Source organism: Mya arenaria, chromosome 15 (genome assembly GCF_026914265.1).
Source record: "Mya arenaria isolate MELC-2E11 chromosome 15, ASM2691426v1".
Taxonomy (NCBI): domain Eukaryota; kingdom Metazoa; phylum Mollusca; class Bivalvia; order Myida; family Myidae; genus Mya; species Mya arenaria.
In genome coordinates, this window is record NC_069136.1 from 39,354,829 (window position 1) to 39,499,007 (window position 144,179).

The window sequence follows — 144,179 nt, forward strand, 5'->3', positions numbered from 1 at the left end:
CCTTTCCCATAGTATCCAAAGTTGAAATAATAGCAATTGATTTTAATCATAATTGTGGTTAGTTACATACTTGTCTTTTCAATTAAAGCGAACATTTAGCATTATGTCGTAAACACAAGTACATTGTACAATTTTCTTTGATTCTAATTTTGGTTTCGAACACATAATACTAAAAAGGACCAAACATCCTTTTACAACAAAATAAAGCCGATTCCAAAAGAAGATTTAAACTTTCAAACGGGGAATCTTTTCCCTCTTACATGTACGTGCGTCCACATCAGATAAGAGCCATTTCTCGCGTGTACACGTCCACATTACACATGAGCCAACATACCAGCCAATTCTCACGTATACACGTAAACATAACATATGTACCACTTCTCACATGAACAAGTCTACATAACATATGAACCACTAATCCCGTGAACACGTTTATATAACATATGAGCCACTTTTCACAAGTACAACTCAACATAACATATGAGCCAATTTTCACGTGTATATGTCGACATAACATATGATCCATTTCTCACGACTACACGTCAACATAACATATGGTCCACTTTTCACGTACACACGTCAACCGAACATATAAGCCTCTTCTCACGTTTACACGTCAAGATAACAAATGATCCACTTCTCACGTGTACACGTCAACATAACATATGGTCCACTTTTCACGTACACACATCAACCGAACATATAAGCCTCTTCTCACGTTTACACGTCAAGATAACAAATGATCCACTTCTCACGTGTACACGTCAACATAACATATGATCCACTTCTCACGTGTACACGTCAAGATAACATAGGAGCCACTTCTCATTTGTACACGGTCACATAACATATGAGCCTCTTATCACGTGTGAACGTTCACATAACATTTGAAACACTTCCTACATGTACACGTTCACATAACATATGAGCCGCTTCTCACGTGTACACGTCCACATAAAACATGATCCTCTTCTCACGTGCACAAGTCCACTTCATATGAGCCACGTCTCACGTGTACACATCCACAAAACATATGCACCACTTCTCACGTGTACACGTCAACATAATATATGAGCCAGTTATCACGTGCACACGCCCACATAACATAAACCACTTCTCACGTGTACACGTCGACATAACATATGAACCACTTCTTACGTGTACACGTCAATATAACATATTAGCCACTTCTCACTTGAACACGTCCACATAACATATAAGCCATTCCTCAAGAGTAATGGTCAACATAACATATGAGCCACGTTTCACGTGAACATGAAACCATAACATATCAGTCACTTCTCACGTGTACACGTGAACATAACATATATGCCATTTCACAAGTGCACACGTACACAAACAAATGAGTCACTTCTCATGTGTATACATCGACATAACATATGAACCACTTCTCACATATACACGTCAACATGACATATAAGCCACTTCTCTCGTGTACACATCCACATAACATAATTGCTACTTCTCACCTGCACACGTCCACATAACATATGAGTCACTTCTAGCACGGCCATATAACATATTAACCAATTCTCACGTGCACACGTCGACATAGCATATGAGCCATTTCTCACATGAACACGTCCGCATAACATATGAATCATTTCTCACGTGTACACGTCTCTATAATATATGAGCCACTTCTAACGTGTACACGTCGACATAACATTTGAGCCACTTATCACGTGCAAACGTCAACATAACAGATGATCCACTTCTCACGTGTACACGTCCAGATAACAGATGATCCATTTTCACGTGTACAAGTCTCTATAATATATGAGCCACTTCTCATGTGTACACGTCGACCAAACATATGAGCCACTTCTCACATGAACACGTTTACATAAAAAAGTTCCATCAATCAAGTGTACAATTTCACATCAGATATAAGCCATTTTCCACGTGTATACGTCCAAATAACATAAAAGCAACTTTTCACGTGCACACGTCGAAAAAACATATCAGCCATTTCTCACGTGTACACGTCTACATAACAAATGAGCCGCTTCTCACGTGCACACGTCTACATAACATATACGTCACGTCTCACGTGCACACGTCTACATAACAAAAGAAATACCTTACGTGTACACGTCGACATAACATATGAACCACGTCTCACGTGCACTCGTCTACATAACATATAAGTCACGTCTCACGCGCACACGTCTAAATAACAAAAGAAATACCTAACGTGTACCCGTCCACATAACGCATGAGCCACTTCTTACCTGTACACGTCGACATAACATATGAACCACGTCTCACGTGCACACGTCTACATAACATATGAGTGACGTCCCACGCGCACACGTCTAAATAACAAAAGAAATACCTCACGTGTACACGTCCACATAACGCATGAGCCACTTCTTACGTGTACACGTCGACATAACATATGAACCACGTCTCACGTGCACTCGTCTACATAACACATGAGTCACGTCTTATGTGTACACGTCCACATTACATATGAGCCATTTCTATCCTGCACATGTCCACATACCATATGAGCCACTTCTGAACTGCACACATCCACATAACATATGATCAACATCACACATGCACACGTCCACATAACAAAAGTAATACCCTCACGTGTACGCATGCACACGTCCACATAACAAAAGAAATACCCTCACGTGTACGCGTCAGTAAAACATATGAGCCACTTCTCACGTGTACCGGTTAACATAACCAAAGAAACACCCCTCACGTGTATACGTCCACATAACATATGGGCCATTTCTCACGTGTAGTACACGATGACATAACATATGATTCACTTCTCACGCTTACACGTCTACTGAAAATATCAATCACTTATCGCGTGCACTCGTCTACATAACATATGACCAACTTCTAACATGCTAACGTCTACATAACATATGAGACACGTCTTACGTGAACACGTCTACATACCATATGAGCCACGTCTCACGTGCACACGTCCAAATAACATAAGGCCTAACGTGTACGCGTCTACATGACATATGAGCCAGGCCTAACGTGTACACGTCTACATAACATATGAGCCACGCCTCACGTGTACACGTCTTCATAACATATGAACCACGCCTCACGTGTACACGTCGACATAACATATTAACCACGTCTCACGTGTACACGTCGACATAACATTTGAACCACGTCTCACGTGTACACGTCCACATAACATAAGAGCCACGTCTCATGTGCACTCGTCTACATTACATATGAGTTACGTCTTACGTGTACACGTCCATATTACATATGAGTCACGTCTTACGTGTACACGTCGACATAACATAAGAGCCACGTCTTACGTGTACACGTCGACATATCATATGAGCCACGTGTCACGTGCACTCGTCTACATAACATATGAGGCACTTCTCACGTATACACGTCCCCATAACATATGAGCCACTTCTCAACTACACTCGTCCACATAACAGTTGAGACATTTTTTACCTGCACTTGTCCACATAACATATATGAGCCACCTCTCAACTGCACACGTCCATATAACATATGATCCACTTCTCACCTGCACAGGTCCACATAAAAAGAAATACCTTCGGGTGTACACGTCCACAAAACATATGAGCCACGTATCACGTGTACACGTCAACATAAAATATGTGTCACGTCTTACGTTTACACGTCGACATACCATATGAGTCACGTCTTACGTGTACATGTCCACCTAACATATGAGCCACTTCTCACGTTTACACGTCGACATAACATATGATCCACGTCTCACTTGTACACATCGACATAACAATTGAGCCACGTCTCACGTGCACACGTCTACATAACATATGAGCCACGTCTCACGTACACACGTCTACATAACATATGAGTAACATCTTACGTGTACATGTCCACATAACATATGAGTCACTTCTCACATTTACCCCTCGACATAACATATGATCCACGTCTCACTTGCACACCTCGACATAACATATGAGCCACGTCTCACGTGCACACGTCTACATAACATATGAGTAACGTCTTATGAGCACACGTCCACATAACATATGAGTCAAGTCTCACGTGCACCAGTCTACATAAAATATGAGCCACGTCTGACGTGCACACGTCTACATAACATATTAGCCAAGTTTCACGTGCACACGTCGACATAACATATGAGCCTGGCCAAACGTGTACAAGTCAACATATCATATGAGCCAAGTCTCACGTGCACACGTCGACATAACAGATGAGCCACGCCTAACGTGCACTCGTCTACATAACATATGAGCCGCGTCTCACGTGCACACGTCGACATAACATATGAGCCACGTCTCACGTGCACTCGTCTACATAACATATGAGCCGCGTCTCACGTGCACTCGTCTACATAACATATGAGTCACGTCTTACGTGTACACGTCGACAAAACATATAAGCCACATCTTACGAGTACACATCAACATTACATATGAGCCACGTCTCACGTGTACACGTCAATATAAAATATGAGTCAAGTCTCACGTGCACACGTCTACATAACATATGAGCCACGTCTGACGTGCACACGTCTACATAACATATTAGCCAAGCCTCACGTGCACAAGTCGACATAACATATGAGCCTGGCCAAACGTGTACAAGTCAACATATCATATGAGCCAAGTCTCACGTGCACACGTCGACATAACAGATGAGCCACGCCTAACGTGCACTCGTCTACATAACATATGAGCCGCGTCTCACGTGCACACGTCGACATATCATATTAGCCAAGTCTCACGTGCACACGTCTACATAACATATGAGCCGCGTCTCACGTGCACTCGTCTACATAACATATGAGTCACGTCTTACGTGTACACGTCGACAAAACATATAAGCCACATCTTACAAGTACACATCAACATTACATATGAGCCACGACTCACGTGTACACGTCGACATAACATATGAGCCACTTCTGACGTGTAAAAGTCAATATAACATATGAGCCACTTCTCACGGGTACACGTCAACATAACATATAAGCCACTTCTCACGTGTACGCGTCAACATAACATATGAGCCACTTCTCACGTGTACACATCAACATAACACATGAGCCGCTTTAAACGTGTACACGTCAACATAACATATGAGCCATTTTTCACGGGTACACATCAGCATAACACATCAGCCACTTCCCACGTGTATACGTCAACATAACATATGAGCCACTTCTCACGTGTACACATCAACATATACATCAGCCACTTCTCACGTGTATTCGTCAACATAACATATGAGTCACTTCTCACGGGTACACATCAACATAACACATGACCCGCTTTAAACGTGTACACGTCAACATAACACTTGAGCCACTTCTCACATGTACACGTCAAAATAACACATGAGCCACTTTTGACGTGTACCCGTCAACATAACATATCAGCCACTTCTCACGTGAATACGTCAACATAACACATGAGCCACTTCTCATGTGTACCCGTCAACATAACATATGCGCCACTTTTCGAGTGTGCACGTCAACATAACACATGAGCCACTTCTTACGTGTACACGTCAATATAACACATCAGCCAGTTCTCACGTATACACGTCAACATAACATATGAGCCACTTCTCTCGAGTATACATCAACATGTCATATGAGCCATCTCTTACGTGTACACGTCAACATAACATATGAGCCACTTCTCACGTGTAACCGTGAACATAACATATGAGCCACTTCTCACGCGTACACATGTACTCGCCAGCACATGCGGTTTACCACATGTCGAAAACCTCTAATACCAGGGCAAATACTGTTGTTTTTTTCTATTTGCCGTATTAATGATACCAAAACTTGGCATTGAATGGTGTGATTTCAAGAGTATAACGTTTTTTTAAGCCATCTTTTTTAAGTTATTTCAGTATTTAAGTTGATTGATCGTGTTACACATAGTGGTTGTTTGTACATGTTTACACTTTGAAAAAATTCTTTCTTTCTTTTCTTTTTTTTTGGGGGGGTGGGGGGGGGGGTGGGGTAAATATGAACAGAACAGAGCGGAACAACTATTATCAGCTAAATGTCCAACTGCGGTTTTTTAAAATATATGGATTTTTTTCATATTGTTGGTGGCGAAACCAAAAACACAAAGATCAAAATATCCACAAACAGAAAAGACATGTTCATAGACACCTATGCATGGCATTTGAAAATGTAAAATATGTTATTCTATTGGGTGGCAAGTAAACAGAATATAGTAATTTTATCTGCTGATTTTTATATATTTATTACCTCATCTGATTTTTTTTTAAAAAGGACGAGCTATTGTCGTCGTCGGAGCCGTTGGTTAAGTTTTGCGTTTAGGTCACTTTCAAGGAAACTATCAAAGCTATCACTTTGAAACATTTGCGACTTCATCTAAAACCTTTCTTCACATTGTACCCTAAAGATGCTGTGTCTGTGGTAAAAAACATGAATTTTGATGGATTTTGAGAATAGCTTCTTAAAGTTTTGTTTAATTTATTTCATTTTTTTCCCTAGACAATAAATGGATAATGCCTTCAATATATCAAACTGGTTTTTGAGTCACACATTTGGAAGGGTATGGGGAGGATGGGGGATATTTAAGTATTTTTGGACTTTGTTATTATTAGCAAGTCTGATTTTGTGCTTGGGTCACTTACATGCAAACTATCAAAGCTATCACTTTCAAACTTTGGAATACCTGTTCACTATCAAATGTACGATATGATATAAATAAATAAATAGTAAAAGCATAACATCAGATGAGCATTCAGCACCCACAGGCGGTGCTCTTGTTTAATTCTGCAGCTAAATGTATAAAACTGGAATAAAACTGGTTAAGTCTTTGGTATGGTTAAAATGTTCATTGATTGGTCAATATTTTTCAGAAAATTATTATTTACCAATGAAATTATTTAGTTTTGCACAGTAGCCGAAAGAAAACCAGTGGACAACTTATCCTAGTTTAATACAATTAGCTGCTGCTGACTTATAATTAAAGATAATGAATTTGATATTTGTTTGAATGCAATGCTGCAGAATATATAAGATATTTTGCTTCAGTTTAGTTGCAAAAGTTTATTTTATTGATGCACTAATGACAAATATACTGTAGATTAAGGAAATAGGGCAAAGAAATTGTAATTTGTTAAATTGAGCTATTCTTGATTAATGGCATAAAACTGAGCTGTTATAAAACACAACTATGTCATTAAATTTATGTTCTAATGATAACATATGATTTTGTTTTGTATAATACATATTAAGTTAACCTTGTATTTGTTAAGTTATAATCATGCTAAAGATATTTCTATTGCCCTTTTAATATGACCACTTAGAGAGCAGATCATGTTATACTTTTACAAACGACGTATGGGCTGTCCAGCGGGCTGCCTCCAGTATATAGTCTTATCAATATCTTAAGAGGCCTTTGTCCAATCTTCACCAAATTTGGTCAGAATGTGTAAGGGCATTATATCCCGAACTTATTTGATAAACAGCCATTTCGCTTCAGTTGCTCAAGAGAAAACAACCTTTAGTTATAGAAATTACCTCAAATTGGTCTTGCATGATCAAAAAATTTAGAAACCTTTGTCCAATCAACACCAAATTTGGTCAGATGTGTATGGGCATAATATTATTATATGGGACAAGGTTGATATCAAGCAGCATTTCTTGAGTCATTCAAGATTTAAATACATCTAATTATAGAAATTGCCTAAAATTGGTCTTGTCAGATCATTTACTGTAGAAGCTTTGTCCAATCTTTACCAAATTTGGTCAAAATGTGTACGGGAATAATTTCTTGGACTAAGTTTATTAACCAGCCCTATTCCTTGAGTCACACAAGAGTTATCATGCTTTGATTATAGAAATTTACTGAAATAGGAATTGTCTGATCTATGACTTAACACGCCATCTCCAATCATCACCAAATTTAGTCAGAATGTGTATGGGCAGAATATCTTGATCGGGTTTGACAATAAGCCTTGTCGCCTCCGTCACTCCAGAGTTATGACCCTTGAATTGGTATGACTTTGTTTACAGTGCCACTCTCTAAATTTAGCTAAACAGACAACCATTTATCACTAAATTTATCACTGGTTGTTGTGAAATTAAGATAGGCATATATTGTGACAAATGGAGCTTGTGTTTTTTATGTTCATGTAAAAAATAATTTATTATCTAATTGTTATCTGATGGCCTTATTCCTTTTTCCTTGCAGTGCTTCTTAACATGATTATGTTCTCATATGTCAAAATGTGTAACCTTCGGTAAATAAAGCTTTTATTATTATTATTATTATTATTATTATTATTATTATTATTAACTTTATGGATAATTTTTAACTGATTTGCTTCCCTGACATATTGTTTGAGCGCTCGAACAAAATGCCTTGACTGAAAAAATGTTTGCACAAACAGATTGTACACACTGGTAAAATGTTTGAGCGCTCAAACAAAATGCCTGGAATGAAATGTGTTGGGGTGTCCAAACACACTGCTTTTACTGGAAAATGTTTGAGCGCTCAAACAAAATACTATGAATGATAATGTGTAAGGGCGCCCAAACAAACTGTTTTTGGAGAAAAATGTTTGAGCGCTCAAACAAAACGCCTTCGATGAAAGTGTTTGGTTGCAAAAACAAACTGCTTCAACAGGAAAATGTTTGAGCGCTCAAACGAATTGCCACCACTATCAAATTGTGTAATCGCTTAAACCAACCACTCGTATATGGGCAATATGCATAATTTTGTTTGAGTGCTCGAACAATTTGGCCAGTTCAGTCCCATCATATGAGATCAGGTTTTTCAATGTTCGAGCGCTCAAACAAGTCAAATTTCCAAATCTCCAAGAAATTGAAATTTAAAGCTGACCTTTTATGTGATTATTTTACACTGATTAGTTGAATTTAAGGCCTATAAAAGGTACTAGAAAGACAAATCCCATTTGGTTATATATTCACTTATAAATGGAATAATGAAAAGTAAAAAATGAAAGTAACAATTTCATTTTTATGATCGCAACTTAAATAGTCACCTTCATGTATTTGACTGTTGTATGCATGCATAACATCTTATTGTCAATATAAATGTAAGATTTAAAAAGATTAATTCAATGAAATATATTTTTAATGTTCAAGAAGGAGTCTACGCGCATTTTAACCATCCTAACTGCGTTCATATCCCCGGTAATGACATCAATCACGCAATATGCCATGACACCAAATATCTCCTTGGTTTGGTCTCTTAAAGCAATGATATAAATGCCACACTCTCCATCTGCGCACTCCTTCATGTGTTAATGCACTGCAGTATCTCCACACAGCCACACTAGTTCCATTTTTTTTTTACAGCATTTGCAATTATGATGATTTGGCCCTTAGTGAGATTTTGCCCTTGGGAGGGGCAGGACTAATTTTGTATGAGTATACAAATACTAGAAAACATTGTTATTCAACTATGTTGCTCTTGACAAGGTATGGAGAACAACTCTGCATTATCGATGTATAATACAGTGAAGAGTTATTTATCGTAACCATTTTTATCAGAATAGTTAACAGCGGTTCGCTGTGTAGCAGAGTAGTGACGACAATGATCCCGTTTTAACATAAGCGAATGTTAAAACATAAATGATTACTGTTTATAATGATGAGTTCGATGTAGTTTAATTCAGACGATTTGCTTTAAAAAAGTGGAATTTGGTAATCAAACTTATCATGTAACATCGTTAAAATAAACAAAACTTTAAACAATAAAGTCATAGTCGTAAAGCCCCTTACAGTAAAATAAATTACATTCATCACACCAAGTTTCATATATTAAACAGTTGTTATACTTTTTGAGTCATTTCATACACTCTTAATGTTGTATTTTCGCCAATTTCGTTGCCATTGGCATTGCAACCACATTTTAGTAACACGAAAACTATCATATGACGTGCATAGTCTCCTAATGCCCTCTTATCCATATACAAAGTTTTGTGAATGTAGCTTATATTACTTTAGAGTGATGCATATAATCTGTATTTTAACTACTTTCGTTGCGATAGAAACCACAATATTGTCTTGGACATATTAAAACAATACGCACATTTCTTTACGGCCATCTCTTGCGTTCAGATGGTATTATTGCAGGATCTAGTCAAAGTAGTGATATTCTTCATGATGTTTGTCTAAAAAAAACACTACTTGCACTGTCTTCCTCTATCATCATTTCAAGCTTTATTAATGTCTTGCACACGTCTTTAGCTACTGCAGCGTCAATGACGGATGTATGAACAGAACGATAAACACGCGGATGGAGGGTTAACCTAAAGTTCACTCCGGTAAATATCAACCCCCAAAAAGCCCAAACCATGTGGACAATGAAAAACCCATAGCGAACGACAACATCCAGTTTGCACCAATATGAGCTTAGCAATACCTGTAGGGGTTACAACTTAAAAAGGTTGGCGTAAACAGAGAAATATAATTTGCACTCCATTATTTATCTCCAAAGTATTTTATTTTATCTTTACAAACATTCAAAGGCCAAAAAAGATACTTGCAAAGAGACTTTATACAAAAAGGTTTATTAACGAACATAAAAATACACAACCTTTAACACACAATTAAAGCAAATAGACGAGGATTCAACATATATTGAAATGTGCAACTGTATGAATCTAACTAAATACAGATGTCTCGAAAATTAAAAATATCCATACACAAAGCGTGCGTTCACGGTGAATAATAACAATGAGAAACAGCAAAAAGTTAATGTTTTGGATTTCGCATCAGCATCATGGGGATTTTCTACACGAGCACAACCGTTGTCTTTATGAGAAAATCAGGTGCCTGCAACAGAACACAAGAAATATAATATCATCCATCTGAAAATCGAATACATAAACATTCAAAGCTTCAATTAGTTGACATCAAAATATTTCTCATTCAAGAAACATGGCAATGTTTAATGTTTCAAAGTTCCTTAAACCTTTATTTGAACTGTGTAATTCTTGAACATATTTTTTAGTACTGTTGTTTCATCCGTTTTCACCCGAGAATGTTAAAGTTGTTCTATGAAATATTATTATATAACCTTAACAGTACATATGTAAACAGATAGTGCAGCTCCTTGTTTCAAAATATTATATTAATATTAATAATAAAATATTAGCACATACTGTCTTGCTTGAATGTGTATAACTACGATGTATCAAAATTAAGATTTGTCATGTGCACACCACTACGCCGCACTAGATGTATATACAATAATATGCCATATAAATACTATCATGTGTCGCACATAATTGATCCTTACGTATAATGTAATTATCTTTAAAGATGTACGAAACTGCACAACATGTATGGAAACCAACACCAAACAGACAGTGTAGAAGAGAGCTGGAATATTCCAATTTAAACAATCCTGAATAGGTTTCAGTGCAAGTTTTACTTACCTAGGTAGCGTCGGTCATTCTAGGCGCTGAACAGATAACATACGCGTTAATTATACACAGTTAGGTGTGTGAGGAACATGGATAGAAGGAGGGGTTAGTTAATAAATAAGTTTGAACGACAGGTTAAACTATGTTATACTATCATTATGTAAGTATGTGTTTACACTCCTACGATTCCGTAGTGCCTCATGTTCATTTCAAAAAGGCTTTGGTTGATACAACAAGGCTGGTATTGATATAAAGGCTGCAAAATTGTAAGGTTTGCTTTTCCTTTCGGTAATGTCATTGTTTCACACAATGCCATTACAAAAATACGTTGAATACCACTAAATGTGTTTATTGAAATAGGTAAATTTACATATCAGTCAAACACACTGTAAAGGCTGCTTTGATCATATTACTTCAGTAAAACAGAATTTGAACAATTGAGCCTGAAATCAATGCACAGCCCTGAGTTGAATGTCCGCGGCTTAACGTACACGTTCGAATATGAATATTTTCCGATAAAAGTATTATGTCTGGTAAACCTTTCTGGCGTTACAAAAATATGTCTGTTAATGTCTGACGTTGCAAATAAGTAACGTTAATGACGCTTGAAATCGCTTTATGTAACTTTATTTATTTTGATATATAATATCAGCCTTGAAGAGTTTGCACAATCAAGTTGAATACTTGAGTTTCAGAATTTCTCGATATAAAACCCGTTGTGCTTAGATGAGCGGGATTAGATCGAAGTCCTTGACATATGTCCAATGTGATCATATACCGCTGTAACACCACATCCTCGTACTAAACTACTGTTGTGGATATTAAGCATCAACAGAACTGTTAACGAACTCATAAATTCTTTTGCATTTAATAATATTCGCCAATTCAGGATATCAATAGAAATAATTCACATAAATTGAAAGTAAAATTAATAAATAGTAGACTAGACGCCTTTTTTACTCATACGTAAACGTTATACACTCTATATCTTACGAATATAGTTTAATTTAAATAGAACTTGTTATAAGCGTTTGTGTCACTGCAGGTATAAAACTACACCATTTTCCATAGTGTTAAACAAATTACATCATTAAGTAATAGAAACACCATTAACGTTTATCTTTGTGCGTTATCATTTATCAATAATACATTGTTTTTCTATAAATGTCTTCTTTGTCACTGTATTCATGGATTCACACACATACTCCTGCTTGGATTAAACACTTTTGGTGGGTCACATTTCATGTTGTAGCCACTTCCCTTGTAGCATATGTAGTAACCAGCTTTGTCGGTAGGATCGGCCAGTATAACGTCGTCTTTGTCAGGTATACATGGGTCCGCTGAAATGGCAATTTTTGGGTCGGTTTCAGGAACACGTTTCTTTTTCAGCGTTTTACCGGACGCTTGTATTTTCGTTTAAATGTATATCCAGTTGCACCTTTGAAGACTTTTGCCAGTACGCCGGTTACAAGGTAGCATATTTAGTTGCAGTTCATGCATTCAAGTATGTATGCTTTTTTCAACAATCACTTTTGTCAAGTATGTCCAAAATTCTATATGCCGTGTCATACCCTTGGCGCATATCATTAGTTGAATATCATGCATACGTCAATCAGCGCATCAAAATACATCTTTCTCCGGTAAGCAAACAAAGAAGTAACGATCTCATTCTGAAATCCCTTAGTATCACCCTGGAGCAGCTTCAACCAAAATGTTATCAAAATGTCCAACAAAAACTCCCTGTTCAAACATATTTTATCCCACATTCCATCTTTGTTGCCTTCATATTTCACCAATGCAACCCTTTACCATTATTAATATTTTTATTATGCAAATGAATCAGCATTTACTTTTTATATCAAACCCTAGTATGAACAAAAGTAAAGTAGTATTGTAGTGCGTGTAAGTCTAATCGTATGCTAGGCTATTGCTAGCCCTACTAAATATCATTTAAAAAAAAGAATAACAGGTGGTCTTTTCAGTGTCATCACCATGTATACACATGAATGGAATATTTGAAATTATAACTGAAAATCGATCATTTCTTAACACAAATACTTTTGGAAACATCAAACACCCGACTGGCTTCGCATTGGAAAATGTACGACTTTCCAAAGGAACAAATGATAAACTTTCGTAGATCGTCTGGGTACGCAAAGTAAACGTTTGATTTATCCGGGATGCACGGATCTGCAATATATTAGGGTCTGTTCTGAATTTTGTCATTAAGATTGGCAAGTTGTTAACACATTGTGTGATTTGCACTCTATGAAGCGCTACAAGCATGCGAACACTACGGGGATGCTTGTTTGCGTTAATGTGAATTACGTAACACATTAGATAATATTTATTTTACATACTGTAGAACCAACGTTTGTCATTTCACCATCATTAATCAGTACTTTCTTATTCAAATTTTGGATCTTGCTATCGACATTATAAGAAATTTTCAAAAACATTTCAAAATTCGGATATTTTAGCCGAGCAATGTCAACGTATGGGAGAATATGAAAAAATATTTCTTCCAAATACTTGCTGAGAGTTTAATGACATGTTGTTTAGTCAATTTCAAGGAAATCGTGATTTTCATTTTCACTATGACAAATCGTGATTTGAGACAACTAAATAAAAACAAATTCATTTAGCCGTTAATTACGCAGTCATGGGATTCGAGGTCGGGTTGAACACATTTCTCAGTTCACCCGAATTTAATGAATAAAACAGCAACATATTGTTAAAACAAATCCTTGGTTCAACAGTATGTGCAACACACAGTAGTTTGCCAAAGTTATGTTATTTAATTTAGTGTATTATGCTTCGTCGACTAGCTTATGTATCAGTTTTGTTATTTTATATTAAGCAGATGTCATAATTATGTGATTGTATGTTCAGACGTTTGTCTATAAAATGTTAGTTTTCAATATCTATATATGATGGCTAGTAATGTGTTAATACAGTGATTATCATAATTTTTTGTTGTTTTTGCTCTCGTTAAATATAATTTAGCATACAATTTATATTTCAAAATATGTTTATTTATGTTTTTTACTAAGTTAATACTCATGCAAAAATCAATGCCTAGTGTGTTAAATTGATTAGTAAGTTTCTCATTTTTATGAGGTATTTATAATATGTCTGTTTGTTTTGTTTGTAAATTTGTACTTCTGATGCGGTTGTGAGTTTTGTTGGTCAGTTTGTCATTTTGATGCGGCCATTACAATGTGGCTTTGTGTTGTGTTGGTGAATTTGTCATTTTGATGCGGCCATTAGAATGTGGCTTTGTGTTGTGTTGGTCAGTTTGTCATTTCGATGCAGCCATGAGTGTTTTGTTGGTCAATTTGTCATTTTAATGCAGCCATTTGTGTTTTGTTGGTCAGTTTGTCATTTTGATGCAGCCATGGGTGTTTTGTTGGTCAGTTTGTCATTTTGAGATGCGGCTATTGCAATAGCGCTGTGTGTTTTGTTTATCAATAAGTTATTCTAATGCGGCCTTATTATTGTACCATGAATCATTCCCGCGCCTTCTGTTACTACATAAATATATACTTTTATGCAAAGTGTTCATGTCGTAACAAGATCAGATGAAATGTTTCCTGCAAAACTTGTTTTTTTTTCTCCCAAATGGAAAATGTTCACTTTAAATAAAGCGTCAACTAGCTGCAACTACTAGTCATATTAATTAAACCTTGTCCTTGCCAAATATATCGCGCGTCAGTTCTAGGAAGACAAATGCTATAACATGCTTTATATTGAAAAGTAGCGATACTATAGCGTAAATTAATAAAAAAAAATAGGAAGGGATTGATTTGAGACCCTATAGATATTCGAGGATTTTACCGTTTCATATATTAATAAGTTATTTATTACTTTAATTATATTATTTTCTCGTCAAAAGTTTCCTTAAATCTGCTTCATATCTAGCTAATGAATAATACAAGCTAAATGCACATGTACATTACAGTGTTAAAGCGCATGCATTGAAATATTAATAACAATAAAGCGTGCAACCAATATTTCATGCAATAAAGAGTTAGTCATAATAGAAACAAGCATACTTTATATAAAAAAGGGCAGATTATTTTATAAACTATCGTAATCGTTTATATAAAAATGGCTTGTGACTTAAAGTCATTTAAAACGGATTAAAACAGAAATCAGAGTTCCTAATCGGTACCGTTTAAGTGCATTCATAAAAAATCATTTCTCCAAAAAAACAAAATCACATCTCTGGTAAAAATTCAATTGCTTTTGCATTAAGTTTGTTTAAAAAACACAGACATAAGACTGAACCTTCACAATTTCTTCCAAATTACATTTTGTCCTAAAATTCTGCACCCGATTAGCCATTTTAATCCATTACTAACTTCATGAAATCCTTATTAATTTGCAGTATAATTATAAGTTTGTACATGGGACAGTTGTTAAATGTATATATAGCAGAAATGTAAATATCGAAAAAAAAAATATTACAAAAAAGGTAACGTTATCAACTTGTGACATGGGAAATTCATATATACAAGAAAGAAACATGTTATGAAGTAGTTCATCACTCACCTGAGGGTGTGGACAGTGTAGTGCCTCCTCCTGTCACAACTATGGAATTGGTAGGATCCTGTTGTAGTGAGTCCTCAAACACAAATAATGGCCCCACCACGAGAGCAATACGGTTGTTAATTGTCTCCCGGTGGGCGTTCTCCACCAGAATAGCAATCAGAAGCTGCGGCAGTTCCGGCACCTGGTCACCGCGGAATGACAGGTGGAAGTTCACGTGCTGTGTGCCCTCAAACATGTCCGTACTGGGATACAATGTAGTACAAAATATAACACATATTCATATTTTCAATTCACCTATTTGAAGTAAGAGTTTGAATCTCAAGTGGATGTTTACGTGCTGTGTGCTTTTGAGCATGACTGTACTGGGGATAGAAGGTATAAAATATTATGAGACACATAAGTAGCTTTACTTTTATAGCCCAGAATAAAAATAATCCCAACATTCGGTTCCATATTCACTAACTTTTGGAGTCTTAGGTAGAGACTTAAGAATCTAAGCTCCAATTAAAAATATATTGTAAGGTATAACTATATCTATAACAAGGGCTATTATGACAAATTGTATGTTTAACAAAAAAACACTAGTTCTATAATTATTTACCAGCCTTACGCTTAAAGATGCACTCTTACTCCCACATAAGATTAACCACAAATAATCCTATTGTTTTAATCTTCCAAAAAGGATAAATACATGTCGAAAACAATGGTTCTAATAAAGGATACCGAGTTTAATTTGAAAGAAATGTGCATAAAACACGGTATGTCTACCTAATGAGACTTTAGTAGATCATAGTAAATCTTTTAGCATTCACCAATCATTTAATATTTTTTTCGTTTTCAGTTATTAAATACACGGTTACAATGTTATTATCAGTAATTAATAATTTCCATAAATGCATTATTTAGTAAGTAGTTAAAGGTTTATCACTCAAACTTTACGTTTGTTATACATGTGAATGTATTGATTTTGAATAAGAGTGTCTCTTTGATAGAATATGTGTATTATTTTATTTGTAACATTTTAGAGTTTGTAACATTTTAGAGTTTGTATTTCTGAGTCCGAGTACCACACTCTAATTCATGAGGACCTTAATGAATTTGAGAATCGTACGTTTGTCTTGAAACATTTCCGTGCTTAGAGAGATATCAATTGAGGCTGCAACAGGGACAACACCATAATCTTTAACATCTAGCACCAGCCTATATGGCGACATGGGACAACATAGTGTATACTCTAACAGTCAAGGAGGCACATCGGCTTGTAACAAGATAACATTAAAGCTGCACTCTCACAGATTGGACGTTTTCACAACTTTTTTAATTTTTGTCTTTTAACGAGCTAATTTATGCAAAAATGCATGAAAACCATGTATATAAGACTGCTGACAAAAAAAATAAGATCGCAGATTTCAAAAATTGATGTTTTATGCATTTTTCTTAAACCGTTAGTAACGGTTTTATCCATAAAACATTATTTTTCGAACGGAAATATGAATATCTGCGATCTGATCTTTTGTCAGCAATCTTTTATCTTTTATGGTTTGCAGATATTGTAAAAACGGTATATCTGTAAGAGTGCAGCTTTAAATGCAACTTACTAGAACTTCTTCACATCACATTTTTCATATGTAGAGAATCTGGCTTGATAACTGTCGTCAAGCTGAAATACAGGACAAGATACATATTTTTCCAACCATTTTGTTTTAGCAACATATATGTTAATTGACAGTGGAACCTCTGTTTTAAGGACAGGTATCGTTAAACATATGCATTTGCACAATTGTGCTATATCCCAGTAATTTAGTTCAGCTTACATATTTGCAGAACTGTGAGGCAAGGAGCTGGAACTCTGCCGAGTTGGTGTCCGCCAAGCCGGGAGTCATCGAGAAGTTCAACAGCCGGAATGTCATGTTCACAATTGTGTTCACTAAAATAATACAGAGGAACTCAATTTAATATATTACGCTAGAAAGTATGTCTTGTTCACTAAAATAACAGGGGGGTAATCAGTTGAATATTGCTGATATATAGGTATGATCCATAAAGAACATAAATCTTTGACGTGGCATGGTGAAGAGGCTTATATATGAACTAAATACCAAAGGATGTCTGGTCGCACTGGCAAGGTGAACAAAGATGTCGATGCTGCCCTTTCTACTTCAATAGTAGAAGAGGAATACTTAGCTGTTTGAGTCTAGCTGTTAATTCAGTATATTAAGTTGGTGCGTCCCCTAAACCAAAGTGAAAAACTTTAATATTTTTTTGTAAGAAGTAGTCATATAGTAGTTTTGAGTGTCGCATTACCAGATTATATGAGCAAAATAAAAGAAACTGAATATCTCACCCTGGCTAGGTGGGGGCGTGGTGATCATATTGATGAGGTAGTCGGAGATGTTGATTTTTACCTCGTCCCACTGTAACTCATTAAGGAGCCATTGGTCGGCAAGATGAACCCACTTCTTGTCCCCAAGCGGGTACACGGAGCTCTTGGCCTCGATCATGGAGTCTATCTCACTTTTGATGAGCGGTTCGGTACCATTAAATACAATAGAATATGTGAAGCCGACCTGCGTGTCTGGATCGTTCTGACGTCTGCAAAAAACGAAGGGAAGACAGTATATAGATGTGAATACAATAGAACATGTGTCACAATTGTAATAATATAATTATTCTGTGAACACGACCATGGGTAGTACTAACACTTGCACGTAAAATCTAAAAACGCCAGGAACTTTTACGGGTAAAACAATATGACTAAAATGTGATAAAAATCATATGTGGCGTTTGGTCTAACACTTGGTCGTATGTTACTCTTTATGAAAAAGGTAAATGAATTTGGGTTAATTAAATGTATTCAACCATTATACAAAAATTTAGAGGGGCTGAAAAAAGTACACTAAAAAGTCTAGTCTTTTATTTCAAAGTCACTATAAGAAATGTTGGATTTTTTTAATGAAGTAAATGACATGGTCAAATTCCTCAACATTAGTTACTCCAACAATAAAAAAATAGTTATAATATAGATTAAATTCAAGGGTGATAACTCACTGGAAGTTGTCTATGAAGCAACGGTAGTATCTCTCCTTGTTCACATTGCCCTGGATAGGGACTTCTCGGAATATCTTGTCAATCTGAAATTATACGAGTTAAAGGACCTTGATCGTTAATTATAAATCTTGACAAACGTGGGAAACTACAAAACATACTTTTTTCCTCATCTTTATTTTCATTTAAAATAATTCGCACACATTTGAGAGCATGAATATATAACACTAAAATAATTTTATTCTAAAAAAGAGATTGACTGAATTTTTATTGATACGTTTCCAGTAGTGACTCTCGTGCAAGAGTCGGTAGTCATGAAGGAAGACTGTTAAGCAATAGAAACGTCTACCTTTACCTCTACAACCATTTAAATATTTTACTAAATACTACAATTCTTACCTCAGAGCAGAATGTATTTTCGAGCTCCTTAAACTTGGCTGACTCGGAGTCCCAGAGTCGGTCTTCGTCCCGCCATGTAAGGCCGTAGATCTTCTGGGTGCTATTGTACAGCCATGCATCTACACGAGTGAACAAAGAGGCGAACAATGATACACACATGATACAGTTCAGTTCTGAACAATCTTAACGTTTGTTAAATTTATTTGTTTCATTTTTTACACTTCACAACAATGCGTTTTCAAAATTATAATTGCATTACACAACAATGCACATGTTATTTGTACTTTCATGTATGTTTCGTGCAAACAAAATACAAATGATACAGCTAATTTCAAATACATACATGAGAATTAAATTTATTGTCAACTGATCCTTCTGACTAGACCAAAACGCATTTGTTCAACCTTACTCATAAGCACGAAATTTGCAAATAAATAATAATTTGACTGTTATTTATTCCTCTAACAATCACAGAAACAGAAACAACTAGGATATCCCATACCGAAAGGCACGTTATAGTTATAAAGCAGCAAGTCTGCGTAGTACACGAGGAGATCTCCTATCAGGTGACCGACGACCTGTTCGTAGCGGTATCTGGGCGTGTCCTCAAATATCACCGTGGCAACCAGCTGCTGCATCTCTGGTATCGATAACTGGCCCATAAACTCCAGCAGGATCTCAATATTTACTGGGTTGTTACTGAAAGTGTATAAAGATATTTAATTAGACACATGTTTATTCCTATTTATCTTTCATAATACTTGGAACTTTTCTGTCAAAATCATTTATTTTTATTTTTATTGATTTTCTTTGTTCTGTAAAAAATCTTTCCTCATTCCATTTGAAACATTGAAACATGCTTTTTAATAAAAAAGAACACATCTATGAACACGGATAAAGGTTACTTTCCTCATACCTAAAACATGAAAGATCGAATGAAGATTATAAACTTACCCAAATCTCTCAACCTTGCATTTTTCGTATGTTGGAAAGAGGTCTTTTCTTCCATTCAAAAGTCGGTCAATCTAGACAGAAAACATACGTCAAAATAATTAAATTTTGTTATACATTATTTTACAAACAGTTCTAAAACGTTCCAGATCCTAAGAAATATTTCAAACAAATAAAATAAACAAATATATATATTCCTTTAAATATTTTAAATAGATAAGCTAAGAGACTTTTTTTGGAACAACTTATTTCTCAGACAGTTTAATGATGATTGCTAGATCATTTACTGAAAACGCTAATGTATACTTTTTTCAAAGTGAGTATAAAATGCATTAGCACTGCTCTATGCATGTAAAGGCAAAACATAGACAACTATAACATTTTTAAAGAAATTCTATCAAACATTTAATCACTTGTTTGGGAACAGCCCTTCATTTGTATTCGACAAATCTTAGAAGTTTTTCTATACGATCTCAGTCATTTGAAATGTAGCATTATTGTATTGTTGGTTGACTAGATGTAATTTCATTAACATTGTAGTCAAGCACAGTTTCCGTGCGAAAAGGTTTCTGTTTCGTTTGATAGTGAAAGTGGCTTCATCAATATTTATTGAATGGTGTTAAAATTATCTTGAGTTATTGTAAATCTCCCCCTTTTATGGAGGGATATAATGAGATTGTAATACCAAATTCTAATTGAACTCACATCCATGCAGAACCTCTCAGCGTGTAGCCTAAATCGCGGCGAGGACGAGTCATAAAGGTCATTGCTGAAGGTCAGATTAAGCACACGGAACTTAAGAGGCACCTCTGTGAAGTCTGTAAAGTTCTGGTAGTAGACCAGCAGGTCTCCAAGGCGATATCCAAGCCATCGGTCTGGGGCAAATAGAAGTTTATTATATGAGGCAAATAAATATATAGACCAGCAAATATCCAAAGCGATTTCCAAGCCAACAGGCTGGGGCAATACAGGGGTATATCGTATGAGACAAATATATACATAGACCAGCAGGACTCAAATGCGATAGCCAAGTCAACGGCTGTGTTTCGGGCCATTGTGTGAAACCCAAAAATCACACAGTCAATCATGAACTAGGAGGGCCATGCTTATTATTTTTGCAAACTGCATTTTTTAAAATCTTGACTTTTACAATCAGTCACTAAAACAAACAATAACAAAATTCAATATGCCATTACATATTGTTTACGAATTGTTTCTCACCAAATCTTTCCTTGGGTAGGTCTCTCAGAAGGATGTTGTTAAAGTCTTCCTTGAGCTGAGCTGGATTTTGATCACCCTCAAACGAAATCTCATAGTTCACCATTGGGGTCCCGTCTGGCCCAACACTGGATATAAAAAAGCAATGGTATAAATGCACTCTGTCTGCTGGATATGGAAAACACTGGTAATTAATAACACAATCTTCATCTGCGCTTGATATAGGGAACAATGGAATAAATGCCCAATTTACATCTGCTGGATTTAGAAAACCAATACCCTAGAGGACCCTATTCTCAATGTGTGAAAACCGTGGTATACATGTCACTGTGTGTGGTCAAATACCACAGGCCTGCACAGACATTTTAGTAAACGTACTTCTTTCAAATCTTTGGGAGGAGGAAGGGCATACTTTACCCCAAAATTGCTACAGTAATAGCTTAAGGTCAAAATATAAAAAAAAACAAGTATAAGTTGAATAGATTTTATAAAACTTTTTTTAATTTCTAAATATTCAGACATTCATAGTTATGCAACTACGAACAAAAATCTAAAACAATAATTAAGAAAATAGGAACAAAGTACTAATATGACATGCCTTTTTTAATTAAATGAATTCTCTGAGGCTATGATGAATAAAAATTCTTAAATAAAATCCAACGAACGCATGCTCATATTTTTCCATATTTGCATTTCGAAAGTGTTACTTACGGGAAAGAATTCACTTTACATTCCACATAATTTGGGAATCTGTCAGCATTGTTCTTCATGATAGTGTCAACCTGTAAACATCAATAGAAACAGGTCATATGAAATATTCTTGAAATATAATATAATTAAGTATTATATAATTAATTATGAAAAATCTTGAATGATTACACAATTATGAAAATATTTTCTTGAAGAATCATATTAAGTTATGAAAACATTATTAAAGATAATATAGTTATGAAAATAATATTGAAGGATCATAAAGTAATGAAAAGATTATTAAAAGATTATATAATTATGAAACCATTCTTAAAGGATTATGTAATTTATGATTCTACAATGTGTATATGGTTATGATGACATTTTTTCAAATATTATATATTTATGTAAACATTTATATAGTTTTGAAAAAAAATGTGAATGATTATATAGTTATGAAAATATTCTTGAAGTATTTCAGTTCAGACAATGTTATTCAAGCTCTTACATCAGCACACAGAAGGTTGGCATTTGTTTGGAACTCTATTGATCTGTTGTTGTCAAACTCGGGCGATCGTGTGAAGTTCAGCAGCATCGCATCAGGAATGGACACCTTGGTCAGCTTGTAATCATCAAGGAAAAACAGGATATCTCCGATCTCGATTCCCAGGGAGTCCCCATAGATTCTCCGTGGAAATGCCTCAAAAATGAGGCCCTTGGCATTGTCGATGGTACCCGGTGGAACATTGCCCTTGAACTTCAATTCCCATTCCATGCGTGTCGGGTTGTCCCTGAAGAATTGCGAAGTTTCTTACGTTTAAATCAGTACGTTTACACATGTATTGCATATAACAATTATGAGTTATTCACGTTTCAGATAACATAAAAACTCCATATCGCTTTTTGGTATTTGGCTAATGTTAATTCTAATTCTGTTCATTCAAGTTTATAATAGCATACACAGTTAATGACGTCATATCTGGTTACTTCGGCCGATCTGTTAAAAAATACTGACATATTCATAGACGATCAGGATTTACATATGCTGTCATGTCATGCCTGGATATATAAACTTTTAGAGCCATACTTGAACGCAGTGACGACGCAGTCCTCATAGTCAGGGAACCTGTTTCTATGGGTCGACATCAGGTTATTGATCTGAAATACCAATCAATCTTTTGTTATTAATGCTCACATTTTCTAATTGGTAAGTGCAAAGTGTACAAACAACAAGTCACGAGAAAAGCATTGCTCATACTTGATATCTTTAAAATAACTATTGCACACACAATATCTAATTTATATTGCTAAAACTACTACATCTAATGACATAAAGATCAACCTTCTTTTCAACAGATTTAAAAGTAATCAAATTTACTTGTACAATGTGTCTTATCTTCATCCGATGCATATATCTCACTCACTTGGAGAAGCCATTACTTACATCATTACAGAATAGCTGGGCGTGCCTCTGGAACTTGGAGGAGGTGTTAAAGGCAAGGTCAGGCGTGTAGGTAAGGTCAAGGGTCGGGAATGAAACCTTGAAAGCTGTCTGGATGCCTGAAGCAGAGAGGTGCTTATACATTGTCAACTAAACATTACACATTTATATCACATGTTTAAGGCAGTTTTAGGGTGGCCAAGACACTTAAAATCACCCTCAAACCCGTTTCCTGGAAAGAGAAAAATACCCTAGATACGGAGTGAACCCACAATGTCTTGGGTGAGAGGCAGACATCAAGAGAACTAGATTTCTCTCAACCTTGTGCGGAGTGAGCCTACAACGTCTTGGGTGAGAGGCAGACATCAAAATCACTAGACTACTCTCTGCCTGGTGTGGTCTGAACACACAACCATTTCGAAAAAGAGTAGAAACCTCTGAAACCAGTCTTAATTTATCTAAACTTATAACAATCTCTGACCTACCATTCTCACAGTTGGGTCCAGTGTAATCCGTCAGACAGATGCACACGTAGGAGCCAAAGTTATTGATACACGAGCCCCCATTCAAGCATGGATTCAGAGCGCACTCATTGATGTCTGAAAGCGAGAAGTATTCATTTGTTGGGTGAAAATGAATGTTTATTAACAAATAAAATAAACACATTTCATACACAATCAGTTCCATGAAAAGAAAATTGATACCCCACATTTAAGAGTTCATCAAGGCCTGCCTGTGCCCTTTAATAAACCACATTCGAAAGACCATAAAAGTCAGCCTGTGCCCATTGGCTGCATAATGGCCTGCTTTGGGTGCTCACACAAGATATTGGTTGTTTTTCAACACAACCGAGTCATATGTGTTTCCACACAACCGAATCATATGTATTTCCACATAACCAAACTATATGTATTCCTTCCACACAATATTGACGACTGTATTTCTACATAAGCGGGTCGTATCCATTTCCACACAACCGTACTGTACATATCTAAAAGTAAAGATGCATTCAAAATCCTAACCAACTAACACCAGCGATTAAATGCAGCACAGAGGAGTCCAGTATAGCCGGACAGAACGTAATATTCAAAGGCGTTTGTACCAGTAGCTCAATTCTTTAATTATCAAGCAATTGTCCATCAAACACTTGTTTTACGATTACCTGCTGCACATCGTGGTCCAGTGTAGCCGGGTGGACAGATACACTCGTACCCTCCGATCGTGTTGATACATGTAGCTCCATTCTCACAGCGAGCCAAACCCAGCACACACTCGTCAACGTCTAGAATGCGACATTAAAATGTGTTAACGGAAATATACTAACAGAGTAGAGAACGGTGCATGCAATGATACTGATAAAAATTTAAACTTCTCTCTTATGAAAGAAGATGTCTGGTAAAACGGTGTTTAGGGTATTGCGCTGCAAAGTCAGCTTTTAAGGTAATCCAAAATAGTCATCATGTACAAGTGTATTACAATATATTATAAAAACAGAACTTAAAATCATGAATAATACAATAACATTTCTCACACAATCTTACCGTTATCGCAGTGTGTGCCGGTCCACTGTGGCGGACAATTACACAGATATGAGCCCTGGGTGTTGATGCACGTCCCTCCGTTCTTACATATGCTCAGGTCAATACACTCATCTATGTCTGAAAAAAACATGATCAGGAAGGTTTGCATAGAGATCAACAAATATGACAATGCGACGTTTCAATGCATCTTGAATTGTTTAGCAATAAGATTTATGTATTGTCAATTGTAGATAGCTTTAAAACAAATTTAAGTATTGGTTACATGCTTTTTTTGGTATTGGTCAACATTTTACCTTTTAAAACTCAAACCGGTATTAGTTATGCATCAGACAATTACGGTAAATTCAAAATATAACTATGTTTTAAAACTAGGTACCTGATTAAACGCTGAAAACCTAAAAAATTATCCTTGCTCTTTTTATTTTTATTTTTAGCAAGATCTTAACTAATGCTTGAACAGGGTAAGAAGCCTGGTCCAATATAAATTATAAAAGCGACAAGTTAAGGCCAAGTTAAGAAATTTGAAGCTGTACCTTTTTCACAGTTAACGCCAGTGCGTCCCTCGATACACTGACATACATACGAGCCCGGGGTATTGAAACAGCTTCCTCCATACAGACAAGGATTTGCCAGACACTCGTTGATATCTGAAATTGTGGCAAACAGGAATACGATAAAGAATTACACGGAGTTTGATTTCCAATCTTTCCATTTTAAACTGTAATTTGAAAACCTTTATTTCAGCATATACAATACAATATTCCATAAAGCTCTTTTCACTTACCCAGTTCACAATTGACGCCTGTATAACCGGGCGGACATTGACAGGTGTAGGAGCCGGCATTGTTGATACACACTCCCCCATTCAAACACGGATTTACTTCACAGTCATCAATGTCTGTTTGAAAGCAACAAAACGATTCATTGTCTTACGTAGGGTGACAGAGTTTAACGCACATAATAACCACAGCTGTAAAATATATAAAATCTCATTCAGTGAGTTCTGAATATCCCTAATGTTTGAACACTTCGGCAAAAACTGATGCGAGTTTGTGTGACTTTTGCTTATCCTGGAGCATAGCCATGTAAGGATCATCATCATCAACGTAATGTTGTACTCATTAAATCACTGAACATTCAACTAAGGCTATCACTTTGATTATTTCCGTCATAAAAACCAAACATCTTTACTTACCATATTCACAGTTTGGACCGGTCCAGCCGCCTGGACAGAAGCAAGTGTAGCTTCCCTCGTTATTATAGCAAGTTCCCCCATGGAGGCAGGGATTAAGTAGACATTCATTCACATCTGGCAAGGTAAAGCGATTAAAATGAATTTTAATGCTATACACAATGTTGAGTTGAGTTGAATTTACTTGTTATTTATATGGTGACAGAAGCATGTAAGTCGCTCTCGTTGCCGTAGCGACTCCGTGCAAACATGGGACAAGTAAGACACTTGTTTATATCTTGAAGAGAATACTTAGTAATTAGTAAAACGGGGACCACAGCTGGAGTTAATAACCTCCTGTTTGTTACTTAGGCAAGTGTCTAGGCAGGTATGGATAAGTAAACACTCTAACACATCTACATCGGGAAAATATACAGGTATTATTGGTTCACATGGTACAAAGAAACATTTGATGACGAAATCTGATAAAGTAGATAAATTATACAGTTAATACATTTTATATTGGGATTGAAGAAATAAATTCATACAAGTCTAATTCTAATATCTAGCAAAATACAAACCTAACAGTGTGAAATAACCAACTTATATATATATATATATATATATAAATATATCTCACCAATGGTACAGTCCTGGCCAGTCCAGCCAGCTGGACATTGACATGTATAGCTGCCAATAGAGTTGATACACTGGCCGCCGTTCTTACAAATACCCGGGAACTCTACACACTCATTCACATCTAAAAGTGGGGAAAATGTGGATTAATTATATGGGTTGGTTGTAAAAATATTTATTTACACATAACTTTCAAATTCAAAATGTATAAAGTTTGACCACAATCAAAAAGATAAACTACGGTCAAATACATGTCAGGTAGAGAAACGACATAATTTCACGAAACAAAATATTTACAAAAGAATAGAGAAGGAAGCTATGAAGCTGATGTTATGTCTCGCTTCCATGTTATCGTGTATGTCCCTCTACATGAGATAGTTGTATGTATTATATTTTGAAGAAAACTGAAATGTCTTGAAAAAAATCCGACCTGATCAAGTATAACTGTTACCATAACTGTAGAATGAAAACAGCTACACGATAGAATGAACTAGGTCAATGTTTCATTTCATTTTGATAAACCCAAGACATTGTTTGTTTATTGTTTTAAAATACTAAGGCTCTAAGTAAATAAACTGAAAATTTAACAGGGACACAACTGAGTAATAAGCAAAGGGATAGATTTAACAAGCAACTAAAGTTAATCTTATGATCGACGATTATTGACTTCATTGACTTTATAGGGTTGCTATTTATACCAAGAACTTCGATTAACTGCATCGTTCTTAGAACCAGTTGAGGTAAAAATGAATATCACCCTAAATGCAAACGATGCCAGGAGGACTCACCGAATGCACACGTGTCTCCCTTGTACCCAGCTGTACATTCGCACATGTAGCCCCCTATCTGGTTGATACATGTTCCCCCGTTCAAGCATGCCACAGACAGGCACTCATCCAGGTCTGCAGATAAAAGTATTTAGCTCTTCAAAGATATAGAAGATATTAAATATATTGGAAAATAGATGTAGAAATTAACACTTTTAGGAAATTATGTGCTTGTAAATATACACATAGAAAGTCATGTATATTTTACGTATTGATTTGAGGAGATTGTGCCATGTAATTATGTCTTCTTGTATACTTTATAGTGAACAGAACAGAACAGAAAGATGATTTATTTGGATTTAAACATATGGTTTCTCATCCATACAAATAATTATAACACAAAATGATGGTAAATAAATTCAAATAATACAGAAACAAAACATATTAATACAAACAAGTGTAATTAAAGGATAGTATTTATAAGCGAATTATAGTTTTGTAGCTTTGTTTTTCATAACTGAAATGATGTTTTAAGGTCCTTACAAATCTGACAGGATGACAATAAAAAAATGACCATGCTACCAGTATACATATAACATAAAAAAGAAATTGAAATAAAATATAAGTTTCGCCATTGCCAGTACTTAAAATTAAAACTACATATTTATGTGGAATAATTTTTTTCTTTATACCAAAGTTGCATAGTTCGCCTGTCCATCCAGTCGTGCAGATACACTTGAACGAGCCCGGGGTGTTAAAACAGGTGCCCCCGTTTTCACACTGCGTAGTTGCGCACTCGTTAATGTCGAAAGCGCAGTTTGGCTCCATCCAACCAGGTGGACACTCACACTTATACGATCCAGGGAGGTTCACGCAAGTCCCATCATGTTGGCATGGGTTCAACAGGCACTCGTTTATATCTGCGAGAAAGGTTAAAAGAAACCAATTATGATATGGGGTGGGAACATATCAAGTTAAAACTATGACAGAATAGAACAATGGTGTTTTTGTCGCTCTTGGTACATCCTAGTAGACAAAAACATAGCCAGAAAAAGAGGAAATATTACAATTAGCATCTTAATGTAAATAAACAGTATACCACAAGGAAAGAGGGGAATGAATATGTTGTATTTTAAATATCAAAATGCAGAGGTACAGTATTACCCATATTACTATGTTATTAATTTATAAAAGTACCCACCAACTTCGCAGTTTTTGCCCGTCCATCCCATGGCACACTGACAGGAATATGTCCCCGCCCCGTTGTAGCAGATACCTCCGTTGAGACAAGGGGCATACAGGGAGCACTCATCTATGTCTGTGTAATAGAAAAAACGGCTGGATATTGAGGTCAAAATATATGTACTATGATTTGCGGTAAAGGTATGACTTCAAGAGTTTCATACACATTATATTAAAGTCTTCAAGGAAAATTAATGTTATAGGACCTACTAAGAACAGTAAATGGTTTCATGAAGAGCTTGAAAAAATTATTAATCTTTTCGTAGTTGGAAGATCTCCAATTACAAAATAACAAACATAAGCTCTTCTGCACGATATCATCATAACAATATTAACATCATCATCATTGTAAAATGAGTTAATAGTTAATATCAATATCATCCTGTTAGAACACGCTTCGATTTTCTACCGTACCAATCCGGCAGTTGACTCCCTCCCAGCCCTCGGCACAAAAACACTCAAAAGTTCCCGGCAGGTTCCGGCATGTCGCTCCATTCTGGCACGGGAACCGGTCACATTCGTTCTCATCTATAGAAAGGTAATATGAGATACAGGCATTATAAATACAAAATCCAATAGATCTCATCTGAGGTATACAAAAATAGAGGCACATGAACGAGTTATACTCGTATTTGCCTTAGATAAAATAAAGAAAACGAGGGACTGACAACACTCTTGTCAAAGATTAAAGATCAGATATGCTAGCGGCACTAGACTTTGTACACATATTCTCAATTGGATTGAGGTAAGAAGATACTCATGTGAGGTTATAGACATCTCATTTGGAAAAGGGTGAGAAAATACTTATGTGTTAATATAGACATCTCATTTGGAAAAGGGCGAGGAGATACTCATGTGTGAATATATTGACATCTTATATGGAATAGGGATCGGAGATACTCGTAAGTAAATATAAACGTATTCTAAAAAGCAAATTAAAATTAAATACAAATAATGATGTATTCTACTTTCGGAAATATTTTCAAGAAGAATGCAAATGAGCATTGGACAAAAGCTATAATCATAATAGCATCAGTTTAAATCAGGTTGTCATATGTTTCAAAGACCTGTAAATAATTGTAAGTATTTATTTAGTTCTACAGATGGAAATAACAATTCGTTATTCTACGCAAACATCGAGACATTGTACCTTCATCACATATCTTGCCGGTCCATCCTGTGGAACACTGACAGATAAAGGAGCCCTTGGTGTTGATACACTTGCCATCATGGAGACATGGATTAGTGCCATTCTCTATACACTCATCGATGTCTGAAATGGGGAAGGCGAGGTAAATAAAAATTAGTATGACAGAAGAATGGATATAAATATATACTCTGTATAAATAAACATTTTTTTTATTATAACAACTTCTGCAAAACTAATTGGCGTTTGTTTTTTTCGTGTTTTTTTTTTTCTTTCAAACACCAGACATTAATCAATGAAACAATAATTAAAATCAAGTTGTTGTTTTTAAAGTATTCTGCTGCTTTTTATATATTTTGTTGCTCCCATGTCATATAACTTATTGACTACAGTATTCCTAATAAAGAAATGTTCTTCATGTGTTTGACACCTTTTTGTACCCACCAATTTCACAGAGTTGTCCAGTCCATCCAGCGAAGCAGTCAATACATTCGTATCCACCAATCAGATTCTTGCAAATGCCCCCGTTGAAACACTGGAGGGAATCACACTCATTTCGATCTACAAATGTTTAAAAGGGTTATAAAGCATTTGTCATTTGAAGAATGACTGCGCTCTGAGTAGTGAAAGCTAAGAATTTCTATGAAAACAAAATCCTTTAAGACTATTACTATTTCATCTTTTGGTACATTTACCTTCACTATCGAAACCATATGTTACAAAAAATGTGATAACCTTACTCTGCGTATTGAGCATTGACCAATACTTACCATTTCAATATTTGCCATGCAAGGATAAAAAGGAACTCCAACTCATAGATTTATTATTTAGCAACGCTTTGTATAAATAACATGAGGTATCGAACAGTCAATAATCATGTATATACCTTTAGCACAGATGGGTCCCTCCCAAAACTCGTTACACTGACAACGGAAACTGCCATCTGTGTTGAAACAGATACCGTCGTGAAGGCAAGGATTGGACTCGCACTCATTGGTGTCTAGAAAATAAAACAGGCTAAATCTGAATATATGTTCCAGTGGAATAACACAGACTTTGAATCCTGTACCTAGTTTAGGTACTTTATGTAGTGTCAGTTTTTGTTTAATGAAAGCATTGGCATAGTTCTGTGTGTGTTTAGTATAAATATATAATATTTATTGTCATGATTCGTATGGGCACCAAATTTCAAATCAACATCCTACTAGTTAAGTAGTTATTAGCGAGCTATGTACTCATTAAGGGAGATAACTGTCTTTGAAACTTGCTTTAATTTCTTACAAAATTTAATAAAAAGGAAAATGTACAAGGATATGTGCACATAAGACAAATACCAGCATGTTATTTCAGCAGTCGAGTTTTGCTCTGTCCAATGGACACACACCCTTTATCAAACACAGCATTGTATACTTTTAAGATATAAAGTTAATATCAGTAGTCCACGTACCATTTCTGCAGTCAAGTCCCGTTCTTCCTGGGGGACACTCACACGTGAACGAACCAACTGTGTTGATACATGTGCCACCATACAGACAAGGATTCAACAGACATTCATCCACATCTGAAGAACATAGGCACATATTCATGTTTAAATATTCATCAGAAATAATGAACACAATTTACCTTGAACCAAAGTGATTTATATTCAATATGCGTACAATAAACAGCTTTAAGTGTATACCACTGTTTTCTTACAAAGGACATGCACAGAATTGACCATGTATTCTAGAGAAAATAGGGTAGCTGTTATAACATAGATTTAAAATATATTTGTTCATATACATTTTGCATGAAATTTAAATAATAAAAGACATACCAAGTTCACAGTTTGACCCTCGATACCCGCGTGGGCATCGGCAAATGTATGATCCCTGGGTGTTGTCACACGTGGCTCCGTTCAGACACGGCATCTCCAAACACTCATTCATGTCTAAAACAAGCAGTGAGGGTATGTGCATAATGAGGGTGTGCAGTATTGATAATTATTATGTCTTTCAGCTGAGCAATGGTCACATTGATGGGTCTTCTTTAAGCTGATAACTAAGGTCTACATTTGAAAACCCAAACAGCGTGGTAATGGTGCCTCTTTTAATATCTTAATTCTACTTTTCTAGAGTACTGGAGTTCAAAACGATCAAGTATTAAAGTAAAGCAAAACATTTCAATAGATAAATACTAACAGTAAGTCAATATTAGAATCATGCACAATCTAAAAACATCTTACCAATAAGGCATGTGGGTCCGGTCCAACCAGCCGGACACAGACATATGTATGAGCCCACAGTGTTGGAACATGTACCTCCGTTGTAACATGGGTTCCGCCCACACTCGTCCACGTCAAGTTCACAACGGTCGCCACGCCAACCTCCCAGGCATTCACAGTTGAATGACCCCACCAGGTTACGACACGTTCCCCCATTATAACATATGTCCGCAACCAGGCACTCATTCACATCTAGAAATATAAACATACATGCATGTTCATAATATTGTTTTCAATAATAAATTACTGTTTTCTAGAAAAAGCCATGCTTTTTCTGTTTCTTTCAATTTTTCAACTCTAAGACAGCCATTAACTTCCTGTGTAAGATGTATTTAAGAACACTTTAGTTAATTATTAAATGCAAGTATATGAACCTTGCAAGATGATATTTGTCTTGGGCAAGTGTATTAAGTTCGCCAAACAATACAAACAGTTGTATTCGGCAAGTGGCATTACTGCAAGCAAGTGTTTTTGCAAGAGTATATATATTTTCTGCAAGTGCCTTTCCAAGACAATATTTTAATACTGCAAGCAACGGTCTTTGAAAGAAAATATATTTTTATTTTGTATGTGTATTAGCAAATTAATATATGTATTCGGCAATTGCAATTTAATATTTGTATATGCCTTTGAGAGTTAATATTTTTATCTCGGCATGAGAATATAAGCTCCAGTACGATGTATGGACACTGAAGTGTAAGAGCAAAATAAACATATTCATTTTAAAAAGCCAAGCAACAAACTGTATATCAATTATAAAGTGTCATGTGTAACTCACCTATCTGGCAAATGTCTCCACTCCACTCAGGTGGGCAGTCGCACTTGTACGAGCCATCCAGATTCATACACACGCCCCCATGGAGGCATTCAATACGGGCACACTCGTTAACATCTACAAGTGTATAAACAAGGTGTTTATTGGGTTCAAAAGTAAACTTTGAAGTGCAAATACTGTATAGTGAATCAGAGCATTAATGTTTTTATAGTAAAAATCACAATAAGACAATTCTTAATTTATGACTTTGTGTCACATTTGCATAAAATTCTATACATCTTAATCTTAACAAAGTCTTGCAATGTAATCTTGTTTTATCATATTTTGATTTTAATGCTGCTTACAATAGATTTTGTTTAACCCTTCTCAATGTATATATCCCGTGTCGTTACCTGCGGTACAGTCCTTGCCGGTCCATGCAGCGGGACAGATACAGCGATATGAGCCATACGTATTTTGGCACGTTCCGCCGTTTTTACACATTTGCCCCAAGAGACACTCATTCACATCTGGAATAGGGGTGATTATACATATCTTTACTTGCAATATCAGAGTTCAATCCATGAACATGTATAGATGGATTGCCAGTTTTTTAATGAAACTGTCCTAAACACTCAATTAAAAAATGACAGTATTATTAATAAGTCTGTTTCTCTTCTATTTCTTTTAAAGACTTCATCTACAGTAATACTAATACACAGTGTATCATGTGACGTAAATAAGCATAATTAAGTCAATAATAGCAATGCTGACCTTCACAAAGCTTTCACAGAGAAATTAAGATTGCTATAAATATACTGTATAAATTGTATCACAATATGCATAATTAAAGTGTTAGCTTAATTAACATATTATGAATTTGAGCCTGGCTCTAAATTATATAAGGCAGTTAATGTGGGGTGATCAAAGTTATCAAATGTATTTTACAACATTGTGCTAACATATATTGACAGATATAATCACATTATTGGTCAACTGACTGGTTGATTCAAGGTCAGAGTCCTACTGCTTGGTAATGTTATCATTCTATTTGGCTCAATAAAATTTCCCTATATTAGTACAATAATCAAGCCCTACCCTGATCACAGAGTGGACCAGTCCACCCCTCTTCACAAACACACTGAAACGAGCCAATTGTGTTCTCGCATCGTCCGCCGTTGAAGCAAGGCCCGTAACTGCACTCATTCTCATCTGTCTTGCAGAGCGGGCCCGTCCAGCCTGGTGCACAGTCACACAGGAACCCACCCACAATGTTTCGACATGTTGCCCCGTGGCTGCATGGGTTGTTGAAGCATTCATCTGTGTCTGAAAACACAGGTAATGTTTGTTTGTGAAAAAAGAATAATTGTCCGTTCTCAGAAATTAACAATGGCTTTTGTGTCATCAATTTACGTTATCTGAACAATAAAAAACATATTTATAACAAAGGTGATTAAAAAAGATAAATCCCGTATCCTAGTTCACCCACCATTGTCACAGTTGATACCAGACCACTGTTCAAGGCAGATACATTCGTATGTCCCTGGCATGTCTCGGCACGTCCCTCCATTCTTACATGGATTCAACAGACACTCATCCTTGTCTGAAAATGCATACAGGTTTGTTTACGATTGAATATAAGGATAAACAAGCAGTCAAACCAATGAGAATTTTAGCTAGAAGTCATCCGTAAAATCGTTTAAGGAATATGACGGTGTATTTAACATGTGCATTAGTACCAACCAGTCCTCTTGTAAAATTTGTATAATGTCTCTTTTTATAATTTGTATACATTGAAAACATGTCCATAGATTAACTAGACTTAAAGTTGCATGGTGCAAGGGTTATAAACTAAAGAAGGCCCTTATATTTTGCAAGGGAAAATGTTTTACTGGACAGATAATATTACGGTCACTGGTTAAACTGAAGATAATGTAAGATTAGGGAATAAGGAAAAAATGAGAATTTCTTTTTACTTGTCTGACAGAATGGCCCATCGTATCCCTGGGGACAGAGGCACTTGTATGATCCCAGAGTGTTGACACACGTTCCCCCGTTGTAACATGGGTCACTATCACATTCATTACGGTCTGTAATTCATAGTACAATTTATGTGTTGATAGATAAAAGGGCCACCTCCAGACAGCGTCTTATCCTTTTATTATATAAGTCATCAACTATAAACATATCTTTTTCTACACCAAGAACATATTGCTTTCTCTTCCATTTTTTTTTCTTGGCCAAGTGAATTAAGTTCGCAAAACAATACAAATAGATGTATTCGGCAAGTGACATTACTGAAAGGAAGTGTTTTTGCAAGACAATATATTGTTTCTGCAAGTGCCTTTCACAAACAACATTTCTCTTCCATTTATTTCATGGATCACAAACTAATGTTATATAAATGTTTAATATTCACATGTTTATCATCGTAGGGGGACATAAACCTTTTAACGGTAATTACAAATAAAAGTACACCAATAAAATATTTTATGTGAACTCGAATAATATCACTAGGACCAAATGAAGTAAAAATGGATTCCCTAAAAAGATCCTAGCTTGAAGTAAACGCAAGAAAACACATTAAGCCACAGACCTATATCACAGAATGCTCCTGTCCAACCCTCCGTACATTCACACTGATACGTCCCCGCGATGTTAACACATGTTGCGTTGTTCAGACACTCAATAGCCAGACATTCATTCACGTCTGGAAACAAGTAGTAAATGACAAATCCTTATTTTTTTTGCAAAATCCCACATTATGTTAATATACTTAAAGCAACGTTATGGTGTATTATTTGTTTACATTAAATTCAAGAGAAGGACAATTACATTACGTTACAGTTGCAGATTAAATCATATGTAGTCAAACAGCTTTAGGTCTTTGATTATAACATTCAAGAAATATTGTAAAACTTTAACATTCTTATTCTTATTAACTAAAATAATACAACAATCCCATTGACCAATGCTCTCACCATTTTCACAATGTTTGCCAGCCCATGCAGTGGTACAGTCACACTTGTACGATCCCAACAGCTCACGGCACGTGCCTCCGTTATAGCACTGGACCGTCTTGCATTCGAGGATATCTGAAATAATAACTAGGACATTCTAACAACAAAATAGATTCCAAATAATCTCTGATAAAATATATTCAAAATTACAGTTTATTAAATCAATGCTGAATGGATTACACAGTTGCACGAACATCAGATTTGTGTAACAGATACCTTAGTTTACCGTTACAAAAGGTCTGCATCATCACACTAACAAACATCACTTCTTTCTCCAGTCAATTCTTACCAACCTCCCATCCTGAGTTACAATCAAACCTGAACGAGCCAGGTAGGTCAACACACACCCCATTACCAATACATGGGTTCCGCAACGTCACACTTACCAACATCACACCTGTCTCCAGTCCATCCCGGGTTACAGTCACACCTGAATGAACCAGGCAGGTCAACACACACTCCATTACCATTACATGGGTTACGCATCATCACACACTCTTTCAGGTCTGAAGTGGAAAAACATGTTTGACAACCATGGATATTAATGACCTGCAGTAACCTATTGTATAATACTGGATAATATTTCGGTTTGGTAAGTTAGCCAAAATATTTTAGATTGGTCAATATTTATCCAATTCTAATATCCAATCAAATAATTTAAATGTGCAACCTAGCAATAAGACTTCCTGTACACAACTTATCCAACAGAAAGCATTTGTAAAACAAAACCTTATAAGTTATACACATGTGTTATGTTTCACATTAAAACAATTTGATTGGTCAACTTTTAAAATTATTGGATAAATAATTAAATATTGACCAATCAATAAATGTTTTGGAAAGCTTTAACCAAACAAATTAAAGTTAACCATTTTCATACCATTGGTTGCTGGCTACTGAATGCATGCCAGACATTACACCCGTATTAGCACCCATACATAACGTTAATATCCATATTTAACACCCATACATAACGTTAATACCCGTATTTAACACCCATACATAACGTTTATACCCATATTTAACACCCATACATAACGTTAATACCCATAATTTTCACCCATACATAACGTAAACACCCATATTTAACACCCATACAAAACGTTAACACCCATTTTGATCACCTGGCCTCTATTTCTATAAGCAATATTGCGCGTAATAAGCTCAACGATACACTCAAGTAACAGAAAACATGTGTAGATAAAAGCCTACAAGGGACTTAAGAATGTTGCAAATTGGGCCAGGCAGAGAAATGACAAATTAATTTTGTCCGAAGAATGTCCGAACAACATTTTTTCATACCAAACAAGGTTGCAAAATGAAGGAACTTTTGCTTCTTTGCATGCATCACTAAAACAAATCACAAAATAGACCTACCATACCCGTAATATGGATCAGTCCATCCATTTAACATTTACAGAAGAACAATAAAAAACTAATGGACCTACCTTCTCCACAATAGGGGCCAGTCCATCCTTTTTCACATGTGCAGTAGAATGATCCAAAAGTGTTTGTACAAGTCGCTCCATTCGTACACGGGTTGGAAGGCAGTAAACAATCATTTATATCTACGAGGAAAACACACCTTAGGTATCAAATGAACAAATTTACGTTTTCATTTAGCACGAAATAAGTTATAGATAAAGCTTTTGGAGTTTGAGCTTTTGTTCTTTATTGCAACTCTAAGAGCTTGCTTGTATTTTTTTTTCATATTCCTACTATACTCAGTACACATAAAACCCCTTTAAAATAATACCAAAACAATGAATTGTGTGTCACCAGTATCTTAAATTCACAAAATGTTACATCCAATTTCTATTTTTTCCTTTATAATATAATTTCTAATTTATGTTCAAACAAATGCAACTAAAGTAGCTCGAATAATGAAAATATGAATGACAGGAACATTTTATTGTCTGTAAATAAATATTTGTTCTGTTTGCAATAAAATATTCAAAATTTAAAATAATAATAATAATAATAATTATAATTATAATAACTAACATGAAAATATAAATATTTACAATACACAAATATTACAAAAGTAGGTACCTATTTCACACGTGTCCCCCTCCAGGCCTGGTGGACATTCACACATGAAGCCACCAACAAGGTTGATACAGCTTCCTCCATTCTTACATGGGCGTATTTCCACACACTCATCGCGATCGTACTGACACCTGTCGCCTGTCCACCCAGACGGACATTTACACATGTAGGCGCCGGAGTTGTTAGATGTCTCCTGACAGTAGCCACCGTTTAAACACTGGATACGCAGACATGGCTCCGTGTCTGGAAGGTGCAAAAAAAATCATACCAGTTGGCAGGAAAAATATGCTGCATTATTTGTTTGTTGTTGTTTTTACCATCAATATTATAACAAACTTTCTGCATCAGAATCAGCTATAAGAAAATATAAATAAAAAAATGATATTCTCAGGTTAATTTCTCAGTGTCTCAGAATGGTTAATTGGGATATAAGATATATTCATAAGGAACTAAACCTGTCACAATTAAGCCCAATCAGAACATCACATGTCATTTTTATGGCAGATGCCAACATATTGTGTTCAAGCAAGTTAATGTATAAACATTACAAAAAACAATTATTTTTATGGAAAAAGAGTTTTAAAGAAGACTGCTATTACAAAAATCTGAATGAGAAAACGTTTTTGTCAAGTCGTCAAAAACTTATCTTACCTTTTTCGCAGTGTTTTCCACCCCAACCCTGTGAACAGTTACACTGATAGGATCCCTCTGTGTTCACGCACTCTCCGCCGTTCATACAGATGTACGGGTTCACCATGCACTCGTTAGTATCTGAAATTGGACATGAAATTCAACTTCATATGTAGCTCATAGTTAGATGCGAACATGAACAAAGTAACAATCTTTTAAAATAATATCCTATATATACTATTAGTGGTGTATATATATTTTTATCTTCTTTTCTCGTATTTTTAGCTTGCGTCTTCATATGAAAGTGTCCTATACACACTGATTTACGGTAGCGTCATTTAAGATATGGGCTAATACAGTCACAAGGGTAAAGAGTTTGCATGACCAAAACATCGAGGATTTGGCTTATTTTTTTCCCTTTCAGATGAGATGAGATAAAAATGCAATAGGCTAAAATACTTGTGAAACAAGTGTAACTAATTTTTGTTATACCGTTTCTGCATGTGGGACCCTGCCACCCGGGCGCACACTCGCATGAGAACGAGCCCATGCTGTTGAAACAGATACCCTCGTTGTAACATGGTGAATATTCACATTCGTTGACGTCTGAAATAGAGAAATAGGAGAGTTTTACCATTGGATTATGTAATTAATATATAATGACCACATATATAACTTTATTGATAAGTCCTTTCTTTATCAGAAATATTGGCGTTGGATAAGAGTTGTTAGAACCTGCAGAGATATAAGGTAGACTCTTTTACCATTTCGTCTAAAATTTTAAAGTCTTAAAGAGTTTTAGACGTAGATCAATTTGCAAAAAGTAGTCAAGTAGATGGACAGACATCAATTGAAACCTGAAGGTAATCTATACACTTACCAACATTACAGTCGTTGCCGGTCCATCCCGGGGCACATTGGCACACATACCCGCCAGCCTGGTTGATACATGTACCCCCGTTGTTACAAGGGCGGATCTCCCTACACTCGTCACGGTCTGGAGTATACCATTGGTGACAAGGATAAGCATTAGAGATACAATGACACATCAAACTGTTCATTCATACTATTTGACAGATCTTGATCAATATAGTATTAATCATGTCTTTGAACGATAGTTTACTGTAAGCTTACTTCCTTCATATGTATTTTAATTATAGTGGAAACATGTGCTTTAAATTACCAAACTCACTTTTAGTCAGTATATTATTAGAAAGAATTCATTATTAAATCAAATGGCACATGTATACTGTAATTATTAGTTCCATACAAAATGAACATGGACTCACCATCCCCACAAGTTGGGCCGGTCCATTCAAAAGGACATCTACAGATGAACGCGCCATAGGAATTGTAGCAGGTACCTCCATTTTGGCAAACTGGGGGAGTCAGGTTACACTCATTCACATCTTAAATTACAAAATACTTTTACAGTAACGACTGTTTAAGCCTGTAAGAAATGATTGTACAATGGAGATTTCAAAACAGACTAACTGCACTACAGTGCGCTTTTACTGTATTCAGTCTTCACCAGGTGACGTCATTACATCACAACAATAAAGTTAAAATGACTTATGGAATATCATAATCTAAAAGAAACAATGTCCCATTTATACTATCATTAATGTATAATAATCTTACACCAATGCATCTTCCGTGTTCCGGAGCATTTTTTTAAAGCATGTTATCTTCTTTAAGGAGTTAAGGGGCGTATTTTGATCTTACTTTAGCTATAATTGCACTGTTACAGATTCACGGGCTATATACATGTATCATATTCTCCTTTGCCAACAATTTTATAAAGTTTACATATTTGATTTTAATTTTCCGATTGTTGTTATTGGTAATCCACATTGCTAGTTACACCGCTGTATTTACACTAAAAATTCAAATGAATCTAGGCGTTGATAAAGAATAGCAATTTAAACTCATATAGAATAAAAGTAACACAACTGCCTCCGACCTTTTTCACAGATGTCACCGGACCATTCGGGTGGACAGAAGCAGCGGTATCCACCAATCGTATTGGTGCACGTCCCTCCGTGTAAACATGGGTTGGTAACGTTACACTCATTGAAATCTGAAGCAGGCATAAAGGGAGTTAATGTGCCTTAGAAGATCAGTGTTTTAAACAATTACGAAGTGAGCAGTCCAACGGTAACAACTGATAACACTTCTTTGCTTTAAACTAGGAGTCGGATTGTTATTTGTCCGAGCTTTAAATAACATGGATCTTCCGTAGATGAACCTCATATATTTACATGACTTCTAAAATCAAAACAAAATATATATCCCATCAAAACACAACACATACCATCGTTACATGTAGGTCCTGTCCACTGTGGCGAACACAGGCACTGGAAGTCTCCCTTCACGTTGAGGCATGTGCCACCATTATAGCAAGGGTTCGCCTCAAGACACTCATTCACGTCTGAAAATGTCATATGATAAGGTATAAGTATAAATAGCATTTATGGAAATCAAGGGCAATTCTATTCGAATTTTATTAGTTATCACTATAGAACATTTTGATAAATACAGTATTTTATGTCACAAAGATCCACTGCCAGTCAATTTCTATACAATCGTCATGTATTTAAAATTTAAAGAAAAAGTTATTTAACATATCTTGCAAACCAATCAATGCATGATATATTGACATTATATGATATACTTTTGACAACATACTTTTTCAGGACTTTTAAAAACCAGTAAACTCTATAATTAACTGTCATGTACAAACTATATGTTATTCAATTTAAACTGATAGAGTTCTTTACTCACCGAGGTGACAGTCAACACCCTGCCACTGCGGAGGGCAGTTACACATGTAGCCTCCAGCAATGTTGGTGCAAACGCCGCCGTGGAGACAAGGGGCATACAGCAAACACTCATCCACGTCTATAATAATCACAACAATTTTAACTATAATCAATAATAAAACTTAAAACTGATTCAAACTGAAAGCACACGGTAGGTAATAAAGGAACTCACATTGTATATTGACAACATTTCATTGTAAAACTATGTTAAAATGATTTAGATTTCCCTGTGTTTTGTAACAAAAACATCAACATACAGATGCTTGTTAAAATAGAATTTTAAAAAGCGATTCTAACACATTTCCACAAAACGGAGAATTTATGTCACATTTTTTTTTATATCTGTTATAAGGAAGAGCTCTTATTCTAGCTTGTGGTGGTATTTAATCATTGTTACAAGCTTTATGTTCACATTTTAAATGATAACATTTCTTTCAATGTCTTAAAACTTGAACAAGCCCCTTTAAATTCGTAAATGTATATGGAAGGCAAACCATTGAAGGAAAAACTTCACATTTAAAAGATCAAATAAAAACCAAAGCAAAAGTGCAAAAAAATGTGTAAAAAAACTATCTACAAGGTAATAAATAAGTTACATAAGGTCTCATTGAGAACAATAAAGTGTTTGACAAAATGACCCACCTTTGTCACAGTGGTCACCGGTCCATGTCTGTGGACATTGACACTGGTACGAGCCCTCGAGGTTGACACACAGACCATCGTTACGGCAAGGAGTATTGAGGCATTCATCCACATCTTAAAATATTTGCAAATAGGAATACAAAATCTTCATTTAACAAAAAGCCAACAAAAGCGTACCAACATATGCAACTAAACAATAAACTGAGAATCAAACAAAAGACTGACGTTTCTGAATTGACAATTCCGGCCAACACTGATACTTGTGTTTGTGCTTGATTCATCATTAAATTAACATCTCCAGGATAGATACATCGACATATAACAAAGCTGACCCGTACCTTGTTCACAATTCTGGCCAGTCCATCCCGGACGACACTGACATCTGTACGAACCCAAGGTATTGGTGCAAGTTCCACCGTTAAAACATGGTACTCCAGGCACCTCTCCGATAGTACACTCATTTACATCTGCAAGACAAGAGTCAATAATTTAAAAAAAATGCTTGTGGTATACAACAAACTTATAAACCATCTCACCTTCTTCATTAATTTGTATTTCAAAATCACAACCATCTCTCTTACTTCATTTATTGATATGCTTATTTCACAACCATTTCACTTTCTTCATATAACTCTTAGTTCACATATCTACATATTTAGTATCTTCTCGAATAAATGAGATCCTAATTGTCCCCCCGTTTTGCATGTTATCAACAATTTCCACACTTTAGATAATAATTTCTTAACTCTTTATTTATTTTTCATCAAACTAATAAATATTTGATTTATAAATTTAAAAAGCTCATTCACATAAAGCTCAAAACCACCATTTCGTCACTGATACTTAAAAAAATTATTATCATAAAATATACCCTGATCACAGTCTTTTCCCATCCATCCAAGTTGACACTCACAGAGGTACGTGCCATACATGTCGATACACCGGAGAGCGTTCATGCACGGTGCATACACCTCACACTCGTTGATATCTGGAAAATAAGCAGCAAGAAATGAAAAGAAATCAAAAGTTATGTCACTGCTTACTATAAAATCATTCACGTTTGTGGTGCTTACTATAGAATCGTTCATGTTTTTGCGCATTTTAATCTGCAATGGATTCCCAAGTTTACACCCAAAGGAAAATATAAATCTAATAAGTAAAAGTCTGAGTTTTTTCAAGTCTTTTAAAAAAAGTATTTAACATGAACAACAATGGTGATTTACTTAAAAAAGTACAATACAATAATACAACCATCTCATAATATGTACAAAAATTACTTATATTTTAAATCCCTTCAGCAAAGCTCGCTTAATCAAACAGCCATTACAAACTCACTTCTTTCACAGTACTGTCCATCAAAGCCTGGCAGACACCGGCAGACAAACGACCCAGCAGTGTTTTCACACGTTGCATTGTTCATGCAACGACTGAAGTCACACTCATTCACATCTGAAAAGATGCAGTGCATTAGTTTGTTCATACAGTAATAATAAAAAGATAAAATAATTGCTAGTTCAAGAATAAATTATATATAAATTGAGAAGCCATATTTTACTTTAAGTAAATGCCTCAGAATAAATCAAACCTTTGGCAATTTCGTTTTAAGGCAGACACCTACAAAAATACACAACCTAATTCAAATATGTATGGAATGACAGCTATCTGTTACTTTGAAATAAAATAAATGTTCTTATTATCCTTAATATAAATCTAAGACTAGCGTACCACAAGCAAAATAAACTTAAACTATGGAATAATATATTTAACGAAAATATGACACTAACATCAATTCAAGATAATACCACGGACCTATATGTACGTGATAATACTAAATTCGACTAAGATCTTTATTGAACCAGGCCACTTGTATCTTTAACAGCAAAGTTACAAGGTCAAAACCCCATTTCTTTTGGCCTTGACTACCACACCTCAAACACCTGTTATCGAATCGAGCTGGAAACATTAAATACCATTTAAATTACACTGATTTTATACACACCAGTTTCGCAGTGTTCCCCTGTCCGTCCAGTGGGGCACTCGCACCTAAACCCTCCAGGGAAGTTAACACACGTCCCGCCAAACTTGCAGATGGTCACATCCGTACATTCATTCTCATCTGGGGTATAGAGAATATAATGCTTAATACAATGTCTACATCATGTAAGCTGAGCTATTTCAACATTTGTTTTCATTTTTTAAATGAAATTATGCCTTGTAATGAATCAGTAACTTCATATCAGAAAAAATAAAATGAAACCACTACTGTTAGTTGAGGGAGCTGTTGAGATTTTGACAATACTTCAAGCTTGAATAAAGTTTTGATTGAAATACTTCAGAAGTGAATAAATTCCAAAGTTAACACCATTATAACAGTCAGGCCCAGTCCACCCCCCAGCACAGTATAGATTTAAACGCCTGTAACAGTTAGTAAAGTAACAAATATTACAGTACATAATTGAACTTTAATGTACCTACCAATGTTACAGTAGGGTCCAGTCCATCCCAATGCGCAGATACAGCTGTAGGAGCCATCCTTGTTCTCACATGTCCCCCCGTTCTGGCAGGGATCAGCAACATCCACACACTCATTGTAGTCTGTAAACAAACAATAACAATCCTAATATCCCATGTTAGTATACTAACATACAATACACATGTACCTGCAGACATGACATACATGTGTACCTGCAGACATGACTTTACCAGTGATACTTACTCCGCCAAAACACTTTTTTACAGTCAATCAAGGGGCTCGTAACTATCTTTAAAACTAGAGTCAAAGTTCTTACTGTACACAGGCATGATGGTAAGGCCAGGTAACACATGAATAAAGCATCAGTTTTCGGTCACAATCAAGCTTGAAGAAATAAGATTAAAAAAACAAAAGTACTTAATTTAGTGTGTTTTGAGTTTGTACAAGGTTCATGTTTTTGCACAACAAGGACCACACGCCCAATGCTACAAGATGCCAATGACATTACATCATTTCATTTGAAGATCTTTCATTTTTTAGTTGTAGCTCAGGCTTAAGTGTTTGCACTGTAATGTCGCCAACATTGAAGTGGTCAGTGCAGATGTCACCAAGACTATATGACAATATTTCAATATATTTTCTTAAAACAACAGAATCGTTTAAGATATGCCCTGCATAAGGTGTTTTCCCTCAAAACCCATTATATATGCTTACCAATGGTACAGTTAGTGCCGGTCCATCCGTTGGCACATCGGCAAGTGTAGGAGCCAGGGGAGTCAATACACGTCCCACCATTCATACATGGGGAGTACACTGTGCACTCGTTCACGTCTGAAATAAGTTATGCCATAGTAACAGTCATTTCAGCTAGCATTGAACATTACTTAGCTTCACTTGAATGCAGATGAGGAAAATATTACAAAGACCATTTTTTCTTGAAAATATACTGTTTAACATAAAATGCACTCTTTAACAGCAGCGCTAGTATGCATTAATCATATAGCACACAGAAACAGAATAAAAGCCGTTTTATCAAACATGGATTGCTTTGGAAATACTTTGTTTCAAAACTACAGTGAAATTGCTCTCTCAATATAAAACTGATTCATTTTTTTATTTTCAAATAAAACTATTAAGTCACAGTATTAAAATAATTTGCTTTGTAAAAGCAAGTATAAGTCTTACTGGTCCTGCAGTTTGGTCCGCTCCAGTTGGGAGGACAATCACATGTGTAGGAGCCCAGCAGATTCCTACACCGACCTCCGTTTGTACAAGTATCTCTCGCACACTCATCATCATCTGAAGAAGCATTAAGGTCAAACATTAAAACCTGTGAATTCCTGATATCAGAATTAAATTTCAAACACATTGTTGAACTAGCTAAATGCTTTTGAGTAGATCTCTTTTGTCGTCTTTCAACATGTTGTGGCACTTAGAAAAATAATTATATTGTAGTATTATAATACAGTGGATTTTAAATTATCCCTACCACCACCCCAAAATCACTAATATGAGCCCTATGTATGTTGGCATATGTTACACCATCCCTCAGCCTCCTCAATCCCCCTCCGCTCATACTCGAATAATCCCCAGACTTCTACCAACCTTTAGTGTACCCCCCAATTCTACAAACCACTAGTACATTCATATCCTTTCTGTCCAAGGGCCCGGAAACACTTGTATGAGCTGTCTGTGATGGCAAATATTGCACCATTTCAACTCACCACCTCGACCCCTACTCCCCGCCAATGTCTCCCTACCCAAACCTACCAGTGGTACAGTCGAATCCAATCCAGCCCTGGGCACAGAAACACTGGTACGAGCCGTCTGTGTTGGCACATGTTGCACCGTTCTTACACGGGTTGAAGCCAAGGGCTGTACACTCATCTATGTCTGAAATGGAACAATCAAACATTTCAAAAAAAGTATATAGGCGTAGATTATGAAAGTAACCTTTCAAGCAGAGTTGAATATTCCGATTTATTGGTCAAATTCTTAGACCCTACCAGTGCTGTGCTTTTTGTTAACGACTACTTTATATTGAAATAAGTTCACCTGCTCACAAATGTATTACAAACAATTCAGTCTGCATTTATGTAAACCATTTTAATTACCGTTTTATCACATTGTAAGACAGTAGGCAACTGTTTTCCTAATAAAGTTGGTATTCAAAAAATGCGTTTTGAATTACATTACTTCATCAAAAACAGGTTCATGGATTCAAAGGGATCATGTACCAGTACAAGATCTAGCTATCTTCTGTTGTTATACCTAGTTCACAGTCCTGCCCTGTCCGACCGTCAGGACAGATACAGTTATATCCTCCAATGGTGTTGATACACTGGCCGCCAAACAGGCACGAGTTCACAATCTCTGTACACTCATTCTTGTCTGTGAAGAGAGTAGGAAAAAGCAATGCTGAAAATTCTGACCTATATTTTAGTAACATTTATTAGTATTCCAGTGTTGAACTACTGAATGGTTAACAGTGTGTGTATACCACATGATAACTTACGTCATACATACTACGTCGGAAGGCAACATTTTGCTTTAAATGAAGTATTAAGTCAAAGATAGTTTTTCTTTTACACCACCATTTTAAATAAAATAAAGGGCAGTCTATGCCGCTTAAAGAGCGCCGCATTTGTTTTATTACCGAAATGTGATAAGCTGATTAGTTTCATCAAACACTTCGATAAACCAGGTTCCAAAATAATATTTTGACAGTGCTCTGTCAGACAGCCGTTTTGTGCAAAGGATTGTCGCAATGTTTTAAGAAACTTAACTCTCAATCAAACTCTGATAAAAGACCGGAGGCCGGACTCCAAAAGCGGCGTAGACTGCGCTATGCTCAATTTAAAATGACGAAGAAATAGTCAAGTTATCTATGTTTAAAGTCTTTTTTCAAATCAAAATATTGCCTTCCGACGTAGCATTTATGACGCAATTTATCACGTGGTATACACACACTGCTTAAGTTCATTCAGCATTAGCTAAACGTGTACTGTAATACAGTTAGGGTTGAATTACTGTGGTAAAAATGTTAAAATCATCTGCCCTCCTACACTGCAAGTTGGACAATTACGCTATTGAAGGCAGTTACAGATGTATCCATCATTATAATAGATAACCTAACTTCCCCCAAGTGGGACCAGTCCACTGTGGAGGGCAGTTATAGGTGTAGTCATAATAACAATCAATAACCTACCTTCCCTGAATGTTGGACCAGTCCACTGTGGAGGGCAGTTACAGATGTAGTCATAATAACAATCAATAACCTAACTTCCCTGAATGTTGGAGCAGTCCACAGTGGAGGGCAGTAACAGGTGTAGTCATAATAACAATCAATAACCTACCTTCCCTGCATGTTGGACCAGTCCACTGTCGAGGGCAGTTACAGATGTAGTTGCCATCACTGCCATCCACACAGGTTGCCCCATTGGAACACGGGTTCAGGGAACACTCGTTACTCTCTGCATAAAATGATTTATTAAAAACGTTGTAAAAAATTAAAAAAGGCACCTGGAGTTTCCTCTTTGATACTTTAAGTACAGTGAGTAGATTGATAATTTACCGAATAGATAATAAAATTTTAAAAACAAGTTACTTTTTCATACATGTACCTGAAAATCGGAAATTCATCAAATTGGCATAAAAGAAAATAATTGATTTTAACAACTGTACAGTACATAATTTAACAACTGTACAGTACATAAAACTGAACGTCTATAAAGCATTAAAAGGTCAAATCAAACGAAAGCTACATAAAATTATATTACATCGCTTAAGAAATGGTAAACAATGACTCACTGATGGAGCAGTTAGGTCCCTTCCATCCTGGCGGACATTTGCACATGTAGCCACCATTGTTGTTGGAGCAGGTTGCTCCATTCTGGCACGGGTTTCCTGTGACACACTCATTTATATCTGGAATAGGGCGAGGAATGTAATCAAATAATTTATGTCTATTTATATAATAACCAAGGAGGCATTAATCAGAGTAAAAATCTACAATATGTGTATGAAATATATAGCCTTTAAACTTTATGCATTACACGTACGATGGTGAACTTAATCCATTGATTTGAATCATCTGATATTTCCTTGTGCCATCTGTTGTAAATGATCATGAATCACAATTTCAAATATTAACTGATATTTCATAATCATAATTCCTTGAAACTCATAAGCTTTTTAGAGAAATAAATCAAATACAAAGGCCAGTAACACAATTATTCTTTCATCTTGCGAAATAAATACTCCAGCAAACCCTTCATTAATGTGCTCAAAGACTGTTTTATCCGTATAATATATTTTATATATATTAAGCAACAGTACGTTATGGACCATTCCAGAGCACAGTCACACAGCTTGTCCAAGACTCATTAGACAAGTGCCCCCACAGCTAATTGACACACATAGGGAATGAAGCAGGGATATATAAAGTAACACATGCTTGAATATACATACCGACTCTACAGTATGTTCCAGACCATCCGGGAGCACAGTCACACAGCTTGTCCTGGACTCCCAGACACGTGCCCCCATTATCACAGCTGATGGAAATACACAGGTCCACAACTAAGGAAGAAAATAGAAATCTTAAGTTAATAAGAAAGAGTATGCAATGGAAAAAGGTAGGGTCGTTGTCACAAAATAACCTAGAAATCAGTGTGAAAATAATGAGAGATTATATTGAGTTGCAGACCCACTATTTGTTTTTTTGTCTACTATATCAGGATATGATTACTTCCATCATGTTCCATATGTTCTGTGATTTAAATCATTATATAAGACTGATGAACTAAAAAATTACACACTGATTAATCTCAGGGCTCACTATAAAGGCGCACAATGTAAGCGCACAATATAGTGTGTGTTTTTTTTAAATTTCAATACATTTTCATGTTTTACTAATTTTACTTCAACAATATAAACAACCAAAAGCATATGATTAAAGTACAGATAAAACATATTAACCTTTTTTTTAATTAAAAGCTACGTGGCCACACGAATTCCCCGAATTAAAAATATTTTGTATCTGTACTAAAATGATGGGTTTTTTTACCATTAACGTCAAAAGAGTTAAACACGATCATGCATTAAAATGAATAAAATAAAATTTTATTGTGCGCATTGAATAACCTATATCGTCCATACTTCAAAACTGATATTACTTACAGGTTCCACAGTTTTCTCCAGTCCATCCACTAGGGCAGCGACAGTAGTACCCTCCCACCGTGTTCACACATGTTCCCTCATTTAGGCATGGGCGGTACTCTACACACTCATCTATATCTAAACACGAGGGAAATGTAAAGGTCATTAATCATTAGAAACTAGGACAGCATCAATAGTACCCTCCCATGTGTTCATGCACATACCCTGCTTAAACATAGCCGAGATTCTGAACACTCATTCATATTTACATGGGTGGGAAACAAACAGGTCAGAAACCATAATATTACGATATGGGTGACAGCCAAGTACTCCAGAGAAGGTAAAATCAGTCTAGTAAAATCTGTTTTCTTATCATAGTTGTCATGGCAAATAATATTGTAGACATTTTTTAATAATTTATATCGGTGAAGTACAAAGTGTTTACATACTTCAAACTGGGTGTCTCTTAATTCTCATTTATGTAAAACAAATATATCTCCTAGTTGTTCCGAATTCTGATTCACTCTTTTAAATACAAATTACCGTTCAAAGCCCTATTTCTCTTCCACTTACCAACACCGCAGTCGGAGCCAGTGAATCCGTCACCACATGTACAGTAGTAGGAGCCAGGAATGTTGACACACTTGCCACCATTAGCACATGGTTGGTAGCTGCACTCATTTATATCTGAAAACAAGGAATACACCAGACATTTTATTCATGATTGAATTCAATAATAATGACAATACTTAACCTCTTCAAACATTAAAACCGCAACCTATGGTCATTACACTGTAATTATTACCTGCAACTAAGACTAAATTCTGACCCAGGAATAAGATAACTGCTCTAAAATGCTAAGGCAACAATAGGTCAAATACAATACTTATGTGAAAAACTACAGAAACAAGCTCAGTGGCAAAAGGTTTAAACATAAACCAGGTTTAATGGCACTGGGTAAACGCCAAAGACATAGAACACAAAAGCAAAAAATCACAATCAAGAAACATGGAAGAACAGCAAAAACTCCACAATAAGCACAGTGATCTTCCCATTTACACCTTTCATATCGTAAGCTGTCACAAAACATTTTACCTAATCAACTAAAACAACACAATGATATTCTATAATGACCTATGCTATAGTCTCTTCTAAACTGAACAAACCTGGACAAAATAAGAAAAAGATTGTTCGTTCAAACAAATAATAATAATGTCAGTTTATGACCATTTCATCCTGCTGAATATAACATTTGGTACTCTCAGCTTTTAACAGGATAAGGATTAAATTGCATACCACTGGTACAGTTGATGCCTGTCCAGCCCGTGGGACACACACAGTAGTAAGAGCCATAAGAATTCATGCACGAGCCGTTGTTCTGGCATGGGTGCATTGTCAGGCTCGTGTCACACTCATTCAGGTCTGAAATACAGAAAAGATTATAGAGCTACATACGAAAATACAGAAATGTACATTTCTAATTGATAGCAGGATGATCTATGGACCAAAATTTATTTGGTTGGATTCCGTTGACAGGATTTTATGTATAAAATTATTAATATTAATAATGTACAACAGGGCATTGGAAAGGATATTGGAAATTCTATTTATCGTTACCTGTTCTACAGTCAGGTCCGGTAAAACCGATGGGACACTGGCAGTAGTAGGAGCCGAGAGTGTTGATGCAGCTGGCCCCATTTCCGCATGGAAATCGCTCACACTCATTTATATCTGGGGTAAGCAGTGAAACATGTCAGATAACATTGAAATTAATCAAGAAATAATAAATAAAGAAATCATTATTTAGAAGATTAAACACAATATATATAATTATATTTAATATATGATTGTGTTTGTATGACAATCAATGGACATAAGTTATGAAGCTAGTACGGTTTGATTATATTGTTAATAAATCAACACATCCATGACTTTATACAAAACAAATCTTTGAAAAACTAAACGCTGTAAATTATTTCACAGAAATACAACCATAACAAATGTTGATATTTTATTAACAATTAAGAAAATATTTCCTAAGAAAAAAAAATAACGGGTAACATTATACACATAATGTATATATGGGTGTAACAGCTAAAGATAAATAGATTATCATTGTATATATGTATGGATTTATTTTAGGAAGTATGTATAAACATAATCATTAGAAATACTGCTGTTGGTAAGGTGGTATAGGAAGGGTGACAGTAATACATATAACTTACTGAACTCTGCAAGTGCAAAAGGAAATAGTATTGTAAATATTGAACAAGTCAAAATATGAAAATAATCTCTTCTCATTTATACATATAGCCAGACATTTCAATACAATCTCTTGAGGGAATTAATAATCATGCATGAAAATAAAGCCTTAAATGCAAGGAAGTTGACCACCAAAACAAAATAGATGCGAATATTTTAAATACTTTCATTAATGAACGGCCCAAATTATTTCTTTACATCTTATGAATTCAACTTTATGTTCAAATTATTCACTCAAATGAACAACAATGATCTAGCACCTACCTGCATCACAGAGGTTTCCAGTGAAACCCAGGGGACAACTACACTTGTACGTGCCCTGAAGCTCCTCACACGTCGCTCCATTCATACATGGGTTAATAAGGCACTCCTCAATGTCTGAAATTAAAGCAAAATAAATGTAATATTATTTATGCAAAGTTATGTTATTTAATGTAATGTTATTTAATGTAGACTAAGTGTTATTTAATGTAGTGTTATTTAATGTTATGTTATTTATTTGTAATGTATTGTAAAATATTGTAGTTAAAGTAATGCAAAGTAATGTTACTTAAGTAATGTAACGTTATTTCAAGCAATGTAAGGTTGTGATATGTAATGTAAAGTAGTTTATTGAAATATAATGTAATGAAAAGTTACATAATGTAACATTAATTGATGCAATGTGAAGTTCTGTAAAGTTAATGTTATGCAAAGTAATGTAATGCTAAGTTATGCAATGTAACATCAAGTGATGTTATGTAATGTAATGTCAGGTAATGTAATTCAAAGTTAAGTAATGTTAAATTTTGTAATGTTATGTGTTGTAGCATTAAGTAATGTAATGTTAAGAAATGTTATGTTAATAAATGTTAATTAAAGAAATTTAATGTAACATTAAATGTTGTTATGTAAAGAAATGAAATGTGATGTTATTTAAAGTAATGTGATGTCCTTGTTACTTAATGTTAAATAATGTAGTGTAAAGTTATATCATGTTACATTTGTTGATGCAATGTAAAGCAATACAAAGTAATGGCATGTAAAGTCAGATGTATTGATTAAAAGTAAAGTTAAGAAAAATGAAGACAAGTAAAGTTAGTATAAGTAATGTTTTCATTTTTACTGACAAAGGTTAATATATTTTACAAATACATGTTAATTTCCACATTTATTTGCACATACAATGGTGTATACATCAGCAGTCAAAATAAAGCAGAGACATACAGCATTAAATATTTTTACCATTTTTCATTTCACCATGAATTTGCTTTTAAAAACGAGTCATTTCTAGTCTATTCCCAAACATAATAACATTGTTAGACAATTTTCAGGCATCAGCTTGGTAAAGTCTTTAATTTACACCAAATGCATATTTGTAACATTTATAAACATGTCAGGCACTCATTGAAATTACTAACATGTAAGAAAATAGCGAAACGTTTAAAACCCGTCCATGTACCACCCGTATATACCTGTAGTGCAGTTTTGCCCGGTCCATCCGTTCCCGCAGATACACCGATAACCGCCCATCTTGTTGATACAGGTGGCACTGTTCTTACACGGGTTGAACATCATACACTCGTCTATGTCTGCAACATAAAGGAAAAAATCAAGAATAATTTGCAAGAAAACGTTAAAATTATCGAACTTAACACTACTTTCCATATTAAATTTGCAGAAAGTTGGCCATAATATTTTATGCAGTTGCCCAGTCAATATATTAATACATTTTAATAAAGTGCACAATGTTAAAAGAGCATAAAAATTGCATGCTCATCTACAGGTAAGAGTAATCCATTGTACTCCATAATCTTTGGGTTTTTTTTGCATCCAACACATTCAATACGATTACACATTGTTATAGTCCCTCACTTTATTGATAGTTGATACAAACAGTTGAAACCACATAGTAAACACACACATATGAACAGGGCTTTACAATACTGTCATAGTATGATATGACAAAACTATTAACTGGGTTCACCTCTTTCACAGTTGACCCCTGAGAATCCTGCTGGACACACACACTCATACGAGCCTGGCTTCTCTATACAACGAGCTCCATTCTTACATGGGCTCCCATCACACTCACGGATATCTAAGGGGAAAAAATCAATATCAATAGAGATGTTGAAAAAATCCAATATGTAAGAAAAACATTTAAGCATCTTCATCATTTTTTGACTCTTGTTCAGCTCAAGTTTTTTAAGTGTGAAATAACAAAAAATGTTTTGAAAATAATCATTTCTAAATTTTTAGCTTTGAATTTATTAAATATAGTGGCATATTTACGAAAAAAAAGAAACCATTTTTAATATGCATACTTAAATCTCCTTTAAAAGCCATTACCCCGCCATTTAAAGACAACTGACAGTGCTTGATCAATTTCTTACCTATCTCGCAGTTCACGCCAGTCCAGCCCGAGTTACATCGACACATGTATCCGCCCATCAGATTGAAGCACACTCCTCCATTCTCACAGATGTCAGGCATCTCTTGACACTCGTGTACATCTGTGTGCAAAAAACACACGAAATAAAGCATGCAAGACCTACGATCAAAATCTCAACTCGAAATTTCATAACATTTGCAACTTGACAAACATAAGATACTTAAGCACACACAGAAAGTGATAAATGTCCCTTAAAAAATTTAAATAACTATTTTTATATCATAAATGGGTTTTCATTTAATAAAAAATCTTGACAGTTTCATTTGTCATAAATTAGTTTTTTGTGCCTATGATAGCGACGTTTTTGGTAGTTACTGAGGAAGAATGTCCACATAGTATTTGTGTTATAAAATAGCATCATATTGAGTAAACATACAATATGAAATTTAATAAACTCATTTACTTAAATTGATAAAAACTTGTTCTAATAATTCCAAATTGAATGAGGGCTCATGTAATATCCTCTATTCATTGAAAGCAAGTACCTGAAAAACAGTTGCTTAACAACTTGCTGATTTAGAAATAATTCAACCCTAAAGGCATACCTCTCTCACAGTATGGACCCCTCCATTCTGGCGGACAAGAGCAGATGTAGGAGCCCGGGTTGTTGATACACGTGCCAGTGTGCTGACACGGGTTCGCATCACACTCGTTGATGTCTGACAACAAATGTGACAGCATGATATGACAACAGACAGAAAGACCCTATTAAACTAATATATAACAATAACTGAATTTCAGTGTTAATTTAAATGTAAGAACAGAAAATCAACCAACATGCGATAAAAAAAGAAAGCACTGAATATCAATTTAATGTTCATATATCTTTCAACTAAATTAGTGACAATTTTTTTTAAATCATTTTCAAGGCACACACCTATTTCACAGTTCTCTCCGGTCCAGCCTATGGCACACAGGCAGTAGTACGCCTCCGCTGTGTCCACACATGTCCCATTGTTCAGGCAGATACCCTTCTCCTGACACTCATACACATCTGGGAGGATACACAGGCATTAACATTGTAACATGTCTCCATGGCCTAAATATTTTATGTTGATACATTTCAACTCTTTCGCATGCTACAATCAATACTCTCCAACTTAGAAGATTAATTATGAGATCATACAACAGTTTTGTTACTTTGACTTAAAAAAGAACACATAACATTATTTCTTTGACTATTTGGGACCAATGAAACTGCCTCATCAATTATTCACGATTACAAGATTTTCGAAGTGAAATAGTAGGTATCCAACAATGCAAGGTTATATGATTTCGAATACAACGTGAGACTTACAACTTAATACTATGACAGTACTTACTTTCCTCACAGATTTTGCCGGTGCGACCCTGAGTGCAGATACAGAAGAAATCGCCGTTGGTGTTTTGACACTGGCCATTATACAGGCATGGGTTTCTGGCTGCACACTCATTTACGTCTGGAATGTATAATTTTGTCATGATTATAATATGATGGACAATCTAGCAGTACTAAACAACACATTTGGTCATGATTAGATACTCAAAGAACCTAGCAATATCAAAAAGAAACATCAAGAAGTATAGACAACGGCCAAGCTATGTCGTGTCTTCTATTTGTGTTTATGATATGGACTCTTTTTTATGTATCGATATCGATTTCATCAATACACATGTGTTAATAATTATGTGCGTATCTACTGCCCACCCCTCCCAGTTAACTCACCTATCTGACAATTATCCCCTGTCCATCCTGACGGACATCGACAGAAGAAGGTTCCTGGCCTGTTTTCACATACACCACCATTCATACAGCGAGGAACCAGGCATTCATCTATGTCTAAAATCATACAAGTTCTTTGTGTTTAAAAATAGATGAAAAGTACAACAAAAAAGAACAAAAAAAATATCCACTTTTAAACAATTATATACAGTCCCACTAGACCTTCAGTAAAGCATAGGAGCTGGAAATCTTAAGTTCAATCTCTGACCGCAATATCACAAAAATGTTTCTGTTAACCTCAATATCAATCTGGCCCAAATATCAGGAAAATAATTTTGTAAACTCAATATTAATCTAAACTAATTTTAATGAAACAATGCTCTAATATTGTGTAATGAGTTGTTATTGAGATTTGACTTGAGTATTTTTATATTGGTGCAATCCAGCATGATGGACACTGAAAACATTACCCGTCAGTCACATAAATAGCCATGAACACATCTGTTCTATCAAAACATCAACTCATCACCAGCTAACCTCCCTAAACATGACTAATCAACCACTCCCCTGTCCCCAATTACCTGTGTTACAGTGGGGACCCGACCATCCAGGTGGGCACTGGCAGTAGTACCCGTCTGTCACATCGATACATGTTCCCCCGTTACCACACGGCCTCCGCAAGCAGGGCTGGTATGCTGGAAGGGATGTTCATGATCATTTTATTATGCAAGACTCAAAATTTCAACATTAAATACCCCATACAAATATAAAAGTTTGCATTCAAATCATGTATACATTGAACAACCAGGGGTGGTATTCAAAATGCAACTTACGTAAATCTTATGGCCATACATGATTGACTTCATTCACACTTTTGGTCAGTTATAAATAACATCTAATCCGATTAGCTACATCGTTCTTAGATCCGATTAAGATTGAATACCAGCCCAGAACAATCCTATAATATAGCTGAGGAATTTCAATTATAGAAGACAAAATATTTTAGAAAATAACTGTAATGTATTTTCTAAAAAAGTAACGTTCATGATACTCTATTTCTTCATTCGATCACAATACCAAGCAGCAGGCGCAATGCGAAGCCTAGAAGGCATTTAATGTAAGCATTACTAATATTCTTCAAGTGTTTCATTTATTATAACCATTCACAACACCGTGTACATACTGAGCGAGGTAGATGGCATGGTGGTGGTAGGTGTGGGCTGGTAGGTGCTCATATCCGTGTAGTTGACTGGCATAAGGGATGCATTGCAGCTTCCGCTGATCAGCATCAGGTCACCAACCTCAAACATGTCCGTACGCTCGATTACGTGACGCGGGGCATGACGTTCAAGCTCCTGCACTACAGCGACCTTCAGCGAGTCAGAGAGAAGCTCGCCGAAAATAACACGAAAACTAATGCTGGTCGGGTTGAGACGGTACTTAACTACATAGCAGATGTTGTAGTAACTGGCTGCGAGTCTACCCAGCTTGTAGTATGATGCAACCTGAAAAAAGGGGCGGGGTTCGTTATGAAATTTAAATATATAATGTACCAGAAGCTTCTATGATTATTGTGAACCTGATGAAAAGAGACAGGCTCATTTGTTACACACTAAGTATTTCATCTTTGAAATTTAACAACCTGCAGTGAGACTCATCTAATTCAAAAGGATTCTATCAAAATTCTAGCTGATATCATAAATATATAAAATGCAAGGTTAATAAGCATCATCTAATCTGAACAGAAACATTATAACTAGCACTAACCCCTTATAAATACGAACACCCTTTATGTAGGCAGTAAACTAGGACACTTACATCTTCACAGAACTTGCCCTGCTGCTGGAGGAAGCCGTAGCTGCTGCGGTCATCCAGGTTAAAATTCAAGGTCTTGTTGTACATACCGCATGTTATGTCAGCCAGCGTCGCAGCTGCAATGGTTTACATTGACTATACTTTGCTCAAAAGGTTGTTGTTGAAACTTTGGTTAGTAGATAGTACGGTGTAATCACATACTGTAACTGTGTCTACTATGTCTTGTATGCTAATGAACGAAATAGCGGACATGTAAATCTAACCACTGACTGTCTGCATAGCAAGAAGTGAACAATAAATAATTCATATACACTTCTAATAATGCACTACTTGTAACACTACTTACAATATACGGTTGGCCCAGCTGTGCTGTCAATGATCTGTGTGTTGGATGGTCGGATTGTCTGGGTTGCTCCACCGGTAAAGTTTGTTACAGACACAATGAAGTCATGTTGGTTCCAGATCAGCCTGATAATAAGTCAAGATGATAGAGTGCGAGGAAAACCCAAGAGAGCTACTGTGCCACAAAAGAACTACATGGATTTGGTTTAAGGTTTAATGTAAAATTTGGTATCTGTCAGTATTCACACTTCTATCGCACCTACTTAAATGGACAGATATTCTTTTAATTGCATTCACATTTAGATGGTTGAACCTGTGACGTCATCGATGCTGTTGCTAGTTAAACAGCCGACTTTGCACTATGTCTAATAACCTATCTTGAATGGCGTTATTTTTCAGCGTTTGTTTTCCAAAAAAACTTTTACAAATAATGAGTGTCATTATAATTACTGAATACAAATAATGAGTGTCATTATAATTACTGAATACAAATAATGAGTGTCATTATAATTACTGAATACAAATAATGAGTGTCATTATAATTACTGAATACAAATAGTGAGTGTCATTATAATGATTGAATACAAATAATGAGTGTCATTATAATTATTGAATACAAATAATGACAGTCATTATATTAACTTTATATTTTTGAATTGCTGTTCATTGCTGTATGTAAATATTTGGTCAGTCACCAGAGTTCCTTAGTACTTGAGTACCCATGTACTGAGCTTAATTTTCATCCATCAATGAACCGCAACACTTACACCTTCAATCCTTAATAGATGCAATGTTTCTTGTTATACCATTTAAACTAACATAAAACTTGAAAATGCACCAAATCTTTCATAAAGGACTTGAAAGATAGCTAGCTGAATATTCTTTTACTCATTACTGTGCCTATAATTTTCAACTGTGAAATATTCAACAAATCTGAAATAATAATATTGTTACTTTAATCTTTATAAAAACATTGACTTTATTATGTTTATTGCCCCCATATGTTATCTATCAACCACGCAATTATTATCTAGACACAATTTATGAGTAAAATTTGAGATTATCCCAAAATGTACCTAGGAAATATATCCAGCTTTGACATGAGCAACAAGATGTGTAAATATGTCACACATCTAAACATGTCAAAATCAATATAAAGTCAACTATTTTATCGGATATTGACACAACGAGAGTCAGGTATTGAGACATTAATAACAGTTAGTTAACAAAACTGTCAGCAACCTGTCAGATTATGCAACAATTCAAAACAATTGTAATTCAACTACGATCTGTCGCTTTAAACGACATGGTCCGTACTTGATGTAATATTCACTTGTTCCCATATTCTTAGGCTTCATTTATATCCATTGGTAGATTTTAGTTGTTTCATTTTACAGTCCAATCAAAATGCTTAAACTTCTGTGTATTGAATATGGACAAAGTGTTCTTTTATTAAAAATTGTTTGCGTCATCATGGTGCTTAACCTTCCTGAATAGATCCATATAGTGCCTTATAAGAAATAGAATCACAATTATTCAGGATAATCTCAAGTCTTTTTTTGCAAATAAAGGGCCGTAACTCCTAAATGACAAAAGCGATTTCCATGGCTATCGAACTTGATCAAGATATTATGGTCACAATCATGTATGTAAAGTTTGGTGAGGATTGGACACATACTTTTCAAGAATTAGATTGGAAACATATATTTTTGAAGTATTTTTGGCAAAAAAGGGCCGTAACTCCTAAATGACTAAAGCGATTTCCATGACTATCGAACTTGATCAAGATATTATGGTCACAAACATGTGTTTAAAGTTTGGTGAGGATTGGACAAACAGTTTTCAAGAAATAGATCGGAAACAATCTTCGGGACGTACGTACGTACAGACAGACAGACAGACAGACGTACGTACGTACGTACGGACAAGGGCAACCCTATATGCCGCCACTTTGTGGGGGCATAAAAAGATAAGCAATCTCAAAAGTACCTCAAGTCTCCAACATCAAGCAGCTCCAGGTTTCCATGCATCTCATGAGGAGCGTTCTTCTGGATGATATCACTGATATTTCCACGCAGGTAGTCCCCGAGCGGGGCCGCGAACGTGAGCTTAAAGGTAAACCCGTTGTGTACGCCATCTTGAGAAGGCTTGAAGTGCGAAATCTTGCAGTCAAGGTATATCTGACGCATGTTGCTGTTCTTGAAGTAACGGTCAATCTGTGAAATTATCAAAATATTTTTTTAAAATTTTAAATTCTTGAGTTACATTATTGTGTTAAGCATACATGTAAATGGAATCAGTTGCAATGCCACAAGTATGTACTAATTATATCAATATCTAATGGAAATTCTTGTTAGTATTAAATACTTCCATAACTTTAAAATTAATCATTGACCCAAAGATAAATGTTAATGTGTGCGGCTAGAAAAATACAAATAAACTAAACTTAAGATTTATCTATATTTAAACGAAAGACTCACATCTTTGCAGAACCTATCTTGTAGCCGCAGGAAGTATGGGGACATTTTATCATCGAGGTCCTTGGAGTACGTGAAGCCGTACAGCTGCGCATCAACAAACCCATTAGTTGAGTCTTAAAATATAAAAATACCAGTCAGAATTTTTAACAGATGAGACCATCAGAGCACTCAGAATGGATGTACAAACTGGACAGTCTTTTAAATTAGTTGCTAATGGGCAAAACTCAACAGCTATTTTTTGTCAAGAAAACACATACGTATAATATACTATGTTTAATTGTGTACTAATTTCTATTTTAAATACTTGAGCAGTCACTTAGATATTCAATTATAAGTCAGGTAACACGAAAAAGATAATCTCTGATTATCACTTACTATATACAATGACAGTCAGGGAGCTGGTTCCAATACCCATGGATGGAGGTATAAAACTGTACGAGGTAAACGCCGTCGGGAATGACATCTGCGTGAACATGTTTGTGGACGGGAACAGCGCTGTGGTTGGCGTTTGGTATGGCGTGTAGCGTACAACAAATTCTCCATCAGCAAGAATGACCAGCATGTCGCCAACAAGGTAGGTCATAAGAGGACCGTCGGGGTCCATGGGGAAGGGGAACTCTGGAGCCTGAGTCATGATGATGTTCTTAAGGGTTGCCGGAGCACTGATGAAGGGGTCCCCGACCTTAAGAAGGGCACGGAGGGAGGTAAACCTCTTTCCTTGAGCAGGGGGACTGAAAAAGAGGATTCATGAGTATATCATAACATTCCATAAAAACACATAATATAATGTAAGTGTAACTTGTTTGATATCTGATGTATTCATCAAAAGCCAATGATGTCACAATTCTGGTAACTGATTACTTTAATAATTGAAAACTGACTATAAAACTAACCATGGATTAAAAGCTGAATTTCTTGGATGTGCTTCAAGAGAGAAATCTCTATAAGCTTACAATGCACTAGTTCTGGATGAAATGTTACTTCTAGATTAATCAATTCATAATAATGAGGATTATTACTCTTGAAACGAGCAAATTTTACCGAAATCCATTGAAACCAGTTATACAAGACTGCTTACAAAGAGTAAGATCGCAGATTTTAATATTTAAGTACAAAAATTGATGTTTTATGCATTTTTCGTAAACCGCTAGTAACGGTTTAAGCCATAAAACATTATTTTTTCTAACGGAAATATGAAAATCTGTGATCTGATTTTTTGTCAGCAATCTTATATCACTGGCTTGCAGATATTTACGTAAGAATTTGCTCTTTCCAAGACAAAAAATAAAAAAGTTGTACATCTGTGAGAGTGCAGCTTTAAGCTACCGTAACTACTCTGGTATATTCCGGTACTTACTAGAATCCAATGATGTCACAGTTCTGGAAGTATGGCTTCCATGCCGTTCTGTGTACCAGTTTCTCAAGCTGAAACAACACACACATGGACATAAATTATTTGAAAGCTTACACTTTTATAAAAGTGGCATTAAGACACCAATATGATTATTCTGCTAATCTCAAGTAAACATGAAATAAACTGGCTGGTAACTTATGAAAAAAACATATCTAAATACAACTTATTTAATACAGCATACATGTAAATGATAACGTATTAGCAACAAAAAAAACAACAGAATTTATTAAACAAAAATGGTGTCGACATCATTTATGATATCTGATAGCATACGTACATCTTTACAGAACCTCTGGGCGTAGTCCCTGTACAGGACAGTCCTGGGGTCACCGAGGGCCGGCTGGTATGTGAGATTGTAGATGTATAACATCATGTCAATGTACGGGCTGTTCTCTGCAAAGTGCAAACACAAACAATATATTAGGAGAGTTAAAGTTAAAAAAAATGCATACGAACAACAGACTGTGACAGTCATTGGAGAGATCTACTATGAATTATCATGTTACATGTAGATAATCAAGTTCTACTGTTTTGTTGTGTCAATTGTGTCTTCCTTTTAAGCTTAATTAGAATACACTAAATATAAATACTACAGAATTTTTTTAAAGGAGAACCATTTTGGGGCACTGGGTTATACTAATTGTGTGTAACTGTGTAGTACCATATCAAACAGTCAATCAAAATTTAGTAAATTCAACCATGCAAACATATAATCTGGACTAACCAGGTCCTCCTGGTGTGGGCGGTGTCCCAGGGTTTACAGGTATGGGCACAACATTTATATTCCCGTCTCCAATAGCTGGCGTGATGAGCAGTGTCCCTAACATCTTTCGTTGCTTGCCGTCCACAATCACGCGCCGCGCTCCGTCCATTAACAGTCGGGCAAGGTCGCGTTCAAGGTCAACTGTCTTCTCACCAATAAACCTCACATGGGTGATAGCCATGTCGGGGTTGTAGCTGGAATAAGCAATGCAAGTATAATAAAACAAGTTAAAAGGATAATTCTACCACTGTACAGAAAGTGCATAAACCTACTTAATATACAAAATGTAATTTGTAACTTTTTTTAACAGAATTTCACAATTCATTGACTGATTATTTATTCTAAAGCTAAGCAAAGGTAACAATAAAGTTTAAAAGAAAGAGAATCAAAACTTTAGCCAATTAAGCCTGAAGAAAAGTGTATTTATATATCAATTATTTTCATGATTGCAGTTTCAACAGATCAAAATTTAAAGGCACTTATTCAGTGTTTTTTTACTCATACTGATTGGATAGCCTTCAATTTTGGTGAAACATATGCAAAACTGAATGGAGTTATAAGAGCATACCACTATAAACAGAAATAAACAATGTTATTTTCTGTGTAACAGCAATATACCTCACTATCAATGTTTGTGTAACAACAACATCCTATCAACTCATTGGTTGTGCAACCTTTACATTCATTTTACAGCCCTACCCAAACTTGGAGACCTCACAGCTGTGTAGTCGGGGCTCTAGATGACTCCGCAATATGATCCTCTCAATCTGAAACATTATCAGATTATATATGCCACATGTTGATGACTTCATTGTTCAGAAATCAAAGATGTTTTGAAGAAAAGATTGTTAAGTAAGAAATCTTTGAAATGATCATTTTTTAAGAAAAACTGCGTGGTAAGAAAGTTTAAAATCGATGTTTTTAATTTTGATTCCGAATAATGAAATGTGAAATTGTGATCAATTTGAGATATTTTATGTAGTGAAGTGTAATACAGGGAAGTATAAAATATTAATTATGATTTTTGAAGTCAACACCAGTCTTTAGTACATACTGCACTTATATTTTTATGTATACTATGGCTTCATGGTGTAAGACTTTATATAATTTTTTTGACACAGCTTGGCTTTGACCTTTAATATATATCACAACATAATGTTTTTTTAGTCAAATTAAGAGTAGGCGTAGCCAACAATAATTTAAGCTAGAGTAATGAAACTTGCTAAGATACCATTGCAACATTCTTACCAAATTTCAGTTATTGCACAAAAATAATTTCTCCCATGATGATTTTGTTTCTTCGTAAAACTGATAAGCTAAAAAAACATAGAAAAAATGCTATACTCACATCATCACAGAAGGGGTTGGCAAGGTCAAGGAATTGTTTGGAGGCCGTGTCCTTCAGCATACCGGAGTAGGACAGATTGTACACCCAGACTGTCAAGTTCGCTATCACACCAACTGTATAAAGGGATAGAAAATATCTGAATAAGCATAAGATGACATTAAAAATTATAGCATTAGGAGGGTTTAAAGGCTGTGTGCATGGGTATTGGACAAGTTGTACACTAAAATTGTCAGGCTTGCTATCACACTTACTGTATAAGGGGACAAGAAACATGTATTGCAAAAGTTATGCCCCTTTCCCATGAAGCATCAAATCCTGCTACGTACTTTAATATATGCAGAAACACAGCTGATATTCATATTTAATCTAAATTCAAGAATAAACATCAGCCTACCTTCCAGGTTCGAAGGTTTCTGTGTGGAAGTGGGCCTGATAAGCCCCTTGTCTTGGACACCGACTAGGAAGTTTCTCAAGTACAGCGCGAGGTAGTCCTGCCCTTCGGTTGAGCGTGCATTGTTCTTCAGGATCATCGGAATGTCAAACTTCAGGTCAGGGTGGTCTCCCTTAAATTTCAGATCGAAAAACAGCTTCACTGCCCCCTGCCTGGAAGGAGTTGAAAACTTTTTAACAAAATTATACCAACCAGTTCGTAACTTTGAAATAGAACTGAATTGCAATGATAAGGGTATGATCCAGAAAACACCCAACATAATTATATTTACAACTTTTGAAATTTCCTTCTTCAGGAAAAATGAAAGAAATCCTCAAAGAAATAGATTTGTTATAGCAATGCTAATAAATTATATTACGTTTTGAAATAAATATTAATGACTATACACTTTTACATTTTTATTGCATTTGAATAATATTTTCCTATTATCTTTATAAAAACACACACCACACAGATACACTTTATTTCTTACATCATGTTTTTGACAGGGCAGTTAGGAAGAATAATGAAACTTACTCAATATATTCCTTTAAGCCTGAACCGTTGTATATACCAGCACACTCACACACGATTGGTTCCATGGTTGGCCTGAAAACAGAAATAATATCAATGCATTTGTACTGTAACAACAAGAACAATGACGCCTATTTTCTTTGCTTGATTGTCATAGTGTCAATATGTTCTGCCAAGACTTACAAATTAATGTTCTATATTTTTAATAAAGATACTATTATTTTCAAAAGAAAATGGACAATCAATTTACATTAAGCCTTCTTGTACTCACTTTAAGGCAGTAACTTTGCATCCCGCGTACACTCCCTTGTAGCTGCTGGATTTGAAGTATTCATCCATCTGTAAGATATTAAGCTTGTAGTGAGGTTGAAATGTTGTAAATCTGTTTGATCCCCCAGTGAGTTCTAACTTAACTTTCACTGACCCACTGACCTTGCCAAGGCCATTTACCCTACATTTTGACAATATTACGACAGTTGTTCAATGTTTGTTTTGTTGTGGTGTTATGTGCCTCATTTCTTGTGATGTTATGTGCCTCTTGTGAAGTGGTGTTATGTGCCTCATTTCTTGTGGTGTTATGTGTCTCTTGTCTTGTGGTTTTATGTGCCTCTTGTGTTGTGGTGTTATGTGCCTCTTGTGTTGTGGTGTTATGTGCCTCTTGTGTTGTGGTGTTATGTGCCTCTTGTGTTGTGGTGTTATGTGCCTCTTGTGTTGTGGTGTTATGTGCCTCTTGTGTTGTGGTTTAATGTGCCTCTTATGTTTTGGTGTTATGTGCCTCTTGTGTTGTGGTGTTATGTGCCTCCTGTGTTGTGGTGTGATGTGCCTCTTGTGTTTTGGTGTTATGTGCCTCTTGTGTTGTGGTGTGATGTGCCTCCTGTGTTGTGGTGTGATGTGCCTCTTGTGTTGTGGTGTTATGTGCCTCTTGTGTTTTGGTGTTATGTGCCTCTTGTGTTGTGGTGTTATGTGCCTCTTGTGTTGTGGTGTTATGTGCCTCTTGTGTTGTGGTGTTATTCGCCTCTTGTTTTGTGGTGTTATGTGCCTCTTGTGTTGTGGTGTTATGTGCCTCTTGTGTTGTGGTGTTATGTGCCTCTTGTGTTGTGGTGTTATGTGCCTCTTGTGTTGTGGTGTTATGTGCCTCTTGTTTTGTGGTGTTATGTGCCTCTTGTGTTGTGGTGTTATGTGCCTCTTGTGTTGTGGTGTTATGTGCCTCTTGTGTTGTGGTGTTATGTGCCTCCTGTGTTGTGGTGTTATGTGCCTCTTGTGTTGTGGTGTTATGTGCCTCTTGTGTTGTGGTGTTATGTGCCTCTTGTTTTGTGGTGTTATGTGCCTCCTGTGTTGTGGTGTGATGTGCCCCTTGTGTTTTGGTGTTATGTGCCTCTTGTGTTGTGGTGTTATGTGCCTCTTGTTTTGTGGTGTTATGTGCCTCTTGTGTTGTGGTGTTATGTGCCTCTTATGTTTTGGTGTTATGTGCCTCTTGTGTTGTGGTGTTATGTACCTCTTGTGTTGTGGTGTTATGTGCCTCTTGTGTTGTGGTGTGATGTGCCTCTTGTTTTGTGGTGTTATGTGCCTCTTGTGTTGTGGTGTTATGTGCCTCCTGTGTTGTGGTGTGATGTGCCTCCTGTGTTGTGGTGTGATGTGACTCTTGTGTTGTGGTGTTATGTGCCTCTTGTGTTTTGGTGTTATGTGCCTCTTGTGTTGTGGTGTTATGTGCCTCTTGTGTTGTGGTGTTATGTGCCTCTTGTGTTGTGGTGTTATGTGCCTCTTGTTTTGTGGTGTTATGTGCCTCTTGTGTTGTGATGTTATGTGCCTCTTGTGTTGTGGTGTTATGTGCCTCTTGTGTTGTGGTGTTATGTGCCTCTTGTGTTGTGGTGTTATGTGCCTCTTGTGTTGTGGTGTTATGTGCCTCTTGTGTTGTGGTGTTATGTGCCTCTTGTGTTGTGGTGTTATGTGCCTCTTGTTTTGTGGTGTTATGTACCTCCTGTGTTGTGGTGTGATGTGCCTCTTGTGTTTTGGTGTTATGTGCCTCTTGTGTTGTGGTGTTATGTGCCTCTTGTTTTGTGGTGTTATGTGCCTCTTGTGTTGTGGTGTTATGTGCCTCTTATGTTTTGGTGTTATGTGCCTCTTGTGTTGTGGTGTTATTAACCTCTTGTGTTGTGGTGTTATGTGCCTCTTGTGTTGTGGTGTTATGTGCCTCTTGTGTTGTGGTGTTATGTGCCTCTTGTGTTGTGGTGTTATGTGCCTCTTATGTTGTGGTGTTATGTGCCTCTTGTTTTGTGGTGTTATGTGCCTCTTGTGTTGTGGTGTTATGTGCCTCTTGTGTTGTGGTGTTATGTGCCTCTTGTGTTGTGGTGTTATGTGCCTCTTGTGTTGTGGTGTTATGTGCCTCTTGTTTTGTGGTGTTATGTACCTCTTGTGTTGTGGTGTGATGTGCCTCTTGTGTTTTGGTGTCATGTGCCTCTTGTGTTGTGGTGTCATGTGCCTCTTGTGTTGTGGTGTTATGTGCCTCTTGTGTTGTGGTGTCATGTGCCTCTTGTGTTGTGGTGTTATGTGCCTCTTGTGTTGTGGTGTTATGTGCCTCTTGTGTTGTGGTGTTATGTGCCTCTTGTGTTGTGGTGTTATGTGCCTCTTGTGTTGTGGTGTTATGTGCCTCTTGTGTTGTGGTGTCATGTGCCTCTTGTGTTGTGGTGTTATGTGCCTCTTGTTTTGTGGTGTTATGTGCCTCTTGTGTTGTGGTGTTATGTGCCTCCTGTGTTGTGGTGTGATGTGCCTCTTGTGTTGTGGTGTTATGTGCCTCTTGTGTTGTGGTGCGATGTGCCTCTTGTTTTGTGGTGTTATGTGCCTCTTGTGTTGTGGTGTTATGTGCCTCTTGTGTTTTGGTGTTATGTGCCTCATTTCTTGTGGTGTTATGTGCCTCTTGTGTTGTGGTGTGATGTGCCTCTTGTGTTTTGGTGTGATGTGCCTTTTGTGTTGTGGTGTTATGTGCCTCTTGTGTTTTGGTGTTATGTGCCTCTTGTGTTGTGGTGTTATGTGCCTCTAGTGTTGTGGTGTTATGTGCCTCTTGTGTTTTGTTGTTATGTGCCTCTTGTGTTGTGGTGTTATGTGCCTCATTTCTTGTGGTGTTATGTGCCTCTTGTGTTTTGGTGTTATGTGCCTCTTGTGTTGTGGTGTGATGTGCCTCTTGTGTTGTGGTGTTATGTGCCTCTTGTGTTGTGGTGTTATGTGCCTCTAGTGTTGTGGTGTTATGTGCCTCTTGTGTTTTGGTGTGATGTGCCTCTTGTGTTGTGGTGTTATGTGCTTTTGTGTTGTGGTGTTATGTGCTTCTTGTGTTGTGGTGTTATGTGCCTCTTGTGTTGTGGTGTTATATGCTTCTTGTGTTGTGGTGTTTTGTTTCTCTTGTGTTGTGGTGTTTTGTTCCTCTTGTGTTTTGGTGTGATGTGCCTCTTGTGTTGTGGTGTTATGTGCCTCATTTCTTGTGGTGTTATGTGCCTCTTGTGTTGTGGTGTGATGTGCCTCTTGTGTTTTGGTGTGATGTGCCTTTTGTGTTGTGGTGTTATGTGCCTCTTGTGTTTTGGTGTTATGTGCCTCTTGTGTTGTGGTGTTATGTGCCTCTAGTGTTGTGGTGTTATGTGCCTCTTGTGTTTTGGTGTGATGTGCCTCTTGTGTTGTGGTGTTATGTGCTTTTGTGTTGTGGTGTTATGTGCCTCTTGTGTTGTGGTGTTATGTGCCTCTTGTGTTGTGGTGTTATATGCTTCTTGTGTTGTGGTGTTTTGTTCCTCTTGTGTTGTGGTGTTTTGTTCCTCTTGTGTTGTGGTGTGATGTGCCTCTTGTGTTGTGGTGTTATGTGCCTCTTGTTTTGTGGTGTTATGTGCCTCTTGTGTTGTGGTGTTATGTGCCTCTTGTTTTGTGGTGTTATGTGCCTCTTGTGTTGTGGTGTTATGTGCCTCTTGTGTTGTGGTGTTATGTGCCTCTTGTGTTGTGGTGTTATGTGCCTCTTGTGTTGTGGTGTTATGTGCCTCTTGTGTTGTGGTGTTATGTGCCTCTAGTGTTGTGGTGTTATGTGCCTCTTGTGTTTTGGTGTGATGTGCCTCTTGTGTTGTGGTGTTATGTGCTTTTGTGTTGTGGTGTTATGTGCTTCTTGTGTTGTGGTGTTATGTGCCTCTTGTGTTGTGGTGTTATATGCTTCTTGTGTTGTGGTGTTTTGTTCCTCTTGTGTTGTGGTGTTTTGTTCCTCTTGTGTTTTGGTGTTTTGTTCCTCTTGTGTTGTGGTGTTTTGTTCCTCTTGTGTTTTGGTGTTATGTGCCTCTAGTGTTGTGGTGTGATGTGCCTCTTGTGTTGTGGTGTTATGTGCCTCTTGTGTTGTGGTGTTATGTGCCTCTTGTGTTGTGGTGTTATATGCTTCTTGTGTTGTGGTGTTTTGTTCCTCTTGTGTTGTGGTGTTTTGTTCCTCTTGTGTTTTGGTATTATGTGCCTGTACATGTATATTTATCATTTAGAAAACTCATGTGTTATTTTACCAAACAAAATCACCATAAAATCAGCATAGGATTTACCTCTTTACAAAAGGGATCAGCAATATTGCGGAACTCAGCCGAAGAGGAGTTGGCCATATTAGCATTATACGGCACGTTCTGAAGCGTAACATCAGTGGGGGCTGTCGTCGTCTCTGAAGTACATGGGAGAACAGGATCGCAGTTAGATATTTTTCCCTATATTATACTTGCGGCTAAGTTTCAATCTTTTTATATGTGAACTTTGGAAGCCTTGTGAACCCATATTATTTTTTTAATACTTGAAATGGTTTGATGTAATATAGAGAAAGAATATGTGATTATGATACCAAAATTACCAAAATTACTATAATACAATTAAGCTCCCTTGGCTCTGAAAGATTGCTAAATAGGCCACCTAACAACTTCAAAAGCACAAATACACTAGCTGCAATGACCAAATAGTGGCGTGGCCACAAGTGAAATGATACCTTTTTGTTAAGAATGTAAAATTTAAATTGATGCAGAACAAATATCATTGAACAATTTTACTTTAACTAAAATGAGAGGATTTTTAAATACAAGACTATTATATTAGCTAACTTGCTATTTAGTGATTCAATTTGCAGTGAATTGTGAGTTCTATTATAACATTTTGTTTTTCCTGGGGACAAACTATTCCTATCAGCAGGATGCATAAATATAAAGTAATTTGTGTACAGAACTTAAAATGCCTTGTACTCTGATTCTTTCTCTGGTTTTGAAATATGTGAGTACAAAATATGCATTTATGCATATTTCAAAATGAATCACTTGTTACCTTGTGGCTTTACCAATTAGGATACATAAATTATCTAACTTGTATGCCTTTTATCATGCATCATTACATTTAACATAATGCTAACTTTAATTTCCTAATTATCTTAACAAACTGTCTTTCTGATCTGTCAAATAATACAGTTTTGAATAAGTACTTAATCATAGTCCAGTTGTCTTTTTTACAAAAATATTAAATATTTAACGTAAACAAAGTCATTAGCAATGTGTAACGGACATGGAATGCCTCGCTGTCTTGTCCAACTTTCCATTGTCTGAACATTCTGTCAAATGTTGTTAAATTAAACATGAGTACAAATCTTGTTCACCAAACAACATTACATCTGCGTTTTGTTTTAACATCTGTTGTATAATGTTTTTTAACAAAGAATTAAGCATATGAGCAAGAGAAATTAATGACTGTTACATAGAGTACTTACGATAGCTGGCAAATTCTGGTGCTGAAAAGATATTAAAATCATATATCAATAATTGTAAATTTATATATTACAAGTTTTTGAAATAACAGTTCTTCAAGTTTAAAATTTAAAAGAAGTAATTCAATTGTTTTAGAGAGCTACTTGCAAACTGTAACTAAAGTAAAATCAAGCCTTAAAAGCTGCACTCTCACAAATATACAACTTTTTTTTTATTTTTCGTCTTGAAAAGAGCAAATATTTGCGTAAATATCTGCAAACCAGTGATATAAGATTGCTGACAAAAAAACAGATCGTAGGTTTTCATATTTCCGTTCGAAAATTAATGTTTTATGGCTTAAACCGTTAGTAACTGTTTAAGAAAAATGCATAAAACATTAATTTTTGAACTTAAATATAACAATTTGGGATCTAATTTTTTGTCAGCACTCTTATATAACTAGTTCTCATGGATTTTCGCAAACATTGACTTGTTCCAAAACAAAAAATAAAAAAAAGTTGTCAAAATGTTCATTCTGTGAGAGTGCAGCTTTGAAATAGTAAATGATATGTTTTTGGTGAATAGCAACACAACTTTTATCCAAACAGCAAGCAAAAATGGTTGGGATTGATTCAGTATTCACACTAGGTTTTAATGAGATTCTAAACTTGTTTTTAAAATCATTAAATTTCGCATATAAATCATATTTTTTTATACCTTATTTTTTCCACATATATGCATTACAAACGCCTATCTACATACATATACATTTCCTACAATGAATACACACATTTATGTTTACTTACATGAATGCAATAAATAATACACCAGCAGCCCTATGCCGAAAGCCAGCAGGAGGGCACCCAGGATCAACAATAGTAGAAGGCCACATCGCCAGAGGCCCTTCTTGCGGGAAAATTTTGAGGATTTCAGTGAGCTCGATTTACTTGTGCCACCGGCAGCGTTGTTACCGTCAGTGTAGTCGTAGTGGGTTGAGGATTTGTGGGCCCAGCCCCCATTGCCCTGGGACCCACCACCGTACTCGGCACCATGGAACCGTCGAGGCAGCTAAAATGGTATGGGTCAATTAATTATACTGGATATTAATTTCTTTAATAGACCACACATTTGCTTCTTTATTCAGCAGCTGTGATGCCAATTATTCAAATACTCCAGGTGAAAGTCAGATACACAACCCGCTGGTACCAAGAGCGTGCTAAATAAAATAGCAAGTGTGTGGGTCCATCAGGTAATGCAAAGGTAAAAAGCCAAAGGGAATTGCAGATTTTTTACTACGGCAGAGTATGTTACAGGGATACATAGTGTATATATGTATACATTTATGTATATATACTATAAGTTGTACAAGCACTATTTAAGTCATACAATACATATCGACTTAAAGTTACTTAAAACACAGACGATACAATGAAAGTAACGTTGATAGTACTTTATAAGTTGATGAAACTGTTATCCCATAATAATTCATAATCATAATTACTCGCTCCGGTATGCATAACATGTCACTTGTCATTTGTGTTTTATTTCAACAGAAGAGTGGTGCTTCTATAAATCAGTCTGTCAAGAACAGAGGAAACCCGGACCTTTAAGACTAATCTGTTCCGTACTGTAGCATGTTTCTGCCGGTGTATATTGTCACATGTTTTGACAGTTACAACTCTCAAACACTTATATAACTGTCTGTGTGAATTTAAATTTACAACGGATCTCGTTACACACATACTGGCAGACGTTGTGACACTCCATTATTGTCTGTCCGTCATGAATGTGAACTATAAAAGTGTAAGATATACTACAGGCGTAAGTTTCGTTAAAGTGGCACTAACACCGCATGGTACCCAGTCTCTACTTGCACTAATACGGCATAATACAAAGTCTCGACTTGCACCAACACGGCATAGTGCACAGTCTCGACTTGCACTAACACCGCATAGTGCACAGTCTCGACTTGCACTAACACCGCATGGTGCACAGTCTCGACTTGCACTAACACCGCATGGTGCACATTCTCGACTTGCACTAACACCGCATAGTGCACAGTCTCGACTTGCACTAACACCGCATAGTTCCCAGTCTTGACTTGCTCGTGCTCTAACACCGCGCATAGTGCCCAGTCTCGACTTGCTCGTGGCTCTAACACCGCATACTGCCCAGTCTCGACTTGCTCGTGGCTCTCACACCGCATACTGCCCAATCTCGACTTGCTCGTGGCACTAACACCGCATACTGCCCAGTTTCGACTTGCTGGTGGCACTAACACCGCATACTGCCCAGTCTCGACTTGCTCGTGGCTCTAACACCGCATACTGCCCAGTCTCGACTTGCTGGTGGCTCTAACACCGCATAGTGCCCAGTCTCGACTTGCTCGTGGTTGGTGTCCATGAAGTATCTTCTCTCGCGTGAGTAATACTACGTTAACGTCTAGTATGTATGCAAAATCATCTTTTTACAACAACAAACAAAATAAAAGATAATAAATGTTGTACTTCATTAAGTTCGGCAATCCTTTGTCAGATGTTGACGATTAAAAACAACGCTTTCATTAACAAAAAGTACAATCGTTGAAATTTCGGCAAAACATATAAGATAAATCCTCATATATGGTAAAAAAGAAGCCCGTCACTCGGCCTTCAGGCACCTGGTGGTGAGTGGATGTTGATGATAGATGGACAACCACTTAATCGGGCCCTGCCCTGACCCTGATTTGACCACGTGATAACGCTTTCAAAACAACACGGGTAATTAGTCACATAATAAACAACACATTCAATCTTTACATTTATTCCAAGTCCACTACTTTTCAAAGGTTCTTTAATCGTTCTTGATGGCAACAATTTGTTTAAAAAATGTTGAAAGTGAGTATTTTTAAGACCAAGCAGCAACTGGCAAACACGTATTTGAACATACTTCGGTACATCAAAAACTTCAATGATTCATTGTTTTATAGCGTTACCTACTCTTTTATGAAATTAGAGATTTCTTTGTCACTTTTTCAACGATTAAGAATTACGCTCTTATGTAAAATATTGACATTTCACCGTTGCAGTTTATTCACTATAAGCCAAATTAATCAGTTCGATATCTAACCCAACAAAAGGTGAACGAGTCCCATCAACTTTGATTTTATTTTAAGCGTTAAAACTGACAACTCATAAAACACGATGCTATGTTTATTTCCTATCCTGTGGCGCCCAGTGCTAATGTTGGCTGGCGCCGTGCCTCACATAAAACCGTGTACGAGTTTCACAATATTTTTTTTTTTTTTACGAAAACTGTTTCAAGAATGTTTCAAAACAGCTCTCCTTTATATCTAAATGAATTATTTATGTACTTAACTATTAATATTTTATTTTGAATGTGACTTTTATCCACCTTCTAAGAAGTGTAATGTAGTTCAACTACAGACAGTGTGTTGTGGTATTTCGAGGAAAAGTACTGTGGTATTTCGAGGAAAAGTGCCGGGACCGACCGTTTATAATCGTAAATACATGTGTATATATGTTGGTGGATACATACATTTAACCTCATATTTATAAGAATGGTTACATTTAAAAAAAAAAAATTCGCCATTCGCTTGTCAGGTCCTGATGTATTGATCTGTTGATAAAGGAATACTCCGCATGAAAACTGACACATCAGCCCTGCATTTGTTAACGATTAAAGAAAAAAAGACGAGCCCGCCCCTAAGCGTATCTTCGAGACCAGCTGGGGAGGGGGGCTTCATAAAGTCCAGGGCTGAATCCGTGCCTGACCTGACAGGCAAATCGCACAAAAAATGAATTCAAATGCTGCAAATGCAAGTATTCATTCAAAATGAGGCTTAACTTCCTTGCCAAAAATCTGACAATGCATTTACCATAATTATCTCAATTTATTTGAATAGCATTATATGTAACAGTTAGTGTTTCTGTTTGGTATTCTAAGCAATTAATGCGTCACGCCGGGCGCAGCCTGGGGCCGACTTATTATTAAGAAGACCAAAAACAACTGCTAACCTTCTTAGTGTTCAGTGCGAAATGCCGACAAATGCCTTTGTACTGGCCAGCGCGCATGCGCACGCTTCTTTATAACTCACTTAATAAAACTTATGAATGACTAACTGGAAATTTGGCGGTTGTTATCGGCTTAACGGATATTTTGTTGTCAGAGCTCTTCTAAATGCTTAAATGTGAACCTTATAAGCGATACAGCTGGCATAAGCCATGAGCCTGAACAGTTACATGCCTGGTGACCACATGCAGTGTTCATATCACAATTGCTTACTGCCATGGTTACCAATATGTAAAATAAATGACCGAAAATAAGTAACAGATCCAGTTACTGTTTGCATTTTTTTCTTTTTTATATTACCTGATCAAGGAAGAGAACATGAACTATATTGCAATGTTTCAGGGCAAAAAGTGTGTTTGTTATACTGTATCGGTATGATATAAATGTATTCTACATCTACACATTTTAGCTGCACTCTCACAGATTGATTGTTTTGACATTTTTTTTTAATTTTTTTTTTGTCTTGGAATGAGCCATTTTTGGTGTAAATGTATGGCAGCCAGTGATATAAGACTGCTGACAATTGAACATATTACCGTTTTCATATTTATGATTAAAAATTGATGTTTTTGGCTAAAATCGTAACTAACGCTTTTGGAAAAATAAAATGTTTGGCAGTTTAACAAACAATTGAGATCTGTTCTATTGTGATTTATTATGTATGATTAAACTGAAGGCACTGATGACAAAATGAGCTGATTCTGAGACAGAAAAAAACTGCCAATTTGTGAAAGTGCAGCTTTAATTATTCTGAAAAAATATTAAATAAAACAACCATCCGGTCACCGAGCATCAACAGTTCACAATTCTGCACAGGATACCTTGAGGCATTATCAGAGGCGGGTCAAGGCATTCACGTAAGAGGGGCGCAACGTAGGGGCGCAACGTTTTGACATGGGCCCCTCCCTCAGAACCGAAAGCATATGTTCCATTATAAGCGTGTTTTTTTCGCCCATATTGATATAAAAAGTACAAAAAAAAGATTTTAGAGAGTGCGCGCGCCGGGTGCCCCCCCCCCGCCCCCCAAACCCGCTAGCGATCATCTCGATTAGTGACATAGAAAGCAAAATAAATATAAGTTGGTTAAACAATGTTGTCCGGTACATGGTAAGTATAATGACTTATAAGTTTGATGAGGCTTGCAAGAAGTCCTCCTCAAACCACTGGTTGTTAGTCACCGCGCTAATTAATAGAGCTGTCATTAACTGTGGCTTGTCCACCCTCCCGAAAGGAAAAATGACGGAAACCAGCAGTAAAACAATTATGAAAAATAATAAATCATATTTAATATAGCTAATGATAACAGCAGAGCATTCATCATCAATTACAACAACAACAGCAACATCAGCAACAACAACATAATCAACAACAGCGGTAGAATGCTTACAATTAGATGACATTATGTGCCACCCAAAATGGATACTAAGAAATAAATTATATTCAATATAGCTTATGATTACCACCAACACCACCACCACCACCATCATCACCACCACCATCATCATCATCATCATCATCATCATCATCATCATCATCATCAACAACAACAACAAGAACAACAACAACAACAACACATGCTGTGTCACAATGAATACTAGTATTAAATGCAATGGAAACTACAAGGCCGGACATACAGCAAACCACAATTGTAAGCTTTAAGGTTTAATGTAATTGTGAGTAATAAACATCATGAAGCATGATAAGTGTCCTTCCTTAACTACATCTTTACCAGCAGAATTCAGTTATTATTGTGCAAAAAGAAAATATGCACTTAACACACATCGGTTATATGAGAAGAAGGTGTATGGGCCCATCTTATCAACGGGGGTGCGGTCACAGTGATTTGGTGGGAATGAACTCCTGCTTTGGTGTCATTTGACCTGTGCAAAATTTAGGCATTTCGAGATTTTCTGACATTGTTAAACTGCAGTAATTCATGGTTATTTTATGCTTAATAGTTGGTAGGAGTGACCCCTTTGATAAATTTGAAGAATTTTTTTATTTTAGGTTAAATGTCACTAAATTTTGTACAGGTCAAATGACACCAAAAGCATGAGTTCATTCCCATCAAATCACTGTGGGTGCGATACCATATAGTAAGATAGAGAATTTTAGCTCAATATTTAGTGACGTTCACAATTTGATTTACAACTTTTACTTGAAAAATCAAATAATTTATTTCATTTTTCAAGTAAAAGTTTTAAATCTAATTGTTTTAGTTTAAAACTTAAAAACTAAACTGACTAGAAGTGATCGTAAGTGAATTGCCAAGACGACTCCAATATGTATATACCCCTTTATAGGACTTTACAGGTGAAAACTGTTTTATATCAAAATTGTACTATAATGACTGATTTTTATATGTAGTGATGCACTAGGACTTCAAACATGTTTAAACTATATCATCAATAACAATATTTCATTTCATAAGGTCGACGTCACTGTGGCATGAAGACATGTGATCTTGCTAAATCACAAAAAAAACATCTACTGACACAAATAAAAAACGGTAGCATCTTAGTTTTACTGAATTTGTTATTATGCTTGTATCGAATCGGTATATATGTATGAGGGAACTCTTAAATTTCTGATTAAATTCAGATTTAGATTGAAGGTTAAGGGGGGGGGGGGGGTGCGCACCCGGATCGTCCAAGTCTACTTAATATGTTCATATCGGTAGGAAAAGGTGTCAAAATACGCCCAATATGCACCCTTTCAGACTAAAAATTAATAAAGTTTTCTTTGGAGAATAACCCCCCCCCCCTCTGCCAACATGTTTAACCATTGAAATTTCGGTTCTGAGTGGGGCGAATGTCAAACGGTTGTGCCCTAATGTTTTGCCACCTCTATCGTCAATCCCTGATCCCGTAGAAAGGGCCATGCATATATAAGAAACACTAAGATATACATGAATACAAGGCGGACATGGGAACAAACATAGCTATGAACCATCATGATTAAAGTGACAAGTTTAAATTGACATCCTGTTAGGTTGTTTCTTTCTTGAAATGCTTTTCTAAATTTCTTTGCTTTGACGAGATGTGACGACACATCGTGTTGTTTATTTTATATGTTCGATCATTTGCGGTCATGACGTTATGAAAATAAACACGATGAGAGCTTAAATCCTTACAAACATAATAATCACCGGCCCCAATTACTCGAATCTTCTTAAGTCCCTTATAACAGGATTAAGCTAATTTTTGTTTTTCAATAAATTGCGTAATATTTACTTTCTTAAGACTATTTATACATCAGATAGGAATTATCTTTATGATAATCGCAATAAACAATTTTTCAATTATCAAAACTCAATTTAAGTATGTATCTTGGCTTATTGAAATAAGCTTCTTAAACCTGTTTAGCTTAAGAAGTTTTGAGAAATTGGGGCGCTCATATTTTCAACCAACGATTCGTATTTTTTCTCGAATATAGAATATAATTTGCTACGACTATTTACTAAGTGGTATGATCCTTTTTATACAATTCATATTTCAAGTTTCAAGTCACCAGAAAGCATTTAATTTAATCTGTTAATATAGCTTCATATTTATAAGGGTACAGCCAGGTTTACGATGTGTGGTCACACGTCGTTGATATTCATGGCCCGGAGTGCAAAAGTCAGATATGCATTTTACTGCTATATCTTTACATCAGTAGCATTTTATTGCACCGTAAAATGCGGCAATTTGTTAAAAGAGATCATTGATTAACATCAAATAAGTAGCAGACGGAATACACATAAATGCCCACACGTAACTGATGATATGCTGACGTTGACCCCAGGGGCAGTGCAGGATTGTATCTATCTTTTTATTACACCTGATCAAATTTCATTAAAATCCGTTAAATACAACATCTTGATAACATTATTAAGGTAATATGTCATATCGATTGTTTCTTGGCAGCATAAATACTATTGTTCATGCATGTTATATTACTGTCATGTAGTTTTTCATCCTGTCCAGTGAAGTGACCGCCCCGGGCAGAGAAACAAATGAATTTGTCAAATACTTTCTAATGTTTTTAGGCGTAGTCTCTAGTTCTTACACAAAACCTGTTGAAAAGTGACAGTTGTTTTTAGAGGCCCGGAGACACACTCTTCTATTTCGTAACATTATTGTTTCTCTTTTAAATTGTAACGAAGACTCGCATTTGGTAAAAAACAACATTTTTTATATTCCGTAACATGATTATATCTCTTTTTATTTGCAACAAAGACTTGCATTTGGTAAAAAACAACATTTTTTCTCTTTCGTAACATTATTGTATCCCTTTCGATTCCAACAAACACTTGCATTTTCTAAAAAAATCGTTTGTTTCTTTCATAAGATAATTAGTTTTGTTCAGAAAGGTAAAACGTTATCCCCAACCACTCTAGTATACGGCAAATGTTCTTCGTCTACCGACTGACTAGAATCACAGAAATACTATTACAAACGTATACATCTCGGATGTTCTATTTTAGTAGAACACATCAATATATTCGAAGCAATGAGTTGATTTATATACTGTTAATTGATCCCCGCTGCGTTTTTTGATACGTGTGTTTAGGGGATTTATACGCGATACGCAGAAATTCATAATTTGGCGTATTCGGTTTTTAGAATATATTTGTTATTTGTATCTCAAGATTCGGGTAGGAAAAGGAAAAATCAGTATTCAAGAAGGAGGGGTTGAATTGCTTCAAATTCCTATAAGCACATCGGTCCAGTCACACTCATGGAATACTCAAACAGCTGGACCACTTTCAAAGTATTTCTATAATTTTAGCATCCATGTTGGAAACTTCGGCTATAAAAAGCTGGTACTAACAAAATAATGACAAAACCACCAAGTTGCGATATTTATGAAAATCACGGTGTTCCTAGTAACATATAAATAATCTGTTTGGGTGACATATAGGAATATCAAGCGTCCAAAATCGTTTTGACGAGAAAGAATGTGAACTAGGCATATCTCGCGTGTTTGATCCATGTAATATCTACTGAACCAGACAACATGAAACAAATCTCCTTACGGTCATCGAATATCATTGCCTTTTTGACGTCTTGTTTAATAAAACGATCCATGTCGACTAACATTCTAAAAAAGCAGTAACGTTTAATGTCACCACCATTTTAAAGTGACACTCTTATTCAAAATCAAAACATACAAATTTATAACAAACATAAATTTTGACTGATAAAGCCCTTTAACTACTTACTAAATAATGCATTTATGGAAAATATTGACTACTGATAACACGATTATAACCGTGTATTTAATAGTAGAAAGCGCAAAAATATTAAATGATTGGTGAATGCTAAAAGATTTACTATCATAGATTGTAGACTGTGGTCTACTATAGTTTTATAACTTAACGGTAGAAATACCGTGTTTTATGCTCATTTTCTTTCAATTTCACCTCCGTATCCTTCATAATAACCATTGTTTTCGACATTTTTTTATCCTTTTTGGAATATTAAAACAATAGTATTAATTGTGGAAAATCTTATTTGGGAGTAAGAGTGCATCTTTAAATGCTTATCTTCCATTTTTAGTTTGTTCAATCAAATACCCCGTGGTGGTACACCAATTTAGAGCAAGGTTACAGCCAACTTCTTAATAGCTCAATGAAGCGGGTTGCATGTACAGTCCATTTTTCTACATTGGCAAACTGTTTATAATTGGACAAAGGTGTTTAGAAATGTTCAACTATTCTGACTTATTTGCTACTTTTCATTCTGATTCAGATTATAACCTACTTTTACATTCAATGGAATCGCCTATTGGGCTTCAATAAGTACCACCCTTAATAATAAAGAATTAAAGTTGAACACCTTAACATACATGCACTGATAAAAATGTCTTAAATTTCAAATCACTAGGAACAAGTTTTCCGCTTGAGCTGACCTTTTGAAATGAGGGTTTTTCACTAGTTATTTTCAAACTATAAGTTATCCCTTAACAATCAGAATTCACTACGTTTTACGTGATTTTTTAATATTGCATAGTACAATTGTTTTAGCTGCATTTTCCCCACAAAGATGTCCTGTTAGCTGAACATTGTTCTGGGCCATCGACAACATGTCTTCGCGTATCGTTGAAACACGATGTTACATGAAATTGGTTGTGTGAAGCATGCCCTTAAATGATGTAAAGTAATTGTATAATATGGTTTGCTTAATTTTTAACATCCTGGCTGCAAATCAAGCCATTTATTACATGTTCAATTGCTAAGAGATTACGAAAGATTGCTAATTAATTAACATTGTAACACACATAATGGTGAAAGCGCGGATTGAGGTCAAAGCTTTCATAAATTAAGCTCGCTTGATTTTCAATTTCACATATGTCGAGATAAAAAAAACAACAACAAACAACGAGAACATTCGTCTGCTACCAAGAATTCGTCTTGCATCATATGGTACTTTTAAATAAAACAATGATTCAAACTTTGTTCAATCTCTGATATGTCTGATGTTTTAATGAAATTATAGAACAGGGACATGGGCTTTAAACTTCTCACACACGGCTTAGATCGGTCTCAGGCACTTACTGAGAAGTGTTTTACAAAAGGGCGAGCGTTTGTTTGCTTGTTCGAGATGATAAGCGTTTGATTTCCATTGTTAATACACTTATGGGAATCTGAATCTAGAAGTGTTTGTATGTTTATACGTAGCTTATATCAAATAGTTTTAGCTCGAATGCGAATGCACGAATGCACTGGTTAAAAGAAATAGAAGTATCCGTAAGGTAGTGCCCAAGCCCGGACTCATACCTGTGACTCCTAGGGCATTGGGCGGACAAATGTATCACTAAACACCCTCAGTGCATGTTCAACCCAACTCTTCAAATATATGGTCATGGTATCATTATCATTAATACGCTATGCCTAGATAATATTAATGCTACTTGGCAATAGTTTTCTTGTTAATTGAGTTATTTGAGACTTGAAGCTTGTACTTACCGAGTTTGTTGATCTCCAGTATTCGTCCGCCCCTCGGGATGCTGAGCGGGGCATCGTACCCCCCTTCAACTGCTCCACCCACTCTGGGGTATCTCGAGTCATTATGTAACGTGTTCGCTGTACTAGTTATATACTTATAGGGTGCACATTATCCCTCGTATCACTTTGAAATCACAATAAAATCACGACGCAAATGTTTAAGTTAAATCGGAAAGTAAATTAACGGCAATTTTAACCGCCTTTTTCCTTACTTTAATCTCAATAAAATTAGTATGTTACTCCAATTGTAATATTGTATTATTTTTATTCACATCCACTCCCGATGGAGGTTTTCGTATATCTTATAATGTCCACCGCGAAAGCTGGACGAAAGATCCTTTCGACTGCAAGCACTAAATTAAGCGTGTCGACATCTATGACATAAAATAACAAGCCTCTTCTGTCTTAAATGTGTCCATTTATAACCTGTCTAGAATGTCAAAGCAACATTTAATCATTTCTAGACCCTCGGACGTATGGCCAATGCTGCCGCGTGTCTAACCCTTCTGTAACCAATGTTCAACTAAAGCCAGAAATGAACCTTTTTGTTTAAATAAGCGTGCGCGTTTTTGAAAAAGAAATAAAATTGTTTCTTGGTGTGCCAAAAACAATACGTAATAATAAAAGCTTTTTCCAACCACGGTTAAATGCTTCTGTCAAATTTGATGTACTAGACAACGAGAGACGGGAAAAATAACATCATGTCCTTTCTGAACACATCGAAAGGCGTTTAAATGTAAAGCGATATAGCCTCTGAAATTTATGTCTGGTCGCGAAGAAAATTTTGCCAAAAGCATACCATTAATTTTTGAATGAGAAATCAGGTTATTGTTTCATTAGCACGTGAAAAGCTGTTAAGCATTAATAGCATGAATAGCCGTAGTGCATTGGCCCGGCGCCCGGGATGTTAGAAATACAGGTACCTATATACATATATATCCCAACATTAGATTTCACTGCCGCGAACTTTAGGCGAAATGTACTGTTAAACACGCACTAAGGATCGTCTGAAACTAGACTAAGACAAAAAAGGTTGAACGAGTAGGCGAGTGTTTCAGCGGCTTTGATGGCCGTGCAAGATAGTGTCACCATTGTCCGCCAGGGGGCAGGGCAGTAAGTAATGCGTTCATCAACACAGGAATGACCGGGAGCGCTCTTCGTCAAGCGGTTACTAATTGTATTGCGACTTTACTGACGAAAATACGTGCGGCGCATCGAATCGTGACTCTTCTCGGTAAAGATATTGTTTTATGCGAAAGCCTTAAAGAGTACAAGTAAGCAGACATTATTCTTAAAACTATTCAGATCAAAATGGTCGTCTCAGCGTTGCAATATAATACATGGCGCTTAAAATACATATGTCTTTTTTGTAAAATCTTTAAAGCAGTATGTAACTTAACCCGACTGAACTCAACACCTTCACTTTCCTTATCACTAGATATAGGTATCAAGAAAAAAACTACATAAAAAATGTTAACAAACTTAAGGCATAGCTATAATGTCCATCATCATCATCATCATCATCATCATCATCATCATCATCATCATCATCCTCCTCCTCATCATCATCATCATCATCATCATCATCATCATCATCATCATCATCATCATCATCATCATCATCATCATCAAAATCATTATCACATCATCATCATCATCATCATCATCGTCGTCGTCATCATTCTTCATCGTCGTCGTCCTCCTCTTCCTCCACCTCATCCTCCTCCTCATCCTCATCATCATCATCGTCGTCATCATCATCATCATCATCCTTCTCCTCGTCCTCGTCATCATCATCATCATCATCATCATCATCATTATCATCATCATCGTCTTCGTCGTCGTCGTCGTTGTCGTCGTTATCGTCGTCGTCGTCATCATCATCGTCATCGTCATCGTCATCATTCATTATTCATCATCATCATCGTCATCATCATTCATCATCATCATAATCATCATCATCATCATCATCATCATCATCATCATCATCATCATCATCATCATCATCATCATCATCATCATCATCATCATAAACGTTATCATTCATTATCGTCGCCGTCGTCCTCCTCCTCCTCATCATCATCATCGTCATCATATTCATCATCATCATCATCATCATCATCATCATCATCATCATCATCATCATCGTCTTCGTCGTTGCTGTCGTCGTCGTCGTCGTCATCATCATTATCATCATGATGGTCATCGTCATCGTCATCATCAAACATTACCATCATCATTATCATAACCTTCACGATCATTATCATCATCATCATCCTCATCATCATCATCATCATCATCATCCTTTTCGTCGTCGTCCTCAAGATCATTCCCAATAAGCATTTAATACGTTATAAGAACTAATCGCATATTATTTTATGTATTAACAATTACACAGGACGAAGCATCAGTACGACCAGTGAGTAGGATTATTTTCCTTCCAAATTCGGTAACTGGTATCACACTTAGGGGCTTCTAAAGTGCAAAAGTGGACAGGGAAGGCCGGCAATTAAAATGTTTCAAGGGTTCATGTTTTATTTAGTTTGCAGGAACAATATTTTTCAGGAGTGAAACATAAATCCTTTGCAATATTTTTTGGGGTCATAAGTTCACCAGATTTTACGAAAGAAGATTTTATCAGATTTCGGATAAAAAGAAGTTGCTTTTTCAAAAAAGTATGTTGACAATAAAACAATGTTTTTATGTTAAAATGCCCCAGACTTCCTAATCAACAATGACTTGTTGTTTCTTGATCAAATATTATCAAAACAGAAAGATATTCAATAAAATAACGAAAAAAAATAATGAAGTTCGTTTCCTGATTACAAAATTATCAAACATCTCATGAAATAGCTGTAATTACCACGAAGCCAAGAGACATTGTTGATTGGGTAGTGTTGACTATTTGACACAAAAGCATAGTCATTTTGTATAATAACACTTCCGATAAACGCAAATGCCATTTAATTGAAAATTTGATAAAATCTTCTTCCGTAACATTTGCTGAACTCCCAATCACAGCTAAACATGTCGCAAAGGTTTATGTAATATCTCTAATATCCCTGCTAACGATTGCACCTCAAAACATTTTTTTAAACATGTTGTGTTTTGGACCCTCAGACGACTCTTGCACTGTGGAAGGTTCTTACGTCGTAATATTACATCTAATTTGTGAGTATTAAAACACATAGTACTACGAATACGGATATTACAATTTCAGAACACCACTGGTGATTTAAAACGTGACCATGACAATATATATAACATAGTTCTGGCATGAGTTTCAGTACTTATACCATGGAAAACGCAATACAAACAGAGATAAATAAGCAGAAAGTGAAAAAATGTTTACAACCAGATCAATGGCCAAACTCGTGTAGACGTGTGTTTTCATGTTTTGCGTTATGTCTTAATACTTCTGGAGACCATTCTTTGGATATGTATTATTGATTTAAAAACTGCAATAGATAGAGTTTGAATGGGATTTCATAAAAACGCATTTTTTGCTTATAATATGGAAACGTTTGGGGCCATTCTTTTTTCCGTAAAACGATATGCCTAAGAGACAAAATTATAACCAAGTATGATATTTTATTGCAATGCAATCATGAAGCTCCGTATCTTATACTTTTTCGACGTACATTTACATGTAAAAGAATACAACATTGATGGAATGACGTGGTCATTTGGAGGTTCACTAAGCGCAGCCATAGTCGATTTTTTTACACAAGTGAGTTAATTATTATCCTATCACACACTTGTAAATCAATATTACCCTTTAATGCTAAAAGATATATGCTCCAAGTCATAAACTGACCCTTGAGTTACTGAAGGAATACACTTTAACATATTTAAAATACGTAAACTAGTTCTTGATCTTAAAATACAATTCTTAAATATGCACTCTTACTCCCAAATAAGATGTACCAATTAATTCAGTTTTTTTTATTTACCCAAAATGATTAATAAATATCAAAAACAGTGATTCTTATGAAGGCTACTGAGTTTAATTTGAAAGAAATGTGCAGAAAACACGGTATTTCTACCTTATGAGACGATAGTTGATCACTGTAAATATTTTAGCACTCACCAGTCATTTAATATTTGTGCGTCTTCAGCTATTAGTTACACGGTTTAAATCTTGTTATCAGTAATTAATATTTTCCATAAATGCATTATTTAGTAAGTAGTAAAAGGTGTATCTCTCAAAATTTATGTTTGTTATACATGTGTATGCATTGATTTTAGATAAGAATGTTACTTTAACAGTTTTGATTATTTTGCTTGGTTCAGCGTTGGTGATGGCAATCCTGGTTCCATTCCTGGATACTGCCACGGCGTACGGATACTTTATTCCGACGTCATATGACGTCAGTATTTCCCCGATTACTTATATCTGCCCTATGGAGTTTGTTTTTGACTTCAAACAATCATGGGGTAATTATCAGGGCCGACACATGCACCTGTCAGTTCACATCTTTCACCTCAGTGCTCATGCTTATCACGGTGTTGAACATATATACTTGTATGGACATTTATATCAGTGAGAACTTGCGTGTCTCGGGAAGGTATATAGGTACATACACTTTCATCAACCGTATACGTATTGTTAGGAAACTTTACGTTATCAAAGTCGTTCATCCTGTTGTCCATATCGATAGTACGTGCAGGCCGACGGTCGTTGTACGTGCTCACCAAGAACATGCGGTCGTTTAGTAAACACATGTAGTATCAGAAGGTGGACATGGAAGCGTCATTCTAAGCGTGATTCAATTGTCACTGCCTACTGTTAGTAGGCAGATGGTTCGATCAATTGTTACTGCATTTTTATTACAGTAAGAGTGTACGTATCATGCATATTGCTGAGACTTATAGGACGTGCTCAAACTTTTTAGAGTACTTCTCATTGCAAAACATTTCTTATTCTTGGCAACTATGGCGACGATCCTTCGATCCTGCAAGAAGGCCAGTAACAAATGATTCATTCTTGTCGTCTCCTATCTTCACTAGCTCCAAGCTCTTCACCTTTTCCAGTTTCATCGATTTGTTTGTCTTAGTGTTTTAAGTTATTGTAATTGTTTCTTGATCAATTATTGATCGCTTTGTTATCTTTACTGTTCAAATGTCGTCGTCAGAATTTAGAATGTTTGATAACCTGTCGTTTAGGGAGAGTCCTGAAGCTGTGATTGCATAGTCACCTTCAAGTAACTGGCTCAGTGAATCGGTTGTCTTATCTGGCGTTGTTCCAAGAATGCGGTTCATAATGAAATATTCCGTTTCGCTACCTTTATCGTAAACTTTACCTTCCATTGTTGAGAGTTTTTTCATGATAATTTCTTGCCATTTCAGCCTTGGTTAGCCTCGTTCCAATACGTTTTCCTATTATTGAAAGTCATTTCTCCTACCACAAGTAATTTCACTTTCTCAAAATGTCTTGGTACGAATCGATTTCTTTAACTTCTTCTTCCAGTCGTGCGTTGATTTATTGATCCTGTTCGCATTTCGCGAGGATTTCAGACGCAGTTTTTACAGCTGTGCGATTTTTTCTTATATTTTGCCCCTTCACCTTCTTAGCTGCCTTTGCTATCTCGTGGATATTGTCGCACCTATGATGGTGAGCAAAGGCACATATTTCACAGCATTAATTGTTATAATCTTTCCAGTGGAACAAAAACACTCTGTTAGGTTCTAAACAAGTATATTGTCCCATCATAATATCAAACATTCTTATTTCTGAAGACGACATTTGCACAGTGGAGATAACAAGGCAATCAATCATTGATCAAGAAACAATTACAATAACTAAAACACAAAGACAAAACAAACCGCTCAAACTGGAGCCCGGTGAAGTGCTTAGAGGTGTAGGCAACATACTGGACAGTTGAGAAATATTTAGAATATTTGGTTAATATTTCAGTTGACATTAATATGATTGTGGTTTTCTACCCAATAAAAATAAATAAATCGAAAGAAAGTTAAACTTTGCTTAGAGATATCTGAAATAAGACAAAATGCCATTACTGAGATATTAATGAATGGTAAGTATGAGAAAGGAGTCTTCATGAATAAACACGATTTTGTTATAAACAGTCGCTGATAAACTTGACCTTGAATACATTCGTATCAGTTTTACTGAAACAGAAGTGGGTAAATTTTTGTAATTGAAGTGGAGTTTAACTGTGATCAATTTGTAGGTTTGTTTTGAATGTTTGAAGCGTATTAAATAAGCATAGCATCCAGAGAAGAGGACGAAACGGGTTCATAACAAGAACGTAATAGTAACGCCGTCGGGGTATGATAGCAATCAAGTGTAAACCCTGTCGTCAGCTGAACAGGTCAGAGCCTGCTATTTTGTTTTTTAATACATGCACGCTTTACCTCTGTGAAGACTGTGGTGTCGTTCACAAATGCACACGCCAAAACTCGAAACATGACATAGTTGCTGTACCTGAAGCCTGTGTTCCATATTTATGTCATTTGAAATATAAACCAAATATTCCAAATTTTTCTCAACTGTCCAGTTAGTTGCATAGATTTTAATTAGTACAATATATGTATTGTTCAAATACCGCTTATATTGATATCATGACCGTTTACAGTACCTACATATCATTCATCGACAAGAGTTTGAGGCTATGTGTTGTTTGAATTATAGCTAGCAATATCACACAGGATTGGTGATGTGTGAGTTGTAAACTGCAGTTGACTAGGAAATGACCCCTATTGCTATTGTGGTCAGTTTGTCAAAGTCACGGTCAACAGTCTTATGGAAGGGTTGTCTGCACAATAACTAGCAAACGTTGTTTTTTTACTTAGGACTATGCAAGTTTAATGGTGAGTTTCCTTTAAATAGTAGATTGTTCCTACTAATTTTGGGTCAAAGGCCAGTGTCAGGGTCACTGTCAAGTGTTAAGAAAAACATTGTCCGCGCACTTACTCGAGAACGGTTTTTACCTAGGACCAAATAACTGAAGTGGTTGGTTGCTCTTGTCCATATTTTGTAGGTCAGTACTCTAAAGTTTCTAAATATTTGCCTTCACTTTCATAAAAACTCCGTCCATTTATTAACACTAGCTGCATTTTTCTTCATTCATCTGTCGTGAATCATTTATTCAACCGTACTCACGTTTCTGACAAAGCAACGCTTAGAGGACATACTATTTTACAAACATCTCTTATTATATTTAAATTTGGATTATGTTTCATCTTTTCGGCAAACCGACAATGACATCGCTCAAGACAACAATCCGTAGTGTTCTATCCATTGGAAATAATGTTATCAGTACATCATTTCTTAAGGTAGTGCGACCCTAATGGGCATTATATCAAACTACGATTGTCCTGATCGTTTCTTAAAGTATATAATTTCCTGGATTCGAAATCGAAATTTACATGAAATCTATCGTCGAAGATATATATATTTAATCTTGAGTTACCAAAATTCAGAATTTGGATAAAACACATTACCCGAGAGACAAGAACAATCCTTTAATAATTTATTATTCAACATTTTGGTTATAATTTGTAATCAGTGTAACAATAAATATATTTGCTTCGAAACATTACACATTATTGCTCACAAAATCAACAAATATAATCAAACTGTACCGAAATAGCCATATTGTACTACAATTTTAACATACTGTTTTGAAAAAGCGTAAAAAATCGAACATAGACGTTTTAAAGCAAAATCAACAAGTTCTAGAAATATTCATGACCTGTTCTTTATTAACAATTAACTTCAACCTTTTGTGAACATTATGTCAAAAGCAACAAAACGTTTTACTGTCCCTTTAAAAAAAATAGAGTTTGAAATTCCCAACCAAAGAAGCTTATACTTATGTGTATAAATGAATTAAATATGTATATGAACAACTACAGAAACAAGTTCAGTAGTTGAAAGTTTAAACATAAACCCTGTTTAATGGCACAGGATCAATGCCAAAGACATAGGACACAAAAACAAACAGTCACAAACCAGAAACATGGAACAACAGCACAAAATTCCACAAACAACACAGAACATATATAATATTTAAAAAAAAACTACGGGTGTTTATCAAGGATTGTTAGGAACGGCCTTAGAATTGTCAGTAAAATGTACATCAACTTGAGATTTAAACTAGTTTGTGTGCACAACCTCACTCTTATCCCAACGATGCAAATACAATAAAAAACATCTGAAAAAAACATGCTTACTGCTTTAAACAATAGGAAAAAAACAACAAATTCGTGCTTCTGGATGAATTTGAAAAGGTACCTTGAAACCCTCAAAAGATTTGTAGGCCTAGGCTTACTAACATATACTAAAGCATTAAAATTGAAGAGTTTCAAGTGAATGTGTTTATTAGGGCAGCTACCGTAAGTAAAAATGGATTTCAAATGAAATTATAACAAACAATACTGTTTTTTAATTGACATGACACCGAATCACCCTGATATGGGGATATTCAATTTTATTAATCACATGACTAGCAAATGCCCGTGGACTTGGAAACATAGTATTCTCGTGTTGAATAAAGTAGCACTTATCAAGGCCTCATAAAGGGAAACACCGCATTATTGGACACGATCATCCTGAAGTCCTTTCTAGACACGGCTACTGCGTATGGATAGTTCATGCCGACGTCACATGACGCCAATATGTCCCCGACAGGCGATATTTGAACGAGGGAATGTGTGACCTTACTGCAAACAAACACAACATCATCAGGGTAGACACAAGTGCCCTTCGGTTCTTGAATCCAGTCATCTTTTACTTCGGTGCTCGTGCCAGACAGTATGTTGTACATATAAACCATATGTGCATGTCTATCTGTCAGAATTAGTGTGTCACGGGATGGAATATATGTGCACTTACATTCACCCTTTTTATAAGTCTTGCCAGGAAACCTTACGTTGTTAAAGTCGCTCTCCTTTCCATCGACGTCGATCATCCGGGCAGGCCGCGGATCGTCCCAGGTGCTCACCATGAATCGTTAGTCGTCTAGTGGACAGATGGAAAAGCAGTAGGTGGACGTCGTCAACGTCTTCATCAGGGTAATCTTGTCCTCAATGTCCACTGTCAACAAGCAGATGGTTCGGATATTACCAAAACTAACGGTAACTGCACTATTGTGAACTGAATAACATGTTACGTCTCTTGGATATGCTTGGAATTTGTAAACTGTATCAGATATCTTCATCGAATCACTCATTATAAAACATGTCCAGTTATTCCTATCCACGGCGACTATCATCCCGTCAGGCAGGAAGTCCAGCCCTGACAAAAACGGCTCCTTGTTGTCCCCTATCTCCACGAGGTCCACGGACTTCAACAGCTTAATCCGCATCGCTCTCGGTTGATCAGATCTTTCAGATGGGCCACTGCCTATTGGTTGTGTTTTACTGAAAACTGTTATCGTTTGTTGTTGGCTCTATTGGCATTTTCGTCGTTTGTAATGTTAGTAAAGTTTCAATTGAATTAAGTATGTTTAATAGACTGTTGTCCATCGTCAGTTCTGTTGTGATTCGGTAATCATTTGCAGCCAAATCGCGAAGTGTCTTTGATGTCTTACCTTCCGCTTTTTCAAGAAGGTGGTCTAAGATGAAACCGTCTATATCAGTTCCGTCTGTACTTGCCATTGATAGGAGATGTTGAAGTTCGTTCTTTGTGATTTCAGCCTCGGATCGCCTTGATTCCAGACGTTTTTCCTCGTGGTTATTACTATCAGTCATTTCTTGTACAACAAGTGATTCAGCTCTCTCAATTTTCTGGAACAGCTTTGTTTTGTAAGAGTCGCTTTCGTTCACAATTACTTCCATTCGGGATGCGTTCTTTACTTATTCCTGTTCGCATTTCTCGATGATTGTAGACGCGGTGTTAATGGTTGCATGGCTTTTATCTCGGACATTGAGCTTTACCTTTTTAGCAACCTTTGCTATTTCTGGGATATTTTTGCACCAACGATGATAATCAAAGACACATATTTCACAGCATAACTCGTTATGATCTTCGCAGTGGAACATATAAATTCTGTTATGTTCAGAACACCGATTCAGGCCTTTCATATCAATCTCCGTTTTGATGCAAGCTTCATGGACAGCCACGATGTCATGCTCTTCTAGTTTTGCTGTGTGTAATGTAATATACAGTGCATGTGTTGCAGAACATAGAAGCAAGTTCAGACCTGTTCCGGCGAAGACAGGGTTCACATTTTGACCCGATTTTGCCACCAACCGCGTCACTTGCAGCTCCTTGCAGTTCATCGCACTCTCCTCCAGTTGCCATGGTTACTCAATATGCTTAAACAACAGGCGTTACACATCACATTTGTCACAGTTAAAATCTTTCTCACCTCTTCCTAATACAATCAAAACTACTTTCGATTTAGTAATACTCATATGACTGGCTCGTATATTAAATTGTCTTTATATAGTCCACAATCAGATTTCTGAGCGTTGTAATCATTGTACAAGTTTAACCGTCTGTCAGATTCACATTACTTTACGCATGTAATTGTCAACACTATCTATATCACGTCCCATAAACATGCTGAAAACAAAGTGCAATCTACTTTCGATTTAGTTATACATATTGTGTAGTATTACCCTTATCCATACCATTGTATCCGACGAAGAGATAAGCTTGTATTTTATCGATCATTGGTTTAATGACTGTTCACCTCGTACAATTATGGTATCATTTTAAATGTTTACGTTAACTGATACGACAGAAGTATATTATAGATAGCTTTTCTGCAATTTGATTTTCTTTTATATATTAATTTAAACTGAACTCGTATATGAAATTGACTATTTGTAATATGTTATTATAATTCTTTCGTTTTCTCTACACATATCTTAAATGGTGGCGTTTGCTAAATAGGGGCATTTTGCTTAACGGTGCCCTCTTAAATAGAGGCATTTGCACAATGATGATAGTAGAGGTTAGACCGTTCTTGGGTCGGTTACTTTTGATTTGAAATACAAGGGTCACATATAACGATAAAAAACGGTAGGTTCTGCGCCTATTTCGGAAGTAAGGTCGGGTAACTCGAACCAACTGTAATATTTTAGGCATTGACATCTGTATTTTTGGGCAATAAGTAAACACATAACGAATAGAGACACACGCTTTAAAGTATCAAAACTTACTACATAATTTACTGGCTAGATGATAATAGTGAAGACGACTGAATGAGTAACTCTTGTGTCCATTACCGATCTATAGTCTTACACTACGAGCAAACGACAAAATCTCGTAGCTTCATATCAAGTGAGTGTCAATAACTAAATTGAGTTGTTGAATGTAGTTTAAGATTGTACTTTTTTCACGAGTGTTCACAGAAAAAAAAAATTCACAGTGGCGTAGCCACGAGTGGAAATATTATTTTTCTGTGACAACGAATGTTATAAAATACAATCTTACATTGAATTCAACAAATTTTCTTTTATTTCATGCATTTATCGTGTTTTTTTTCTATATATTTCCTCGCTGGAGAAAATTTTGTTTCCTTTTCTGTGGCCTCTTTGCGCAGGGAAGATAAGATAAAATCAATTCTATTTCCAATCATGGGTCATGTTATATGACATGTAAATCACAGTTTACATAATGCATAAAAAAATTGAAACAATAAGGTAACATATTTAGTAAAGTAAAAGCTTCATTTTGATTTTTTAGAGCATGTGGCATTTTTGTAAATTCAAAAACAATTTCAACAGATCTAAATTAACAAGTAAGGACTTATACTATTGGGTATGTGTTAAATCAATGTAAGTCTGTGTTCAGTGTTGTTCGTAGTGTATTCACTGTTGCTCTCAGACTCTGGATTTTACGGTATTTCTTTCGGTTTTGAGTAAACGAATATCCCAGAGGAATTGTCGAGGATGTGCCCGAAAGAAGGATGGAGCGCGGAAGTTTTCTCGACAAGATGTTGGAAATAACTATGGACTAGTTGGTTTTCAATCTGCTATAATTGTTCAGGTTTTTATGGCCGATGATCTGAACTATTTGATAAGGCGGGACTCATTTATCGTTCAGCTGTTGGACAAGCCTTTTCTTAGCATAACTATTAAAAAGAAAAATAAGTGTTGAACTGAAGAAGGTAAACAGTTGAAGGAAATTAGTAAAAAATGCTTGTGCATACTTGCACGCGGTTAGAGTTTGTAGGTAGAAATGATCTATCAACTCTATTACTAGCACATGTGGCCAAGTAAATATTCAACCGATACCTATCAAGAGGATAATTGTAACAGTAAGTTCCATAAAAAAATAGTACATAAAATGGTAAGTTCATTTTGTTTTAATAATTCTAATCAATCGCAGAAAATATTTGTTTTATTTAAACTTTCGCATAATTTGATATCGACAATATACGATTCGGCCAATGAGTCTATTTCTGCACTACAGACGACTACAGACATGTACTATACTTGTTACGTACAAGTACTTTTTCAAGTCTAGGGAAGCAAATCCCTATTGAAGATGGAAAATGTAGTTCCGAGTTGTCTGCAGACTGTCACTCGAGCCAGAGTGAAATGATCAAGTTATCATTCACCAATAGTTTTCATTCTTTCGCCAATATGCATGAAATAAAATATTTTACTTGCAAAAACAAATAAACTTTGTTCAAACTGCCTTACAAAGCCATTACTTTGAAAGTTTTATCATAACTACCTAGAGATATCGATTAAATAAAAGTGTACGATGCACGCCTGCCCCACAATACAATGCAAGGTTCAAATGTCAAAATTAAAGGAGTTGATTAAGATTACATGCTTAAATGACACACAATTATCAAAAAAGGCGGCTATCGAACTGTACATTCTTCAAAGACTGAGCAAAATTCTCTTTTATATAAATGACCTTCTTGGCTAGACTTATATGGTGATATTACCTCCATCTACTAAGCATACATGGTTACATAAGTGGGATGATCGGAAATGGTATTACCATGTTTTGATTCACTGTCATGTGAAAACAAGGCTTATCAGTGAGTTTTTAAAATAACACTGACTTGACCAGGCACATACAGATGCAGATGTAGTAACTCCTTATTGAAATAAATATATAAATATCATAAAGTGATATTCTATAGATGCATATTCATTTGCAAAAATAAAAAATATATACTACATTGATAAGCCCAGTAGCCTTTAAATTAACCCAGATCCTGATCAAAGGCACAAGTATGAAGGACAAACAGACTCTAGGCGAAAGATATACAACGTCACAAGACAACAAAAAACATTACACAAATGTAAAGTTATTAATTATGACCACTTCAAAGAAGATGGGGTATATATGTTGGCAACTCTTTTTAGAGCAAAAGGTAATTCTCTTAACGCACTATAACTCAAGCGCAGTTTGTCAAAGTAAGCTTAATTTGGTGGTAAATTTATATTGACTAGTTCATGACTCATATATAGGCATTGTATTTGGGTCAGTAGATCAGAGGTCAAGGTCAATGTCACTACAAAGGTGTTTGAAAAACTTTTCCTCAAAATAAGAAAAACTTAACTCCAAACTATTGAACTCAGACAGTTTTTGCCCTTGACCCATTCTTAAGGGTACCGTAGGTCAAAGGTCGTAGAAACGGTCATCAATCTATGAAATCTTTGTCTGTGTAATAACGCGATAATGGTTATAACCTAAGACCATACTCCTTCGGTGGTACCTTGCCCTTAACCAGAAGATGACACATTGATGTTTTATGTCAGTTAACATTTATTTGAATAATTCATCCGTACTAAACCTTGACACCGGTTCGACCTAAGACTATGAAACTTATGTGATACGTTGCCCTTTATCAGCAGATGATCCAATTATGTACGAAAACAATATATCAAAGGCCGAGGCCACAGCGAAGAGTTTTTAAAAGTGTGTTAGCATAATAAATCGGAAACAGTTTGCAGTGATAAAAATATGGTGCCCTTTGGCTGTAGATAACCCCTTACTTTGTAATAAAACTCATGATGTGGATATCTACTTGGCCGATCAAATAATAATTAAAAAAAAACAGCAATAGCGATGAATAACATTACGTTTTAAGCCTCAACACAAATATTATAACGGTGAGGGAGCAACTACTCCAGACTGGTTCTCAGTGAAAACAACAAACACGATTAAGGCCTCTTATAATTTATGCATTTAGTCTTAAAAAGTTTCAGGATGTTACAATAACGTTCAATGATTAGGTCAATGCAGTAAGAATGCATTTCAAAAACAAGTATTACAGACAATACATTTGCTGTCATTTAAATGTCGCGCAATTACACATTTATAGTTGTTTTTAAGGTATCCTTTACATATAAGCTTGTCATTTTATTGGGTAATCGGCAGTCATTATTTAGGTTAAATTGATACCTATACATATTTTGTATGTTTTGAAAGGGAATTGCAAACTTATTACCATTATGTAAAATAATTGTTATTTCGTATTTTGTTCTCATTTCAAGTCAAATAAGCATGTTTAAAATATTAAATTCGGTATAACTTTTACATATTTTTTTCATCAAACCCTTCCATTCGATACCAATTAATATGAGGCCTAAAACGGTCCTTTATAAAATGCCTCATTAATCAAAATTTATGTCTTAAATGAAAATTCACATATCCTTATACATAATTTTAAGATAGTATTCTAAACAGTATACGTTTCTTTCCGTCCGTCTCAAGGTTGGTGACGACTATCCTGGAGCCGTCCCTGGATACGGTCTCGGTGTACGGTTATTGCATATCAATGTCACATGACGCAAGTATGTCTCTACTGTTTGACACCCGCACAATGGAGCTTGCTCCTATGCTGCAGACAAAACACGGAGTCATTGAAGATCACACAGGGCCGTTTGTTCCATAAGCCGTATTTCTTTTACCACAATACTTTTATCGGTTACACCCTTGCACGTGTACAATAGTTATCTCATTACTGTATCGATTTTATTGTACTTTAATTAAAATAAGTGAATTTGTTTTGTTATAAAACAAACACTATTTGAACTAACCACATCCAACCAACTAATTAGCTAAACCTGTTGTGAAGTCGTCATTAACCACCTCTGTATACCTGTGCTCACATGTAGTTTTATTGAGTTTTCACATGATTTTACTTAAATGTAAACTGTGATATAATAAAATAATATTGAGTTGACTTGAGTTATCGCTCCCGCGGAATCAATTGTAGATTGTTTATGTTTGTATACTATTACCTATACAAGCATACATATAAGACTGCATTTATGATCAAAGAAACAACACGCTATTTAGTATTTAACCTTTAGTTCTTTATCAAGTAAAAAATATCAGTTTACTAGAAAAGCGTAGCTTGATTATAGCTTGACATGCAATCTTTCTCTAAGGTAGACGGTTTTTGCGTTTACTTAACACGCTAAAGGTTTAAAAGTCTTTGAACAATCAATTAAGTACATTGTTAACTTACTGAACTAAAGCCTGAGTTCGTCAAAAAGCTTGTCAAGAAAAAAAGGTTATTAGAACAATTTTAAACATAGACTTTTAATTCAAACTCACAGAACTGATTCGACTTGTCCTGTTGCCGTTGAAAAATGATCCCCGAAAAAGTAGCAATGATGGGATTCTACGTTGTTATAAAAGAACAATAACAAGACATATATTGACTAAAGAAACACCAGTACACTGAAACTCACTTTAGCATAATAATCTATAGATCGAAAAAGGGGTAATAGGGCAAAAATTGGAAAGTGCATACTCATTGCTTTATGTCTTATTTCTTTAAATTAACACATGACCGTGAATCAAGGCACTGTTATACCATCACAGACTAGTGGCTACCTTCCAACTTTAATAGGTTTTGAAGCCGAATGGTTTATGATTTCAAGAACAGCTGGTTAAAAATTACCGATTGGCTTCGATTAACCATTTTTATTTGAAGAAAACATAACTTTTTCTAACGTGTGTTTAGTACACAAGTGGAGCTTTCTCTCCAAATGTGGTCATAGAGGTAGTGAAGCACTATAAATAAGTGTTATATTGCATGCAAATTGGTTAATTGACTATAGATTAAATAGGATTTTTATTTAGTGGTGTATGCGTAACCCTTCGGTTTATAAACTAGTTTAATTGCCAGTTGACTCCGTTTCAAAGCGATTATCCCATTGTTTATTGTTATATGTATAGCTATATTTATGCGTGTTTGTACTGTTTGTGGTGTTTGTACGTTTATTTATATTGTTCAGTATCTCTGTGTCCTTCACTTTGCTCCTTAACAAATGTAAGACTTACGGGATTTACACAAACTCACTCGTACTTGTGCATGTGCTGTAGTGGTTCAGGGTGGTCACTGAACTGAAGTGGTTCCTGACAATTGAGCCGGTGTTGTTTTGCGTTACTGTGTAAAATGTGCATCCGGACAAGATATTTATATAGCGGGAATCGCAGATTTTATTCGCCAAAATTCAAATTTATATCAAATCAAACATTTAAAATATAGAAATAAACAACTTATCTTTATTGCCTATTTTATCAATTTATTAAATTTTATGAGTTAATAATGATGACATTTAGAAACTGTTATCGCGCAAATGCAAATCAGAAAATGTTTAATGTTAACGTTTTTGTATTTCAGCAACTCCTGCTTGATGGTAAACATGAGCTTGGTATATGCTAATTGATATTAACAAACAGCTTATTTCTGATAGCCTTAGAAATCGTTCGGAGCTTGTTTTCCGATATTGCTCAAACCGGCTTTGGGGTTTTCAAGGTTGTATTGAAGACGACGACACTCTGCGGCTAATCTTCAAATGTTTGACGTCTTCTAATTAATTTCAAAATTTGATATAGTATCAATCCCGTTCGAAAATAGTTATCAAGACAGTTATGCTGTTTTTTGAACTATGTAAACATATGAGATGGAGTCAATTTTAAAAAATCTGACATTTTTCGCGGAGGAAAATATAACCATTAGTTTTCGTAACAAATCGGATAACATATCGGAGACGGTTCAAAGTAAACCATGCAAAAGTAGATATTCTAGTTTGGACGAAATAGCGGACTGCTTCTTTCCTGAACCGGAAGAATGGGTTCTGATTGCTGGATATGTTATTACATTCATTGTTGGAGTTCTTGGAAATGTTCTGGTTTGTTTTTCCGTTTGGCGGAACCGCGAAATGCGGACAACTAAGAACATATTTATGGTGAACTTGTCCGTTGCGGATTTAACGGTTCTCCTTTTATTACTACCAACAACACTGGTCGCTGATGTTACTGAAACATGGCTTATTGGAACAACAATGTGTAAACTAAGCATTTCCCTTGGGGTAAGTAGTTTGGTTATAATTGATGTCCTTATAATTTTAATATTCATGTTTTTAATGTTCACTACTAACAACAATTGTTCCGTTCCTTTTTGTATTAAGTTTATGCTCTAACATTAATCATCTAAATCTTGTTTTAGTTTTGTATCAGGCTAATAGGATTAACTTTTTTTATTAATTTCATTCTACCTACGAATAACCGACAACAATTGTTCAGAGCTTCGATAGAAACTGTAACATTTTCTGAAATAGTTTGCCACCTTTTAATTTTCCACGGGATCAATGTAACATCAGTTGTAGTTCAGAAGAAAACATTTCATCTCTTGAGATATTTATGAGTCTCTTTTTCTGACTGCATGTAATTGACCGAATCCAAAGTATGACAAATAAAATGTGTGTACTTAAAAAGATCAGTCTGATGTCTTATTCTTAATCTTAATTATAAAGTGCATCCTGGACCACATCTGGGCACTTAATTGGCATTAAGTTATAACCTACTTTATCACACTATGTTTATATCAATAATAAAGTGAAATCTTGCCGATTCTTATTTCACAATGCGTTTTAAATAGTTTCCGGATCAAAACGCAGTACTATTCAGTTAAATGTATCAAACATTTTAAACCACTTATACACCATATAACGTACGGAATTGTTACTGTGCACTTTAATTGACGGAACATTTACATGATAACATAAATATCTTTGCCGAAAATCGTTGATTTTGATTCGTGCATTTTACCTCAACGTTTTGTTTCATTTCAGACCATGTGTATATCAGTTTCAATCTTAACCCTTTGTGCTATCTCAATAGAGCGATGGTACGCCATTTGTCGGCCTCTCAGTTTCCATAGCAGTTTCCAAAGAGCCCGCATCATCATTGCAGCTATTTGGGCTGTTTCCATGTGCGTGGCCTTGCCCGAGTTCCTGGCCTTAACTGTTACACCATATCGGCTAGACACAGTCTTCAGGTAAAAAAGTGTATCAGCAAAATTTATAGTTACTAGTGTTATAAAAAGATAAGAGCTTTAGAAGGACATCGCGCTCCACTATGCGCCGCTTTGTCTTAGGAACGAATACAATAATGATGAAGTTTGTGCCGTTCAAATGCTAAAAAAGGACTAAAATAGTTAACAAGAACCGCCGCAATACGATAAAACCATGTTTTCAATGATTAAATGATTCAGCTGTGAGATTCATGCAACCCCATGGAAGCCCTTCATTTACGATTTCTACGTACAATGTTTAGTCACAATATTTCAACCCAATACCAAACGGTTATCTAGTTTTAGTAACATTGACCTTGAGCCTAGGAACTTTAACGCAATCGAATAAAATTGTCTCCATAAACCGTTCCTTTATACCAAGTTTGGCCACAATTTGTCAACCCTAACTTAAGGTTTTTAATTTCAACCGTTCTTTTTCTATTTTAGTATCCTATTTGTTCTATTTCTCTTTCTATTCTGTTTCGTATGATCATAGGGACCCAAAGGCCACCCCATGAAAAGTCTCGTACACTCTTCCAATAAACAAAGTTTGGTCATTGTGTGATGGTCCTGGACATTTATGTGAAGTATTAAGTGAAGGTGAATTGAATGAAAGGAGTTATAAGTGAAATTGCAAACTTGCCCTCAAACTTCGACGCCGGGACAAGTGGTAAATTCTTCTTATATCATGAATAGTCGAGCGTAAAATGCATCATACAATTTTATTTTCATTTTATACATATAAATCTTACTTGTTTAGTTATACATCATACATAAGCATGAATACTACTTCTACATTGCAGAACAATGTGTTTTCCGGCCTTGTGGAAGCTAGATATGATAGCCCTGTTCCAGATCTGCCTGATGGTGTGCCTCTATTTCATACCACTTGGTCTGATGGCCTGCCTGTACACCCACATAGCTGTCGTGCTCTGGAAGAAACGAATACCTGGAACAGCAAATCTGCGTATGCATATAAATGCTTGGAGTTGTTTCGTAAAAATAGTTGTTTATAACAATACGGATCCTGGCTGGAATTTGACAGCTAGCATCAGACACCAAGTGTGTGTTCCACGTAGTGTTGAACCATGTTTTGTCAATGAAAGTTGTTTTTAATTTAAACTATTGATACTTTCTGACCTGTTTCAAACATGATTTCATTTCATATCACTCTAAAGGTTTCCGTTATTGTATGGTATTAAAGCTTGTATCGAAAGATGATTTTGATATGTTTTCAGCCTTTAATTAAGACAGACCAATTGCTTAAAAACTGTCATGATTTGTTAGTTAGGTGTTTAGACAACACACCTGAATATGATGGTTTATAAAGTTACTCATATTTTGCACTTGCATGATAAAAATAAAATTAGTCTTATAAGTCATTGGCGGTATTTATTTATAGAATTATATGCATCGATGTTCACCATGTCTGACCGCTAAAACACCAGGGGAAATCCAACTGTTGGTTTAATGATCAGAAATTCATAACTAATATGAACATTCTTTTAGTTTTAGTTGAACGATCGATGTCAACCCCAAAATTGAATTACATTATATTTAATATTAAAGGATATTTTCATGAAACCTTTGTTTAACGGTGTCTTAAACACATACACCATCCAACATAGTGTTAAAAAATTCACAAAGTGGTTACATTCTGTCTGTGCACTATGACTAACACTCTAAACGGAGCACTCGCCAAATGGGCAAGACCCGAATGCGAGTATAAATAAGCTTACACACCACCACACTACAATGAATTGTGTATGTGCTTTAACTTAAAACACAAAGAATTACAACGTCTAAATGTTTGCTCAGATTAACTTCTTATCACAAGTAGATAATTCAACCTTATAGATACGTTTCAAAGCAGGTCTGAGGGCAACGACTTCCAATAGCCATTCCCAGGAGAATAATACCTGCAGACTTACTGGCCCGAAGAAAGCGAAGATGTTGGGGGCCATTGTGACAGTGTTTGCTCTATGTTTCCTGCCTAACCACACACTCAACATCCTCAGGTAAGATATGTTTTTGACAGGGTTGCGAATCATAGTCTATACTTGTACTTGAAGTTGTAACTCGCGGTACTAGTAACAGTTGCATTTTGTCTAGACGCGATCGTACCAGGATGATGAAGCGCACAAAACGATTCCCACACGTACACAAACCAGGATGACGAAGCGCATAAAGAATGCCCACACGTACAGGTACCGGGATGAGCGCACGAAAGGTGTTCCACACGTACACGTATCAGAATGACGAAGCGCATAAAAGGTTGCCCACATGTACACGTACCTGGACGAAGAAGCAAACACAAGGTTGTCAACACGCACACGTACCAGGGTGATGAAGCTCAAAAAATGATGCCCACACACACAAATAACAGGATGACAAAGAGCACAACAGGTTGCCCACAGGTAGACGTAGCAAAATGATGAAGCGCACAAAATGATGCCCAAACGTACACGTACCAGGATGACGAAGCGCAAAAAAGGTTGCCTACACGTACACGTACCAGGATGACGAAGCGCAAAACAGGTTGCCTACACGTACACGTACCAGGATGATGAAGCAAATAAAAGATTGCCTACATGTACACGTACCAGGATCACGAAGTACACAAAAGAATGCCCAATCGTACACGAACCAGGATGACGAAAATCATCAAAGGTTGCCTACATGATTATGTTCCTGGATGACGAAGCGCATAAAAGGTTGTCCAAACGCACACGTACCGGGATGATGAAACGCACAGAAAGATGCCAATATGTTCATGTACCAGGATGACGAAAGAATTAAAAGGTTGCCTACATGTACACGTACCAGGATGACGAACCGCACAAAAGAATGCCCACACGTAAACGTACGGAATTGCGAAGCACACACAAGGATGCCCACACGTACAGGTACCGGGATGACGAAGCGCACAAATGGATGTCAACATGTACACGTACCAGGGTGACGAAGCGCACAAAATGTTGCTTTCATGTTCACGTACCAGGATAATGAAGTTCACAAACGTTTGCCCACATGTAAACGTACTAATGTGACGAAGCGCACCAAAGGTTGTCCACACGTACACGTACCAGGATGACGAAACGCACAAAATGTTGCCTTCACGTTCACGTACGAGGATGACGAAGCGCACAAAAAGTTGCCCACACGTATATTTACCAGGATGACGAGGCGCACAAAAGGTTGTCTTCACGTGCACGTAACGGGGTGACGAAACTCACCAAATGTTGTCCACACGTACACGTACACGTACAAGATACATTTCGCTCCTGTACTGATTAGTGTGTTAAATACTTTTGAAAAGAGCACTTAAATAAATAATTATAAACTAATAAATCTTGCTGAAATATTCTCGCTGAGGATTTCAAATCTAGGCATATCATCGACTATCTACCAATATTTCCATTGAACAATTTTTTTTTAAATTGTAAGCTTGATAATACGTAAGGTAAAATTAGTGTTTCACAAGGCATTCCGTAGCTCGGACAATGTTTTGACGATTTTGTTAAACAAGTTAATGACATTGTTAAGCAAACTAAATGTATGTCTTCTTTGCTTCTTTCAGATACACGAAACAATTAAAGGCAGTCCCGAATCTGCGGATGATCGCTCTCATATCTCACTGGTGCATGTTTTTCAACAGCTGCATCAACCCCATCATCTATAACTTCATGAGCGGTAATGATGCATCTACCAAAATATTGTTTACATAGCTTCTGTAATTATACGGAAAATAATAAAGAAAACACCTCACTAATACAATACTTAGTATTAAAAATGATGTGAGATATTTGATATTCATGTTTTATCTTAATAAAATACAACTGAACCTCGAAATAAACAACATGATAAAACAGAACTATCGCAACGATTTGCAAAATGACAGCTTTAGAGTCATAAAATGAAATTTAAGAAAGAGTCTCAATCGTGTGAAAAAAATGTAAAAGTAATTCTATAATTATTCAGTCGTCGTCAATCATTTTCTATGTTTATGTTGGATATGCCTTAACCATTGGTTTGTGTATGATGACTTTGTTTATGGAATATTTTGTCTCTATACGGTGACGTTTTCGGAGCCATAATTCAGTCTCAAAAATGTTCATTTCAGTGGAGCGCTTTTGTTTCAATGGCGCTCATTCATGTGCGACGCTTCTTCATTGATCACGTTCATTGATGTAGCCTCAAAATGACGTTGACTTTGGTGCAACGCTTCTGTCTCAATGACGTTTAATTTGGTGCAACGCTTCTGTCTCAATGACGTTAAAGTCTGTGCATTTTCATTTCGAGGCTATGCTTTTGTTAAAATATCGTTCATTTCGGGGCTACACCTATGTCTGTATCAATGGCTTTCATTTCGGGGCTACGCTTTTATCTTTATGATATTCATTTTGGGGCTACGCTTTTATCTTAATGGCATTCATTTTAGTGATACGCTTTTGTCTCTCTTAATGATGCTCATTTCTGTGCAACACTTCTGTCTCAATGGCGTTTTTTTTTCTGTGCAACGCTTCTGTCTCAATGGCGTTTTTTTCTGTGCAAAGCTTCTGTCTCAATGATGTTTATTTGGGTGCAACGCTTCTGTCTCAATGACGTTTAGTTTGGTGCAACGCTTCTGTCTCAATGACGTTTTTTTCGGTGCAACGATTCTGTCTCAATGACGTTTATTTTGGTGCAACGCTTCTGTCTCAATGACGTTTTTTTCGGTGCAACGCTTCTGTCTCAATAACCTTACATTCGATGGAACACTTCCTGTCTTAATGATGTTCATTCCGGTGCTATGCTTTTGTCTTAATCATATTCATTTTGGGGCAACGTTTTTGTCTCAGTGGCGTTAATTTTGGAGCTACGCTTTTATCTCAATGGCATTAATTATGATCCTACGCTTTTGTCTCACTGGCGTTCACTATGAAGCAACACTTTAATCTGTTTCAATGATGTCCATTTCGGGGCTACGCTTTTGTTTCAATGGCGTCCATTTCGGGGCTACGCTTTTGTTTCAATGGTGTTCCATTTCGGGGCTACGCTTTTGGTTCAATGGCGTTCATTTCGAGGCTACGCTTCTGTCTGTCTCAATGACGTATATTTTAGTGCAACGCTTCTGTCTCAGTAGTGATCATTTCGGGACTACGCTTCTGTCTGTCTCAATAACGTTTATTTTAGTGCAACGCTTCTGTCTCAATGACTTTCATTTCTGGGCTACTCTTCTGTCTGTCTCAATGATGTTCATTTTGGTGCTACACTGTTGTCTCAATGACTTTCATTTCCGGGCTAAACTTCTGTCTCTCTCAATGGCGTTCATTTCCGTGCTACGCTTCTGTCTGTCACAATGGCGTTCATTTCCGGGCTACGCTTCTGTCTGTCTCAATGATGTTCATTTTGGTGCTACACTGTTGTCTCAATGACTTTTATTTTAGTGCAACGCTTCTGTCTCAATGGCGTTTATTTTAGTGCAACGCTTCTGTCTCAATGACGTTTATTTTAATGCAACGCTTCTGTCTCAATGACGTTTATTTTAGTGCAACGCTTCTGTCTCAATGGCGTTCATTTCTGGGCTACGCTTATGTCTCAATGACGTTTATTTTAGTGCAACGCTTCTGTCTCAATGGCGTTTATTTTAGTGCAACACTTCTGTCTCAATGACGTTTATTTTAGTGCAACGGTTCTGTCTCAATGGCGTTCATATCTGGGCTACACTGTTGTCTCAATGACTTTCATTTCCGGGCTAAACTTCTGTCTGTCTCAATGACGTTCATTTCCGAGCTACGCCTCTGTCTGTCTCAATGACGTTCATTCCTGGGCTTCGCTTCTGTCTGTCTCAATGACGTTCATTCCCGGGCTACGCCTCTATCTGTATCAATGACGTTCAGTTCGGTGCAACGCTTCCGTCTGTTTTAATGGCGTTTATGTTAGTGCAACGCTTCTGTTTTTATGACGTACATCTCGTTGCAACGCTTCTGTCTGTTTAAATGACGTTCAATTTAGTGCTACGCTTCTGTATATATGGCGTTCTTTTTCGGGCTTAGCTTCTGTCTGTCTCAATGGCGTTCATTTCGGGGCTACGCTGTTGTTTAAATGGCGTTCTTTTCGGGGATACGCCTTTGTCTCAATGACTATCATTTTGGTGCTGTGTTTAGTCACAATGACGTTCCTGTCGGTGCTGCGCTTCCGTCTCTATGACGTTCATTTCGGGACAACGCATAAGTCTCTATGACGTTCATTTCGAGGCTACGCTTCTTTCTCAATGACGTTCATATCGAGGCTACGCATTTTTCTCAATAGCGTTCATTTCTTTGCTACGTTTCTCTCTCAATGACGTTCATATCGAGGCTACGCTTCTGTCATAATGACGTTCATATCGAGGTTACGCTTCTGTCATAATGACGTTCATATTGGGGCTACGCTTCTGACTCAATGACGTTCATATCGAGGCTACGCTTTTGTCTCAATGACGTCCATTTTGGTGCTACGCTTCTTTCTCAATGACGTTCATATCGAGGTTACGCTTCTGTCATAATGACTTTCATATCGAGGTTACGCTTCTGTCATAATGACGTATATATCGGGGCTACGCGTCTGCCTCAATGACGTTCTTATCGAGGCTATGCTTTTGTCTCAATGGTTTTACTTTCGGGGCAACGCTTCTGTCTTAATGACGTTCATATCGAGGCTACGCCTTTGTCTCAATAACGTTCATTTCGGTGCTACGCTTCTTTCTCAATGACGTTCATATCGAGACTACGCTTTTGTCTCAATGACATTCATATCGGGGCTACGCTGTTGTCTCAATGACGTTCATTTTGGTGCTACGCTTCTTTCTCAATGACGTTCATATCGAGGCTACGCATTTTTCTCAATAACGTTCATTTCTTTGCTACGCTTCTCTCTCAATGACGTTTATATCGAGGCTACGCTTCTGTCATAATGACGTTCATATCGTGGTTACGCTTCTGTCATAATGACGTTCATGTTGGGGCTACGCTTCTGACTCAATGACGTTCATATTGAGGCTACGCTTTTGTCTCAATGACATTCATTTTGGTGCTACGCTTCTTTCTGAATGACGTTCATATCGAGGCTACCCTTCTTTCTCAATGGCGTTTATATCGGGGCTACGCTTCTGTCATAATGACGTTCATTTCGGTGCTACGCTTCTTTCTCAATGACGTTCATATCGAGGCTACGCTTCTGTCATAATGACGTTTATATCGAGGATACGCTTCTTTCTCAATGACGTTCACATAGAGGCTACGCCTTTGTCTCAATGACGTTCATTTCGGTGCTACGCTTCTTTCTCAATGACGTTCATATCGAGGCTACGCTTCTGTCATAATGACGTTCATATCGAAGCTACGCTTCTGTCATAATGACGTTCATATCGGGGCTACGCTTCTGTCATAATGACGTTCATATCGAGGTTACGCTTCTGTCATTATGACGTTCATATCGAGGCTACGCTTCTGTCATAATGACGTTCATATCGGGGCTACGCTTCTGTCATAATGACGTTCATATCGAGGCTACGCTTCTGTCATAATGACGTTCATATCGAGGTTACGCTTCTGTCATAATGACTTTCATATCGAGGTTACGCTTCTGTCATAATGCCGTTCATATCGGGCCTACGCTTCTGTCATAACGACGTTCATATCGAGGCTACACTTCTGTCATAATGACGTTCATATCGGGGCTACGCTTCTGTCTCAATGACGTTCATATCAAGGCTACGATTCTTTCTCAATGACGTTCATATCGAGGCTACGCCTTTGTCTCAATGACGATCATTTCGGTGCTACGCTTCTTTCTCAATGACGTTCATATCGAGGCTACGCCTCTGTCATAATGACATTCTTATCGAGGCTACGCTTTTGTCTCAATGGTATTACTTTCGGGGCAACGCTTCTGTCTCAATGACGTTCATATCGAGGCTACGCTTTTGTCTCAATGACGTTCATTTTGGTGCAACGCTTCTATCTCAATGACGTTTATTTCGGTGCAACGCTTCTGTCTAAATGGCGTGTATTTTGGTGCTACGTTTTTATCTTAATGCCGTTCATTTGACGTCTATCAGAGTACCTTGCTTGAGTTGTGAATTTTATATCAAGTATTGCGAGGCAATACTGAAACAAATATTTAACATAGGGTTTTACGGAATAATTCAAAGGCGATGCGTCAAGTTCCAAATAAACATGATTTGCAGCTGACGTCTCGTCTTTATCTTGAATGTGAACAAATCACCAACACGAATGTTTACAATCAACATGATTTGTCACAAAAATTCAAACATTTTGTCGATATGTTTCATTTTGTGTCAGCTAAGCAGCCTCTTTATCATTCTTCTGTCTGTATTACTGCAGATAAATTCCGAAGTGAGTTCCGTGTCGCAACAGCTCTCTGTTGTTTACGTGGCAGAACCAGAAGGCTGAGCGTATCCAGAGAGGTGTACCGCATGACGACGCTCTACACGAGAAATGCCACCGGTCAAAACAGCAAAACAACATCACGTATAACAAAAGACAATCCATGATTTTTAAAGACAATATTATAAGAGACGGGGTTATTAGGTGACCCGATATGGGATTTACCGGGCAAAGGAAACCATATCGGATGAGAAAAAGCTGAAACCCGAATAATTATGGTTTCCTGCGACCCGTACACCACCTACTAACCCCGTAACGTAGGTATCACGTCGACAGCCTGTTAACATGTTTAAATGTTTTATTTATTCATCGGAATATCCATCGGAATCGGAAAATAGACGCCATTTTGGTACGATATAAATTTGGTGACCTAATATGGAAAAAGATTGTGGTCACCGCGTGATCAGTCCTGGACCAATGGCGTTGCGTCATAAATATTGGAGACGTGATATCTAAATTTTCATATCCAGACTACCTTTGTCTAGTGCATTTGAATGAAGAATGACTAAAACTTTACATGTTTGATAGAGTTTTTTTTTATCGAAAGATCCATTTTCGTATTGTTTTTTTTTCCCCTTTGACAAGGTACACAACCTTCTTTGTTTTAGAAGAAGATGTTTTGTACGTCATTGCATTTGTATTAAAAAAATATTATGTCTTGTCGACTAGTGAAACAAAGAAGCCAGCAAGAAATCTGTATCCCGTCGAAACAGTTAGAAAGAACTATGAAAGTTGATGGGTATCAGTGAAAAAAACATCCCTTCAATGGTGAAAACGATGTGAGTTTGACAGGAAAGGCTTTATCCGAAACCTTTCTGTTTGAAAATGAGACCGACCTCTAACAAAGCCGAGGACTAAGATCAAGCACAGTTCCCAATACGAATAATGAATTTATTTTTGCAGTTTTAGCTTCGACCCGTTATAACAATATATATATGTTTACTGTATTAGTTGTAATAAATCGTGTGTATGATATATTATTTTTTCTGTAACTAACTCTGACGATTAAATTTTGTAAACAGAGTCCCTAAGGCCACACGCATTTTTTATATTTATTGAAAAATTGAATATAATTTTTAGTTGTGAGCGAGCAAAAAAGAAGCGAAATTTACAATTTCTGATGAAAACAAAGTCAAGGAAGGAGCGATTATCTTTTATAATCAGAATTATTAAAGACGATTAAAGTATTTTTACTATTTACTCAATAAAAAAGGATATAACATATTTATCAAATCAAATCTAACAGATTTTGTGAGATTCACTTTTACACATTATATATTATAACCCAGTTTGTTGTTTATTCTCAATGATTTTAACACACAGAAACGTAAATATGTTAATCTTCAACAATAATATAAATAATAAAGCATGTCTATGCTTTCAATCATGGTTAAGCACACTCAAGGCACGCACGCACCCATGCACGCACGCACGCACCCACGCACGCACGCACGCACGCACGCACGCACGCACGCACGCAGACAGACAGACAGACAGACAGACAAGGACACACATACACAGACAGACATACACAGACAGACATACTGACATACAGACAGACATGACAAGACAGACAAGATAGCAGGCAGCAGACAGACAGACAAACAGACAGACAAAACACAGACAGACAGTTTATTAAAACTCTTACAATGTACATCGTCAACAATAATATAAATAATAAAGCATGTCTATGCTTTCAATCATGGTTAAGCACACTCAAGGCACGCACGCACCCATGCACGCACGCACGCACGCACGCACGCACGCACGCACGCACGCACGCACGCACGCACGCACACAGACAGACAGACATACAGACAGACAGACAGACAGACAGACAGACAAGGACACACATACACAGACAGACATACACAGACAGACATACTGACATACAGACAGACATGACAAGACAGACAAGATAGCAGGCAGCAGACAGACAGACAAACAGACAGACAAAACACAGACAGACAGTTTATTAAAACTCTTACAATGTACATCGTCAGTAACACATATGTTTATAATTAACGAATGCCAACGTGTATGCATAGTAACGAACAATGTAGTACAAACGAGTATACATAAAAAATAACAAAACACAAACAAACGAATAACAACGAACTGGTGACTTATTGTAATTGTTATAATCTATCTACTTCATCGGATCAACAAAATTACCATATCAAGTTCTAACATTAATTATAGAGGATTTTACTTTTAGAGAGTCTTAAACAAAACGACATAGTTTAATTAGCTCAAGTTCATCATTTGTTTGCAGCAATTGTAATTTTTTAAATACAGACGTTTTTTTATATAAAAAACATTTCTTAATATATTTCTTTCTTATATCATGAAAAGAAAGACACACACACGAAGAAAAAATGAAATTCATCTTCACTATCATTGGTATTACAACATAGACAATATCTTTGATTTCGCACAATGATATTTCTAGCGTTTCTAACGGATTGAATACGAAGGGAGTCGTAGTCTACAAAAAACAAATCGTAAACTGTTGGGATAAGTATCGAGGTAACGTTCATATTCAAGACAAGTCTTAAAATTTTGTTTACACATTTGACATTGTGTTTTTTCTTAAGTACCATACTAATCTTGTTTGAACGCATCGTATATTCTATATCTGAAGACTGTCATAAATACATAAACACTAATATTGTGTTTCATCATAAACATAATTCAAACCAAAACCATTTAATATTTTGTAATGCTATGCACCCTATACGATAACGTTTATCACAATTAGCTCGCGAATTTAAAGTTTTAATAATAATATTATCAGTGTTAGCAAATTTTAACCAATATGACAATATACACACATATCTTTAAAAGGTAACGGGTATCTACCTCATTCGCCGTAAACAGTCACATTGCAAGTATTAGGTTTGACTACAAAACTTTAGATGAATTCTTTTTAACTCAATAAATTTGGCATACCCCCAAACCGCAGCTGAATAACTTAAGAATGAACCAACAAATGCGTGAAATAATTGACACAATTTTTTAGTTTTAAGTCATACTCTTCGCATTTAGAAAATTAAACATTCATTGCCTTGAAGGCTTTACCAAAATTTTCAAAATTCAAAATTGCCAGTAAAATTAAACACAACACCTCACTAGATAAAGTTGTCAACAACCTGTTTATCACGGCCATTTTATCTTTCGTTGGTCAATTACCCGCCTCTCTTACGAAACACCATCAATTTGGTCAATCAGTATTTACTTTTTATTCCCAATTTTTGCAGTAACTTGCTAAATGGTGCAATGGGTTTGAATATCATTGGGGTATTTGCCTACAATTTACCCATCAAAGTTTATATGATTTGTTCCCACTGTTTAAGTGTTTTGTAAATTCAACCAGCTTTTGTTGATATTTTTGTCGTGTGTTGGTTGTTTATTATTGTAAAAGGTAGTACGATGCCAAACGGGATTTACCCTCAGCGTATCTGAATATATACATACTTATATTTATTTGGTTTGAAATGTTTGTTTAAATGAATAAAATAGCTCATTTTGAACATGTTCTGAAACTTGAGAGGCAAACATTTTAATCATAAATATATATTTTAATCTACTTTATCTTATAGATAAATGTAATGAATAGATTCGCAATTTATATATAGTGTGTGTATTACCTCATTCTCCATGTGTTATTCATGATATGTTTGAACAAACGGTTTTTACCTATACTTCGTTTTGAATCGCCGATGACTATATTGGTTGGTTTCCCATTAAAGTTCAGAAATATATTCTGAAAAGTATATAAGGTGGAGGGTGAGAAGGAATTAAAAGAAGGAACAGAAGTAAAGAGATTGACAGAAAAGAAAATGGATGAATTCTGGGTACATGAGACAGGTGAAGGCGCGTTTGACCGGTCTTAAGCCCTGACTGACTTCGGAAAAAACAGTTTGATCAAAGATAGCGAAACGATGGAGCATACACACTTTCTTGCGAATAGCACAAATTCTATTGTGGACCTTAAACTAAAAGAAAAATTATATCAAAATCAAGCTTCTGTGTCCGAAGATCAAAATGAAAATAAAGATGATGATTCGATGTACAAACAACATCAGGTTGCTCTTGAAGACAATGCGGAAAGAAGTATTAAATTAGAAATGGAAAATACTTGGAACACTTTAGCTTCCGATGCTTCGTCGAGACAAGCTATCACCGATGTCCTTGAGAAATGGACACGTACACGTGCGTGTTTGGTTATAGCAGTGAGCGCCGTTATAGGATGTCTGCTGTCATGTACCGTTCTTATACCAGTTTTCTACATGAACAGCAGATCGTCCGAGCCTCTCTTAGTCTCGTCGGTATGTTAGCTGGGTTTATTGTAACTTATGCTTTATTATGAAAAATCTGCTTTAAAATCTAATGTAAATAAGATAAATATTATTTAAATAAAAATATCAAGTTCGCGAGAAACCGTTCTTGAGTTACATGTGTCCGCTTAAGTTGCAGTCAGATATATCCCTTGAATATATACATGATACTTAAAACAGATTGGCATTATGACTTCATTGGGATAAACTGATTACCAAAGAAACGCTATTGTACAAAAGGAACGTTTTTTGTGTTAACATTATCAATATAATGAATTAAAACACTGGGTATAACCATAATAATCTGATAGGAATTCCCCGTCTTTCGATTGACATTATAGTGTACGTTTTGGTTTTCCACTAGTACGTTTGTACTTTCGTTTCTATTTGTAGGTCAATGCAATGGCAGATTCCCAAAAGCACTGGCATGCGCGCTGTAAGTCAATATCATACTTTTTAAATTGAAATAAACACAATAAACAAAACAATCATTGGTTCGATCTGAGCAATTAAATGAAATAGTTGTTAACCATGATAACAGCTTTGACATATATAATCATATCCATAGCGGATTAACACGTTTCAAGTTACGATCGAATACAAGCGTACTGAAGGTCAAGCTAAAGGTACATGTAAATGGTTATGTACTCATTCGTTAAGGATTACCATTAAAATAACAGTTTAAATAGAATAGTAGCCCTTATATAAATATAAAAAGAAAGCACGACGTTAACAGTAAAAACCTTGATTTTCAATTTCTTTTTCTAGATACGCACAATGCAGATCATAGCAAACCAATCGGAAGATTTGTCCTAGATCAGCAGACATTGATGGGTATGTACATGTCAGAGCTATTTTATCGATAAAAATAGAATGTTAAAGAGTAAAAATATCCTTTACTGGCATAATGACACAGATATACTGCGTTTAAACCACACTATTACGGACTGAAACTAGTTTACCCTACTATATGCTATACACTATTTGCTGATTTCTGTTAAACCCAGCCCCAATTTCTCAAATTAAACATCATAAGTTCCTAACAACGAGATAAAGTTAAGCTCACTATTCTTGTTTTGGTTTAATTTGATTAATCTTAACAATCTTAAGATTTGTTTCCACTTTAAAAGGAAATTATCGTTGTGATCATTAAAATAAAACATCTTTTGTTTAGTAAAATAAAGCTATAGTGAGAAATGTGCTTTATGAAATATGCCACTTTGGACGGATTGCGTCATATGTATAGGAGGAAGTATGAATCAGAGATGAAATGTTTTCTGATACAGTTGTATCTAAAATGTGTTTTGCCATCTCTGACTAATACATCCACGAATGGAATAAACGATTGTATTGAAACTTATGGATTGTTATAGTTAGAAAACCTCAATTAATGAGGGTTTGATTTATATTGAAATATATATACATTTTTTAAACAATAAATCAAACATAATCTAAACATGTCATTCATTTTCATTTGCGATATAAAACGAATAATATTTTCATTTTAATTGAATTAAAAATGTCAACTAATAAAGGAGAACGTGTGAAAACCTTGGTTCTACGGCAAATAAATACATAGTAAGTATAGTATCAATAGACTTGTGTTTATGTCTAAAACTAGCAATACATCCCCGTAAGGCAGTCAGAGCTCATATTATTCAAATTTAAGTAGGCAACGGTAACAACTCGGATATCTCATTGACCTCATGGTAACGTAGTATTGTTTCCTATCTTACCGGAGATGGCCGAGTTGTTACGATTTGCCAATAAGAGACGTTCAAACAAGCCACTACCGATATTTTTCGTTTACTTGTACGTGTTTTTCTCTGTCTTAAAGACATTGGTTTGTTACGGTGGAAGGAATCGGAGCAGACAGTGGGCTCCCGCGTGGTGCCGAGCCCGAACGGGTTTTGTGTGGTGGCTCCGGAAGACGGACTCTACATAGTCTACTCCCAGATCACTTTCGCTTTCGACGGGCTAACAAACCGGTCCGAGGTTGCGCACAGCGTCCTCGTACGAAGGGGCGATGACGAGAACATGGTGCAGAAAAAGTTGATCAGCGTCCCATACAGAAATCCCAAACTTCTGGAACGGCAGCAGACTATGGAGCCCAGTAATCTCATAACATCCGCGAAAGTTGCGGCGGGCGACCGCATATGTATAGAAGTCAGCCCGGTGAATCTTGTGTACAAGTCACAGGTAGACAACATACTTATGGTAGTGAAGGAAGAGTGAAAGAAAGATTTCTTATTCACCGAACTGATAAAACACATTTCGTTCACATGTTGTTGCGACGCTACATGACGCCTACGCATGGAATATTGACAAATGGGGAGACAATTCTGAATGTAATCTTGGCCACCTTGAGCAACAGTGTTAAGTATCTCACGGGTCCGACTCGGAGGCGTTTGCTAATAAGCATACTTTGATAACACAGTCAGTGTCACGTCTGCAAGTTAAAAAAACACCTACGATTTTGGTTTTAATGTAAGCAGAGAAATCAAAACTGAAATACATAGACCTAATTATTAAACGTACTTGTTGCCTTGTATATGCATGCCTATTTACCTAGACGAATACACGTTCCTCTTTTTTCGGAACATTTATTACATACAAACAATGCTCCCTTTATTTATTGATATTAAGTTTTACTTAAACGTTATGAAATGTATATGCATATACCTAAAATTAGCATTTATTCTAACTAGATCTACCTCATGTTGTGTAGTTAGTTGTTGAACAAATATACATCTACATATTTTTTAATAAATCTGTTGTTGTTAACGAGGATCATTGTAGTTGTTCATGTGGTACTATATTGATGTTGTTGTTGTTTTACCTTGTATGTTTTTTTAAGAAAAACTAGCATTGTTGTCATACATGATTATAAGAAATGTTTGTTACACTTTATTTACAACATTGCAGGAAATGTTTGTTTTAACCTTGCATATACTTTGTGTTCTTTGTGTGCACATTGATAATTGATGATATAAAATTTAATTTGGCTCAATAACCTATTATATTTCGTTTTTTATGTGTATGTTTATGATGTATCTAGTAGACCAAGGATTTTGTTTAATGACTGTTCTAATTGTTTATATGAGGTGATGTTGTCGTTACTAAAAATAATTAAATTTCACAAAAACAACATTAATTTGCGTATATCATGCATAGATATTAAGATCAAAGAATATTTAGGTATTCAAAGCTGCTGTTGACAGAGAAAACGAAATGATACATTTGTATGTACAAGTGTGCAAGCACTTAAACATTGGGCATATGGCACGGGATTACTATCATATTTTTTTACGGCCGGGGTGTATAACACATAAACTTGACGGTACATGTAACACCGTCGATGCTGAAGATGTGCGTCAAGCAGGCATGAATATTTTGTCAAGATTATAAGTATCTTCCATGGTCGAGAGTGTAAGAAAGATTCATTCCGACCCGAGCGTAGGCTAAACCTCGTTTCCGCAAAACACCCTTCGCGAGTGTCGGGATGAACCTATCTTATACGAGCGGCAATGGTAGATGCTTTTTCTCCCACCTCAGTAAAACAAAATTAATTAAAAATGTATTTTTTGCTGGAACTCCTTTGTGCTTAGTGAAAATAATTGCGTATGAATATGCGATAGCACGTGGTTGTCATAGATATACGCGCAGTGATCCAGTTAATGTTAAAAGTCAAATCGGTCTTTTAAAATAGTTCTAAGGAAAATGAAGCATTATTTCTTGAATGGTGCGTGAGAACTGTTTTATGGTGATATTTGAAGCGAGAAATAATTAATTAGCGTTCTAAATATTACCATAAGACAAGATTTCCTTGATGCTACTGACGGCCCAGCCTTCAACAAGGGAGGTTATTACAATGTGGTGACCTTTAAAAAGGAGTTCCGTACGGGCATTTTATCTTCGCCCGTGGGCAAGATAAGAATATCTAGCATGGTTAAATTATTGGATCTACTTATCTGAGGTGGGAGAAAAAGGTTGCCGTCGACCGTGTAATCAACGAGGGATGATCAACATGCATGTAACGTAAATCTACTAAAAACTGAATGCGACTTCATATTGCATACTTCTTATATATTGAAATATAACGATCTAATTCCTGAACGAAACATGTAGAAATATCATCGTCGTTCCTTGTTCATAACGAATAATAGCGGCCGATATAAACGGTGTTTGTACAATCCTAACGCTTCCATAGGTTGTTAAAAGAATATAATAACACATTGTGTGTTGTGTAGTAGTTAAAGAGTCTCACTCATGTTTTGGCATCAAAAATGAGTTTTCCGGAAATGCATATGTATTTTAGATAATAACTAGATATCTCTTTGAAACCTAAATTGCAGAAATTTAAATTGAAGTATAAATATCCTGCTTGCAGTTGGGAGCGAACTCACGCCGATACAGCGATAAAAATAATGAAAATTGATATCATATCTATTCGGCTGCAAGCTGACGAATATATTAACCTTTTAAATACAAATGTAGCACGTGATTGTGTTTATCAAACACTCAAGCTTCAGCCTTTTACTGAATCGCGTAACCAACGCTTTTCAAAATCGTGGACATATCATTTCCAATATCATTTTTCAATAAAGCTTATTTTACAAAACATGAATGGCAACCTGAATTTAATCAATAGTCAAAATATGCATCAGTGTCTTAGGTTCAATCAAAACACTGTACATATTGCCTACAATAAAAGAAACATGAAAATGTAAATCTTAGTCACAAATAGACAAATAAATATAACAGATAAAACTTTGAATATATAAGCTGTCAACTGATTTCAGCGCGAGGTCATATTCTATTTCACGAATGCCATAAAAACATATTTTCACGAGTAAAAATGTATTTTTCCTTAAATAATGACTGACATAAAATACGAATTTACACTGAAATCAACAAATATCATGATTACAAGTTTCTTTCATGCTTAATTTCGGAGATTTATTGGTATTCTGAAAACACCCTCTATTGAAAACCCCTTTGATACCTGGCCTTCGTTGGAAGCGTCTGACATGTATCTTTGATCGCCGATGACGCAGACACCGGTTTGTGGTGTATTTGAATGTTCTTACTAAGGGCGTTTTTGTTGGTTATAAACTGGTTTCGGTTTTATTTCGGTTTCACGAACTGTGCATTTGTTGTTACAGTTTCATAAACCAGTTTTATGGGTTTTTTTAACGAAAACCGAAACCGATTTTCGAAAGTATTGATACTCCTACCGGTTTCATCGGTTCGTTCCATCCGAAAACTAGTTTACTTTGAAATCAACATGGCGGAAAGTGATCAACCCCGTTTGTTGAAACTCAATCCTTTTGATAACAATGCCTTACAATGGGCAAATGAGCTAAATGATAATAAAGGTTATATCTATAATTGGAAATAATGGCTACATGCATTAGCTCCGCCATGTTGTTTAAACTGTACACAAAACCATGCATTCGTTACTTCAAGTCAAACTATCAAAACCGAGTTCGAAACTGCTGAAACCATTGACACCAAAACTGAAACTGGTTTGGTATCAACAAAAACGCCCTAAGTAATGGCTTAAAATTGTAAGTATACATGCACTTATAAAACAACTGGTTCAATACGACGCAGTTGCATAACCATTTATTTTTTATTACTACATACTAACACAATTAATGTTTTTTTAGAGGTCAACTTTATATTGTACTCGTATAAATTATCGACTACTGTGTCAGCTTCTGTTTATTTCTCTACTGTTTCAGCTGATTGAAATCAAAAACGGCTGACTGCTAATATACTTAAGTAAAAGTATTTTTTAAAATTCGAAAGATACTGCCGTCTTATTTGACAGAATTTAATATTGACTATAAACAATCAATAAATGCATTTATGTTCATGATACAACCAGCTAATGCACTATTTGTTTTAAGTTGAACAGGGCATGAATGCCCTGGACGCCATTTACTGATTAAACATATGAAACGTCCATTATGTAAACCGTTTCAGATTTTTTAACAAAAGACAATCCATTATTTTTAAAGACAATATTATAAGTTACGGTGATAGAAGGTGACCCGATATGAGATAAACAGTGCAAAGAAAACCATATCGGGTGAGAGCGACGCCCAAACCCGAATATGGTTTCCTGCGCCCCGTATATCCCATAATGGGTCAACTACTAACCTCGTAACGTATATATAACGTCGACAAACTATTATGTTTAAATGTTTAATTTTTCAATTGAATATTCACCGGAATCGGATAAAAAGACGCCATTTTGGTACGATATAAATTTGATGACCCAATATGTAAAAACGTTGGAGACGTGATTTCCTAATTTTCATATCCAGACTACACTTGTTTGGTGCATTCGAATGAAGAAGGACGATTACTTTACATGTCTGTTAGAGTTTTTCATCTTAAGTTCCATTTTCGTATTTTTCCTTTTGACAAGGTACGCAACCTTCTTCGTTTTAGAAGTGGTTGTGTTTGTACTTAAAGATGCCCTCTTACTCCCAAATATGAGTTAACACAATTATTAATATTGTTTCAATATTCCAAGAATATTCCAATAGTCAAAAGATTAATAAATGTTGAAGACGATAAATCTTTTTGAAGGATACCGAGTTTAATTTGAAGGAAATGAGCATGAAACATGGTACTTCTTATGAGACTATAGTAGACCACAGTCCATCTTTTAGCATTCACCGATCATTTAATATTTTTGCGCTTTCTGCTTATAAATACACGGTTACAATCTTGTTATCAGTTAATTATATGTTCCATAAATGCATTATTTAGTAAGATGTTTAAGGTTTATCACTCAAATGTGTATGTATTGATTTTTTAATAAGCGCGTCACTTTAATAAAATATGTCTTATGTATTATTATACCTTGTTGACTACATAAACAAAGAAGCCAGCAAAAAATATGTATGTATGGCGTCGAAACATTGAGAAAGAACAATGAAAAGTGATGGGTATTGATGGGTATCTGATTCTTTCAATGGTGTAAACGATGTGAGTTTGACAGGAAAGGCTTTATCCGAAGCCTTTGTGTTTGATATTGATACTGACCTCTACCCAGGCCTATGCCTAATTATCAAGCACAGTTCCTAATACGAATGATGAATTTATTTCTTCATTTTCAGATTCTACCAGTTATTACTCCACTCGAAAGGGCCACTACTACCATGTTGTTTACCTTTACATGTTAAATGTGTTTTTTTTCCTGAAATATCGGTATCAAAGAATAAAATAGTTCTTATATAAGTGTTTGCATATGCATTTCCGAGAGTAATATTTTTTTTTGTGTGCCAAACATGAGCGAGTCGCTTAAGTACCACTCAACAAAATGTGTTATTATTCTTTCAACAACCTATGGAAGCATACGTTTGGCACAAACACCGTTGATACCGGCCGTTATTGTTTGTTATGAAGTAGCAACAACGCTGATATTTTTACATTTTATCGTTCAGGAATAAGATCGTTAGTTTTTCGTGAGGTATGGAATCGTCAGGTATTACATATATCAGAAGAATGCATTTATGAAGTAAATGAACGTTACTTGCATGTTGACATTCCCTCGTTGATGACGTAGTCGACGGCTGCCTTTGTATTGACAGTAATTCATGCCTGCTTGACGTTACACAGTAGAAAAAAGAGAAGACAAAGAGGAGTCAACCCTGCTACTTTAATACTATCTGATGATAATCAGAGCCTTGTAATATACCCGATGTCTTAATGCTTGTACATTTGTAAATACATAAATGGTGTTTCGTTTTCTCTGTCCACAGCAGCTAGAATACCTAAATATATTTTTATCTTAATATTTTTAGCACATTATAACAATTCAAATCGATTATTTTTCACAGGCTTTATACAAAATCATTTATCTACTCAATCCAACAAAAACATATACACAAAAAAGCGACATTATTGAACCCAAAAAGGTTTATATCATAAATTATTTACAAAGAATATGAAAGGTTGAAACAAACATTTTTTTACATGGCATGTCGTGTTAAATTTAACATTTCTTACAATGGCATGTCGTATTAAAACAAACATTTCCTACAATGTCATGTCGTGTTAAAACAAACATTTCTTACAATGTCATGTGGTGTTAAAAAATTTCTTACAATGTTATGTCGTGTTAAACAAACAATGCTTACAATGTCATTCCTTTGCGTAAATAAACATTTCTTACAATATCATGCCTTTTCGTAAATTAAGTGATACCAAACTTTCTTCTATGACAACAATGACAGTTTACTTTAACAAACAAAGTACACCAACAACATCAATCATGCTAAGTAATGTATCATGGTCAACTACAAATTTATACAAGAATATGTGAATGTATTTTTGTTCAACAACTAACAAACTTCTATGTATTTCAGATTCGATTGCTCCGCTTATGTAAACATCACAATCGTGTTTTATTCTGCTTTTAGACGTTACACTGACGGTGATATCAACTTATACTGAACAAAAGCACCCGGGTTATACCCGTGAACTATTGTATTGATTGAACACTATTGCTTAGGGTGGCCAATTTAAGAGTTTACTCGTAACTAGATTTTATCCTGCGTTAACGTGATGTGTTCCATCGGCTCTGTGACGACGGAATCCTTCTTTTACTCTTCCTTTACAACCGTAAGTACGTTGTCTACCTGTGAGTTGTAGACAAGATTCACCGGGCTGGCCCCTATACATATGCGGTCGTCGGCCGCAACTTTCGCGGACGTTATGAGATTACTGGATTCCATAGTCTGCTGGCGCTCCGGAAGCTCGGGGTTTCTGTACGGGATGCTGATCAACTTTTTCTGCAGCTTGCGGTCGTCATCGCCACTTCGAACGCTGACGATGTGCGCCACCTCGGACCGGTCTGTTCGCCCGTCGAAAGTGAAAGTTATCTGTGAGTACACCATGTAGAGTCCGGATTCTGGCGCCACAACACAGAACCCATTCGGGCTCAGCTGCATACTAGAGCCTGCTGTCTGCTCCGATTCCTTCCATCGTAACAAACCATTTACTGTAAGACAGAAAAACACGTAAAAGTACACGTATTATAACGAAGCTCGTCATTTGCATGTTTGGATTTGAATGTTACGGGTCAGTCATAAATACTCGGCCATCGCCGGCAAGATAGTTATGTAGCATTTTAATTTACAACGAGGTCTAATCTGAAAAATGTCGGAGATGGCCGAGTTGTCTATTTATTTGGATAATAACCTAGCTATGATCCGACTGCGTTTCCGGGATGTATCGCGAGTTAATGGCTAGTCCTGCTGATGTTAAATTGTATATATGCGTATTACACAATTATTTCAATAATTTACTGAATAACAAAGGCTATTCAAAAGTTTTCCCTTATTATTAGACATTTTGAATGTAATCTGGAGGAAATATGTTTTGTTTTACCTCGCAAATGAAAATGTATAACATGTTTAGGTAAAGTTTAATTTGTTGCTGTGAAAAAAGAAACATATTTCAATATAAACAAGAAAAAAGTTGATGCATAGCATCAATTCGGCGCAATGAAAGTATAAGAAAAAGGTGCATGCTGATAACCAAAAACATGTTGGGTGTACATATGCTCGAAGGTCATTATGGTTAACAATAGTTTAAGCCCGGAATTATAGATATTCTGTTTTTCCCCAAGCTAATCCTCCGGTTAAAACTAAATTATAACAAAAATATACATACGTTTCTTCGGATGAAATAGAGTCAATGGTCTAATACATAGATTTCAATAGCATGAAATTCACCTTTTATTTGTACCGGCATGTTATGTGAATTCCTTGCTTTATATTTTGTTTTGTTTAAGTTTTTGTAACACATTTCACTCATATGAGTATATAGAACGGGGATAAAAAAAAACTAAACATCAAAGGGGAATTATCTGGAGTTCATTCTTTCGAATGACATTTTCAAAACAAACAATTTAGCTCAAGGTTAATTTTTCAAAACTCGGCATTTTTGCTGTCACCAAGGGAGATTACTGCGTAGGAGGTTTACAAACATAAAGGATATTTTAATAGTAGCGTGTAACCTTCATCTATTTGGTATCAATCGGAACACCTCGGCCTGTATCTATCTCGGAGATGGCCGAGTTGGTATTTAAAATCAAAATTTTCAAAATGATAATCAGGGCTATTATGATTTAAGGTTTCATTATAAATTAAAGTGTAAAGTTTTTTAAAACAAACTAAACTTCATATTTTATCATGCAACGTGGAAACTATTGAAAGCATTGTTCTGCAATTTATGAACTAGTCCCTAAGTTGGAATATTTCTAAAGTAATATCAAATATAGTCGGCGCCCTTCTGGGCGCCGACTAATCAAGTCTATCGTTGATGTCAAGTAGTCCATCTAAAACATTCTATAAGTTTTAATACAATCGGTCATGGCATTGGTGGAGGTATTAGTCAGTGATGGTGATTCTTTTGGATACACTTATATCAGAAAACAATCCTCATCTCTGATTCATACTGCCATTATACTTATACATACATGTATTAAATTTGTAAGTGTACTTTTTTAGTCAAAAACAGCGTAATTGGTTCCAAATTTATTCCAAAAAATATTTAAGTAGCTTATTTCATGAAGCCAAATTTCTCCCTGTATCTTTACTTTATAAAAGTTATTATATTATGATTATCGTAACAATCATTTCCTTTTCAAAGACTTAAGAATGTAAAGGCTAAACAAATAAACCAAAACAAAAAAGAGAGCTTAGCTTAATCCTGTTTTAAGGGACTCATAATATTTCTAGAAGTTGAGGTCCGCTTAAACACATATCAGGAAGTAGTATATGTAGTACAGTAACCTTAGTTTTATTCTGTATTAGTATCATTAAACTTTAACGCAAGACACATGCTTGTGGGTCAGTATGTCAGTATAGGATATTTTTACTCATTGACAATCTATTTTTATCGATATAATAGCTCTGACATGTACATACCAAATAATGACTGCTGATCAAGGACAAATCTTCCGATTGGTTTGCTATGAGTTGCATTGTCCGTATCTAGAAAAAGAAAACTGAAAATCAAGGTTTTTTACCGTAAACCTAGCAGGGTTTTTTCTATTCACATACGGGCTACTATTCTATTTTTGGTAATCCTAAACGAATTAGGTATTCGATCGTAACTTAAAACGCAAATACCCGCCGCGGGTATGATTAGTCATGTCAAAGCTATGGTCATGGTTAATTACTATTTTATTTTATTACTCAGATCGAGCAAATGATTGTTTAGTTATTTTATTTATTTCAGTTAAAAAGTTAATATTGACTTACAGCGCGCCTGCCAGTGTTCTTGGGATTCTGTCGTTGCATTGCCCTATAAATGGGAACGAAAGTACTAGTAGAAAACCCAAACGTACAGTATGATGTCAATGGAAAAAACTGGGTAATTATATCAAATTATTCAATGAAAAAATGCTATGCCTTTGTCTTGAATTTCACTTCAGTTTGTACAATATTATTTCTTTGGTAATTACATACGTTTATCCCAATGCAGTCATAAGGCCAATGTTTTGCTCGCGAACGTGAAATTAAATAATGTATAGTTATCATTTACATTAGATTTTAAAGCAGTTCTTTCATAAATAAGCATACGTATACATACAAAAACATCAAACATACCGACGAAACAAAGAGAGGCTCGGACGAACTGCTCATGTAAAAAACTGGAATAAGGACGGTACATGACAGTAGACATCCTATAACGGCGCTTGTTGCTATAACCAAACACGCACGTCTATGTGTCCATTCCTCACGTCTTCCGGTGACCGTTTGGCTCGAGGAAACTTCGGAAACTAAAGTGTTCCCTTCATTTTCCATTTCTATTTCAACACTTCTTTCCACATTCAGGGCAACCTGATGTTGTCTAGACATCGAATCATCATCTTCAGTGTCATTTTCACCGTTGCACACTGACGCTTGATTTTGAAGCAATTTTGCTTTTAGTTTTAGGTCCACAATTGAATTTGTGTTTTTCGCAAGAAAGTGTGTATGCTCCATCTTTTCTCTATTTTCGTTTACACTGTTTCCTCTGAGGTAAGTCGATGTCTTGGGCTGGTCGAACGCGCTTTAAGCTGCTTCATTTACCCCAAATTTATCAATTTGTTCTGTCAATATTTAACTTCTGTCCCGTCTTTTAATTCCTTCACACCTTTCACTTTATTTAAAAATTTCGTCATCCAAAGTCGGTATTGTCACAACCTTATTATAAAAACTTATTTCACCCTAATATACTAATTTGTCAGAAATTGTATTGTAACCTTGAATGGGATCCCACCGATATAATCATCGACGATTCAACAGGAAAATAAAGGTAAAAACCGTTTATTCACACATTTCATTATACATGGCAAATGAAGTAATAAACACAATTTATATATAAATATATAAAAATACCGTCATACAGTAAACACGCTTCCTCTTATTTTTTTAGACACGGATAAAGCAGGTACAGTGAAACTGCGTTCCTTCGAACAAGCGGTCGCTCGAGAACCGGCGTTCCCTCGAGGTCGGAGCTTGGTCCCGAACTTTTTTCCTTCTATTTTCATATAAAATATACCCACGCTGCCTCGAAACCTAATTATGTCGAGCAGTCGAGCAATATTCTCAGTCCCAAGTACACAAATCGTGCACAAAACCTTATGGCTCCCTCGAGGTCATAATTTCACACTTTTTCCCGAACGCGTTTTACAAAATAAACAAACAATTGCCAGGTGTTAAAATTTTCGCAAGTTGTAAAAATTGCAATGACAGTTAAAAGGCAATTTGATAAGGTGTGAAAAACCGTTTATCACTGTTAACGCATGACCGATATTAGTTGATATGGGCATTAGAGAGGATAATTATGACAAGTTAATGACGAGAAGTTAATTGTGAGATATTTAAATGAGTAATAAAAATATGATTAAAACACTACCATATCGATCCAACATCGGAATCTCTGAAAAGAATTCCTTCTTGTCACTTAGCTTTGCAATATGGCAAACACCTGAGCAATCTAGCGAAGGACACATGACTGGGGGGATAGCTAGATCGGGTTCCTTACTTTCAAAATGTCACACCCAAATGAAAGAAAATAATTGTCAAACACCTGAGAAATCTAATGAAGGACCCATTACTTATACCAAGACACCAACACGCCCACTCACGTCCTTTACAGGAAAGAATCGGTGTCTTAGTAAACAGTCTGTTTGACGACTTCAAACTTAAAATACACTGAAAGATATTTCATATCAAACTGGAAAATTGAAAATTGGGTCGCTCGAAACATCGGTTCCCTCGAGGTTTTGTCTCGGTCCCTGGCGACCTCGAGCGATCGCAGTTTTACTGTACTAGCAAATAAATCGGAACATTGGCCAAGATCAGCTGTTACTGATGGGTATGTACATGTCAGAGCTAATTTAGCGATAAAAATAGAATGTTATTGAGTAAAAATATCCTATACTGACATACTTAAACTCATGTATTGGATTACAATTTAGCCACATTGATACAGATTGAAACATGTTCGAGTTCAATAAGTTTACTCTTTACTACATGATGAAATGTAGGTTGATGCACAAAATGTTTTTCGGACTTCAATAGGATTGTTTTTATAATAATGACAATATTAGAAGCTATTGTTCAAAAATAGATTTTTGTTATTGGAACTATATTAATACGTTTGTTAATAAAATTCTACTTTCAATTTTAATCCTACTTTCGTTTTATTTCAATAGTTGAACTATTGGCGCATTAATGAAACGCTGTATATTACGAGGTCGTAACAAAGCTTCTAATTGGTCAAGTAAACTCCGGTTCATTCTGAAACATATATCTTAACCCCGCTGAACACTGCAAGAGTCTTCAAGAAGCTTCAGGCGAACAAAAGGTTGGTGTATACCGCATTTTTTATTATCGACGAATCTTTACTCTGATTTATGAACAACTCTTTTTCGGACATTACAAAAACAATATTAAATAGTTGTTTAGGGAGCGTTTAATCCTATCTTTTGATAACATGAATGTTAAATCTTTTTACTGTTGAAAACGCACGTGCTTTCACGTGGTTAAAAAGTAAAGTTGTCGTATTTCATTTAGGTTGGCGATAGGAATAGTATTATATGTAGTATGTATAATAACGAATCCATTAATTACGATGTTTATAATAATGTCAATTTACTGTGTTTGTTTCACAGTTCAAGTAGATGTGCCCGAAGCGTGCTGTTGGTGTTTAAAATTTACACATCGGCTTGATTTGATTATTGACTGTTTCTTATTTTATATTTCATACACAATTTAAAGTACGGTTGAGGATGTTCGGCGGTCCAAGTGGGTCCGGCTAGCAGCACCAAGGACCGGACCAAAAGTGACGGCGGCGACATCTGCGACAGCGCGGATAAATGCCACGTCTACCGGGGGATCTCCACCTACCAACGAACCGGACGTGGGGATGATTACACAGCCATCTGCCACTGCGGGAGTGCAACCCCCTTTGCGGATACCTTTGGAGCCGAACGTGATAGTGGAACACAACCCTGCGGAAAACTTCCCTGCGGATGCAGTGCAGCCCACAGCATTTTAGTACAGCCCCCTACGAGTAGGGGATACCCCCTTTGCAACGGGAGCGTGTTCAATTTGCTACGGGTGAGTTAGAATTGATACATGATTTGTATCAGGCAAGTTCGGCCAGCATAGTTTCTAACATTGAGTTTGCGTTGTCGCAAACCATAAAAACTAAACATATTATTGACTTAAATACATGCTACCTAGGCAACGGATGTCAGGCTTTACGTGCACTTTGAATAATTTGCAAAGTTTTGTTATATTCGTCGCCGTAAACCCGTAATATTTCTTATAAAAATAACGGCATTGTCTTTAAAATTCACATGACGTCAATTTAGACTTTCATGACGTTTACCGCCAAATTTTAACGTCATATCCGGTATATTGATAATGTTGTAAATGTATCACTGTAGTTTCAACGCTTAACGTCACGGATGGCGACGTCAATTCGTACGGAGCAACGAGCGGCTATTAAGTACTGCGTTAATGCTAGCTACACGCCTACACAGACTCTTGCATTTTTAAAAAAGATAGAAAAATCATCCAAGGTGTCCAGATCACTTATTTTCAAATGGCACATATGTTTTTCCGACGGTCGTGAATGAGTAGTAGATGACAAACGACCTGGAAGACCAGCGGTAGATGGGGCTCAGGCAGAAATAGTGCGACAGATCGTGATGGAAGACAGACGGAAGACCGTATCTGAAATTGCGGAGGAAGCCGAAATCGGTCATAGCTGTACCCATCCCATACTGACTGACATGCTGAACATGAGTTAAGTTTCGTTTATTGAAAGAAGAAGAAAGCACTCAACGTGTTGCAGCATCCGTGTCGTTTATACGACGATGGGAGCGTAATGGCGATGACTTGGATCGCATTATAGCCTGTGATGAAACATGGATTCATAACTACGATCCTACGACAAAACAGCAATCCATGGTTTGGAAGACACCAGGCACATCCCCTCCAAAAAAGGCACGTTCAGCAAGTCCGCACAGAAAACGATGCTTATCTTTTTCATGGACCGGAAGGGGATGCTGCTTTCCCACGTTGTCCAACATGGACAAACAATCAATGTCAGTTATTACCAAAAGGTAAAGATAATGTACTCAAAATAAAATGTCAATGATAAACATACAATGCTAAATTATTTATTTTGACTTTTATATCAGTTTAAACTTAGTTAACATTGAACAATAAACATATATAATTTTCACTGTTTCAATATTTATTCGTTCAAATCGCGATTTCAGGTTTTCCGCCGGGATCTGGTCCATGCGTTCCGGAAGAAGAGGCCAGGAAAGGGCATAGAGTCAATGATTCTACACCAGGACAATGCCCCACCCCATCGTGCACACGAGACTCTTATTGAGACTTTTGATTTCATTGGACTGGAATGGATTATTCACAGTTCATATAGTCCAGATCTTGCCCCAACGGACTTTAATGTCTTTCCCCGCTTGAAGAGTGAGCTTACGGGAAAACGATTTGAAGACATAAAGCACATTCAGACACAGGTTCGCCCATTTGTTAAAAAAGGTTCAAGTGACTGGTACAGAGATATTCATTACACTTGGATAAAGCGATATCGGAAATGTATAGCACATAACGGTGAATATTTTGAAAAATATTGACGCTTTTTAGATCTTGACTTCATAACGTTGTACAAGGTGCTCCTTACAGTTGCTTATGGGCTATGTTCCATGTCCTATAGTACACAGTTGTTATTTGCCAATATTTTCCTGTGTTTTGGTATGTATATATCACCTACATAGTATTATTGAGAAACAGTTTTTTTTTTCAAAAGATGTGTTTGAAAATACAGAAATACACGAACTTTACGGATGACCGGATAAGTAGTTAGGTCAGAAGTTCCGGCCACAAAACTTTCTAGTATTGAATTATGGACGCGTTTGGACGGTTTACATACTTAAAAAGTGGTACGTTTAAGTCCTCTGCAAGTAGATCGCGTAGTAATTTTATTAAGCAGTTAAACTTTATGACTTAACTCTTGAGAATCTTAATGATGTTTGCAATAACTCACTATACTTGACATCAATTTAAACTTAAATCAATAAATACAACTCTAAAACACTACATTTGATTAATGATATAATTTAAAAAAAAAACGAACTACTTCAACTGCTGTACCGGCATACATCCGAGGTTGTTTTCGATAAAAATGGCCGAGGAGCTCCGACTGGGTGCTAATGCGGATATCAACAACTGGTGTTGGCTCAATTAAATTGTATGCGTTTTTATGGTTTTGTTTATGCTGTTTTGACCTGGTGATGATTAAATTGTATGCGTTTTTATGGTTTTGTTTATGTAATTTTGAGTTGGTGATGATTAAATTGTATGCGTGTTTATGGTTTTGTTTATGTTATTTTGAGTTGGTGATGATTAAAGCCTGTGCACATTAAACGGTTTAAATAGTTCATATAAGGTAATGTGTTGGTCAAAGTTTACAGAAACAATTTTTGCTAAAATATATACCATTACTAATTTTACAGAACAGATTCAAATGACCTCGTGTCATGTAATGCGCCGATTTATTCCTTTATTCCTGGAAACATTAATGTGACTTTTGTCAAAACACAATGCACAATGATTTCCCTAGCCATTGTCAGTTTCCGTGACGAAAGAAAATATGCCTTAACAAATTATTGCCAGAGAAAAGACGTTCCCAATATGATTCATTATTATATATCTAAAAAAATATGTTGGTCTAAGGATATCACTTCGTTTTGTATGTAAACGTGCATTTTTTTCCATTTACAAGCTACGTTTTTAAATATATTATTGTTATGTTGATATTACAGCGCGAAAATAATTCTATTTCTTTCACTTAATCCCGTTAATTTAAAATAGTTGGAATAACACATATATCATAAGTTAGACATTGAATATACCAGTCGGTTGTGCATGGCGATTCTGCAAGGAACATTCACATCAATCAGAACCGCAATATCTGGTCCGATGTCTTTGTTGTATTGTATGAACCTACCATAAAGAACGTATATGAAAGTGATTTTATTCATTAAGTATTATAAACAGTTTTAAACTGGTAATTATGCAGCGTAATTATAACTTATACCTTAAAATACGTGGTTTGACCACGGCATGCTGTGTGTCTGACGCTGTTTACAAAATGATTCCGGAAAAAATATGTGTCGTGAGTGAATACATCACACTGCCAAAACGTATGTGAAAAACTACAGAAACACGCCCAGTAGCAAAAAGGTTTAAACATAAACCCGGTTTAATGGCACTGGGTAAACGCCAAAGACATAGAAAACAAAAACTAAAAAATCACTAACAAGAAACATGGAAGAACAGAGCAAAACTCCACGAACAAATTCTAATTGCAATGTTTCTTTTCTTGTTTTTTAATTAATCGTCCGGAAATGTTACTGATATATGCAGTTCATATTATTTGGACTTTATGCACATGTACTGTTAGAAATTGGCATTGTTTTACCCGCTTACGTTCAAGACAAAAACATCTTTAAACTTAATTCGCTTATGTTGAATGCGCTTTAAACCATTGTTTTTGGTACTTGTTTGGGCTTTGTTTGGACAAAATCGGCGTTCCATTATTTATTTTCATTGTTCAGGAATTCTAAAGCTATTTCCATTCCATTGAAATGCTGAGATTGTTTCCACATCTTCTTTCATATAGACATCAGATGCCTATGGTGTTCATCCTGCAACTACCATTTTCACATGTGGTATCCAACAGGGGTTAATAATTAAACATTCTTTAAAAGATTTTTCAGTGGTTAAAGATCAAACGATTGATTTATTCAGATTATTCTGGCAAACAAGGATCTGTTGCGAATAAGTCTGATTCTGAAAAGGTTTAAAACTGAAGATTTTGATAATGTGAGTCAATGGCTAGTTAAGCAGTTGTTTCTGCTTTAAGAAAAGACCGGATGAATCTTGCTGTTTTATTATTACATACTCTTTATTACACAACACCATTTATCATATACACTATAAATGTAAAAAACAAAGATATGGTGCTCATTATAACTTATTTAAAAAGTGGGAGTGGTGTTTTTAAAGAAAATGTAAGGCATTTGGATATGCTTGATTCAGCAGATAAAAACAGAAAACAAAATGATAAAGATATTTGTTCAACATTACAATGAAGAAAAACTTCAAATCGGTCTACATAGTGTCATATATGCTATTAGCCACGGAGCAGTTTTGGCAGCAGGCGAGCGATAGCGAATATTTGTTATCTGGCTTGTTTAACGAGCAGCAACGCGACAACATCAATATTACTCTGCGAACATAATTTTTAAAAAAATGATATATTAACATGAATATCTATTACAGGTTTCCTTTACAGCTTGTGACCTTTCTGTTCTTTGGTTATCTCAATGGGTTGTCTTTCGTACTCGATATTGCTCGAACTCTTTCTGCTACAAATCTGATTGGGTTGATTTTATCAGTTTAGTCTTTGCGCATTGTTATAACAACACATTATGTTATCACAGTGCTAACAAACATAGTAACAAGAGAGAAAAATAAGAGAAATTTATTGCCGAGAAAATTTGGGTTATGACTTTCCCACTGACGTACAGGGTAGTTTTTTTACGAGTTTGTGACAAGTTAAATATGACTTTCTGTATTGTTGTGTTCATAGTATCTTCAATTATAAAAATGTATTTTTATACATTAAAAGGGGGTTGAACTGTCATGTAGATGAACCACAAGCCGGAACAAATAATTCACTGCTTTACTACTAGTAGTAATTATAAGTTTTATAAGTTTATTCTTAACATTTTTATATTGTCGTTTCGTATGCATTGATACTAACACGCTTCTGTGTATAAATTTGTTGACCATATTCCATGTCTGTGGCTGTATAGTTCTAGAAAGAGTAGCATTTTGCAGAAGGTTTAAAAAATATTAAAAAATACGAGGATTCTTTGAATCGATCTAATGAGTTTGTGGTATTAGACTTACTTAATAACTTTAACAATATTGTTTTATACACAAATGCTGGAAAATAAAAGTGTTTGTTTATAAAAAGTAACTAATGCAGAAAGCAAGTGGATATTAATATTGACAAAGTACCCAGGATTCTTAAAGTGTAGTCAGTTGTAAGAAGAATTAAGAGTGTTCATGAAACTGTGGTTCGCGACATTAAATTAAATCAATATAGATATTGAGCAGCTTGGGTTTATCTTGTATCTTCTGTAGTTTTTCACATACGTATTCTACTAAACTTTAAATGTATTCTCCATATGTTGTGGGTTTTGCTCTGAGTTTTTACTTTATCATATTGCGAACCACTAGTAGCACATACCATAATGTTCGAGAAATTGCTATATATCTTAATTAAAATGTCAGAAACAAAAGAGTAGATATTTGTCTACATGTGGCGTTCAATGAAATAACCCCAAGCTTACGTTAATAATAAAACAGTTATCTACAGAGTCTAGGCAAGCAGCCACAATTTTAATTCCGGGCTTTGTAGGTTTGCATGTCAGAGGAGCCCTGTAAACTCTTTATGGCTATAAATTATCTTAATGTTGTTATGTACATTCTTTTGAGAATATTTTAGTTCGAATGACTCGTGCCAAATTTTCAAACGGGTAAAATTGTTATTTATTGTTTAAAGATCAAACTCTTCGGTATATTCTACTCAGTTAATAGCAGGGTTGTGATTAACTGCACAATTTACCCCAGCGCACTCGAAATCATTTATAAAGCTGAATGCAGGAAAAGACATTACAATACCTGTTATGTTGATAGTATTTGCTTGTGTGTACTTAATAAATCTAAAATTAAACTGTGAAAGTATTTATTTTTCTAATTTTTATATTATTTCGCTTAGAGCTTATTATTAAATATTTATTTATTTAGCGCTGTTAGCTGTTATAAAACGGTTATTGAAAACAGTTACTCTCACATTAATGCAATTAAATACTCAAGCAATTCTTCTTTAATAGACTGGCCCAAAATCCTAGAAGAATTATAAGTCCCTTGTGACAGAATCAAGTTCACAGATTTTGTTTTGATAGAACGTTTGTAATACGATATTCTCATTTTTAAGGTTTTTTGAAACTTTTAAAATAAACTATATTTACAATTATCACGATAATCTTAAATTTTTATTTCGTAATATCATGTTTTACAAAGATGCGTAGCATTTTGATGAAAAGTATTTAGATGGTGAAATAAATATCATTATAAACTTATGTGAAAAACTTCAAAAATAAGCTCAGTTGCCAAAGATTTAAACATATACCCCGTTTAATGTCATGTTTCATAAATTTAATGTCCCTTTTACTTTTGATGAAGTAAGATAGGCTTTTAATAATGGTTAGGCCAGTGAGTTTTACAAATCTGGAAAAGTAAATGCAACCAGATACTCAAGTTTGTTATGCTAGCATTTGGCCAGTTCTTTTGATAAAACGCTTTGATAAAACCATAACAAAATAATAAACTTCTTTCTTACAAACATAATTTAAAGCGATACTAAAATGCATATTCGAAAATATAGGTGATAACACGTTATGTCTTATACCCAATAGTTTCATAATTGTTCTCCTCTGATCGCGTTCTATTACTAACAATATACTGATGTCACATTAAACAATTAGACGCCCCACTTACCATCATCTGATGTAAATCTTGTACACCAATGTAAGGGAACAAAAGACTTGCTAACAAGACACAGTAAATGTGATTGTTATGAGTTGACTGCAAATGGAAGAAGTCACTTGACTATGAATTAAAATATGTAAGAACAATTCAAAGCAAAAACACAGAATGTCTGTTATTGCGATCGTATCCTAAGGCAAATGCAATACATCATTGTTTAAATATAAATTTGAAATACAATGTATAACTTTGATCCATAACAATACAAAACCTTGTTTATGACACATGTGTGTAGAATATCATAATTTGCAAGCACAACAGGCACGAGTATGATTGTATAATTCACATTTGTTAATATCTTATGTATTTTGCCATGCATAGTCCTTGTATAACAAGACTATTTCTCGTAAACGAATAGAAAAGATAATCTAATGAATCAATACTTCTAGTAGGCAACAGCAATTATTAGGCTAGAAACAAAACAACAAAGCATTGTGAGTGTCTTTGAAGTTTCAGAGAATGATATAGAACATCGAAACAATTAAAACGAAGATAATGTCATAACAGTAAATAAATCACCCTGTTATTCCAATGCGATCCCGCAGCTTTTGATTCTTTCAGTACCTCAGGAGGCTTAATTGTCTTCTTCGGAAATATGTATAAGAAATGAGTAGATTCCGAGAGTTCCAAATGGTGGCTTCAATAAGTTGCTCACCTGCTCCTGGCACATGAAATGCGGTACTTTTATTAAAGGTGTTCCTATTGTTTAGGAGATCGTTTATATTGACTTACTTAAAAGAGTGTTGTCAAGTTCTGGTTATTCTTGTACATTGTGTCACATGTTGTCAAACAACCGAGCTAATAATTTCACTTTGAATGGGACAAGGAATTTTCATACAAAGCAATGAGGATGTATTTAAAACTATAACGAAACAATCGCAAAACTCTATTTCCACCTAGCATAGTTGAAATGTGGCTCCCTTAACATTCAATTCAAGATGTCAGTGTCATTTCATTGAATGCTCGGAACAAGAACAGCCTCCATTGAAATACAATGTATAGCTTTACAACAGGCACGAGAATGATTGTATTCTCCTCATTTGTCAATATTGTATTTATCTTGCCACGACAAGTCCTTGTATTACATGACTAACTCTCGTTAAGGAATAGAAAATACAATCCATTGATTAAATACTTCTATTAGGCAGCAACACTTGTTTACGTTAGAAATATAAATACAAAGCATTGTTAGTACCTTTGAATTTTTAGAGAATAATACAGAACATTGAAACAATAAAAAAGAAGATCATGTCAATCATCCTAGTTATTCCAATACGATCCCGCAGCGTTTGATTCTTTCTCATGGGGCTTAATTGTCTTCTTTGGTAATACATATGAGAAATGAGTAGATTCCGTGAGTTCCAAATGGTGGCTCCAATAAGTTGCTCACCTGTTCCTGGCACCTGAAATGTGGTACATATATTTAAGGTGTTCCCATTATGTAGGTGTTTGTTTCTTTTGACCAACTAAAAGTATGTTGTCAGGCTCTGGTTATTCTTGTACATTGTAACACATGTTGTAAAACAACCGAGCTAATAATTTCACCTTTAATGGGACAAGGAATCTTCATACAAAGCAATGTGGATGCATTTAAAACTATAACGAAACAATCGCAAAACTTTATTTCCACTTAGCATATTTGAAATATGCCTCCTTTAAGATTCAATTCATGATTTCAGTGTTATTTTATTGAATGCTTGGAACAAGACCAAACTCCATTGAGCTTCGAATTTTAGCAATATTTATGCAAAAAGCTACAGAAACAAGCTCAGTAGCAAAATGTTTAAACATAAACCCGGTTTAGTGGCAGTGGGCAAACGCCAAAGACATAGAACACAAAATCACAAACAAGAAACATAGAATAACAGCACAAAACTCCACAAACAGCACAGTGCATACATACTATATATATAAAAATAGGTATGATTAACAAGAATTGTTAGGTACCTGCTATAAACCACACTTTGAAAACAACTACCATCAATTAATATTTACTAAAAATAATAAAACTCATAACATACTGCAAAACATGCTTTTTGCATCTGATGCGGATTGAACCGAAGGCCTTTCTCTCTTCAGGCCGGCACTTTTCCATGTCGATATTATAATATATGTGAAGTACAAAGTATACCTTTGTATGAGTCACTGTGGGCATATGTTTTTGTTGTCTGAATACTACTTGAATATACCGGCGCCTGTTTGCCCCCAAACCAAACTAGACAATTTTGTTTATACTTCGTATTGTTGTTTTGCCTGTTCGGTTGGGCGTTTATGTACCGAGTGTGGTATCTTGTAATTCATGCTAGGAACTTTGTCATGCTTTATATGTACATATGCATATGGTATTAAACTAAAAAAATCACTGCATACGAGGATATAATATAGACCGCTCCGCGTTATTTTAAATTTCATACTGTGACGTTTACTGCAAACGACTTTAAAGGAACACGACACTATAAGTGTAGATACGTTGCTGTTACAGTCAGATATTCACAGACAGTCATATACGAAGCCATGATTACAGAAGAGGCTCAATTCAAAATATGGAGCGTAACATTGGCACATTAAAACATTGGTAAAGCCATCGAAATAGATCATTATGAGCAACTACGACACAAGCTCAGTAGCCGAACGTTTGAACACACTCGCCCTGTTTAACGGCACAGGGTAAACGTTAACATAGAACACAAAAAAAAACTATCACAAACCAGAACATCGACATCACAAAACTCCACAAACGCAGTACATATATACAATACTTACAATACTATATAAAAACTAGGTGTGTTTATCAAGGATTGCTAGGTTCCGCCTTGAAACGCTCTGTAAAATGTAAATTTACTGGGGGTTTAAACCCGGTTGTGTGCACAACCTCACTCATATCCCTTTTATCCCGAATAAAGCAAAAACGTAAATGGCAAATCTTATAAAAGTATGTATTAACTGGGAAAACTTAATAACACAACAAATAAAAATAAACTAATGAGGTGAACCCCAAGAACTTCTGTGATTAGGGATCCACACTATATCTGCAAACGAAGGACTACGATTCAGAGTACCTAATGGGATTTTTTTTAAAGATATGGTGCATTTATTGTTTGAAACTCTGAAACACAGTCTGTCTTAGAAAATAAAACGATCTTAAGACAAACATTATTTAGTTATAACCATCTAGAGACATAATTATAATCATTTAAAATTATCGAAAGACATAAACAAACAACCATCTTATGACAGAAACATATTCATTTATGTGACGGCGTCATTATGTATGGCTTGTTTGTTAACTTTCAAGGGACTACACTTTACTTCCGTTTTTGCATATATCCACATGTTGACCTTTTTTGAACTCTAGAGCTTGGTATGCTTACAAATGCATCATTTGATTTGTCAGTCTTTTAACCGCTTTCTTAATTTTTTTCTTTGTAATAGCAACTTTTTGAAGTGTCAATCAGTCTTTTACTTCAAATGATAAGGCTTATGGATAGAGGTTTTTGTAAGTCGTGGTGTTTTAATGTTTGTGGACGTCATTTCTCTGCTGTTGTTTCTAAATCAGTTTGATAAAATTTCCGATTAAAACTAGATAATTGTTAATTGCATTGTTTTCCTAAAAACTTCTAAAATGGCAGTACTGGCTGGTTCTTCTTGTGTATGTTTTCACATTTTCCATAGTTTTTGGCACATGTTAATATAACAATGCGGGGCACAGATTAATCAACATAAGTTTGATTGAGAGATAGTTAAAACATGGTACCTCGCACTGGTAGGACTGTGTTATAATGTCATGGACGTTTGTCGTGTATATTTGTATTTATGAATTTAATTTTTAGTAATATTGTTGTAACATGTTCGTATTGTTTTATGTTGTTTCCATGTATGTAATTGAGTATTCGTCCGTGGTCACTTTGTACTTATATTAATGTGATTATATTATATTGATATATTTAATATGTTTCATGCTTAATATTCAGATATCATGTATTTTGAATTCGGTTCGTAGATACATATACAGACTACTAAAGAACACAATGAAGAACGTAGCATTTACATTGTTAAGTTTTGATAAAAGAAAATAGGTTGAGGAACAGTTCAAGGAAAAGTCTTCCTGAGCTGAAGGGGATTGCCTGTAAGCTTTTACAGCTGAAATTATTCATCATTTACATTGCAATGTGCATATCTTCTCTTTTAATCTTTTGAGATATAGAGATACTATTAACACGTGATAAATAAAAAAAGCTGTAGAACTGTCATTTCAGCATAGACTGAAACATAGCTTTTGTTCGTGCAAATGTCTGTTCACACCAAGCTGCGCTGGAGAAAAAGATATGCTACAGTTTCACTAGGGTTTTTTGAACTCGCAAAGAGAATTCATTTTTCTTCCAAATTGTCAGAAATTTCGGAAGACAACGGAAACTGTTTAATAATCAAAGTTAAGACAGAAGCCGAAGTTCACTTTCAGAGCGTGACTTAAGGATTGGTTTACATAGTGAGACATTCACCGATCGTTGTAATATATATATACGGATTTTCTTTTTGAATACGTCGATTCCCGCAACAGCGGCTATGGTTTGGTATTGTTGCAATATCACTAATACAAATTTTGTCCAAAGCTCAAAATATCCCATGCCACTCGCTGCAGAGTTTTCCAATATCACGAAACATACCATCGTCGACACGGCCATTCACGTTTCTTCTGTTGCTCAAGTCAAGCACGAATGAAATAATACTACTAGGCAGTTGAGTACTACGAATTTGTTCACACGATATTGAAGTAATATGGATGCAGTTTCTGGTAACGAAACGAATTACATAGCATGGAATTCAAGTGTTGACCTATACACTGATTGTACGGAAGATGCTACGGAAAATAGAAATGTAGTATGCTTATGCAGAAATTCAAATTTGAGGAATATCTTGGAATGTTTCATACCAGAACCCGAAGAATGGGTTCTTGTTTTTGCGTATGTTATAACGTTTGTAATCGGTGTTTTTGGGAATATTCTAGTTTGTTTTGCAGTTTGTAGAAACAAAGACTTGCAAACAAATACAAACATATTTATTGTGAACTTGGCTGTTGCCGACTTGACTGTGATCCTTGTCCTGTTGCCTTCGGCTCTGATTGTTGACGTAACAGATACATGGCTGTTTGGAGGAGCAATGTGTAAAATCAGCATCGCTATCGGGGTACGTAATTTGTTGTCATAGACAAAAGCACATTGATTTGTTGTTTTAAGTACTGAATTAAAGTTTTGCTACGTTCAATATAAACGAGATAGTGAAAGTTTCTTTATCTGCATCCTAACAATTATTAAATATGTAATGAAATGCAATCTTATATATTAATCAATATATTATCCATTAGCAATTATTCTACCAACAAAAAGTTATCATGAACAAAAACATCATACACGTTCTATTTAATTCTGCAAATCACACATTATGAGGGACTATCCCTCTGTTTATTTATGACAATATAACGATTCCAATATATATGACTGGACCATAAGTTTTTATACATTCGATATAAACGAGATATTTAAAGATTATTTATGTACATCTACCAAATTATAAAACGTGTGTTAAAATGCAATCTGAACAAAAAGAAGCAGTACCGCTGAGTACTATAAAACAAAACATCTTACTGGTTATATTTATATCTGAAAATCAAACAATTATGAGAAACAACGCATCTCTTACAATAAAACGACATCAACAATGTTATTAGTGCCCGCTCATCTGTTTTGTGGTTGACAATAATATGCGGAAACTGCCTCTGTAACATAGATGGCAATCAGTTTTTGCATGCGACTATTTTTACGGCATATATGAATTGATGATACAATATGTAATATTGGCGTCATTCTCATGGTTTGTTTTCTAATACCAGGATTGATATGTTATAATGTTTATTAATAGCTCAATACTGAAATAAAAAGCAAATTTTGCTAGTCAAATATATTAGCCAAAACGTAGAGTTGCTATTCTATAGACAAAATGCATATTTTGACAACATAAACATGCAATTTTACCTGCATTTAGAGCACGCCTTGAATGTCTCCGATACATATCGCGTTTGACTATGTTTTTCCCCAACAAATTGTATCTGTAAAATGTATATTTTAATTTAAAACTTAAATAGAGGTTCTTTGACACTTTGATATACTGATATGAACATTCAATTGTAATATACATCATGAAGGAATGGTTGCTATGAAAATATATTCAGTTAATCTGCATTAACTCATTTAAAGTATTTTTTTAAACAAATGTTTGAGCACCCCCCCCCCCCCCCCCCATCCGCACATCAAAATAAAGAAAGTAAAGGAAAAAATAACATGCCTTTTCGTGGTTTTTTAAACAATTACGATGGATTAAATCCTGATATACTCCACATTTGAAACAATGCGATTGTGGACACATAATTACACTGTTTTGCTGTGAACAAAAAAAGTATTAAAAGCAAGGTGCTGTGCAAGCATAATCCCAATTGACGTAGTTTGCCAAAAACAATGGCACTTTTTAATAATAAAAAGTCAATAAATTGTTATTTTCAATGATTTCAAAGCGGGATGAAATAAGAGAAAGTCGTTTCAAACTGCAACATATTATACCCAAGGAACCCAAAAATAAATATTTCAATCATCGCAAGACCACTACTGAGGTATACCTCTTGGTGTGCACTCGATGAAAGAAATTGCTAATTTACAATTACACTTACCATTATTTTCTTCACAAAGTTTCATCATTTTTCAATTTAACTTATTTAAAACCATCAATCCTAAATATCTTGTCGCAGCACACATTGTATCATAACAAACACAACCTTAAACATGCGCCATATTTACACATAATACATTAAAGGCTTTTCAAGATCATATAACGAAAAAAAGCGGATACCGACGTTCGTCTTTTGTAGTTGTGTTTCAAGAAATAAAAATGTATTTCCACTAATAACATGCATTATTTCTATACATATTGTTGTGACGATGAGCTTTTTATGCTTAAGCCGAATAAAATTTCTGTTCTGTTCTGTTCTGATAACATGTGTACAAAAAGGCATGTGCATATCTTGAACAGTTTAAATTTGCAAATTGATGACAAGGCTAATCAACAACGTCAACGACATAAACACGGAGGCATAAACAAACCTATATTACCGTTTCATTTTGCAAATTTACATCTCACTAAAATCGCTATTGTTTTGCATAATTACTGTTGCGCTTTCTTCTTTTTTATTGCCCGGAACACCTACATCTGCTTATGATTACGGTAATGTTTGTATTGGCGGTGATATGAGAGTTTTAACATCGAATTGAGAAGCTGTTAATAAAAAGCAACTAGACAGGTAGCTAATTTAAGAACAGTTACGATGAATGCAAGAAGAACATTTAATCATCTGAATTAAATTAAATATAATGGGTAAAGTGATGCACATCGTCGTCTACGTGCTGTTTAATGACAGCCATAACAACTTCCGATCACTGTTTTGTTATCTGAATTGGGTACTTTGCAGTAATATGTAGAACGCAAAGAATGATTAAAAATAAATAGGGGTATTATATGCGTCTGATAATATCACTTGATGTTGTATATTTTGTACGAAAAGTGGTGGTTAAGTCAAATGTATCTTTACGCAAGCAGCGATTATTGCAACGTCAGTTGACCACGGCAAATAAATATAAATCAAGTATTACATTAAAGAAATCCTTTTATACTAAAATAAAAAAAAATATTATTTTTTAAACATTGTAAATTTTGACAAGATAAAGTGATACTCTTATTCAAAATCAATACATACACGTGTAAAACAAACATAAATTTTGAGAGATAAATCTTTAACTACTTACTAAATAACGCAATAATATTATGTACTGATAGCAAGATTGTAGCTGTGTATTCAATGGCTGAAAACCCAAAATATTAAATGACTGGTGAATGCTAAAAGATTTACTATGATTTACTATAGTCTCATCAAGTTTGAATACCGTGTTTTCTGCAACTTTCTTTCAAATAAAACTTGGTTTCCCTATTAAGAACCATTGTTTTTGACATTTATTCAACCTTTTTGATATATTTAAACGATTTTATTAATTTTAGTTAATATTATTTGGGAGTAAGAGTGCATCTATAATAAGCAAAGAGTAAATTTATTCATATATGTGTTCCGGTTTCTCAACTGCTATAGTACGATGTTATCCCCTCATATTACATGTATCAATGGCGTGTTATTACATATGAGTTCCGGTTACTCAGCTTCTATAGTACGATGTTATCTCCTCATATCACATGTATCAATGGCGTGTTATTCATATATGAGTTTCGGTTCCTCAACTGCTATAGCACGATGTTAACTCCTCATATCACATGTATCAATGGCGTGTTATTCATATATGAGTTCCGGTTTCTCAACTGCTATAGTACTATGTTATCCCCTCATATTACATGTATCAATGGCGTGTTATTCATATATGAGTTCCGGTTTCTCAACTGCTATAGTACGATGTTATCCCCTCATATCACATGTATCAATGGCGTGTTATTCATATATGAGTTCCGGTTACTCAACTGCTATAGTACGATGTTATCCCCTCATATCACATGTATCAATGGCGTGTTATTCATATATGAGTTTCGGTTCCTCAACTGCTATAGTACGATGTTATCCCCTCATATCACATGTATCAATGGCGTGTTATTCATATATGAGTTCTGGTTTCTCAACTGCTATAGTACGATGTTATCCCCTCATATCACATGTATCAATGGCGTGTTATTCATATATGAGTTCTGGTTTCTCAACTGCTATAGTACGATGTTATCCCCTCATATCACATGTATCAATGGCGTGTTATTCATATATGAGTTCCGGTTACTCAACTGCTATAGTTCGATGTTATCCCCTCATATCACATGTATCAATGGCGTGTTATTCATATATGAGTTCCGGTTTCTCAACTGCTATAGTACGATGTTATCCCCTCATATTACATGTATCAATGGCGTGTTATTCATATATGAGTTCCGGTTTCTCAACTGCTATAGTTCGATGTTATCTCCTCATATCACATGTATCAAAGGCGTGTTATTCATATATGAGTTCCGGTTTCTCAACTGCTATAGTACGATGTTATCCCCTCATATTACATGTATCAATGGCGTGTTATTCATATATGAGTTCCGGTTTCTCAACTGCTATAGTACGATGTTATCCCCTCATATCACATGTATCAATGGCGTGTTATTCATATATGAGTTCCGGTTACTCAACTGCTATAGTACGATGTTATCCCCTCATATCACATTTATCAATGGCGTGTTATTCATATATGAGTTCCGGTTTCTCAACTGCTATAGTACGATGTTATCCCCTCATATTACATGTATCAATGGCGTGTTATTCATATATGAGTTCCGGTTTCTCAACTGCTATAGTACGATGTTATCCCCTCATATCACATGTATCAATGGCGTGTTATTCATATAGGAGTTCCGGTTCCTCAACTGCTATAGTACGATGTTATCCCCTCATATCACATGTATCAATGGCG

At 35.8% G+C, this 144,179-nt stretch overlaps 5 protein-coding genes and 1 long non-coding RNA gene across 6 annotated transcripts in view; 2 read left to right on the top strand and 4 right to left on the bottom strand.

Moving 5' to 3' along the window:
* Window positions 1-12,291: 12,291 nt before the first annotated feature.
* Window positions 12,292-21,118, bottom strand: LOC128220126 (uncharacterized). Its single transcript, XM_052928391.1, has 10 exons — window positions 21,094-21,118; window positions 20,392-20,462; window positions 19,940-20,136; window positions 19,438-19,556; window positions 19,042-19,124; window positions 18,338-18,585; window positions 17,808-17,920; window positions 17,592-17,653; window positions 15,994-16,235; window positions 12,292-12,779 (listed from the first exon to the last, which is right to left on the bottom strand). Exons 1-10 carry the CDS (start codon window positions 21,097-21,099, stop codon window positions 12,625-12,627), a joined length of 1,296 nt encoding a protein of 431 aa, XP_052784351.1. The 5' UTR covers window positions 21,100-21,118; the 3' UTR covers window positions 12,292-12,624.
* A 1,195-nt stretch (window positions 21,119-22,313) lies between these two features.
* Window positions 22,314-65,917, bottom strand: LOC128219370 (fibrillin-2-like). The gene is made up of 77 exons (XM_052927178.1): window positions 65,850-65,917; window positions 65,582-65,653; window positions 65,009-65,217; window positions 64,615-64,727; window positions 63,966-64,033; window positions 63,228-63,460; window positions 62,781-62,896; window positions 62,447-62,514; window positions 61,465-61,820; window positions 61,090-61,202; window positions 60,599-60,825; window positions 58,614-58,735; window positions 58,271-58,383; window positions 57,636-57,957; window positions 57,034-57,147; window positions 56,456-56,569; window positions 55,296-55,409; window positions 54,692-54,811; window positions 54,283-54,396; window positions 53,771-53,887; window positions 52,581-52,694; window positions 51,672-51,785; window positions 51,351-51,476; window positions 50,628-50,741; window positions 50,076-50,192; window positions 49,365-49,475; window positions 48,705-48,821; window positions 48,251-48,367; window positions 47,166-47,285; window positions 46,665-46,787; window positions 46,080-46,193; window positions 45,609-45,725; window positions 44,897-45,016; window positions 44,421-44,537; window positions 43,757-43,870; window positions 43,293-43,409; window positions 42,760-42,888; window positions 42,422-42,535; window positions 41,742-41,858; window positions 41,272-41,388; window positions 40,921-41,037; window positions 40,247-40,366; window positions 39,838-39,954; window positions 39,450-39,563; window positions 38,979-39,098; window positions 38,331-38,570; window positions 37,727-37,846; window positions 36,709-36,784; window positions 36,568-36,659; window positions 36,240-36,353; window positions 35,855-35,968; window positions 35,235-35,348; window positions 34,748-34,861; window positions 34,357-34,584; window positions 33,672-33,788; window positions 33,283-33,396; window positions 32,466-32,696; window positions 32,058-32,171; window positions 31,689-31,802; window positions 31,128-31,241; window positions 30,686-30,802; window positions 30,245-30,367; window positions 29,509-29,622; window positions 29,054-29,170; window positions 28,545-28,772; window positions 27,874-27,987; window positions 27,090-27,209; window positions 26,474-26,587; window positions 26,063-26,176; window positions 25,812-25,925; window positions 25,279-25,395; window positions 24,900-25,019; window positions 24,223-24,336; window positions 23,741-23,856; window positions 23,384-23,454; window positions 22,805-23,087; window positions 22,314-22,388 (listed from the first exon to the last, which is right to left on the bottom strand). The coding sequence occupies exons 1-77, from the start codon at window positions 65,915-65,917 to the stop codon at window positions 22,314-22,316; spliced, it is 10,017 nt and encodes a 3,338-aa protein (XP_052783138.1).
* A 4,249-nt stretch (window positions 65,918-70,166) lies between these two features.
* LOC128219540 (uncharacterized) lies at window positions 70,167-72,192 on the bottom strand. The gene is made up of 3 exons (XR_008258572.1): window positions 72,105-72,192; window positions 71,322-71,342; window positions 70,167-70,241 (listed from the first exon to the last, which is right to left on the bottom strand). It is a non-coding gene; the product is annotated as an uncharacterized LOC128219540 (long non-coding RNA).
* A 27,034-nt stretch (window positions 72,193-99,226) lies between these two features.
* LOC128219371 (orexin/Hypocretin receptor type 1-like) lies at window positions 99,227-109,156 on the top strand. The gene is made up of 6 exons (XM_052927180.1): window positions 99,227-99,634; window positions 100,397-100,602; window positions 101,421-101,584; window positions 102,491-102,635; window positions 104,198-104,310; window positions 108,987-109,156. Exons 1-6 carry the CDS (start codon window positions 99,227-99,229, stop codon window positions 109,154-109,156), a joined length of 1,206 nt encoding a protein of 401 aa, XP_052783140.1.
* Window positions 109,157-121,186: 12,030 nt separating this feature from the next.
* On the bottom strand, window positions 121,187-125,643 carry LOC128220647 (uncharacterized). The gene is made up of 4 exons (XM_052929128.1): window positions 125,029-125,643; window positions 124,681-124,723; window positions 124,345-124,410; window positions 121,187-122,411 (listed from the first exon to the last, which is right to left on the bottom strand). Exons 1-4 carry the CDS (start codon window positions 125,404-125,406, stop codon window positions 122,014-122,016), a joined length of 885 nt encoding a protein of 294 aa, XP_052785088.1. The 5' UTR covers window positions 125,407-125,643; the 3' UTR covers window positions 121,187-122,013.
* A 13,693-nt stretch (window positions 125,644-139,336) lies between these two features.
* The window catches only part of LOC128220617 (orexin receptor type 2-like), a 13,202-nt gene continuing 8,359 nt past the window's right edge, over window positions 139,337-144,179 (top strand). Inside the window, exon 1 of the mRNA XM_052929086.1 lies at window positions 139,337-139,815. Coding sequence (XP_052785046.1) covers window positions 139,408-139,815 — 408 coding nt within the window. The 5' untranslated portion in view covers window positions 139,337-139,407. The remainder of the gene's footprint in view (window positions 139,816-144,179) is intronic.

What these genes read in the sequence shown, in the direction of transcription:
- LOC128219370 (XM_052927178.1), bottom strand. Translation starts at nt 65,917, where the DNA reads ATGGATGAATACTTCAAATCCAGCAGCTACAAGGGAGTGTACGCGGGA. An exon ending in AGCTGGGCCAACCGTATATT is followed by an intron (nt 58,384 to 58,613) that starts GTAAGTAGTGTT and finishes AAACCATTGCAG; the next exon opens with CTGCGACGCTGGCTGACATA. An exon ending in AGGCGTCAATTGTGAACTGG is followed by an intron (nt 25,926 to 26,062) that starts GTAAGTGAAAAG and finishes CCACAATTTCAG; the next exon opens with ATATCAACGAGTGTCTGGCA.
- LOC128219371 (XM_052927180.1), top strand. Translation starts at nt 99,227, where the DNA reads ATGGAGTCAATTTTAAAAAATCTGACATTTTTCGCGGAGGAAAATATA. An exon ending in CGGCTAGACACAGTCTTCAG is followed by an intron (nt 100,603 to 101,420) that starts GTAAAAAAGTGT and finishes TCTACATTGCAG; the next exon opens with AACAATGTGTTTTCCGGCCT. An exon ending in ACCTGGAACAGCAAATCTGC is followed by an intron (nt 101,585 to 102,490) that starts GTATGCATATAA and finishes GTTTCAAAGCAG; the next exon opens with GTCTGAGGGCAACGACTTCC.
- LOC128220647 (XM_052929128.1), bottom strand. Translation starts at nt 125,406, where the DNA reads ATGGAGCATACACACTTTCTTGCGAAAAACACAAATTCAATTGTGGAC. An exon ending in AGCCTCTCTTTGTTTCGTCG is followed by an intron (nt 124,724 to 125,028) that starts GTATGTTTGATG and finishes TCCCATTTATAG; the next exon opens with GGCAATGCAACGACAGAATC. An exon ending in TGATCAGCAGTCATTATTTG is followed by an intron (nt 122,412 to 124,344) that starts GTATGTACATGT and finishes TCTGTCTTACAG; the next exon opens with TAAATGGTTTGTTACGATGG.
- LOC128220126 (XM_052928391.1), bottom strand. An exon ending in TGCTTCATAGACAACTTCCA is followed by an intron (nt 18,586 to 19,041) that starts GTGAGTTATCAC and finishes CGTTTTTTGCAG; the next exon opens with ACGTCAGAACGATCCAGACA. An exon ending in TACACTGTCCACACCCTCAG is followed by an intron (nt 12,780 to 15,993) that starts GTGAGTGATGAA and finishes TTGCCATTTCAG; the next exon opens with CGGACCCATGTATACCTGAC.